Here is a 144,179-nt window from a genome sequence, read left to right as displayed (position 1 = left end):
ATGACCCAGATACAGGACTCAAACTCACACGATAAAACTCAAAAGCGGCTTTGTTGCTGAACTAAGTCAGAGAAAATACATAATACAGAACAACTCAGGCCAGGCAGAAACTAGGAACTTACGAGGCTCTAACAAGAGACCGTGGAACAAACATGAGATACACAGCTTGATGAGGAACATGACGAAAGATAAAGAGAGACTAAGACGATATATACACACAGGTTGACGAAAGAACAGGCAACAGGTGAAACTTATCAGACTAAAGAGCCAGGGATGCAAAACTGAACAGAACACGCACAGGACAAGGAACTATCAAAATAAAAAAGGATGTAACAAATACTCATATCAGGAGTGAGACATATGAACAGGACATGACTGAAGAGGAAATGACGGGGGAGGCAGAAAGATAAACAAACAAAGAGATTATACTGGAAAAACCAGGGATTCATAAACCAGACTTAAACCAACGAATGCTTACAAGAAAGTATGAAACCAGAACACAAAAGACTCCAAGAAAACCTTTAGATCAAACATTCAAAAGTAAAACTAGCAGAGAATCATGAAACAAAGGAAAAAACGTCAAAAAGAAACTGAGTGACAAATTAAACTTTTTCATTTCCCCTTCAACCCCCCGCAGCTGACTCTGAAAGATTTCAGGTGGTGTAAAGGAAGCACAATATATAAACACTACTTTTCCACCTGCTCCATATATGGCCATTCAAAAAGACTTCTTTTTTCACCTTAGTTTTATTTTTGAAGAAACTAGCCTGTTTTGTTAGGCAGCTTTTGCAGTCAGAATTATGGTCTGAATGCACTGCTGTGCCAAACATATTTGCTTTTACAAGACAGGCTCTATAATCTCTGTATAGGCATTAAAGGCTGTTTATTATATTGCTTGATACTGATATGTTGATGATTGTCTTGTTTGTTACGTATGGTGTCTAATTCAAGCTGCTCTCTATCACATCCTTATACTGCACATAAAGTAACCTCAACCAAAACACTTGAACAGAAAATGTTATATGTTCTTGAAAACTTTAAAACATTAAAACCCAGTGCCTAATGTTGTGTAGGGTCACCTTGTGCTGCCAAAACAGCTTGGACCAATCAGGGCGTGGATGCAGTACAACTAAGGGCCTCCTGTAGTCTCTGGCATTCCAACTGGCAGCAGATCTTCAGGGTCCTGTGGGGTGTTTGAGGCCTCCATGGTTGTTTTGGTACATGCCACAGATGTTTGATTGGACAGGGATCTGGGGGGTTTGGGGGCCAATCCAGTTCTTGTTGTGTTGTGCCTTTGATTGGACACTGTGTATTTGACATTTCTGCTGAAACTAATTGTTATACTCAGCAGTTACTAAAACAAAATCAGTAGAAAATTTGCAGAGTTGCCACAGTAGGAGCTTCTGTGTGCTGATGCCCGATCAACTTTTAGTGTGGGCACAAATGAACGTGTGGGGCAGAGGCTAAAAAAGTATTGTAATTAATGATTTGATTATGGCACTACTAAATAACTTACAAAGTAATGAAAACACTGACAGTGACTGTCTCCTAGTAGTAACTATCACAACCACAGCAGGCAAAAAATTTGCTTTTTTGGTGTTAATTTGTCCAATTTACAAATTAATATTATATATTAATAATATGGGTAGGATTAGTAGCTAGGAGGTCCTTTTGTAACCCTTAGTCTCTGTATCTCCCATTGTCTCTCTGTATTTTCTGTCTGTTCATGAAGTATTGTGGGCTTTCTTTGTATCACAAATGTCTACATCTGCCTCTCTGTAAGTCTGTGTTTAGGACTCTTTACCTAAAATTTATGACAAACATAAGCACGTAGGATTTAAAGGAAGTAACATTTCAATGTCTGCATTCTGAATATTGTTTTTATTTACAACGTTTTAAACTTTTATGTATAGAGATGCTCCAGCTGTACGACTAATGATAATATAGGGAAGAATGAAATGCCTCTCGACAGAAGTACACTGGTTTATGACCCGATCTGGACCCGATCTGCTAATGTGGGACACTACCAAAATCCCCTTCTGCCTATACACACATTCAGTTTCCTTTACTGATAGACCATTTTAATTATGCATAGAAGAAGTGCTGACTGCAAATGTACCCTCATAAGTAAAAGCAGTTGTTTATTCCTCTGACAAGTTTGAAATAGCACTTATAATATAATTTATTTAAAGTTATTTAGATGAATGCATCTTTCATTACATCTGTTGCAGTACTCTCAGGGGATCCTGTAGTGGTTGCTGCTTTTCATCTATTTCTGTTGTTAGTTTATTGAGTGTCGTTGTCAGTGCTAAATGCCAGCTTCAGATCAGACAAATCATGTCTGCTCTGAAGAGTAATTAGCTAATTTGTTGTAATAGTCACAGAGAGAGAAGTATACGCATGTCAAGTATACATCCGTGGCCACAGCCCATTAGACGTGTCTCTGATGTGGTATGTCGACACAAACAAGTTGAGCTAACTAACGATATAAACAGGAACAATGTGTATCATTGGCAAGCTACAGTTTAACTGTTTAAGTATGCAAAGAGAAAAAATGTTCACTGCTCCCACAAAAATAATTAGATTACTTTCTTACATGGGTCAGGGCTAAATGTCAGCATCAGTCCAGACACAGGGCTATCTACAACACTAATAGGCCAGCTCACTCCCACACATTGCTGCATACTGGGACATAGTGTCAGTGTGTGGGAGAAAGCACCTGTGTATAAATAATTGCAATGGAAGAGTGAATATACAGCATCTCTGCGATCTTTATGAGTCTGCCAATAAACTGACTGCACAATGATTTCTCTTTCTTTATAAGTAACAAAGTAATTTTAGAGCTATAGATCTCAATGATAAATCACACACTATTGATTGCACTCTTATATGTGTATCTCCCTGTCTTTGCTTTAGAAAGAAATGCTATGGTTTCTTATTAGCTAAATAAATTAGAATTTTTTTAATGTTAATTAAAAATAATCGCTAATTGAACTTTTAAAACATGAGACTAGCCAACACACGGTTATCTTGATCTTACATTGAATATAGATTACTCAGCAATGGGATTTTTACCATGTCGAATGTGATGTGCTTCCACTGACTCTGAAAGTATTTTGTCACCATAATTTGTTACAGTGTTTCATTATATGTATTTAATGCAGAAGCAGTATACTCCTATTGCTTTCACAGAAATTAAGAGGGTAAATAGCAACCAGGTGCTGCTAATCAAAGTCCATCATTCTACAATCAGAAGGAATATTCACAAATGGAAAACATTCAATATTGCCAGGAAATTCACCCCGAGGTCAGAATGAGTAATGCAGAGAGAAAATGCAGAACACCCGAGAGCTACATCTCAGACATACAGGCTTCATTTAGAGTGTCAAATGTTAAAGTTCATGACAGTACCATTAAAAAACAGAGTATGGCTTGTTTGGAAAAGTTGCCAAGAGAGTCTCTTCTCTATAAAAATAACATAGCAGCAGGTTTGCAAAGTTTGCGAACAAAAACATTCAGAACAAACCACAAGACTTCGGGGAAAATGTCCCTCGGACAGAAAAGGCCAAAGTTGAAAGGTTTGGTACACAGCTTCATGTCTGACAAAACCATCCATCCATCGTCTTCTTCATGTCAGGGTGAAGAGAAAGCTGGCGTGCACTGCGTCTGCATTTTGGTTTAATTTTTGTTTAATAAATAATGACACATAGTAAAATTACATTTGGTGAAGGTTATCTGAGGGTACTTCTTTGTCACATGACTCTACATATCTTATATATATTTTCTGTCTGATAACAGGTAAAAGGTCAACTGACAGCTGCTGGCTGAAACTTGTTCTGCAATGTCATCAGGCGGTTTATGAGTATAGTTCGTTTTATTTTTATGCATATTTGCTTTTTTCAAATATACAGAAATTTTTGTTCTTAAAATGACTCTAAAATGAAATAAAAAAAATAAAAGAGTATAAACCTCTCAGGAGGGTGCACATAAAATATCTGAAGTGTTAACGGTAAACTGCCCTGACAAACAAACACTTTTCAGGTTGAATTCACCCCAGTGCCAGTAATTATCTGTTGCTCGTAAGCAAATGTCATTGTTGTAAAGAACCATCTTCAGCGACAACTAACGTGACTGAATGCTGCAACAGATGGTGTGACCCCCACTGAGTCCTGAACATCGCTGAGATTTGGATTCCACAAAGAGACAGAAGCAGCAGACATGCAGACAGCCTACATCCTCAGAGGAACTATAAACAAACTTTAAAACCAGCGAAGAGTCTGATTTAAAGCATATACTGTTTGCTTCTGTAACCCTTTCACTTATGGTCATATAAGACATGCCGTGTGCCTGACAGACCAATCACTCTGCTGTCTGTACAGCTGTCTGCTTGTTTTGGTGTAAACAGCTGAAGAGGAGAGGTGAAAGTCAAGGGGGAGACAGAAAGCCAGACTGAGAGGGAGATACACATACTTTTTCTCTCATGATGTAAAACCATAAGCTCACAAGATGACTCCCACACCAAGAGAGGTTTGCCCTCCTAAATTTGCCTGCAGATGAGGCAAGATGGTTCATGACTAATTGTCAAGGACAAACTACTCGGCTGGAAGCTTGCCGGAAGAAATATGTGACTATCTCAACTATCTCACTATATCAAGTAACCACTCTCAGGCAGTGGGTGCTTGGGAAATTGTGAAATTCTATCTTAAGCAAATACAACAATGGTTGTAGTTGTGGACAGGCCCCCTGTCTGGATAAACACAGGCTGTAGTCCTATGGTTTTAGCAAGGTTCCTAACAGAGTGAAGGGATTCTGTGGAGTATCTGTGTGGCAGTCATAACAAGAGCTGTTTGAATTCTTTAAATCCCTAGGAAAGGTGCTTCAGTGCTTCCTTTATTATACACCGGACCATCCTTTATAAAAGGAAAGCCGATAACGCCGTCCCAGAGTTCAAAGTAACACTCGTTCGCGAAAACAGTCAGTCAGATAAGAGATATTTTCTGCCATATCCTGCTGATATATTTTGAACCTTTAGCGGCAGGCTGTTAAACCCACAGGTGAACTTTGAACATTTTGCTACTGTTATAAAAACTGCTTCTTGCGTAGCTAATCTAAAGAAGGATTATGAGCTACATAAAACTGATCAGAGTCAATTTAAGGTTTACCATAATTCAGTTTGCATTAATTATATCCTCAATTTAGGTGCTGCTGCCTTAGGATGATCATAATTAATTTTTCTTCTGTCACAGAAAGCCTTAATAAAGGCATTAGTTACACTTGCTCATCTGTCTATGAAGAGAAAGCATGAGTGGCCAAGGATACGCAACTAATTTCAATGTGACAAGCATTTTATTTCCTTTTATAGGCAATTTATTCCCTCTGGAATTTAATCTTGCAGCTGAAGTAATATTGTTCACCAGTTGTTCTCTTTTACTGAACTGAAGCAATTAAGATGAGCTTACCACATTTTTGGGACATTGCCGTTTGAGACCTAATTCAAGAACAATATTAAGGAGGCCAGTGTTAAGTGCAGTCAGACTCTCTGAGCGCACCAGTAATCATTATGAATTCTTCTTAATGTCTTTCCTTCACTTCAGTTTTTTTTCTTTGAAGTTCAAGTAAAAGTTTAGAAAAGATTAAAGAAATTTATTGGGCGATTTTCTTTTTTTTTGGCCATTTCTCGACAGTCATGCATTAGAAGACAACATAATACGACTGCTGCACTGAAATACAAGATCATAAACTGTGTTATGGTGCAGCTAACAAAATGAATTAATTGAAAATGTATTGTTTTACAAATATAATTACCACAAGATGAATTGGTGTGAGTGTATATTATATTATGAGATATTATAGGTATATTTACAATGCTGTCTTGAAAAGGTTAACTTTATTTTTCCCTGAAAAAGAGGATCTAGTATCCTTTGTCCCTAAATTTCTGCCTAAGGTTGTATTTCTATAACAGCTCAATTTCATAGTGGTCTGGGGGTAACCACATGACTGCTCTCAAGGAGATGAATAGCTGTGATCATCTTTTAATTTTGTGTCATTGACAGCTTACAGTACTTGCTTTAAAATTGAGCCAGAGTCTGAGTGTATTGCTATGATTATTTATATCGTTTTGGTGAGTGGAACATGGCCATTGCTTTCAGATCATTCCCCAAAGTGTCTTCTTTCTGTGATAAAACAAAATAACTTTCTGGTCCTGAGTGGTGGTCGAAGTAAAATATTAATGGGTTCGATTCAGCAGGAAGTCTGTGGAGCAGCAGGAGCAGGAGGAAGAAAGATCGTACAACAGATAAACACCAAGCCTCTGTGGACATTCCTGCTCTTTTCACATAAACTCTTCTAATGTGTAAAACAGAAGAGACGTCATGTACACATGGTGCTTGTGTTTGAGAAGCTTCTAGTATAGCACTGTTTGGTAATGTAAAAAGTAAAATTAGAAATAAACTGACTCTAAACTAATCTTTCAATTTTAGAGGTTTTCAGTGCCACAAATTTTGGTCACTGTTTTAGCCTAAATATACTGTAAAATGTTACTATTGCAACATATTGTTTTTAACACAACAAAGATTTTTGTCACTCAGCCTGAGTCTTTGATAAATGTGTTTACTTATTTTGATATTATGTTTAAACCAAACAAACAATTCAACGAGTAGGTTTCTTTCTCCAATGCGAATCTAATAAAATATTCTTATGTTGTCTCGTATGTTTTGGTATGAATGTCCTGTTATACGGACCATTCTTGGGCATTTTACATGTAAGCATTAGTGACGGTTTGTAACAGTGGAGCTGAATGTGACAGCTTGAATTATTACAAGAACTGGCTCTGTTTGGAGACTTTTATGGAAATAATTCAGGAACTTTTACATTTTTCATCTGTTCCGTCTTTGTCTGTAGATGCTCACATACTTCAACATGAAAAATTTACACACAGCTGTAAACTCAGGATGAAGCCTGGCCTAGAAAATACACAGTATGATATCAACAATCATTTATACAGCATCACCCGAAATACCTTCACAGGACGACCTATTGAGTACTATAATTTTAAAGCGGTTTTAATGTTTAAGCCAGAGGTGACAATTTTTAGGAAAGGGTGTAGACTTGGGGAGATGTTTGGTGATTGAGTTGCTTTTGTGGTTTGTTCCTTAAATACAGTCTACTAAAAGACAAACAACAGGACTCTTAAAATATTTTAATCATTTTATTTTCCAACCTAAACCCAACAAAGCATTTCAAAAACATACTTTCAAATTATGTTGTGCAGTCTTTCCAACACTGTATAAACTTTGGAGCTGAGACCACCTTTGTACATATTTATACAACCAGTGACAAATAATGAATATGAAAATAACAGAACTACCCATATATATTGTTATATCACATGGACGGTGAACTGGGTCAATATATTTTTATTTAACTTACATTACAGTTTCAATCAAATTTCCAAAAAAATGTAGTTGTGACAAACTAATTAGCCAAAATAGTTCCCTTAGCACCGTTAGTTTAACGAAGCAGACAAACGAAGCACATTGAGTGACATTCATGTAATTAAATCCATGTAACTAAAAATAGTTTTCATTTTTAAATGCATCAAATCATAAAAAAATAATTTCCTTAATGCTAGAAGCTGTTGTCGCTTTATATTGAAACTGATTCTCTCTAAACGCATCCTCACAGTAAAGAGTATAAAATAACTGTAACACATAATAAAACCCCCATACAACAGAGTACATACACCAGCCAGTAGTTACAAATGCGCAAGCTCAACCAACACCTAATTAATAAAATATGTAATTTGCAACAAAAAAAATAAATAAACAAAAATTTTTCTGGACCACTGCAACCTTGGTCGAATAATTAAAGGCAAGAACTGAGTGGAACCTGAAACGATTGCAAATGTGCTTTAGCCATGATGTAGCTGCAGTATAATATATTACAGGAATAGATACAAATTAAAGATAATAATGTGTACATCTGACAAAGGAAGAAAAACAAACAAACCCCCCCCCCCCAAAAAAAAACCAAACAAAAAAATAAACCCAACTTCGGTCTCTGGTTTGATGTTACGTCAGACGCAAGAAGTTCAACAGTACAATAAATTCACATTGTTCAGTTAGGTCATAACAAGTGCATATATAAACGTCAATAGTAAAACCACAATGACGATAAGCTGTAATATATTGTAAAGCAATATCTGCTTCTCTACAATGTTAATTCATTTAGACCAATCTGTTTTTTTAACCTTTATTTTACTTTAAGTATGTGAAACACTTTAGGTTTTGAGCTTTATGTTGCAAGAGAGTGTCCCAGTGTAGAAACTAGAGGTCCTGTGGAAAACCCAGGACCCTCTTGTTGTGAGGCAATAGTGCAAACCACTGAACCGTCGTGCTAACTTGAGAAATAACCAATAGTGTTGCATTATGTTCGGTGACGTCACTTTGACAAGTAGTAGGGAGGTAGTCACCGAAGGTATGAGTTTGAATCCAATGTGCACTATGTAACCGGAAGGTCGCCGGTTCGATCCCCGGGCTCTCTGTCCTGGTCGTTGTGTCCTTGGGCAAGACACTTTACCCTACTTGCCTACTGGTGTTGGCCAGAGGGGCCGATGGCGCGATATGGCAGCCTCGCTTCTGTCAGTCTGCCCCAGGGCAGCTGTGGCTACAACCGTAGCTTGCCTCCACCAGTGTGTGAATGAATAGTGGCATTGTAAAGCACTTTGGGTGCCTTGAAAAGCGCTATATGAATCCAATCCATTATTATTATTATGTGGTTAGCATATTAGCAATATATGGGGGGGGGGGGGGGGGGGGAGTGTGGTTACCAGTCAGCTTTCCATAGCTTGTGAAGTTTGAGGTTCTGGGAACTCATGGTAGTGTTGTACAGACATTTTGCGACTATACTTCCAAGCATTTCACCATGTTCAGGAAGAACTCTGTGACTGATTTACTGCTGGTAATTAGTGGTAAATAAACGTCGCTATACCTCACGTTGTATACTTCTACACCCACACTCATTACCGAGTGAGTTACACTTATAGCTCTGCTGTAATGATGCTCTGTCTAAATAACAAGGCCACACTACTACTCCTGTTACATCTTTCCACACAACAATAGTCAGTGGGAAATATCTCTGTATTGTTCCCTTTGAACCTGTTGTTAGGCATCATGTGGTTTTTTGTTGTTGGCAGTGGCGCAATTTTTTTTCTTCATACAATTTACTGCTTCAATTTTGGCAGTTCACAGTGATTGTATACTGTTTCGCAGAGTGATCAGAAGCATACTCATGAACTCAGAAACTGATATTCAGCATGCCAGAGGGAGCTGTTACGACGAAGGGTCAACACTGCAAACAGGCACTGTTTACATAAATCTGATTTATTTGCCAATAAAAGTCTTTGAAAATTATGAAACGCCCCAAATTGTTCTTCATTAGATCACAGAAACATGTAAAAAAAAGCTAAATAAAAAAAGTCAAGCGGCAAATTACAGGAAACAAAATTTGTGCCACGTCCGCAGCTTTGGCCACGGCAGATTTAAAGTGCTGCTTTTATAACTTCACTATTCTGTGAAAAGGCAGCTTGAAAACATGCAATCATGACTAACATGTCAATCACAAATCGTCATTTCCACTGCATAATTGTTTGACTAAAGACAGTTGTACTGTGCTGATTGTCAACCACTACACAAATAAGGAGTAGGATACATACTACATGCAAGTCTACTAACAGCAGTATTCAAACTGGCATGCAGTGGCAATATTCTAAAAGACAAGGTTGCTGCTTATAGGCACCCTGAGATTATGGCATTGCCACTTTACTAAGATTCATTTTTTTTTTCTGTTCCCACTGACAAAATTGTATTTCATAATAAAGGTTTTGTTTGCTTTAATAAAATATCTGTAATACATCTGAGCATCATAGGTAACACTTGTCCTGGACACATCAGGAGATACAAATAAGGTAAACTGACCAGCTGTTTTTAAGCAACAAACAAAAAAAGTCATTTTAGACCATTTTTATGCATACCAGCACTTCAATACCAATTCAGCATTGATTATTTAGAAAGGTCAAGCAATGGTTTAATCAACAGAAGAAACAGGGGCAGAAAAGTATCAAAATTAAGGCAACGCCACAAACTGTGATTGTGTGTTGCACTGGAAAAGACTCATTTCACATAAAAGAAAGAAACAAAAGTGGTTGTTTTGTATTTTGTCTTTATCCCTGAGACCATGTTAGGCACATTGCAGTTAAAAGCTCATATCTAAACGAGTATTTTCCACCATTAGTACACTGTATTTCAACAAAGTTGTTAAAAGTAAGTAAAACAGTGGACGCTGAAAAAAAGAAAAAGAAAAAAAAAAGCACAATTGAATATCAGATCTCTTCGCTACTTGCAGTTTTCTGTCAGTCCCATTCTGGCATACATTTGAACCATTTGTCCAAGCGACCTTTCTGACGTCGTGCATCTTCGGTGGGTTCAGCATACTGATCACTTATGTCTTCAACACGAGTGATATATATCCGGGTGACTAGCACACCGAAGAACTAGACAGAGGGAATGAGAGAGAGAGAATCTTAATAAGCATGGTGGAAGAAAGGTGACTGTGGCTGCTTCTCATCAGTCTCATTTGTGTCTTTACCTTGTATCTAAGCCTCCCTAATGTAAGATATGAGAAAGAGATTAAAAGAAGAGATGTGAGGCGGAAGGAACAAAGGAAATGTGTGTTTAGATAAACTGGACATCCTTTGAAAGATCACCTGAAGCAACATCAGGCTGCTTTGTATGCTTCTGAGTTTGTCTTTGCAGAGATACAGAGATACAGTCTGCAATAAGGGCACGCGACTACTACTGCCACATCTGTCCACACAACGAAATTGAGTGCGAAATCTCTCTGCTTCTGTTTCCCAAACGAGAACTAGCAAACTAGACACCTGTACCTCCTCCCAGCTTTGTTTTTTGTTTTTCAGGCCTGAAAGAAATCAGCTAATTATTAAATACAGGTCTGTGAATGCCAAGAAAGTCCATGCAAGAGATAAACCCTCTAAAAGGCTTTTATGTATAATATCTGTGCTTGTCTTATGGTAATGACTTAGAAAAAGATTACGCAAGAAGAAGAGGAAGGGCTTTCTAATTTTCATTTCTGACTTTTCTTTTTGACTCGTTTAAGTTTGTGCCTAATGCAGTTTTGAGGAATAGCTGACAAGTATCTGCACAGCCTTCACCAAAAAAATCTTTTCTACTTACTCTGCAAACGCATCCCAGAAATTAAGCTCACATCTCAGACAACAAAAGCACACATATCAGCAATACTTTAATCTATTTATTTATATTTAGAGCTGGTATTCGTTCCATTTGCTTTTTCATGATTGTGAAATTTGTCAGAATAATCTCAGTGAATCATAGAAATGAGAGGAACAAAGGTACTTTTAATCACATACACATTTTTGGATTGTTCACAGCCAAAAAATACACTTTGTGTATTTTTTTTTTCCATTTTAATATGTCTTGAATAAAACTTGCTTAATATTTATTTTATTATTTTTTATTAATTAGACCTACACTAACCACACGTCCAGAAATACACACAATTGGAATCTAAACTGGAAGCTGAGATGAAAATGACTTGTCCTGCTATATAGAGATTTCTGTTGAGTTAGATGAAATTTTCCACTTGGAACTAAACATTCGTAAGTAACCTCAAATATCTGACAGAGTGGGACACCAGATTAAATGTTGGGCATCACCTGAGAAATCAGGATGTGTGACAAAGAGCAAAAGAGAAGCACCTGTGTAATGAACCAGACGACTGACACCTTCTGCACAGCTCAGTGAAGTTCAGCATGCTTATTAAAGTCCAGCACAGCCTACATTCATATATTCATAGCTGCCAGAGTGTGTGGATTATTAAATGTATGATTGAAAATGGGATTTATGAGGGTAGAAATGGCAAAGTAATGAAAAACAGCATCTGTGCTGTTACATCCACACTACCAAATGAATCTGGTTCAAGAAAAGGGAAGGATGAAGGAGTATAAGGTGTGCAGAGTGAATGAATAGTGTGCATTTGTTCTTTTAATGCTGGAAAAGAACAAAAGTCTGATTTAAAAAGAAAATATTTGGTCCATTTTAAGTTCAGACAGAATATTTTAAAATAAAAGTTAATTTTTGTGTTTTTATTATGGCCTGTTTGGTCCAAGCAAATCTAAATAAATTGGACCAGCAAGTAACTGCACAGCTGATTTTATCTCTCCTAAGGCTGTGGAGCTGTCAGATGTGCCTAAGGGGTGAAGCAATTTCCATTTTATTCCATTTGCTAATCTGGGTTTTGGATGATTTATTCGGGGCGACCGTGGCTCAGGGGGTTGGGAATCGCATCTGTAACCAGAAGGTCGCCGGTTCGATCCCTAGGCTCTCTGTCCTGGTTGTTGTGTCCTTGGGCAAGACACTTTACCCTACTTGCCTACTGGTGTTGGCCAGAGGGGCCGATGGCGCGATATGGCAGCCTCGCTTCTGTCAGTCTGCCCCAGGGCAGCTGTGGCTACAACTGTAGCTGCCTCCACCAGTGTGTGAATGAATAGTGGCATTGTAAAGCGCTTTGGGTGCCTTGAAAAGCGCTATATAAATCCAATCCATTATTATTATTATTCCACTGAGCTCTAAAAGGTACACTCTATAAGTCTCTGCAAGCTGTTTTGGTAAATACAGAAGCAAATACAAGTTTGCGTTCTCAAAATCTGAAGTACAAATGACACATCACTGCAGCCACACCTATCACAAAAAGGTCAACTGAAAAACTGTACAACCTTGCATGAAATCTCTCTGTTTGGCCACCTCTAACATTATCTCCCTAACCTGTGTGGTTCCACAAGGTTCAGTCCTGGGTCCAGTATTATTTTCTTTCTACATGCTTCAGCTGGCATCATTTAGTATTTTAATGACATTTCTTATCATTTCTATGGTGATGACATTCAACCATATATGTCTTTTAAGCTTCACCAGCTGGACCCACTGTTTAACTGGGTTTAGCTCTCTAGCAGTTGCCTTGTATTAAATGCCATCTTTACTGAAGCAATAATTATAGCACCTGAACTATATCCTAAAATCAGTCCGGCTCTTGCTTCTTTTGTTTCAAATGTAAAGTTCAGTGTTTGAAATCTCGGTACAATATTAAATTCTTCTCTGGTCTGCGCAGCTGAACCAAAAAAAAAAAAAAAACAAAAACAAAAAAAAACCCCCACAAAAAAACAACAATTCCCGCATTTGTGCTTAGATTATTGTAATACCCTGTTTACCGGTTTTGACAGATAATCTCTCCAAGCTGTACAAAATACTGCATCCAGACTATTAACGTGTTGATATTTAACAACATGTTCTAGAAATCAAGCTCACAACACTCCCACCTTATACTCAATAAATTAGCTCCCAAGAGATTTTAGCATTTGTTTAAAATTCTTGTATTTACACACAGAGTGCTAAGTGGCCATGCTCCATATTATTTATCTCATCTTGTTACAAAAGACACTGCTGCTGACTATCTCCATTTACAAGCTCAGAATTTTTTAGTTGTTCCTCGTACATGAATAAAGGCCAATGAGACAGTCTTTTTAGTCTACATTTGTTTTGTTTAAACAGGCTTTCTGTTGAGACTTTTATTACATTATTTATCTATTTGCCCATCTGTAGATCTGTCTATACTTTTGTATTGAGTTTAAACATTTAATTGTTAAAAAGGTAAAGTAAAATTAAATGGTAATTGTTCCATAAACATCCATGGTGGGAATAAATACCAATAATGAAAATAAAACTCATTTAGCTACAAAGTGACATAAATAACTCCTCATATATAGCGCTACACATTAAAATATAACTTAGTCATCCTTGTCTCAGGTAAATCATACTAAACCAGCCTGTTTTTTGCAGCTAATGTTTTATGTTAAATTGTGCTTCTAAAAGGCTTTTTCAGCACATCTTTTTAAATCCATTTTCTGTCCCATGGGCAACAATTGAAAGATGTATGCCTCTACTCTGTGCCCCTCCCCTCCAGAGCGCCGCACTTTTATTCAGACACCCTTTTGAAGAAGTTAATTGCTGTTGTTTGTACCCACCATCGACAGCTTTCCCGTCACCGCAATAATAACTGTATTTGTTTCGAACTTTTTAAAAACACACAGTTACAAAGTGAGTCACAGTTGGGATAAAACACATTAAAAATGAGTGTAAATATTTGCACATACAAACAGAGTCAAGCACATGGTCTTTCATTCATTTCTGCATGAACACTCCTATACAAACATATTAGGAGAAGAAAAGGCCACAGATAATGGGAAAAGCTAACCTGTAAAAAATGAGTAGAAAGGTAAAGCATCTGTATCACTATCTCACTGTACAAATGTGTGTGTATGTGTGTGTGTGTATACCTGAGGCACTAGGATCAAAAACAGAAGTATGATCATAATCTTATAATTGTCCAGCAGCCAGTAAATGAATGCACCGGTGCAGCCTCTGGTATAGATGTCAGGCAGTGGTTGATGCTGTGGGACACAGAACACTGGTGGTTAGTCCAATTTCAAAACTACAAAAAGTCAAAGGCAGCTCCCTTTCCTTTCTTCCAACTGTTTAACTTTCTGTTCCTTGCTTATAATAAGACCAGTCCATTACTTAATTATCTGACACTTGTCCTCAGTTGTGTGAGAGCGACACAGCACACCCAGAGTTATTGCTAAGAAACATTCAGCTGTCAATGAGATAAAAAGGACAGCAACTGCCAGTTTTCTGTCTGCAATTCCCAGTTTAAATGAACCTTCTGTGGATATAAAGCACACAATAGTCACAATGGATATTTCAGCACATAATAAAGTGTTTTATGACTTGGTGGTCTTACCTTGTCATCTAGGGCCTTGTACCCACACATAGTGTTGGGCACTTCATTATTCTGAAAGAGAAGTAAAATGTTTCAAATGAAAATTAACAGAAAGCTGTACAGTGTGGGGACAGCCAGGAGAATAAAAGCTTTTATCTAATCTAACGGTTTTATCTTCAGAACAGAGTCACCTGCAGCCTGCATCTTGTTGTATTAAAACTAAAATTAAGTGGAATTAAAAATAAACCTCTAAATCATTATATCCATGTTTGTTCGCAAAGATAAGTCTGCATTAAGGGCATATATGCTCTGCTCTACAGCATCCGTTGCCACTTATGTGAGTCATCTCTGGCAGGTAGGGATCGTTTTGCTATTTTCTCTCTGCCAAACAGTTTGTCAAGACCATTTTTATTCCACATAAAAATGCTGCTAGTCAAAGAAAGAAAGAACGAACTAACGAACTAACGAACGAAAGATAGATCTAAACATCTAACAAAAAGTTTGACCCAACAAAGAAACCTTTAAATAAAATTAAATTTTAGAGAATGTCGGATGAGATCAGTTTCATTAGTTCAGACAGTTCGTCAAACTGTTGTGTGTTTAGCTCGAGACTTTCTCTTTGTTCTCTTTGTCCTTATAATTACTGGACAGTGTAGGTGTACAGATTACAGGGAGCCTTTGCTACTTAGAGGTGGAGAAAATTGCCTGCACATGCCATGGCTAAGGCTTAATCACAATATAGGGTGAAGAGGTGCATTTTAAATGTCACTCTGCATGCAAGAGCTATTACTTTAAGACCCAGACACACAGACACTGGCAGCCACCGAGCACTAGAGAAAAATGTGCATTCCTTAATGCCAACCACTTTGCAGATGAAAATCAGAAGTTCAGTTGTTTAGCAGTTGCTTGGGGCTGAGGGTTGAGGAAGGTGTCGCCGACAGATCTTTAGGCCTGTGTGTCTGAGAGCTTTAATGACACACACACACACACACACACAAATCCAAAACTAAAAAAACAAATTCAGGAACAAACATGATAAAATTACAGATTAGTTGGTATCTAACTCTGATCTTCAGCTCCCACTGTGATTGTGAGACTGCATGCCCTCAGTGAGAAGGTGCCTTCCTGAGCAAATAAAATGCCAGCATCTCACAGTGTGTAATTTGTCTCTCAGAAGTGAAGCTGCGTGGGATTTTGGGAGTTCTCCTCAGCACAACTGCAGATCAAAAACCCTCTCATGAGACAGATGAGGATGTATCAAGATAAATTCACGCCACACTTTAGCCATTAAGCCATTTATTCACGTATTTTCACGTGAATATCACCCAACAGCAAACCTGGAATCTTTAGCTTTAACTAATCAGACTTTGTTCATTCCCACTGCAGCCACAAAACATCTACACAATTGTTTTTAAAAACCTCTTAGCATGAAGTGTTCATCAACTCCAGTGAAGAGACAGGTGTGTTAAATATGTGCAATCCTCTTTTACAGGGGACTTAATGTATTCTAGCTTCATATGTTTTTATAACTGGACCCCATTAAAAATAGGTCAGCATGAGATACAGTTTAAGATGATAAATGCCAGTGTCATTTTGGTCTTTTAACATTTGGTTTACAAGTTTGAATGTATTTTAGGATTTTCTCAAATCCACACATATATTAAACTGGTCAACATTTCAAACCACAAATCAGTCTTGATGAGTGTTTGGGGTTATTGTCCTGCTGGAACACCCATCTGTGTCTTGGTTTTAAGTGTCTAGCTGTTGATTTGAGATGAAGCTGAAGAATTTGGAGGTACTCATCGATCATTATTCCATCTACTCTGTGTGATGTAATGTACCACAGGCAGCAAAGCAGCCCCAGAGCATGACACCATCGTGCTTGACAGTTGAAAGTTTGAAAACCTCAAGCTGTCACTATAGTCAAAAAGCTCAGTCTTTGACCATAAAACCTTTCTCCAAAAGGCATATGGCTTCCAGTTCACAGCAGATTTGAGCCTCGGTTTATTCTGAACATCCTACAACCAATTTCTTCTTATGTGATGATGACAGTTTTGGCATTCTTCCAGATAAATTGTGCTTACATAGACCCGTCTGAACTGATGAACTGATGATCTGCAGTTGTTTAGAAATGGCTCCAAGCGGCTTTTCCAACTTGTCCAAATCTACTAGTCTCCACTTTAGATTTTTGCTGAATTCCTTGGATTTCCCTTGTTCTGAATATTGGTCAATCTGATGAGTGCTGTCAAACAAATCTTTTTAATGCTGATAAAAGAAAAACTACTGGTTGTAGTCAGTGCAATATAAGTTCAAATTCAAACTTGTGCACCCAATTCTTGTCCCCCCCCCAAACGGTCATTAAAAACAAAAGCTGTTCAAAGAAACCATTGAATGCCCTAAATTTCCATGACATTCATGCCCATGATGGATGTAAAAGTCTACCCACAAGTAGTTTCTAAAAAACAAACAAACCATAATTTAAATGTTATATACCATGTAAAATATGTACTTGTAATTATAATAATAATAAAAATGTTTTAAATGTAGTAGCTGAACATAAATTGTGCTATAGCAGTATTATCAGAAGAGGCAGAAGCAGTTAGCATCATGCATAGAAACTGGTAATACAAGAGGTATTATTGCAACAAGAAAAGCATATATTGTACCAGCTGATGTAGTGGTAAGACCATCAATAATGACACCTACCTTAGTAGTAACACAGCAGGTATATGGGACACCGCAGGCTAACGGACCAGGCGCACTACAGTTGTGGTACATGTTGACTTTCCAGTCTTTAAATTCTTCACCTCCACAACACTTAAACTGACAAAGAGGACAATATTAAAGGTAAGAAGGAAAAGGAAAGTGGTTTTAAAACACAGGAGAGACAGAGAGAGTCAATAAGTAACTAACTATGTGAACATGATTCATTCTGTTATGCTGGCATGATGCCAAAAGTAGCATTTTAGGATGAAATTAATCACAATTAACAACATTTGGCATCCGGTTAGTATTTGATTCTCTCTCACACTTTTCCTTTCAGCCAGAATTTCAAAGGAGCAGATTGAAGGGCTTTCCCCTGAAGAAGTGACGTTTCCCTGTACAAAATATTTTACTGAGCTGTTTACAAGACAAATGAGGTAAACTATACCATCAATATTCACATTCAGATGCAGCTGTGTTTACTATCCAAATACAATTTTCCACTGGTGGCAAATTTATTTGACTGTGCAAACACAGCTTCCCCCTTTCATTCCTTCTACCACATTCTTGAAAAGGTCGGTAGGTGTTGTGATATTTGCACATATCCAAAAACCTGCTTATATCTACTTCCTTCATTACTTTTAAGAGCAGGTGCATTTTTCCTTCCCACTAGAAATGTAAGCTCTTCCCCGGGGATGCATCTTTGTCCCTGTCTTGTAAAGTGCTGGCCTGTTTGTGTACAAAATACTCAGAGCCGACTCCGGCACAAGTCCATCCATCTGTCTATCCATCCATTTCCTTAATAACTAATCCAATTCGGAGTCACGGGGGTTTTGGGCCCATTTCAGATGTCATTCAGTGAGAGGCAGGATACCACCCGGACAGGTGGCTCGTACATCACAGGCCATGTATCAGAATTTATGTTAATATTCAGATCTGAGGAAAATATTCCCATTTCGAAAGAAAACCTGAAAATACAAAATACTTCACCAGGAGGAGATAAAAGGACTAATTTGGAATACTCAAAGAGAATTTGCTGCTTCACTGACCTGCATCAAATTTGGAAATTATCATCTTCACAAGAACAGTGAATCATTATGTGTCATCACCTGCAGCCACGTGTTGTGGGATCAACAAGTGGCTGCAGAGGCTGCACCAGTCATTTTTACTGCCCTCTTCTTTTGCAAACTCTCAAGAGACTAAAGAAACCTAAACAAATCAACAGCAAACAAACTTGGGAAAACACATTAGCGTTAGTAAGACAACAACGTATTTAATAAAGTTTTAAGTCTTCTTCAATATACAAACAACACAAAATCCAGTATAATACACAAAAGCTCTGTTCATTTGTTTCCAAACTCTTCCTAAATGATCAGCAGTTGTGCAACCAGAGTTGGCACACAGGTACATCTTGGGACCCTGAAGGTTTTCACATCATTACATTGCCTAGCAACCACCTACCAGCAAGCTTAAATGACCCATTCATACTGTTTATGCACATAACATCTAAATTATATCCAGATATACTTAAATAATGTGTGACATTTTATGATGGCTTAACATTGCCTAGCAACCAACTAGAAATGGACTAAAATGACCCATTTGTAGCATTTATCTAGCTCCAAGACCTATGAAAAGCCTAATATTGTTTTATTTCATAAAAATAACATTAATTTACATCCATGTAAACCTGAATTGCGCACAATTTATTATGATGTCATGTTTCCCAGCAACCACCAACCAACAAGCCAAAATGAGAATTTGTAGTGTTTATGCATCTACAACATAAGAAAAGGTGGTTCAGGGGGCATTTCCTAAGCGTTCTGTGTTTATTACTTAGGCAATCAGTTTATTCGTTTCATTTAGCTATTCTTACATTTGCTGAAGGCACAAATGTGCACTTTCTTTGCTCAGTTTTCATCGTACAGGGTGGAAAAGTTGCCACACCGATGCTTTGGTGTGCTGAACTGTATTTCCCATTTTCATCCAAAGTGACAATAACAGTGACAGTTTTTAAGGTAGTGCTGAAGAACAAACTCACTGTTAAAATAGGACATAAGCCTTAAATTGGCACTTCTCATTATACAAGAAATGCAAATGAACTTGTCATAGCAGTATCGCCTCAGTTAACAATTAGCATTAATGGGATACAGCTGTTAATGGAGTTACGCCTGTATTTGACTAGCATAAGAAAGAAAAACAAAATTAGACCCAATATAAATGACATCTGGTACCAAAGGATTTTCAATATCTGAATATAAAAATGGGGAATATGTCTCAATTGATGGCACTCGGAGTAAATTACAGCTGCCGTTTGACATCTCAGTTATTTTTGTTTGATTTACGCTTTCACTTGGGGTAGATAGCAACTGCACAGCTGCCTCAGAGAGTAAAGAATGAGCGAAGCAGAGCCCAATACTGGTACCTCTGCTTGGTAGTCACTTATTGAATCTAATATTTTATTTGGAGGGAGAACATGAGGCAGAAAGAGAGAATGAGACAAGAGATAAAGAGGGACGATGAATAAATGAATAGATATGAGAGCGCTCTTTGTCAGGCGGCGTCATCAGTATGCTGATATGATGCCAGTCTGCCAAAGCAATACTCCCTCCTCTGTTGGTGTGATTCTGCACAGCTGTTTTTCCAGCACTGGGTCAAGACCCAAAGAAAGGTCACACACAAACCCCCCCCCCAAAAAAAAAAAAAAAAAAAAAAAAAAGCCACAACAACAAACAAAAACTTAATATAAGAACACAGAGTTCTCAGTGTGGTAGGTGCAACAGTGCAGTATCACCCAATCTAATCCCGTCTATGAGCAGACTGTTCAATTCATTACGCAGCCTCATGACATAAAAATGAAGCATCTTTTCAAAACACGTCCATCTCCTGAGATTCTGATGTGACGTGTGAGAGTGATGGATGGATTACACAACAGTTTGTTTACTAAAGTTGAAATTGAAATACAAAGTCATTTAAAAGTGATGTGACACATTTATTTTTATGACCCTCACTGGTGACAGTCATGACCGAAGCCATTATGTTCTAGGGTTGTCCATCTGTCCGTAGCTCTTAAACTGGCAACCTCGACAATTACAGAGCCTTCATGGAGTAATTGTTAAATCAGTTCCCTTCACTTCTCTCTCTCTCTCTTTTCACCCCCAGTGTGTGGCTGAAGGAATTCTGTGTGTTTACATCCTCATGAATGTGACATGTCAGGAATTTGTATAAACATTAATTGGTCAAAAAGTCACCCTCACAAAATATTTAGCTGAGCTGGTTTGCAGAGGTATACAACAATAAGCTGGTAGCTCGAGTTTATTTTATTATTATTATTTTTATTGTGACTAAATTTCCAAAAGTCCCCTGGAATTAAATATTTGCAGAATAAGCGACTAATTTTGTGACTGTCCAGCTGACTGATGACGAGCTGCTTGCATGCAGACTGTGACTAATCGTATGGTTAAGTCCCCCTCTGAGCCAACCGCTCAAAGCGTGGGTTGCAATTACAGCAACATAATGAGCATGTGATTACAGGTTAAAGACTGAGGTGTTTTTTTTCAAAAAGTTTGCTAAACTTTTCAGGATCACTTACTATTGTTACTGTATTAATAATAACCATAATTATGACTTTATTTATATAACATTGTTCAAGCTCCACATTACAACGTGCTTCACAGGAGCAACAGAATAAAACAGAATTAACAAATAGAGGGGGAAAAAAGACACTTTAAAGTAAATTTAAGGGGAGGGAAAAGCTTTCTCATCAAAGTATTTTTTTAAAAGATGATTTCAAGGAAGTGACTGACTCTCTCACACACACACACACACACACACACACACACACACACACACACACACACACACACACACACACACACACACACACACCTCAAAACATTGAGACTGGACTGACTAATCAACACAAGCGCAAACACACTGACCTACACCACCAAACCATCGTACACACCAACCTGTAAATGCTCTTTTGCACAATATTATTACTGGACTTTTTGCACTAACTTCTGCACTTCCTAATTTTTGCTGCTACACTAAGGAATGTTTACTGTTCCTCCACTACCTCAACTCATCATCACAAAACCTTATTATTATGTTACGTTGTGGGGTTTTTTTTGTCACACTGTCACTTGCTGCTCTTGTTTGCACATTTGCACGTGCACTTTGTTGTCTGCTGTCTGATAACAAAAAAAAGTCATCCTTAGATAGTTAGATAGTTTTTTGTTAATTTATGTTGTAATTTATGTTAGGTCAGTCTGTCTTGTCTCTGCTAGCCAGCTAACTAGGCCTCTTAGTTAGCTAGTTTAGAGTTTTTCTGTTAAATTATGTTGTAAATTTATGTTGCATGTAGCACCTTGGTTCCTGGAGGAACGTTGTTTCGCCTCACTGTGTACTGTTAAACTGTATATGGTTGAAGTGACAATAAAGCCAACTTGACTTGACTTGATTTTGCCAGACAGGTTGTTTCAGATTTGTCCCTTTGAGTTTTCAGTTGGGCCCCTGGAACAGGCAAAAGACCTCTGGTGCATATGGTAATTACTAAGAGGTCAGAAATGTAGCTTGGAGCAAAGCTATGAAAGACTTTAACAGAAATCAGTAAAATCTTAAATTCAATGCTAAACATTGTGTAAAAAGGTAAGAGAAATGTGATCTTGTCTCCTCGTTCTAGCTGAAAGTCTGGCAGCTGAGTTCTGTAGAGTCTGATTTAATTCAGTAGAATGACATTCACAAGGATCTAGAGGTTGGCCATCTCCTGGCAGCCTCTTTTTCTACAAAAATATTTTGCCCAACCAAGTTGACGAATGGTTTGCAGCTGTCACTGAAAGAGGTTGCTGCACCAAAAACTTGCATATAATTCTTTTGTTCACTAACAGATTGCTGCAGTTGCCCATAGTTTGCATGGAAGATGGCAACTTGTATGCAAACACTTGCTAATGAAGCACTAAACAGTTGTGAAAAATTTGAAGTGTTTCTGGCTTGCAACTCATTCTTCAAAGTAAACATTGTGCCTTAGAACTAAATCCAATGTATTTTTCTTATATTTTCACTACTGCTTGGTAGAGCTGGGCGATATGAGATTTTTTCATATCACGATATGTTTTTTTCATTTCAGGCGATAACGATATCTATCACGATATAAGCCAAATAACTATATTTGTAAGATTTAAATGTGCCGTTGCTCACAAGTAAAATGTGAAATAATCAGCAGCTTGTTTTTATTTATTTATTATATTATTTATTTCCCATAATAAGTTCAACAGGGTAGATGTACTTAAGGAACATCAGACTTTTTCAGATAAATAAAGGCAAATATTGCAAACTACACAAAAGGCAGCCGCTAAAGCGGTTAAGTTTCAAAATAGAACAAACGAAACAGACTAAATTGTCAATTCCACTTAGAAACAAAATATTAATTCTAAAAATAAATCTTAGTTTGTTTTACAGAAGAACAGACAAAACTGACTAACTTTTGTCAATATCAAATAAACTGAGAACTAAAAGGAAATTCTCAATCTCTCCTTGTTGTATAGCTGAGCTTTTCAAACAGTTTTAACAGTTACTTTAGTCTGACAAAAGCCGAATGACGAATTAGCGCTTCCAGTCAGAGACTGAGGCTACGTCCACACGTACACGGGTATTTTTGAAAACGGAGATTTTCCGTTTCCGTTTTAAAAAATAATCCCGTCCACACATAAAGGCAGAAATGAAGGAAAACGCTGCTATGAACATGCCAAAGCAGCAGGTGGCGCTAGATTCCTAACCGTGCAGAAATGTTGGCCAATCAGAAGTCTAGAAGCCTCGGTGGGAAAAAGTAAACAAAGCTGGGGCATAGAAGCAGAACCGAGTCGTATGTGTGGAGGGACAGTAACTGTGTGTATGTGTAAGCATTTAAACACTGCAGAGAGTAGAATTAACAGTATTGTAGAAATTCATTTCACCGAAACAATAACGTGGCGCACAGTGTGACGCATGCACCAGTTCATTGTATTTCCAGACTTGCTTTCGGCACAATTTACAGTGCACGCTACTCTGTTTTTTGTCAGACTTGAAATAGCCGAAACACCTTCACACTACGGAACTTCTTTGGCTCTTCCGTTCGACAATCTCTCCGGCGTTGGAACCATCATCTGTTTTCTCTTCGGTCACGCTCGGTTGATTTTTCTAGTCGGCACACTCATTTCCTCCATTACCCGCTGGCTGCTTCCCAAACAAACACGTGCGGCTTGGCACTTGTGCTGTAAGTTACAAGTCACGCGACGTGATGCTGCGGCTGTGATTGGTTCGGCTCTGTGCTACTGAATTTGGATTGGCTGACCTTTTTTTTTTTTTTTTTTTTTAAGAGGACAAGAGCGGCGAGGTCTATCGCGATAGCTTAATTTCTCTATCGAGTAAAAGTTATATCGCGATACATATCATTATCGTTCTATCGCCCAGCTCTACTGCTTGGAGATTAAGTAGTGAGAGTTTGCAAAGACATTGGCGGCTTCCATAAGAACCACTAGCAACCAAAGCACGGTAGTTGTCAATGCAGCACCTAATACCGGTTTGTGAAAAATTGCACCTATCGACGCCAAACAACCTTGAAGAATACAGTTTTTTCCTAGTGACTTACGGTAATACATACCGGTAGGTTCACTGTCTGGACTCTAAAAGTGTGTCACTGGGGCTTTAGTTCCCATCAAACCAGTAGGTCTTGTAAAACCAGCTGCTTGAAATTTTTACAGCAGGGAACCAGTTCACCCACTTCCCCGAGGCTGATATAGCTCCTGAAAATGAGTTTTCTCTGCTTTTACCAAAAATTATAGTATTTTGTCATTTACACAAAAAAACAAACAAAAAAACAAGTGCTGTAATAACTCAGTACATTTGTATAGGTACAGTTTTAAACTCTATTAGATGGATGGAAAAGGAGATCTAGTGAAGATTTGTTTTCAGGTCTGTTAATGTTCCATATAATCATAACCATACTGCAATATAAGTTCAATGTCTCTACCTCAACCCATGAAAATGAATACAAGTGTTTCCAGTAAGTGGATGGCAAAGGTTAGTGTTTGTGCATTCATGTAAGATTTATTAATGGACTTCGTACTTTTCTTGTTTGTTACTGCATTTTGTGTTATGTTTCTGTGTTTATTATATTTTCATTGACAGACACCACTGGATGAATTTTAATGTTATGCTCACAGTTGTCTCTTAATGAAATTTACCATGTCTATGCACAACTGCTATGCTTAAATTGCGCCAATGCTTTCCGTGATGAATCCAGAATTTGCTTATAAATATGCATGATCACTTCTGAGTGAAACATGCAGCACTCGGGAAAGATGGCGTTTGAAAGAGTGTCTGCCTGAATGACTTTTTTGTTTGAAGTGCTCTAACACTTCTTGGTATACACAACAAAGCCCGGCTGCAGTGCTGTGGGGGTATTTATTGCTGTGCCTGCAGCACAGATTGTGGTTAACAAATGATGTGACGTTTTCAAGCTGAACTGTTTTTATGAAGCAAGTGTCTGCAGTGACTAAGGTATTATCTAATGAGGGAAATGAAAAATTGTTGCTCCTGGCAATGAAACCAACAAGTGGTCAATAATATGACAACTATTTTGATAAATTATGCATGTAATTGTGTGAGAAAAATGTCTCCTCTGTCTCCTCTGCAGGGGCGAAGAAAGAGGCAGCTTACTGGTGGAATAAATGTCACATCTCCATTACAATACTGAGGCACAGTGGATAGAAAGGGCAGCTTGAAATCGAGTTAATACCGGATATGATGCGACCTACCACTTATACATGAACTCTGTGCTCAGAATGAGATGTTTCCTAATATCTTTACAGCTGGAACAAAAAGCTTACAGATGTGGTTTGTCACTGAAGACACATCTTTAAGTATGCTTCAAACTAAGAGATCAATTATTTTGTGGTTCATGTGACATTTATCATTCTGTGTCAAAGGAAGAGCCATTAACAGTAAAACCAGTGATAGCGTCACACTTTCAGACACTATACAAGATTTCAGATACGAAATGGTTAAAAGTTATTTTGTAAAAAAATGGAAATTAGACTTAAGGCCCAACTCTAACTTTTGTCAACTCCTCAGATGGATTTTGCTTGGTCTTGCTCAGGTGTACGCCTGCTATGTTAGTGTGTAAATGTAATGAGAAAAACAAATATGCAGAACCCTTCTATGTGACCCCATGCCTGTCCTACTTGCTTTATTCGGTTAAGAAACAGGAAGTGGTGGTGCGGTTATTACAGTCTGGAGTTTGAACCCTAGAGTCATTCCACATCCGCTTGTAGAGCCAATCGTCAAGAACTTGAAGTAAGCAATTTTTTGTGCGACTTTATCAGTCTCTCACAATCTCTCACATGAGGTGGGGGAATGTTGCTTCAGTTCATTTGGTGACACAGCTCGCTCAAGTCTTTTCTTTCCCATCCTTTCTGTTGTAGTTTTGTTGCTGTGCTTGGGATCATTGACCTGTTGCAGGACCCGGTTTTGCACGATCTTCAGCTGATAGACATGTAGCCTCACATCTGACTCTGGTATACAGAGTAGTTCATGGTCGAGACAGTGACTGCAGGATGTCCAGGTCCAATTCCAAACCAGTCTAAACCATCACCCCTCGACCGCCTCTTTGTCCTGATATGCTGTGTTTGGTTTTTGCCAGATGCGGTGCTATCCATTAAGACTAAACCTCTCCAATTTAATTTCATCACTGTTGATGTGTTTCGTTGCTGGCATTGTGTAAAAGACCTGAATGCTCCGGACCAGCAAACTGGCAAAAATTCGGCTTTCAGACAGGTGGTCACGCTTGCTGATGATCATTTAATCAAGAGCATTTGATTAACACCTACTTCCCCATTCCTATGGAAGCAGTAAGAGTGTACTTCATTTTCCCACACACTGCTTCTGCATTTCAGCTTAATGTTTGTTAATTAAATAATGACATGGTGTAAAATGACACGTTTTTTAGTTCACTTGAGGTTGTATTTACCGAAATTTAGAACCTGCTAAGGACCAGGTTATTTTTAACATGTCCTGATACAGAAACTCTTACAATAGAAAGTGGGTGTGCTTTTGTTTTCAAGTGACTCTACATTTGGAGTCTTATCTCAGTTATTAAAGTGAAGATGTCTTAACCTGTACAGAATCAGATTTTAATATTGTCAAGGAGAGGTTCACTTAAAGTCCATCTTAAAATAGTACTCACACAGCTATTTCTCTGCTCAAGTTACTCTTTTCTCTGATCCATGCCCCTACTGACTTCAGAAATATCTATAAATCTATGGAGCTGACCATACTGATAAATGTGAGGTTAACTGGAAATATTCTCTTCCATTTTTTTTTTGTGTTGGCTGAACAACAGACTGGCAATCTGTCCAGGGATGTAACCTGCCTCTAACCCATCACAGTATATAAGAGATGGATAAATGAATGGATGGATGGAGAAACTCAAAGGTATAACCTTGAAACTAGGCAATGGTTTAATTAAGGAAGTTCAGGCAAGAAAAAAAAAAAAAGTGTCAAATTTTCATCAAAGTTGGTCCTTTATTCACAGAGGGTGTCACCAGTTGGGCATCCTACCAAATGTGAATAATGGTCACTATTTCGCTGTAAGAATAGTTTTAGTGAGAAACTTCCAGAAAATTATGAAAGTGAAGCTTTGACCTTTCGGATTTAAAAGCATCATTATATTTTTTATCCTATTAGAGATTTTTGTGAAATCTAACTATTTTAATGCAATTAATTCATCCTTCAGCCAAAGCGAATGTTTGTGCCACATGCTAAGAGCTTTCAAAATGCATTTCTGAAATTCTGCCTCCTCTGACTAAACAATGTGTGTGTCCCGGCTCTGAATGTTGGATTGTCGATTTCCTTTTTTGGATTCAGAGACGGTTCGATAACAAAAATAAAGAAAAGAAAAAGTGCTGACGCAACTGTTCGGGCTCTGAGGCATGAGGGCGTTTTCAAGCCTGAAAACTGGTCCCGACAATCAATTTTTCTTTGTTGTTGCAATTATGACAGATGGCTAAGACGTAGCCCCATCCAAAACATCAGCAGCTATTTACATGGAGACTGGGACAGGATGCCTCCTGTTGAGTTTACACTCAAAACACCTTCAGGCATTTTGCAGGAAAGACTCCTCTGACCCTTTTCGCATTACACACACACAAAAATAAAATAACCTGACAGTACAGACGGAGGTGCCATCTAAACACATTAGATATGAGCTTTTCCAGAGTTCAGCGGGCACACGGGACGACATTACACAGAACACATTAAAATAAAAAATAGATGGTTTTATAATGTAGAAGAACATTAAAAACACCGCTGGATACAGAACTGTGCTCACAGGGCACAGACCTGGTATGAGCAGTGAAATATTCTGATTGCTCACAGACAAACGCAACATAAACTTCCTATTCAGTTGTTCTCACTTACCCACCGACAACAAAGGGACGCCTTTTTAAATCTTATATGAAAGGAACAGAGAAAAATGTCACCATTTACACGACGCAAACACAAATGCATGACTGAATTTGGTACCGTTCTCACAAACAAAAATAAGTTCAGAACATAGTCTCAGTGCCCTCCAAGTTTGTTTTTTCAAACATGGTTTTCCATTGAAGTTCTTCAGAAAAACACTTAATCTCTCTAAGAGCAGGGCAACGGGCCCAGCAAGCAGCTTTAAAAACCTTTACAGGCTTCTGTTAAATGGCTTTCTAACATCACTGAAGCAATCTTTGCTGCTATAAAGTTCTTCAAACATGTCACTGGATGAATCGGCTGCCAAAACAAAAAAAAAGAGGCTCCTTTTATGCTTTGACAGATAATTAATCGGCACTTCTTTTCTACACAACCAACTAAGATCTGCATAACCAAGGTGCTGCTGATCTTTGACAAAAATAAATACACCAACCAATTGTCCTAACCAACTAAGCACATGCATTATTGTCAGATGTTTTTTCCTCCAGCATTAACAAACCTTCTCTGTGAAAGAGAAAGATATTAATTTTTAAAACTCTCGTTGCATTCTCTCTTTATAAACTGACCAGATTTATTAGGCCTCTTCCGCTGCCTGTTAATAACCTGCTGAAGATCAAATTGAACATGTGAATAGGGAAGAAATGTGATTTAAGGTGGCGTGTTTGTTGATGCAATTCAGACCTGTCGAATTAGAAACTGCTGATCTACTGGGATTATCACACGCAACCATCTCTAGGGTTTACAGCGATTGGTTAAAAAACAGAAATTATCGAGTGAGCAACAGTTCTCTCAGTATAAATGCCTTATTTATCAATTTACACATCCAGCTAGTATAGAGTAAAGTTTGCCTGTCCTCGTCCCTGCTTTGGTAACCTCTGGATAGTGCAGTTTTCTCACACAATCCAAAGACTAATGTGAGATTAACTGGTCATTCCACAATTGTCCATAAGTATGATTGTGCACATGAACCATCATCTGCCCCTCTGTGTTAACCCTGAAACAGATCAGGGTGTGCTCGGTGTATTACAGAGACAAAGCCCCATCAAAGCAAAAGCCAGTATCCTCCATTCAAAGATCGACATGCATAAACTGTTTCTCATCCTGAGAAAGTTTTACAAACACCCGTTATCAGTTATCTGGACCTGACCAAATGCACACAAAGATCTTTCTTGTAGCTTTCATGGACAATGCTCAAATGCTGTTAAATCTGCCAGTCCACAACTGTGTAAAAAATTCAGCCCATTTTCTAAACCACCAAATCACCTGAGACACAATAGCTTTAGGGAATTCAAGCAGCCTGCAACTATCACGCAATCAGGCCACAAATCCACAGTACACAATCCTTAAAATGATGAAGGCCTGTAGCGTGCAGAACATATGCCCCCTCTCCTGTGCTAATCAGAGTTTGTAGCTGGCTGCTAGTTTCAATGTGTGACCAGTCCGCTGTCCCCTACAGTGCATTACCATATGCTTGATAAAAGCTGGGAAAGAGATCTCCAGCTTCAGGCTGTGTGCATGGCGGCTCGGTGTGCTCTGATGGTCATGCACAGCGATGCAACTAAAAATTTTCAGTGAGGATTCAGGTTCACTGGTTGTGCAGTTTTAAAACAACAAAAAATCCTCAGCTTTATAATAATAATAATCAGGCTTTGTCTCTACTGCAGGAGATTATTAACATATACTATACATAAAAGATGGATACCACTACTGTGACTTCACCCATAGTCTGCGCACTGGCCTCATTTTAGTTTTTTTAACTAGATATGACCATAACAGGATGTGAGTGTTTACCGGGATATTTACCAGCTAATACTAGTTCTGTCTAACTAGCTTGGCTGTCGCATTATAGCTGTCATTAAAGGGATTATAACAACAACATGCACCTACTGAGAGAGAGAAAAAAGAAAAGAGAAAAAAAAAAAAGCTAAACACCTGACTCTTTAACGCATCTTTAAGAACACATGAAGCATGTCTTTAATTCTAGTTTATAATTTATAGATTAGAGGGCATAGCTTTAACCCTTAAAACTATTAAAACAGATCAGTGATCTAAAAAAAAAAAAATCACTCTTAGTACAGATGGAGAGGTATAGGCTGTAATATTTATTTATCCTTTAAAGCTGTGTATTTGGGGATTTACTAAAGTCAAGTCAAGGAACTTTGGTTTCTGACTTTATTTAAAGTCCTGAGGGTTTCTGGGTGATTAATACAGTCCGTATGTAAAAAAAAAAAGACAGGTGACGTTTATCAAGTAACAGGAAATTAAGAGTCGTCTTACCCTATTCTGAACGTAGTCCATGATGTTTTTGAAGTCCAAGTCATCGTAGTAGTTTACTATGCCCTTTCGAATGTTCTTGTTCAATAAACGTTCCGCCTGTGAGGGAGTTAGAAAAAGAACGCAAAACTGTGAATAGTACAGGAGAGGAGAAAGTCAGATTATCACATCTGTCAGTGGAGCTGTAGAGTTACTTGTATGTGTCAAAAACCATTTAGTTGCCATTTTCGGTGCTGTATGAAATGTCTTTGGCCCGCACGTCCTCTAAGCAAAACGGCAGTAGTCCATTTATGGTGATGTATTTGTCCTCATCCTGTTTTAATAGCACACTGCATGCTGCCCAACAGTTATAGTATGCGGACATTGTTAGCCTTAAAACGAAGCCACAACTCCAAATAAAAACAGAGCCAAATATAACCCATGTTTTTGAAAGGAGAAGCTGCAGGTTTTATTTGTAGTGTGACTTTCAGGGTTAACCGTGGAATTGCATTAAGCTTTAATAACCAAACATAATCATGACTTGTTGAGCTTAATCAACATTTTAGGGGATTTAAGGATTTAAGAGCTTTGACTGTGCAAAATTATGATCAATGAAACAGTTTAGATTTTTTTTTTTTAATGTTAGAGCTTTTATTCCTCCTACTTATATATATATTTTTTAAAAAGCAGCCAATTGTGTCTCAAATTGTGTGTGTTGTGTACCAAAATACCCTCTATGTTAAAGGGTATTTCGGTACACAACAATCAGTGTGTCAAACAGGCGCCTGCTGAGAGCAAATGCTATCATAAGTCAAGGTGACTGATTCACTGAACCAGGATATTAAAATGAGAGCGAACTTGACCGCTCACATCTGTCAGTCACAATCTGGTGCTGTGGGGTTACATTAAGTTTAATATATAAGCTTATACAGTCACTTGGCATAAATATTTATAATTTGGAGGTCTCTTAAAAGAATTTTTTGAGAGCTTTTCATTAAATGTTTTCATTCAGGGAACGGTTCATTTACTCCACTAATTTCTCCACTCTGTTTCTGATACATTAGTCTTATTTATAGTTCATTGGCGATGAAAGCGACAAAGCGCTGTTTTTCTTTTTTACCCTTTACTTAGGCCTAATATTGTTCCTTTATTTCATTCTTCAAAGCACTGCCGACAATAACGAATCGAGAATGCAGCCTCCTCCATTAGAGCCACAGAGATTAAAAGAGATTTAATTTTTCATTTCATTTCTTCCCCTCTTGAACATATCAGGTGTTGACAGTGGATGTACTGGGACAAGGCACCCACATTTAAACCAAAGTACGATGTGCACATTTGTAGAACGAGAGCTCAAAGGGCATCATCTCCTCAAACAGGATGTTAATTAAAACGGGAAGCCAAAAATAAGTATGTAGACGTTCAAAATGTATTTTTGAAAGTCTACATACTCCATCACTTGGCCCATTTTCAGGGATTCTTTTAAAGATTGAAATCTCGATTGTGCTCTCAACATTTCATACGTGCAACCTGTTGAGCCACATCGTAAAAGTACGCCTTGTCATGAAAATCCATATGCATTAAGATGGTGATGCAGGAAATGGAAATCTGTTATAGTTGGTTTTACACTGAACAGATTAAAAATGTGACCAGTGTATCACTAAGAATCAGTCAGTTAATCAGTGAAATTAATTTCACTTTAATTTGGCAACCAATTAAAACAATTTCTATGTTTCCTACATGAGAGTGTCAGACCTGAAATGCAATAAGTAACCTTTAATGTTCAAAAGTTTCAAAGAGCAGCACACAGAGCATAGTGAGGGAATTAAATAAATATAACTCAAATTCAAAAAGATTAATGATTAATTCATTTTTTCAACACAAGTGGAGCCTTTTTGTGTTCTGACCAGAGTAGGTGACCTTCAGTCGTACAACTTTGAGCAGAGGAGGGTGAAACAAAGAGTCAAGTCCCAGATCTTATGTTTGTGAGCCTGAAGTGGAAAGCTTCATTAACAAAGAATGTCATCTGGGAGGTGGAGGAATTTCAGTTTCACGTCTAAGAGGCTCTTGCTGGATGTAAGTAGTAGATGTGATTTTCTGTGTCTGTAGACAGCAACAGATTTGTGATTGAATTTGGAGTCCAGGGAGCGCTTTTAAAGACCTTCTATGACTCTTTGGTGGCATCTGTCATTTTTTACAGTGTTGTATATTGGAGCAGCGGTTTATCGGCAGCTGAGAGGAAGAGGTTGGATAAACTCATCAGGAAGGCCAGCTCTGTTCTGGGATGCACCCTGGACCCAGTGCAGGTGGTGGGAGACAGAAGGACTCATCTCTGATGGATAGAGTCTCCCACCCCATGCATGTAAATGTTGCTGAACTGCAGAGCTCCTTCAGTGACAGACTGCTGCATCCTAGATGCATGAAGGAGCGTTTCCACAGGTCCTTCCTCCCTGCAGCTGTCAGACTGTACAATCAGAACTGCTCCCAACAAACATAGATGTTTACATCTGCGCTGTAACTGCAATAATTTAATCAACCGATTTGCACTACAACCTGGTTTGCCTCTTATCTGTAGTTAATTTTATTTAATTTAATAACGGCACTCTGTTTATAGTAACCCATTGTCCTTGATGTAAATATGTAAGAAAAATTTTGTATGTTTCTGTTCTGACCTGTTTGTTGTATATGTGTCTTTCTGGCTGCTGTTACAGCCAAATTTCCCCTTGTGGGGCAATTAAAGGATTATTCTATTCTGTCATATATTCTGACATAAAAATTAAAATAGATTTAAATAAAACACAAGCCTTTATCGTCAAAACGGGTTGAGCCTCAGGGAAATTAAAGTTTCCATTGTCATTTGTTTACCCGTGTGTCTGAAAGATTAGGCAAAAACCACTTGGCAGAATTTATTAAAACTAGGCGGGGCTGTGGACAAAATTATGTGGTGTGGAGTTGTTCTCAGCAGAGGACAGAAGGATTCTTAAGCTCTTCCCTACAAATCCACATCAAGATATTTATGAGAGTGAGCTATTTATAAAGAAAACCCAATGACGTCAGGATGTTATCAGAGAATTGGTGATGTTTGCTTGATTAACGCGAATCTTGTTTTGATCATGGCTCATATTAGTTATCATCCTCCACCAGTTGTGTTCTGTGCAAACCTCATTTCTCAGGGCAGGACTAGAGGCTAAGCACCTAACAAACTTATTCTGTAATTTTAATAACCATTAACACCATTCTGTTTTTTCCCCTCAAAATTAATTATCAAAAGGTTTTCATTTAACAAAATTATATGAGGAATTTTATGCCTAACGAACACGGCGCTGTAACATGCAAATGAGAAGGAGATAAGTCATGTCAATGTTATCTCCCCCTTCGTGCCGGTTATGGTGTGTAAATGATCTGTGACTCACGGTGCGTTGTGCTCTCCTCTCAGGTGTAGCTGGTCTGGTGTGATTAACTGAAAAGCAATAAAGAGGGGGCAGGACCCTTGGTGTGCTTTCCTTTCCTCTACACACCGTCCAGCCAGTGCAGCGGTAATTTTTGGTTGAACAGTTGTTAATTATTTTGTGTTTTGTGTATGTGTGTGTGGGGGTTTTGTGTTTTTGGTTTTTTTGATGGGTCCAGAGGGTCTATTTTTCCTGCTTTATTTCTGTTATGTTGATTTTGATAAAGAGGACTTCAGACACTACAGACCCTAGATTTACTGGCTTATCTACCTTCTGTTGTTAGCCCTTCTTTAGTAATTATGATTAAAAAAAACAAAAACAAAAAACAAAACCCTGCAGCTTTAACTTTATAAGATTATTTTTTAGACCTCTCATCTAGAGAGGCTTGGATTACAATTTAAAAACTAACTAAAAAACAAACAACAACAAAAAACGACATATTTACATCCAGATCTTGTTTTTTTTTGTAATTCTGCTTGAACAACCTCCTTTAGTTTGAGCCAAAGTTTATTTTAAATATACAGAAAATTATTGTTTACATAACATCAAATTTAATCCATGTGAAGTGGACCCATTTTCATTATTTTAATAAAAGCATAATAAACAGTGTTGTTGGAGTACAGAACCCTGATGCCTCATTTACATCGAGTTAAATCATTAAGAGGTGGAGGTTTGATAATTTGTTTCATATAAAATAAATTTTACAACATGCAGCCATAATTGGTTGTTGTTGTTTTTTCATTTAAGAATTTGTTGATGAATCAAATGAGCCTCCCACAGTGTCTCATTTTGGTCCCCTTTACACTTCATTTAAAACTGAGCCTTCCCCATAAAAAAGGATTACAAAATAAAAATCACAATCCTGATGATTAAGCCTCAATTTCTGTTGCTTTTATTAACAACTGCCTTTAAATGGCGCACCATTAAAATCTCTTGGTACGACGCAGCAGCAGGAACAACCTCTGGAAAATCCAACAGCACAGCAAATAAAGGCAATCGAGTTTTCTTGTCTAAACAGGATTCATTAAAAGGTGCTCTACACTTCGGGGTTGGGGGCCTCTACATTAGACAAGACCCTGCATTTTGAATCACCCACCTGCAGTGCCTTATTGCAGACAGTTTGACATTCAACACTGCAGTAATTTCCAACAATCACTGACTTTAACTTTCCATTCTTTACATTTTAACTATTTGGAGTTTCTATGTCATGTAAAGTTGCTCCTTTCTGGTTTAAAAAGTATTGACAGACATGATGACCTATGTTGGAAGAAGCCAGAGATCATAAGGCAGAGACAGTAAGCAGGACCAACAGGAGAACTTAAGAGGGAAATATTAAAAGTGCAAAATACAGAGACATTGTGAAAGATGACATAAATATCACATAGACAACTGATAATTCTACATACTCTTCTAAACATATGAATTCTGATCCTGTGCAAGTTTAATCTATTGTATTGGTCACAGGAAAACAGCTTTTAACAGCTTTATCTCATGTTAAAGAGAATAAGACTTCAGAAATCAAATTAAACTACATAATGTGGCTTTACTTTTCTTGGCTAGAGTGAATCTCTTCCTCGTGGTAAGCAGACTGTCAGTGTCAGACTGCTTTGGTTGTTATCTTGCTCCCTGCTACGTGAAATAAAACACATGCCTTCACTGCCCACCTGCTGAAGTCAGAGGATTTCAAAATGGTAGGGAACTGATTAACACTTGAGGCAACTCACCTGGTTGCGAAACACCAGCCCCAAGATTGCTCCAACCAGCTCCAGGAGCAGACACGCTGCCAGGGTGTACATGAACTGTGGTGCACCAGACAAGAATATGAATTTCATTGTTCTATTGAGTTCAAGCATATCCCCCCCCCCCCCCAAAAAAAAGAAAAAAAAATTGAGATAACGTTTTCTAAAGTGCCTTTGTGTGCATCTTTTAACAGTTTGTGTATTGTGTCCATACAGAAAGACCTTTCCTTCCTATCCTAGTTAATCTCTAAAGCAACCAGTGACCAGAACACTCTGGTCTTGCTCTGTGCTTTCATAAAATCCTGAATATAGATGCCATCTTCCCATGTTTGTCTTTTCCTGCATCTGGCAGTGACTCCAGTTGTTTAGTTGCTTATTAAGTAATTTGTAATACAGTGTGTCTTGATTTTTCACCAGTCAGTTCATTGCATTTCTTCCTATAGTTTTAGTACATAACAGAAGCAAAAATTTAGTACATTATGTCAAATGACTCTCCTTAGTGTAATAAGCCATTACTCACTCCAGCTTAGCGACCGGTGTGAGCATCCTCCAGTCGCTAGGGAAAATATACATTGTCTGACTGGTTGCTGGCGATGAAATCAGTTGCAAATGTGATGCTGCACCAAATACCTCCTATTGATTGTTTTGGTTGCTAGCACGTTGCTACAGCTGAAGTAAAAGTTGTGCTTTTACCAGTGAAACAAACATGTTTCCAAAACGTAACAATCTCTATTTCTGGTTTGTGTCACACTCTTCACACAGTTTCAGTTGGAAAGTGTTTGCAGACAAGTTGGCATCTTATAAGCAAACGATCTGCTAGCAAAGCAATTCCAACTAGGTTTTTGGTGCAGCATCATGCAACTCTCAACCAGTTTCATCCAGTAACAGCTTTTTCTGTTTGTTTGTCTCTCTTTAAATCCCAGAAAGTAAGACAGACTGGTTTAGTTTAAACTGTGTGTGTGTGTGTGTGTGGGGGGGGGGGGGGTTATTTGCATCTTTACAAATAACAATGATGCAAAGGCAATTTCCAATACTTCACCACTCACCACTTTCAATAGAGTTATATTATCCCTCAGGGAACCCAAGACTCCAATGAATGAAACAACAAATAGGATGATGCCCAGTAGGATCAGGATTATAGATGGGGCCAGAAACACACCCTCCAGTGTCTTGTACTGCTGTCGCTCTACTTCTGCATAGATGCCAATACCCAGGATACAGCCGCCTATTAGCTGGAAACACACAAGCGAAGCAGTTAGGACAGATTAGTCATCAGCTTGAACATGATGGGAAACCAGCAGGTTTCTAGATTCGCTCAGTTTCTGCAGATTTAAATATAACTAAGAGAATAAAACATTCAGTGGGCCAAAGCTTAATTTCCACAATTACATGTTCGTCAGCTACCACTTAGCAGGGAATATTGAGGTGGAAAAAAAATGGAAAGTGCTTAGACCACCAGGTCTCAAAGACAACAGAGAAAGAGACGCGTACAATACTTAAGTTTAAGGTCATACATATTAGAAGGAAAATACAGCAACATCACTTTGTCAGACAGGTTCTATTTAAGTGATTTCTTGATTCAGGAGGTCCAGCAGTAATCAGGGCTGGATATAGCTAGTGAAATTGAACTTTGCTTCCCCAAAAAAACGTGGTTTTCACAGTCAATGCTTGATTTAACAATAAGGCAATTAATATTTCGACACAGGGACAGATAGGTTTGGATTTTTGTTGATGCTGGAGGTCAGAGGAGAAAGGCCAATTAGCTTTGAGTTGACAGGAAGGTAACAAGAACTCAAACAACCACAAAGATGGGCCACAGTGGATACATCTACCGTCAGCTAATAACAAGTCACACAAACATATTCACATAAATGTAACTGCTGTGACATCACCTGTTGGTTAGTGTAGCCCTCACACTGTATGTGATGACCAGGAGGTGAATCGGACTAAGAAACCAAGAGACACTGCACACTCATATTATAGCAGTTTGTAAACCACACGTTAGCCTCACCCTAAAGCAAATAATTATAAAATGCAGTTTAACAGGACTTTCACACTGACTTCACTTTTCACACCAGTAAGCTGTGCCAGTCTCCCAATCTCTCATGTACAGTCTATGGATGATGGTCCATGTGAGTCTGTCTGATTTAGACAGAAACCTCAACAACAAGCACCTCAATCAAATCATGAATGTTTCATTTAAATTCCACTTTGGTGGTATACAGAAGCAAAAATGTTTTTGTCCATTTCTAAAGCCAATTGTATAAAGCGTTTTAATAGTTTCTTTATCAAACAACAACAACAAAAGAAATCCTGGCAAACACTGACATAATTATAGGCATACCCTTGTAGAGCTACAAGGGTATGAAATTTCTCCCGAAGAAGAAATGATAAATAAATTAAGCAATTATAATCTGTATAATCGCCAGACTGTAGTGGACTATGGTTAGGGCTGCTCAATTAATCGAATTTTAATCACGATTACGATCTGGGCTTTCAACGATCATTAAAAATGACTGAGCCGATTATTAGCCCCTCCCTCATTTATCCGCGACACCTTAAAGGCCGGTCCGTGAAAATATTGTCGGGCATAAACCGTCCGTGGCGCAAAAAAGGTTGGAGACCGCTGATTAAGAGGACCCGAGGGAAGCTCGGAAAGCTAAGCAGAAGTTATTTGGAGAGTGACTGCCATTGGTTGAAAAAAGAGTTTAAAAAAAAAAACTTCAGTGGTGTTGCACACTATTTTATATTATTTTTTAAAGTCATTGTTAACCCTTTAAAGCCGGTCAGAGCAGCACGCTCTGTTTTGCGTAACTATTTTTAAATCCCTGTAGAACCTGAACCGTGTAAGCTAGCGCAATAATTTGTTTTGCATATGAAACCGGAGGAGTTGTACTTACATCTGATGCCATCAGCTTGTCCTCGGTCACGGTTTCGTTCCACATATAGCTTTGCAAAAATTGCATAAAAAGCGCTTGCAGGAACAAAAACATAATATTCCAGAAACACGCTTTGCCGATCCATCAGCTGTTCGTAACACTTCCCACAGTGAAATGATGCACATGCTGTTTTCTTTGCAAATTTGCATCATAGGATTGTTTTTTGTTTTTCCTGCAGTATATAAAAATTGCTGTATCTCCAAAATAAAACTATGAAGACACTCAAAATAAATTTCCTGTGGTGGGAAACTATTTTTTGCAACTTTATTGTATTTAAAGTTTTGAGGGATAAACCTCTTAAATTTCTCCAAGTAGAAATATATGTAAACAAAACAAAAGCGATTTTCAATTTATTTTGTAGTTTATTGCACTTCTTTGCAATTTATGTAATTACTATGGACTTAATGCATACATATTATTAAAATATGGGCTATAACAGTTGTATTGATGTATAGCAACTTGAAATGCTCCCACAAATGGCACTACAGCATGTAAAAAAATAATATAAGCTCTGGTGGACTTGGTTCTATAGTAGGTCTTAAAGGGTTAAATAAATATCGTCAAATAATCGTGATCTCAATTTCAGTGAAAATAATCGTGATTATCATTTTTGCCATAATCGAGCAGCCCTAACTATGGTAACAGATAATTCAGCGTTGTTATTGTAAAAAATAGTTTCTTAATTAGGTTCTCTGAAGTTTTGTATAGTCTGACACATGCACGCACACAGTGTCTTTATTCGAGTTTCCCTTCACCACATTACTCCAACATAATTCAACAATCAATTCAAAAGAACATTTAAGAACCATCAGTGCTGTGAAGCAAATTGCCTAGATTGTTTATACACAGCCATAAATACACACTTTTCTGTCTTTGTCATTGAAGAGAACTGAAAGAGAAGCAATCTTCAGTTTTAAGTTCTCAAGTAACCAATCATCCATACAAAGTCATCACATCAGGATGGAGAAGGCTAGTTTTCCCATTAAAGACAAAAGATGGGTAGAAATGAAACAGGGCACTGGCATTACGGACTGATAATTGGAAACTCAGCAGGATGTTCCTGTGAAACAGAGCAGTATCACATGAACAAAGCAAACTTTCACAAATAGCAAATTATATTTCTCGACAGAAATTAGTGGGGTTTTTTTGTCCCTTTTTGTGCTCAATGCTATAAATTTCAATTCGATTCAAGCGAAACTTGCAAGGCCGGTTTAGCTCAAGAACCTCCATTTAGAGTGGATTCACATAATTATACCTCAACATAGGTGTATTTTTAAACATATAAAGACCAACAGCTCCATTATTCTTTCTGTTGTGTTGTGAAAGAAGCACTGTTGAACAGCCACGTACTGCTGCACGCCAGCTGAATAATATATCACAAGAAGGCTCCTGTGTAGACATTAGAATTGTTAATGAGAACCCTAATCAAAAGGTCAATTAAGTCAAATTAACAGTGGCAGAAGCTATTTAAGCAATCAGCAAACAAACCTGTCAAAGTCTAGGAGGAGCAAAATGAGAGAGGGGAGAGCGCAAAGGGTCAGCTCACCCAAATTACTTGGGGGTTTTTTTTTGTTTGTTTTTTTAAACACAACACAACCCCTGCACAGAGAGGAGCCGGGTCAAGTGTGTAGACGTCTGAATGAGTGGTCGGTCTCAATATAAAACTGTTTTTTTGTTGTTCCCTTACAGCGGTGTTTCCAGCGCTGACATCCTCAGGTTCCTGCATCTAAAATGACACCGTGAGGAAACTTATCACCACCTCACGTGACGCCGTTTTGAATCCTATCTTTAGAAACGACAGGCTGTTCTACTGTGTCAAAGCAAGCCTGTGTGTGTGCTATACTCTTCTGGCTCACTTTGAAAATGTTTATTTGTTTATTACAGACACACTTTGAGCAAACTGCACCATATAACCTCAAATATTTGGCTTATTCTATGCATATCAATCTAGCTAATAAAGTGCTGTGAAGTATTTCCCCACCTTCTGATCATTATCATTTGTAAAATGGTCACATCTTTCTTAAGGAGTATTAGGGCAACATTTAAAAAAATGTATATATATTAGTGATAATTTTATGCCTTGTGTAAATAAGTTAGTGAAACAAACTGATCAGCCATCTGATTGTGTCTTGTGATTTAACATACGTCCTGTCTATTGCACGACGGTGTGACCATCAATATCCTTGCATCTGTCCACTGCCAGCTATTTCATTGTGTACAAATCAGGCCAACTCCTTCAGGCTTGTGTACTTTCCTTCTGACTATTGTAGCTTTCTGCACCATCTTTTCTGCATCCTTCTATTTATCACCACACTGTGTTTATGTGCTAAAGAAGAAATAATTTTCTTTTTACTAAAACCAATTCTGAAGTACGATTTCACTAACTCATCTTCAGTTATCTTAAAGATGGTATAGCAGCTGCAGCACTTTCAACAAAGGGACAGGGATCTCAATAAGCATCACATCATGCTGTGATCTAAAGAAACTCAACAATAGCTGACGAGGACTGACGAGACAAAAGTTTACATTTTTGAAAGGTTCGAGTCCCGTTACATCTGGCGTAAAACTGATGAAGCTTTTTATGAAAACGAACATCATACCAAGAGTTATGCAGGATGGCGGTAGTGTCACGAAACGTCTAAATCCAAGCGAGATACTTTGGCCTGACTTTTAACAGGTTGTTCGTTCTTTAAATCGTTCAGTGTTGCTGAATTAAAGCAAGTATGCAAAGAAGAGTGGGCCTAAATTCCTGCACATGGACATGAAAGACTCATTAGCAGTTGCTACAAATGGTGGCAGAATTAGATTTAAGAGGCAGTTACCTTTCACATGGGGTCATGTATGTTTGGATAACTTTTTTCCCCCCCTTTTCAAAACTGCATTTTGTATTTATTCACGTCATCTTTGTTTGATGATCTGAAACATTTAAGTGTGAAAAATATGCAAATAAACAAAACAAGAAAAAAAATCAGTTATGAGGCAAATGCTTTTGCACCATATAAAACTAAATTTCAGTCTGAGAACAGTGTTTCTCAATAACAGCAGCTAAATGTTAACAACTATGCATTTGCTGAAACAAATTTAAATGCCCAGGTGTGTTTCAACAATGACTTCCAGGCTAAATTAAAATTAAAAGAGCCATTTATACAAACTCACTGACTGCCAAATAGCACATGGCACGTCCTGAAATAGGATCCGGCAGCTGAAGTGGAAACTGGCCAAATTGCAACAATCCATTTATACTGATTTCAGTTATTTGGTCTGTTTTTGCATGCTGGAAGGGTTAAAATGAGCACGACCTCTTGCAATATTCATCCACATATCCATTACCAAAAAAACAAGCATTTTCTCTTCTGTACCCTGAAAAAAATAACTTTTCCCCATTTCATTTTCAAAGCAATGACTGTAATGAAATTGTTGTTTTTCTATAATAATTGAAGCTTGTTATCAGGAAGGCTGCTACTGAGAAAACATAGAAGAGCTGGTTTATTTTTCTGCTTGTGAGGTATGCTGTAAACAGACAAATTTAGGATATTTGTGTTAAGCCACCTGGCGCTATCCCTGGTACTGAATAGATCAGAGGAGGAAATGGAGAAAACATCGCTTTAATTCTGCCTTGTTGGCTTATTGTGGACAGAAATATCAAAGTAGCAATGTTTCAGAGAGAGAGTGAGCGAGAGGCAGAGGGAAATGCATGGCGTGAGCAGAGAAGCAGACTAAACGATCCAATAATCACGGCATATTGCTTCTGCAAACACCATTGTATGACATATTGCTAATTGCTGTTTGCCGCCATCCCCCCTCCCAATCTGATTTCAGCCATCCTGTGAGATGCACAGCGCATCACAGCAAAAGAGAAAAAGGGGGAGGGGGGGCCTATGCAGATTTCAGAAGGTCCGACACTGTTTATAATCCACCATGATGCCTTTCCCTTACATGTCCCTGCTTGGTGTCTGTTATGGTCTCTTACTGGCCGCTGGCCTGTACGCCACGAACTCGCTTCCATTCAGCCAAGAGGAGAGGAGATCACTTAGAGCCTTTTAAACAGCAATTTGAAATTTCTGCCAAGGATAGAATATGTCAACAGTCAAGAGTGATAATCTCCACAAAGAGTCTGTCTTGTTTGAGGATCATTCTGATTCATGCAAACAGATTTCTAACAAACGTACTCGGGAAAATAAAATAAAACGGGTCACACACTGTTTATCATCATGCACTTAGCTGCAGATGGCTCGGCAACAGTTTCAGGGCATTAGGCCAAGATCAAGTGGTAGTTTATAACCTATTACACTCTGCTAAAACAACTTCGTGGTGCTATTACTGGACACAGCTCACAGCTATAAAGGCATGCAGTGCAGCTTTGAAACCAGGGTACAATCTGCAGACATAGCACAGACAGAAAAGGAAAAGAAATGTAACTTTAGGATTGTCACTGCTATTGCGTCCTAATTTAAATTAGCTTTTGGAGACATTTTAAAGCTAAAGCAGAGTTAAGAAACCAACATGGAACTAACAAATATCTGTAAACTACTGGCTCTCATATTTTCCCTATGTGATAATCAGAACACCTGTTAGATCTGAGAGAAAAGGAAATCTTGTCATCTACATTCAGAATGACATCATAGGCTATTTTTAGCCAGTCCAGCAGCTCAGTAAATGTGGATTTTGTTCCCCAGATGTAAATATCTAACAAATAACAGAACAATTTACTAACCTGTCTGAAATTTCTAGCATATTTATTAATTGTGGCCAGACAGCCAGTTCTAAAAACTTTGATGAGCTTTCCTCTAAAAAGGTCAGTCTATGGATGAAAAATCTCTTTTCACAAGTTATTGCATTGATTTCCATCTTTCACATTTATTCCTTGTCAGTATGGACTTTAATGCGCAGTAGGCAAGTGTACCATATATAAATACCACGTTTCCATGAATTTACACTGATGTACCTTATCACAAAATGTTAGAATCTTTCTCTAGTCCTTTGGTTAATGATCATATGCATTACAAAAACCCCTCAAATTATAATAAAGGCTAATAAATATGCATCCAGATCTGTGTGTTTATATTGACCTCAAGCCAATGCTAAACCAATAGCGAAAGGGTCTGTGATGCCTTCTGGAGACAATTTTTCTGTCTGCTACATCATTGCAGATGAATTCTGGCTCACTCTTCTTTACAACGTTGCTTCAGTTCACTGAGGACTGTGGGCATCCAGTTATGTATTCAGGTTCAGGTCTGGACTGGGATGGGCTGCTGCAACATCTTCTGTTGAAGATTTTTTTTCTATGCTTGAGATCATTGTCCTGTTGCACGAGCCAATTTCAGCCGAGCTTAAGCTGTTGGAAAGATGGCCTCACATTTAGATAGAGTATTCTGGCATATAAAGAAGTTAAAATCAAGCTTCAGCCCTCTACCACTAGTGGACAGTTCCTATGAGATGTTTGTTAATCACCAAATGTGGCTAAACATCTCCACTTTGGCCTCGAATGTCCAAATGACCTTGTCCAGAAACCTTGTAGTTTGTTCAGATGCATTTTTGCAAACCCAACTGTGCTGCTGTGTTCTCTTTACAGAGAAGAGGCTTTGTTCTGGTAACCCTTCCAAACAAGTCATACATGTTCAGTCTTTTTTGTATTGTCATGAACTTTAAAATGTAGCATGCCGAGGCCTGTGGAGTCTGTGATGTAGATCTTGAGGTTTTTTTGCAAATTTCTCTGAGCATTGCATCATTGAGGTAAATATATACCCGAATAATCTGTGATCACCTCCAAATATGGGTTCAGGAGTTTTACAACTACACGGTCAGTTATAGAAATCAAAAGAATGAAAATATGGGAACATATCAGCATTTCATAGCATTGACCATGATCCTAATTTCAGGATATTGGTGTTAGGAAGACCCAAAGCATGACTTACTAATGTGGAAGATAAGTAATGCTCATGACTAATGAGATCATGATTGTATGCAAAATGTATTAACACTGAAAATATTAGACTGGATTAAATAATAAATCAGTGTGTCAAGAGTGAAAATGACAAATTTGACCTTCATCATGAGGACGATTTGGGTAAAGACCAAAATTCTCCAACACTGTAGGCAGAGTTCTTGTGAACAGTGGACAAAGATCTCACCAGAGCACGAGCTAGCATTTGAGTTTTTACATTTTGTACCTTGGGCTTTACAGATGAATGTTTTAATGGTCTCAAAGTAAACGCAACAAAAATTCAAAAATATGACATCCCAGCGTTTTCCTGTGTGTTAGTGAGCTCAGTCAACCTTCACTGGATAAGTAAAGGTTAAGAGCAGCAAATAACTTCACGCAGCAAACTGAAATATTCTAAAAATGTTTTCTAAAAGGGAACGGGGATACAATTTGAGGGGGGAATTAAATTTAAAACATCCTCGTATCCGTACAACATTAAAAAGTTTTTGCATCTCTGTGTGTGGAGTGAAGCTGTGGAACAGACTAAGTAAAGATATGAAGCAATGTCCAAGCATGGCGCAGTTTAAAAAGCGGTTTAAGGATATGGTTTTTACAGGGTACAGGGAAAAGGTAGAGATTTGATAGGGTGTTCTTGTCTAATATTTTCATGTGTGTGCGCATGCACGGGTTTGTTGGTATGGGTGTGTGTGTGTGTGTGTGTGTGTGTGTGTGTGTGTATGTATGTATATATATAGGTTGTGTATCCTTGAGGTGTTAATGGGGTTATTGAAAATGTGTACATGTGCGTATGTGTGTATATACGTATGTATGGATAGAAACATATATGTGTATATATTAAAAAAAAAAATTACACATAACATATAATGTAATTGCAAGGAGGTATTTCTGTAGTCTATTGATACTAGATAGTGGAAAAGGGGTGGGATTAAATAAGCTTATGCTTCTTCCTGCTCCTTTTTGAACATGGACGTTATTTGGAGTTGTGGTTCCTCGTTTTCCTTTTGTTTGCTTTGTTCATTTGTCTCTTTTAATTCTATTTTTTTTATACTTTTTCAACATGTTCAAAATAAAGATTCAATCAATCAATCAATCATTCAAAAAGAAAGCAGCAAACTTGGGAACATGCCGGGAAGGTTATTGGAAGAACTCCAGCTGCTTTTACATTTCTCTGAGATTCAGATGACAGGAACAAACAATTTGTGACAAATTACAGACGGCAATCAAAACCGCTGACAAATCCTCTCTGCACCTCTCCAGTCGTGCTCCTCTGTTCTGTCCTCCTAATCAGTTGTTTACATTATTTCACTTCATGCTAATTTCGGAATAAGAATTTAAATCAAAGCGGCGTTCAAACACTGTTAAACATGACCCGAGGCATTCTCGTCACCCTCGAGCTTTGCTTGAATCTTGCGTTTACTCTTTGTCAACTGTTCTCCATTTGAATACAGAGCCAGAGGAGATTAATCTGTTGTCCTAATGTGGGTTAAATCATTCCCACAGTAAGCAGGAAATGACTCATCATCTTCTGTACATTGTTCCTCCAAAATATACACCGCACTGTTTGGACATTTACACTCTAAGCAGTTGATAGCCAGCACGCGCACATCCTGTTCTGCAAAAACGCTGAATGGGGGTGAAAAACAGGTCATTAAGAGCAAAAGAAAAACAAAACCAAATGAAGAAGCACAAAGAGATCTGAAAGTAACCCGCTCGAGTTTCTTTTTACAGGTGGTTTAAATTACCGACTGACATTTTAGTAAGTGAAGCTCTGAATTCTAGTAAATCTCCACAAGAGTACTCACACTGCAGAGTCCTCTGTTTCTCCAAAACCAACTGGTGCATCATTACTTGTTGTTTTCATTACTCATTATATTATATTATAGTGTGAAATGATTACTGTAGCATCATGCGGTGAACTGAAAAAAAGATTTGAGCACCTGTTGCAGGAAACATTTTATGAGAATCGCTGTTGCCGTTCAATCTTTGTGTCTAGGTTTCCAGGAGGATGTGCCAGAACTCTTTATTCAGAGGCACCATGTGGCAAAAAATATCTTATTAATGTGACTGAGTCAACGAGCAGCAGGATCAAAGTAAATATAACATGTTTATCTGTTTCACCTTCCTTATCAAGGCAGCATTCATTCTCCATAATAAACCCATTACTGAGTCTTATGCCTTTGCCTCCCGTTCTACTCCTTTTTGAGCTTCCTCCCATCGCAAATTAACTTCTCAAAAGGTTCTTTCAGAAGAGACAAATAAATGAATTTTCTAAGTGCACCAAGTTCAATTAGCCATCCGTCTTCAAAAATATACAGTCTGTCACATCATCTATGAGAGGGAGCAGCTGCATGGTTGGTTATACAGTATTTCCCAGAAAGGAAGACAAAAAAAGACAAGCTTGTAAGCCAGCAGTATAAACTGTTGCAGTCATATCTCCCATTTGGAGGTATTTGTTGAAATAAACATCACGTTCAAGAATCTAATTATATCACTTCATGTTACTGCCTTTAAAAAAAATAAATAGTTACAAGTAAGGCTATTGTTTCGGGATTAAATGGTCAATATACTCTAATGTGGCCCAGTTTTTACTGGTCGGACAACTCTGTGTGCATGAACTCTGTGTTCCAGTACTGATCCACTACTTTTGTCTACAGAAAAGAACCTGTGGAAAAACCAGATGTCAAGCTTAAAGTTTTCTGTGTCTGTCTATGTGCCACAGGAACTACATTCTCTGGTGGGGAAACAATTTTTAAATGTGCAACTTTTTAAGTTGTGCTTTGCTAAAAACAATGAATGAAGCAACACATTGTCACAGGAACGTGCATGTATTGATTTCTATTCATCTGCTAGAGGAATACAGAGCGCACAAAGAATACCTGTTCAAACAATGAAATGAATTTCAGTTTAATCTGCTTATAAGCTAAAGAGATTTCCACGTTTACTTTATTATCCTATGGGGCAGTAACAGTTTAAATGCATCCAGTTTAAAGTTTCAGAGCTCTAGAAATAAACAGCAGGACTGAGCTTGCACTCAGTGATAAAATAATTAACCTGAATTAAAATGTTTAACACGCTATACAAAGATTAATGATTTTTCTGCTGCATTAATCTCATCTTATTTGCAAAAGTTTTGCATTCTAATGCTATAATTTTGTTATTTAGAATCTCTTTATCACTTACTTATCGGACTTATCATCATCAGATAACATCATAGGGATAAGTTTGTATGGAAAAAAAAAAAAAGAGTAACATGACCCACAAAATGTCCCTTTTAATGCAAATGTGCAGAGACCTGAAGTGGAAAGCCTGGCTTAAGTTGTTAATTACTGTCATGATACCCATTTCCAACCGGCCTGGCTGTACTGAACTTGTCTCGCTGTAATACCTTTCAGGTGTTTAGTGTTAGATTTGTATTGTTGATTGTCATTTATGCTTAGAAATATTTACTTATATATGCTTAGAGTTTTGTAATTAGTTGTAGATTGGTAGAGGTTTTGATCCTTGATAGTCTGCAAACTTTGTGTGTATTAGACAGCACTTTGGGAGCATGAGAGGTCATACCGTGTCTTATTGTTTTATGGTAGGATTAACGTAGTTGCGTCTGTTCTAGTCTAAGTGCTCTTTGTTTAGATGAACTGCAGGACTTCCTCACCGTGTTATCTAGGATGAACCATCTAGGGTGAGGGGGAGGCTACCCTCTTCCTGACCAAGGATGTTTGACCCTTTCTTTGATCAGCAGTCCACACACACACACACACACACACACACACACACACACACACACACACACACACACACACACACACGGTACTCTTTGTGTGTATGTAGACGTCATATGTTAATGAACTTATGCATATTCATGTAACCTCAATAAAAGAACAGTGGTACGGGAGAACGGACGAGAGCAACTGGGGTCAAGCGAAGGAACGGTGCCTGTCCGGTTCTCTCCCGTGCACGAGAAACATGAAGAAGCTTGCCTACTTGTGTCTTGCTTTGCAGTGTAATTATATTGCCTTTAACGTTCCAGCGGATGGGTTCAAGCTACAAACCTATCATTTAGAAAACTTGGTGAGCGGATTTATAATGTTGATTTCCAGCACTGTATTTTATTCTACTAAAGCAAAAAGACAACTTTCTTCCGATTGGCTGACCCTCGTAAGCAAAAGGTTTGAAGAATGGGTCAGTGGGGTTTCTGTACCCGCAGTCAGAGCCATGACGACCATATTAGGGATATCCATTCTCTGTGAAAACCAAGAGTAGAAAAAAGACCCTGTCTGAAACAGAGAGTTTAGACTTTAGCCTGAGCTTTTTGCTCACAGGGATTACTGAAGCAAACAATGACCTCCATCCACCACTGTCACAATATTTTTATATATGACAAAAAAAAGGAAAACATAGTATATCCACTTTAGTGTTAACATTTATTGAAATTCTGCTTGGCTTAAACTAACACTCTGTGTTAGTTTAAGCCAAGCATTAGTAAGACTGAATTAAACAGATGGCTGAAAGGTCAAAGTTTACTTACAGCTCAACAACCAACATGACATCCTTTGAAAACTGTAGACTAACTGTTTAAATTCATGTGACACTTTGGTTGTAACTATATCAGAATTGGCATATCTCAATGCGTTATTGATCTAATAATTAGCCATTGTTTATATCCCCCCATATATCTGGTTATTAAAGTAGAAGATAAGGTGGAGAAATGTAAGAACAAAACTATGCTAACATGTCAGCTAAACTGGGATCATATATAGTGATATTCTTCTATTCTGAAAGATTATATGACTAAAATCAGGTGCACAGTCTGCTCTGAGACTTATTATTATCTGTAGCAATCATTTCATCATCAAAATGAGAGCAGCATTGTCAGATTGAAGTTTTTCTCAAAGGTTTCCTGGTTTTATTTGTTGGTTGCCAAATTCATAATTAAAAATCAAATTTAATAAATGACAGCAACGATAAAGGCGGGCTTCCAGCCACTCAAAAAAATACATTAATTTAAAAAAATAAAAATCAAAAAAATCAAAAAAAAATCACAAAGTGTCATCACAACAGGTTGCTCTGTATATTTGATCTGGCAGAGTTTGAAGCTGGAGTTTGTGTTTCCACCCAGAAAGCAGCCAGGAGATATTTTACTTGTTAGGCAAATGTGTAAACCACCACACCATTTTATTCAAATATAGATCCAATATGTAGAAGGCTAAATCAAAAATTTCTTTATAGGAAATTGCAAGTTTTAATGTAGACATGACACTAATGAAAAGGGTATGTGTTTTGGTCGTTTTAAACTGAAGCAAACTGGGTACTGTATGTTGTACGACTACTTTTAATAACCTTGAAAACCTTCAGTGTCTATATGAAGTGTGGGTCCTCACAGGGGCATACAAAATAATTTGGGACCCTCGGCTTCCTCTGCTTGGGGAGTTCCAGGTGCTTCTGTCTGGGAGATTGTGTGGTTTTCCCAAGAAAAGCTATAAAAAAAAAAAAAAAAGAAAGAAAAGAAAAGTAGATAGTGTTGGACTACTATCTGCAAAGTTTTACTCTGCCGTGTATGTGCATGTGTTAAACTGCCTAAACTGTTCTAATGCAAGAAGCTACAATACACTCCCGCTCTTATCTCAGATGGCTTTATCACTCAAACACACACACTTGGAAAAGATGATCTGCAGGTCGTTTCGAGGCAGGCTATGTCTGTCGTTCCTGAAAAATCCTAAAGGGAAAACAAGATAACTCCCAGAAAGTCTGCTATGGCAGCATTATGCTGAGGAACCTCGATGGGAATGACTGATGATGGCTGGAGAGTTTTGACTCATTTGCAGTGTTTCATCAGTGACCTGTACAGCAGCAGTCTAAATGTAAACAAATAAAAGTAAGTCTAAATAACTTTTAGGTGGATTTTTAAAATGCATTTAATGTAATACTTTCATCATAACTGATCATTTTCCATTCAGATCCTCTAATGCGTCCTTCCTCCAAGTCAGTATGAACCTCTGCAGAATAAAAATGTCCCCATATAATTTTTCAATGCATCAGTGACCCCAAACAATCAGACAAGAAGAACAAGGAGCAGTGCAGCCCTGATCTCACACTGCCACTCAATTACAAAACCCCTAAAACATAATAAAATAAAATAAAAATGCTCCACACACTGAAAAAAATTCTACGCAAGAAAAACAGAAACTTTACTGATAGCCTGCGTGGAGTTAAGTGGTCAGCAGATTGAATGAAAAACTACTGAAGCGACGCTGCTGCAGTGCTGTCACTGTCATTTGATTTACACGTGGCTCATCGGTCCACATGACCCGTACTGTGGTACAGTGACCACGGGAGGACACAAGACTCCTGCGTGAAAAATGACGCCTCGTCCGTTCTTCCTTTTTTCTCTGTTTTAATTTAATTTAATTTACCCAGTTCTCATTCGGGTAGGGTAAAGGTAAGCAAGGAGGGTGTGGCGGCGGAAGGTTTCTGTGAGCAATATCCTACAGCACCTGTCCGTCCACAGGTGTAGCTTACAAAGCCCATGGTTTTATTAGAAAAACGAAATAAGACCGGATCACCCTTTGTCCACCCCACGGATCTGACCGGAGCTCGCATACCCACAAATCAAAAGCATTAGATAAACACACAAGCACACACATACACAAAAACACACCCAGCCTTCCCTCCCTGCCAGCCGGGATCTCCGAGCAAACAAAGCGCACACTCTTTAGGATAATCGTGTCTGTACTCACCCACCAACAGCAGGCGTAGATGAACAGCATGAATTTGATGATATAATAGGAACAATCAGCACAACATTTAGACTCTCCCTCTGCCATCGTGTCTGGACGGAAGATAGTTTCTTTCAGCGGCTCTTTGGACTGTTGACAATTCACTTCCGCGTTGTCCTCGTCATAGCACCTGGAAACGCGCGTACAGTCTGATATATGGACGGCCGAAGGGGGCTGGTGGATGTGAGCTTGTGCAAGACTTTTAACTTGTAGAAGTTATGTGACATAAGTACATTAATAAAATCCAATTCAAATTTTATTAAGATTCAAATCTTTGCCCAATTAAGGACGTGGTCATTTTAAGTGACAGATGGGTTCGCTTCCCGTTGTTTATTGTCAAAAAATAAAACAATAAAAAACTTCTTTGATTTTTCTGGGGCTTTCTGTTCAGTTTGTTTTAAGCCTGTTTTTAATATTTTTGTTTAAACTGAGTATCTACCTGGTTTTTACTATCACAGTAAATTACAAAGGTATCTTTCAAGCTAAGCTATCCAGCATATAGTTGTTACTGATAACAAGCTCCTATGATAGGTTAAAAAACCAACACACATGATTGAAAGAGCCAAACCGGAGACCAGCAGAACAACTTATGAACAGTGCGGCTATTTCACAACATCTTCTGTACTTTGCCCAGGTATTTCTAACCCATTAACGTACACGCCTATGTAAATATCTAGAAGTTTTTGGGCAGCCTGTGTCAGCAATAGCTTCACCACACTGTGCAGGTCTACAGTTTGACGTTATTATCTGTATCTCACCATTTTATGCTGTAGGGTGTTCAGAAGTAAACATGACAAACACTGAGTTTGCATGGGACAAAATGGGACTGAGATGTAACCCTAAATTTTCATAACTCACAAATAAAAATGCAATAAACTGTGCAGGATAAATATACATTTTGCTCTATTACTGAGTAAATACAATAAGGATAAAGGGAAGCTAAAGTTTGTTCTTTTGCTTTCACGTGAAAGTCTTTATATACTCCTGTAATCTCTTTTATTTCTCTGTTATTTCAACTTCTCTTCTGTCTGGATGCATCCAAATTAAAACACAGCACAGTTTGGATGTAGCCACAGGCTGCCAAAGCTGGCAATTTTAGCAATCTTTATCTACTGTGCCCCTCCACTTCCTGTTCAGAAAGAATAGAAACTCTATTTCTAGGAACATAATGGCACTTCCTTTTTTTTAGGGTTGTTTCCATCATATTTGACAAAATTTGCAAAGATGAACCGGATCAATGTTTTGGGACTTTAGAGAAGTGCATTTCCTGCAGAGCCAGTCAAAATGTGGGACATTGTTTGAAGATGTGGAACAAGGGAAAAAGGAATAAAAATGCTGTGGAGATCCACATAAAGACAGACGTCTGGACCCGAAACTATTGGGAGAAGGTAGACTCTTTCTTATCTGCTATCATTTTATTTTAAGATTAACATGGCCACAAAGTGAAGATGAATACATTCACATACTTTGATCTGAGTCTTGTTTGTACTCTAATCTGATGCTGTTGAAAGCAAAAAGTCAAGGAAAAACAAGATAAAGTCCACTGTGAACAAGATTCATTCCCTCTGTTATTAGAACAAAACAAGTATGAAATACACCAATGCAATTAAAATGTATTAACTCAGCATTTTATACAAGACTGGATTTTTCGACAAAGTGCACTTCAAGGAGACGGACTGTGTTATACTGAAACTGGTTTACTGGCACAAAGTGACTCAGAAGAGAGAGTGAATGCAACAGGCTCTGATCTGAATGCGAAGGATTTGTTCATCGAGGCTGTCATGAGATGCTGGTGGGTGGACAGGCAGACAGCAGGACGGACCAGCTCGACTAGAAAAGCAGAGCAAATATGTTGCAAAATGTACCCGGGGAAACACCAAAATACATAAATGCAATCTAGGAGCCTGAGAAGATAAGCATTTATCTTCTTACATTGGCTCCCCATTAAATACCGTATTGACTCTAAAATTCTTTTGATCACTTTTAAAATTTAAAAAAACTTGGCGTCTAGCTACCTAACTGATCTCCTGCACTTGTACAACCCCAAGAGAGCACTAAGATCTTCGAGTCAGTTGCTCTTAGTGCAACCAAGGTCTCGGTTAAAGACCTGAGGTGATCGAGCCTTTGCTATTGCTACACCTAGACTCTGGAATAATCTCCCAGCTGATATTCGCATGTCTGAGTCTATCCAATCTTTCAAATCGCACCTAAAAACTCACTTGTTTACTTTTGAATCAAACTAGTTTGACCTTCATCTGGTTTGCTCTGCACTATGCAAAAGTGTTTTTTATTCCCTGTTTGCTTGTTATGCTCTGTCCCGAATTTTGTGTGTCTTGTGGTCGACTGTGAAGCACTTCGATGATGATTATTGGTCTTTCAAAATGTGCTATAGAAATAAACTTTGATTTGAAGCATTCTCCCACAGAATGCAAGCGGGCCCATATATACTGCTCCTGATGACAATGACAGGAGGCAGGTACAGTGGCTGAAAGACGGGAAACCAAAGACCCCACCAAAAGGTGAAGACAAAACCTGCCACTTCCAGCCAGAACTCAGAGACCAGAAACAACAGGAACAAACAAGTGCAGGACTATTACATAACTGGGCCCAAGCCTCAAGTGGTACAACAGGAAAGTACAGTTTCTTCAGCATGTAAATTGACCTAATGACTACCCGAATTATTGCCCCACACACGGGCATTTGTTTTATACAGATACCTGCTTACTAACCCGTCTGTCTGGCCATAAGAAATTATGTGAGATGAGCATGAACCAACCGTTAGAAATGTGTCATCGTAGCAGAAACCTGAACGGCAAACATACTCTTATCACTGTTTTCACAAAGATAAAAATGTTTGTTTTCTTTACGCTAATGCAGCAGATATATGAAGGTAAATATACTGCCAAATATTAGAGGCTGTAGAATGAAATATGTGAATGTGCAAAAAAATTTCAACTTGAGCAGCTGTTTTAACTGATTCGAGAGGCTGTGATCAGAGTTGTGGAAATAGTAAAAGAAATTAAATAAATATCAATAAAATCAGAATTACAAGTTTGAAGCTCTCAGTATATCTGTGTAAGTATCAGTCTCCACATTTATTCATATTTTTGTAACTGTAAATTTAAAACACAAGCATGTGAAAACTTTTTACAAGTGAAAATTTCAAAAAATACAAGTTCAGATTTTTTTTTTAAATTCTCACATTTTATTCTGCAAGTTCTCACATTTTGCAACATATTTACCTTCATACAGAAAGTACATCAAACATTACTCAAAACAAAAACATCTACAGTACCTTCTCTCCTCGTGGTGACATTTGGCAGAGGGACCATGCATCCCCATGCTGTGAGGGACTGGATCATTGACTGGATCACTGACTGGATCACTGGAGGGTTCTTCAAAGAATTTTCAGAGGTAGCAGCTTTAGTATGGAGGCTATTGAGCGCCAAAATTAATTAATTAAATATATTATAATAAATAAAATTTGTCATTAATTAATTAAAATTGGAGCTATATAAATAAGGCAGGAGTGACTTCCTGTGTAATTCAGTGGTGCATTTTGATGACCACAGCCGTTCACTAAACATACTCCTGTGACTGGCAAGCGCATCATGGAGTGCGTGGGAGGTATTGTCCTTATCTTGGTCAATATCTTGGTCAACTCTCCGACACCACCTTAAGAGAGTCCATCGCCACAACATTACTTTCCTTGCGGATCAGTCACTTGAGTCTGTTGGCATCTGCGACTCGATAAACAGATCCGATACACACAACTTACACATGCATATCCGATCTTCTTTAAATAACCGCCTATCAAAGAGTTCACAGCACAGACTCTATCCAAAGCAAACATTCAAATCCCTGAATATATATCAGAGGATCAGAAGACATCGGATGTGATAAACCAGTCATTAGTTTGTATATGATAAATCGCCATCCCTCGCCTTTTTAGCTGCTGTAGCGCCCTTATTGCAGTTTTCTAAGCACCAAAAGCAGCAACATCTTAATCAGCAGTGACTCAGCCAACAAAACATTTCACATCAATAGGAGGGAGCTGTGTGATTGGCTGTTTCCCCCCTCTTGGTACTTTTCTTACTTATACATCACCTTTATTACTTTCTTCAGTCAGAAAATGACCTTGGAGTGAAAGCAACAAAGAAACTCAAAGATTTTCAAGTGTTATGAAATTCAACCTTCAGCAAAATGAGAATTTTTGTGTCCTCTGGTTGCCTGGGAGTACAGACTGTCTAGTTTTTGTAAAGTATTTATTTGAGATGTGTTCAGGTGCAACTGAAGAGTCACTGCAGGTGTCTATTTCTGTGTTTGCTAGTTTAGGTGGTGAAAATGAGTTTCTTCCCCTCTTGATTAGGTTTTGACCCTTGATAGCCAGCTCTCGCCCAGATTCACTCGGGCAACCACATTTATTAAGAACTGCTACACCTTCTCAGAAACTTTAAATTTTTGGGCCTGCATCCTTCAGCGTGTCAGTCACTGGGCAAACAAGCTTGTGTGATCACATGAAAGTACACACAGGCAGTGCACATTGTACACAGTCAGCAAACTCTACCTTTGGTCATTCTGTTCACTAATTACATGCACGGGCATATGCAGTAGATTTCCCCTGCAAGGCAGGAATGTGAGGAACGGGCATGCAACGAGAAGCAGGTAACAAAATGAGAAACTATCACAGAAGCACAAAGCACAAAAATCTACAACAGTAACAGTGAGACTGAAAAAAAAAATCACTGGAGTCACAATCTGCCTGTTTGCACTGTGAGATATGTTGTTGAATTTCTTCGAGGATAAACTCAAAGTCAATGCAATGACAAGAGGGTTGTTTTTTTTTACAAACAGTATAAAAGAAAGTGTACATGGCGTGTCCTTAGAGGCACCTTCTAGCTGGTGATAAGCAATGTGGATAGAAAGCACACTCTTAGAAATAGGGGCACAATATAAAAGTAAGTTTCTGTAAATACAGAACCTACACTTGCTTTGAATTTTAAGTTGCAGCGTCAGGATACACTCTGACACATAAAGATAAAGAAATTATGCACAAAAATAAATTTTAATCTTAGACTTTAAATGAGACACATTTAATACAAAGTAGTATAATTTTATATCTGATTTGTATCGGTGATGTAATGGGGAGGGGGTTGCTGCCTGGTTGACTATTCCTGGTCTCTGTGTCCTCTGTGTGTCTAACAGCCTTACGTGCAAATTTTAGATAAATAAAGCTTTGAATTGCCAGCAAGACTAGGCTGAAACAAAGTCGGTACAAAAGTCAATATTTGGTGTGACCACCTTTATCCTTCAGCACAGTCTAAACTCTCTTAGGCAAGCTTTCTTTTAATTTCTTTAAGTGGTCTTCAGGAGTAGTTGTCCAGGGTTACTGAAGGACATTCAAAACTCTTCTTTGGCTGTTGGCTGCCTTTTGTTCTGTTCTCTTTCAAGATGCATCACTAATGTTGGGATCTGGACTCTGGGGAGCCCAGTCCACCACAGGTGTTCCACCAAGTGCTTTTCTATCCAGGTGTGCTTTTACTGTATTGACAATGTGTTTGGGATCATTCTCATGTTGAAACATGAAGCTGTTCCCAAGCCGATAATTTGCAGATGGTATTTTACCATGCATCAACATCTGACAGGACTTTTTTGTGTTCATAATTCCAACAATTTTGACAAGATCCACAACACAAAAAGGCTGCAAACCATGACAGAGCTTTTATCGCGTTTTGCAGATGGCTATGGACACACACTGTGGTAACACCCCCCGACCCTATTATCAAATATTAAGGACAAACTGCTCACCATGCTTAGACATGCCAGGTTTTCAGCTAATAGCTCTTTGGGACTCACCTTGTTGATGCAAAAATACAAAGATACTACTGGTCTGATGGTCATAGTATATTTAACAGCAAGAACAAAAAATATTACGCTGAAAGGTACAAAGATTTTAAAAGTTACAACAAAGTCTTGCTCCGTTAAAGCACAATGTAAAAAAAGAAAAAAAATAAGGGCGAATCATTTCTTGGACATTTTCACACTTAATGAGCAAAACGTTTTCAAAAACATGATGCATCTCAGTTTCCCCTCATTCAGTGATTCAGCTATCATTACATGCTTTCCCATTGACAGATCAAAGTGCATTCATAAAGGTAAAGCTGTCACACACAGTTTTTTTTCTAAAGTAAACAGCATGTTTTAAACACTTCATCTAGATCCAGAACTTTCAGTACGTTTTTGTTCTTGTGAAGAAATGTTTGCATGACATCAACACACCAGGAATAACAGCAATTTCAATGAAAAACCACTGAGTGCACAGCAATTATCATACACTTTAAAGCCAAAGCCAACCAGCAGACCAGATCAGACCCTCTGGTGTTCAGACAACATGTCTGACAACTCTACCACTCCAGTGACAAACTGCTGCATTTGAGTTTTTGTGGCTTCATGTTTCTTCAATATAAGCACAAAAAGACTGTCTATAATTTCATGTGAAGAGAACCCTTTCCAGTCCAACACATGGATTGTTCCTAAGAACAACACACAACTCACATGTAAATACTTTTATTCAGGTTTATGTTTTACTGCAGTTTGGCAGTGATACGATCTCCTGGAGACCTGTTAGTGTTTTGTCATGTTTCAGAGGCACAGCTCTAACTGAAAGTAGACAGCTGCAGCCTTTTTAAATGTGTGACTTTTCAAAAACTGCAAGCACAGGGCTGGACTTAAACAAGTATCATGGCATGACTTTTTAACATCACTTTCAACTCTGCGGCACTTTTCTGTTTGCCTCAGATAACTGCATTAGATAAAATATCAAAACTGCTACTCTTTTGGGCACCTCTTTTGTTTTTCATTGGGAGAAATTACTCATTCCCAGACTCCACATAGCAAAATTGGTATGGCCCTGATCTGGCCCACACAATGTGCTTACACATGGCCCACATACCGCAAAGAATGATGGCCCTTTGGTGGCCCAGATCAGGTTTACCAGAGGTTGCCCACACATGGGCCAGCACGTGGCCAGTTGCAGACACACTGCTGGCCCAGATGTCAGCCTAATGTGTACCTTAATCAAGCCATGTAATAACAACATGTGCCGGAACATAACAGTCCAAAAGTAACATGACGAAACTCTGTTCAGACAGTGAATGGACTGATTTTTATATAGCGCTTTTCTACTCTCCCACATTACTCAGAGTGCTCTATACAATATGCCACATTCACCCAACGACACACTTTCTCTAAAACAGGTGCTTCCTAACTACATTCACATTCTTGAACACTGGAAGAGCCAGAGATCGAACCACTAACCTTCCGATCAGTAGGTGACCTGCCCTACTGCCTGAGCTACAGCCACCCACTGGCAAAGATGAGTAAACCGTCACTAGGTTTTGAATAAAGTGTACACTCACAAACCTGTCAAATCTGTACTTGAAAAGTTGGCTACTATAGCAGTATAGTGTTACAACATGGCATTTGGGTCTTCTAACTAAAATAGGAACATAAATAGTGCCATCTTTGCCGGACCTAGTCCACATGTGGTTGACAGACACCCTGCCATGACACCGGTCAGTCAGTAGTGCCAGCTTGATGCCAGATCCGGGCCAGACCTGTTTTCTATCAGCCTGGGCAACATAACCCAAACTACAATCGGGCCAGATGTGGCATGCCATCACATAAACAGTGCCATCTATGCCGGCCGTGGCCCATATCTGGATGAAATACGTCTTATCATGCCAGCAGTCAACCAGCAGTGCAGGCTTGATACCAGATCCGGGCCAGACCTGCTTGCTATGTGGGACAGTGTGAGCTGAATTCTGGTAAATGCTGGATTTCTGCTGTGCATTTTTTTTAATGACTAAGTGGTAAGAACAAGATGAAGAACCTCAAACAAAATTCACAGACACAAACCATGTTCCTCAAAATTGAACAACAGTTTGGAAGGCTAGAAAAAGCATGCAGAAGGTGTAGACAAGAGAGTCTCATAATCCTGCTGCTTTTAACAATGCAGTTAAAAAAGAAGGACAAACTCTCTACAGTCATGCCAAAATCCACAAATGTAATCTCTTGGTGGGGACATTCTTACTTAGATGGATTTGTAGTGATTGCAGCTTGGCTGAACACCTCAATAATAGAAGAGCTTCACTGTTGCTTTCAGAGTTTTATTGAAAACTCAATTGAAGAATCATTTTTTCTCTAGCTCTCACCTGATTGTGCATTTTTAGCACGCTCAAATTCACAATGAAAAAGGGTGAATGAGCGCAGCATTCTCTCTTCTAGAGGCTCTCAGTATGAGACCACCAGGATAGACACATATGTGTGTCCTCGTTTTTTTTTTTTTTGTTTTTTTTTTGTAGGCATAGAAGATGGGTAGTGCTGATGGGTTCGGGCAATTTCACAAGAAACCATCTCAAGTGTTTCAGACTTGTCGAGCGGTGAAAATTGACGGCTGTAAAGAAATTACAGCAGTAGCGGTAAAATGCAGGGGTACACCTCTCTCTTTCCTTCTTCTCGGACCACCCTAGCTTTCCCGTTCTCTGTCCAGGCTCTTACATTTGTTTCCCCCTCTCCATCATCTTGTTGATATTCGGCTATTTTAGAGGTGGAGTACGTAAATCAGGCACTGCTCTCACAAGTCTCGCAATTTTTAAATTTTCTGTTTAACTCTTAGTTCTTTCCATCACATTTATCTTTCTTGTTAGACGTTTATTTTGTCAGGATTTTACACCTCGTACCTCTCTTCATCTCTCTCCCTCTGGTAGTGGAGGATTTTGGCGCGACTCTGCGCGCACGGTAGCGTGCCTGAATGTCTGCGCTTCTCACTCTCAGATCAACTCGAGCAAGTCACACATTCCAGTAGAGAGAGGCAGAATATATGCGTGTGTGAGAAGGAGTGAGCGGGGAATCCGGAGAAATACCTTAATGGATTATTGGATGGACCTGTTTGTCCTTTACGCAGAAGGAATCTGATTTTTGGACAAAAGCAATGGATTGAGTTTCAACTTGACCATTAATAGACGGGTAAGACAGATGAAAACTAATAATATGATTCAGGTTTAGGTTTTCTCCGGGTATTGTCCAGTGCATGAATTTATCACTTGTGGAGTTAAGGCAGCCAAAGAAACACACTGTATGTGACAAATGTGCGTAATTCATGCTCAGTCGTGCATCTATTTAGTTAATCTCAAAGCACCTTTAATGAATTAATAAATGAATTAAGATATAATAAAACAAAATAAGAAAGAAAGTCATTTTTAATTTTTTTTTTTTTTTTAAACAATCGTCTTGTAGCAAAAAAATTAAGCTGTCGGGAGAGTCTGGAAGTTGTCACCACGGTAATACTTGCATCCTGTTGTTAATGCTTGTAATCAAAAGCCGGATGCCGTCACAACGATTGATATGGTTGTCTCAAATCAGACTCAAAAACTTTAATACAAATTGAAACCGCCCTACTACAATGAACAGCAAGGAGATTAACACATTCGCACCTTGTTTTGGAGTTGATGCAGCTTAAAGCTAGTGCGTGTTGAAGTGGGAAAATAAGCTATTATTGGGGTGGTTTCAGTGCCTCTAATTATAGCGTACAAAACGAAGAAATCATTTTAGACACAATGATACACACGCGAGTGTATTTACTCATAATCCCCCTACAAGAGAGTGTTTGTTTGTTTGTTTGTTTGTTTGTTTGTTTTAATTTGTCGGTCATTGTGGATAATTACGCATGACGCACAACGTATATACAATTATATCTACAGGTTCTGTCACCGGTAAGACAGAAAGCCAACATGGACGCCGGTAGTCTGATACAACATATTGAACGAGATGAAGAGACCACTTCGTGGCCATTGTCGATGACCACTGAGTGGTTGGAGGACGGGAACGAGACGACCTGGAATCAGTTCCAACAGCCCGACTGGCAGGTGAGAGAAAAACACTGAGATAACAAATGAAAGTGATTAAAGTCAGAACTGCAGAATTTAAAAAGATGACATTTTGATGATGATATTAATGAAAGAATTAAGAAAGACGACTCAGTGAAGTAAACAGGTGTATTCTTTTTTTTACTGTTATGTTGATAGGGTAAAAACCATATGTCAGTGACATCATTGTTGTGAAATCTAAGTAAAGTGCCTGAAACAGACAGAAACTCAACAGAATGAAGTAAAGGCTTACTGGTGAATGTGATTTGTCTCAGGGACAAAATGTGGGGCTGATTCAAAGGACATTTTCACTTCACAGACTGTATATTAGTTAAGTTATCTGAAGGCTTTTTGCTCATTCCTCTAAACACTTTTAACTCCCCCACAGTCATTTAAACCTGCACCACACCGTGCACAGTTTACAGTCCTCTCCTCCTATCTGTGCTTGGCTGTCTGAAGTAGCTCATTGCTTTACATTTCTGCGACAGTGGTTGACTGGGTATGAACAGGTGATGGATGTCAGGGTTTTCATTTCTGGCCCCAGATAAAGTGCAGCATGTCTGTCCTATTAATTTTCTTATAGGTCAGACAATGAAAGGAACGGGGTCTACAGATATTAAAAAATGCTGAAGATTGGTGGTTGCTTATCACAGAATAGACTTTACCTGGAAGCTGACTTTGATCGGTTTATCTCTCTTTGGGGGATGAGATAAACTAGGAATTCCCTGTGTAAAGAAACTTAAGATTTCTGAAAATGTTTGTTGTTCAGAGTTGTTACGTCTCAGGAGGTAGACTGAGGTATCTACTAATTGTAAGGTTGGTGGCTCGATCTCTTTTCCTCTTGTCATTATGTTGAGGTATCTTTGAGCAAGCTACTAAACCCTTAGTTTCCCCTGATGTATCCATCCGAGTGTAAGCGTTAGGATAAAAGCACTCAGACACAGGAAAAGATGTTTGTACAAATGGGCTAATGAGGGTTGTAGTAAGAAAATGCTTTGAGTGCTCAAATAAATTAGGAATGTGCTACAAAAGTGTCAGTCCATATACCACTTGCTGTAGACATCCTGTGCAGGGATAGGGTGGGGTTTGCAAATATATACGTATTTGTGAGTTCCTTTATTGTGTTTTTTTTTTTGTAACTGCGTATAAGATGCTGACATTAAAGGTCTCCTCTCCTCTCCCAGGTGGCTCTCTGGGCTATAGCGTACTCCCTCATCATCCTGGTGTCCATCACTGGGAACGTCACAGTGATCTGGATTATCCTCGCTCACAGGCGCATGAGGACTGTGACCAATTACTTCATTGTCAACCTGGCTTTCTCTGACGTTTCCATGGCGAGCTTTAACACCCTTTTTAACTTTGTGTATGCGCTTCACAATGACTGGTACTTTGGCTTGGGTTACTGCAGGTTTCAGAACTTCTTCCCCATCACTGCCATGTTTTCGTCCATATACTCAATGGCTGCCATTGCAGTGGACAGGTAAGAACGCTCTCCTATAGAGTTCAGAATAAGTGAATAACGACAATGAACTATACTGTGCATTAAAAAAGGTAGACTGAACACTGAGCTGCAGACTGGCACAGCAGGCAATCTGGAGTACAGGGAAACCAGCATATGAGCATATGAAGTGTGAAAGAATCACAGCGTTAGGCTTGAAAATCTAGTTGTCTGAACATGTCTACAGATTAATGAGCTGTAGTTTAAATGTCATTAGAGGCGATTAGGAAAAGGCAGACATCTGTGCCGACCAGGGATGGAGTAGCACCACCTTCACAGAGTTGAACAGCAACAAAAACATAGAAACACCTACACAAAAAGGGATTTAAATAGGTGAGTGGAGGGAGACTGGGGGCATGAGCGACAGGGGAAAAAAGGGGAACTCAGCACTGGAGCCAAAGGGATCATGTGAAAAATATGAGGTCAACTGCTATTAAAATGAACAAGTCATTACATCAGAGACTCTTTTGTGCTACCAATCAGACACTAATGGGGTGACTGATCCCCATTTTATGCAAACACTATTTAGAAAGTGCATTATGAAAGCAGTCAAAAAAAGGAATCATCACAACTTAATGAAAAAAATCAACATAGTGGCATATTGTTTCAAGCAACTAGCAGATCTGGGCAAAGGCATCTCTTTTCTGCAAGAACACGGATCATTTTCAGAGTTTCTGGAAGAATAAGGGTTTCGACATTTGAGCTCAAACAACAGCTCCTTGAGGAGCATGATTTGCTCTCATTCTCAGCAGGCAGTACAAATGAAAATGCTGCATGAAGGAGATATGGGTCAGCAGGCGGACACAGATGAAACACAGATGCCAGTAATGCTTACTGGAGCATGAATGGTCAGCCCGAATAAAATATCATATACTGAGTAAGGTATAAAATCTATGCTCAGTATGTGATACTTGTAGTAAGATAGTTACAAATTTATAGGACCGACCTTATGCAATATGACACTCCTTCAAGATAAAAATAATCAACATCAAAGAAGGGTGTTTCACCCTAATGACAACCGTACCATGATTTTGAACACACAGCAGGAACACAAACTGAGAATTAAATGTGTTATTAAGAACTATTTGTTTTTTGTTTTATTTTCATCATGATTTACTTGATGAACTCAGAATTGTTCACCTATATATGATGCAGCAAAACCTCTTTGTGGATTTAGACTATCCATAAACTCTTATGATTGTAATAAAGCTATCTTATATAAAATAAACCATTATGGGATGCAAAGAAAAACTAGAAAACATCCAAGTCAGTGTGGTCCTCCTCTTGGAGGCTTGACCTAAATCCCACAGAACACCTGTGGGCTGCTGAAAAATGTCAGATCATTGATGTTTTAGTGGGGATGACCTGACAGCTTTGACTGAAACATGAAGGAAACCACAGCTGTCGCAGCAACTTTCTGATTTTCCAAGTGTCCAAGTGTTTTCAGGTAGCTCTGCAAGCAAAATGATGCTGGACTAAATACTGAAACATTATAACAGCAATCAGCAATCTTTAGTATTCACGGGGAAGGAAGGTCTGGAAAATGTGCTTAGATTGCTGCTCTGTTGCTCAGGACCTGGATAACGAGCAGATAATGGAAGAAGGACTAGCTTTTTATTTTAATTTTGAAAGTGTGAATCATTTTTAAATGGTATTAATCAATTCCCAATACTCTTCTTTTCCATTACTCTTATAGTATCTACTTTGATGTGACTTTTTAAAAATCTGATGCAATTAATTGTCTTTTTTCCTTTTTTTTTTCCTGAAAAAAGCAGTTTATTAACCAAATCTTTCTAGCAGATCCATTAATTCTTACTGGGTTTTTTTTGGCTCAGATTGATCAAGGTGCTGGAAACATTGACATGAAATTCTCACCAAATGTCAGTAACAACCCATCCAATGCAAAAACGCAAAGAAATCAAACCATTGATTTCCATAAATTATGTGTAATAATAAGAAAAGACAGAGGGGGGAAAGTATTGAACCCGCTTACTGAAATGTATGTAATACTTTGTACAAAAGACTTTGCAGGTAATGACAGAAACTAGTCACATGCTAGTCAAATTACTCAGGTGTGATTTTGGCCTATTCTTCCTCACAGACAGTCTTCAAATCCCGAAGGCTCCTTGGGTCCTATGAACTCTCATCCTTAGATCAGTTACATGAAGGGTGATGTATGCAGAAAAGCCGCCCCACAGACTTTATGCTTCCAGTATTTCACAGGATTGTTCAGCAAACTTTGAACATGCTTCAACATGCTCTTTCTTTAGCAGTGGTCTGTGTCATGTTCCAGCATGGTGAGCGTGCATACAGGCCATGATGGGCGAGTGCATTGCTTGCTTTCTTTGAAGCAATTATACCTGCTGCTTCCAGGTATTTCTTTGGCTCTCCACAAGCAGTCCTTGGCTCTTTGACAACTTTTCTGATAATTCTTTTCACTCCTTTGTCTGAAGTTTTGTGGGGAGCACCTGGTCATGGCTGGTTTATGGTGAAATTCCACTTTCAGCTAATGTCCCCAACAGTGCTCACTGGGACCTAGAGTAGTTTAGAAATTCTTCTGTAACCAATGCCATCAGTATGCTTTGCAACAATAAGGTTGCAAAGGTCTTGAGAGAGTTCATTGGTTTTACCCATCATGTTTCGTGTAACACCGCAGTAATTTCAGCTGGTGTCAATAATTTCCATGTCTTTTTGCATCTCCCTTTCTTTGTGTTTTCAGTACTTTTCCCCTGTGTCATTTCTCATCACTACACATAACATATATGGTTTGATTTCTTTCCATGTGTGGATTGGATGGGTTGCTACCGACATCTAGTGAGAACTAGATGTCGGTAAAAAGGAAATAAAAACTTGTTATAGGTTCTACTTTCAAACTTTCATCTTTATGCGAAACGTTTATGTAAGATCTCATGAAGCTGTTATTATCCACAGAACATTGACAAAGCCACTCCACAATAATGTAAGTTTATGACTCATAACCACAGATGACCAATTTCACCGTAATTTTAACAATACCATGCAATAGTGCTAAGTTGAAAAAAGTAGACTGCATACTGGTTGAGATGGGTTGCCATAGCTACCGCATTCATTGGCAGTTATTAACATTATTTCACCTTCAACTTTTAATGAGGTAACTTCTGTATTATATGGTAGATTGGCGGGAAAGGAGTTTTTTAATATACCATCATTAACCTGAATTACGGGATGTCACTGATTTTTAATTATTTTTATTGTATCCGAATATTTTTTTAAAAGGATTGCGTGGGTTTTAAATGGTTATTATCCTGGGCTTTTATCACTTGACCTCTGACAGTTAGCATATATTCCACAAATAAATAATTACTAAAGAAATGTTTTTGTTTGTTCAAAATAGGAAAAACACTTTGAAAAAAGGTTGTTTAAAACAAACACTCAGCAGGAACCTTTTGATTACTGCTCAGCTTTGAAGCTGTTGTTTTGCAGCTGATGGTTTGATTGATGAGTGGGTAGTTTTCTGTCATGAAAAGAAAATGTCACTTTTTTTCACACACTAAAAGCTTTAAAGCATTGCCCTGTTTTCCCTATCAGTGCACCTATGACTGAGTTTCTTTAGACAAAGACATGTGAAGGTGTAATCATACAAAAGTTTCTGTCTTTTTCAGGTACATGGCCATCATCCATCCTCTGAAGCCTCGCCTCTCCTCCACCTCTACAAAGGTGGTGATTGCCCTGATATGGATTGTGGCAGTATCACTGGCGTTTCCTCAGTGCTACTACAGTGTGACAAGATTTTATTACCCCAGAACTGTGTGTATGGTTGACTGGCCTGATGATTATGGAGGAACACATCAACTAAGGTGAAATAAAGAGGCACACACGTGCATAGATGGTGACATCGCTAACAGGTCTGTCAGTTTAGGAGCTATTTGTGCCACTCTTTAAATGCAGATGTGTGTGTTTACCTATTTGGATTGAGCAAAAGTTTCTACTTAAGCACTGGCAAAAATATCTAAAAGAAAGTTGGACAAAAACTGAATAAAATAAATGTTTACATAGAAGGTAAAAACTTTGACCTCAAGTTGGATCTCCAAATTGTTTTTCTTCTGCTCGGCTTCATTTCTTCTAATACAGCATTTAAAAGTGAACGAGGTTGATCAGATTTTTACATTTACAATGAAAGCAAGCGAGGAGTGGCTATGTTAAATGTTGCTATGACTGCTCAGGTTAAATCAATCTTGTGTTCATCTAAAACATCAAAGAACTCCAAGGCACTCTCCTTTTAAATAACATTTTAAAATACCTTTATTAAATGTTGCATGCCAAAATGCATTTTGGCATGCAACATTTAATAAAGGTATTTAAGAACTTTGATTGGAAAGCTAAACAGATTTTTTAGAAAAAGTCAGCTTTTCAACTACCGGCAAACTTGATTCCCCACCGTGTAGGTGGTTTTAAGGTCAAACAAGACTATGGCATGAAAATTAAGCTTTTTAAAAAAGAGCCTTGGAAGTCTTTCATGTTTTAACTTATATATATGTCTTCCAAAGTGCACTTCAGATAACACAAATCTAAATCTAAGAAGCTCTCCTTCACACAAACTGTTCAGATCTCACATTCATGTTTACATTCATTCTTGTTCATCAACCTTGTGTTGTGTGTCCTCATAAACTCTGTGCACGTGACGGGTAGCAGAAAGATTTGTAAAGCTCAGTTATTCAAGTTTTAATAGTTTAAAACTTGAAAATAGTTTCAATAACTTGACTCTTTCATATTTTATCTATTGTATAATTCATCAAAACCTCTATAAGTTGCTAATGAGCATACATTTTAGAAGTGTGGCAGAAAGGTCGGTTATTGACACAGGTTCAAGCTGCAGAAGGCAGCTGAGGAAAGGAAAAGAAGGAAAGTGTCTTCATACATGATTACTTTTGAACTTTATCTTTGAACTCCAAGGACAAATCCATCTGCCTGACTCCTTCAATTTGATCTTTATGTACTCATCTGATCTCTGTGATTGGCTTAGGTCTCCAATAACAAGCTTAATTCTCTAAAGCCTGACAAAGAAAGAAAATCACAGACAGGAAGACAGAGCCTTGGCTTCTCTGAGACCTCTTGCACTAAAACTGCTGGAAGGTTAAAATGTTTGTTGTTGTTTTCTGCCTGACATAGAAATTAAGCATTTAATATCCATGTTGCTAAACAGTTTCGAAGCAATTTTCCAGGTTTCATCAAATGCAAAAAGTAGTTATTGCTCGGTGAGAGACATGTAGAAAAGCACAAACTGAAAAAATTTAAATGGTATTGAATTTGCAAACGGCACACTAACATCGGATTTGTGGTGATGGCTTGGTGATAACAGCTGACACAATCTAAAGGTTGAATGTTGTGTTACCGTTTCTCATCTCTTTTTCTCCATGTAGTTATCAGTTTGCGGTTATATTGCTGATCTACCTTCTCCCTCTGCTGGTGATGCTGGTGACATACACTATAGTCGGCCGATCGCTGTGGGGTGGGCACATCCCTGGAGAGGCGTCAGACCATTACCATAGCCAGATAAATGCCAAGAGAAAGGTTACACTGTTCCTTTTTTTTTACTACTCAGTTTGACTACAAATCCTCTGAGCTGACCTGATCTTAACAGAAAAAAACACAGCAGCAATTACTCAGGCTCATATGTCTTCTTATTTTCCATAGGTGGTGAAGATGATGGTTGTGGTGGTGGTGACGTTTGCCCTATGCTGGCTGCCCTACCATGTCTACTTCATACTGGGATCATTTAACAGAGACATTTATAAGCAACATTACATTCAGCAGGTTCACGGATGCCTCTCTGTTTTATATTCTTGAATCTGTAGTTTTGTGTTTACTCATTATTTTCTGTCTTCATCAGGTGTATCTGGCCATATTCTGGCTGGCAATGAGTTCAACTATGTACAATCCTATTATTTACTGCTGTCTAAACCAAAGGTGATCTGGCAGTAATTGTGCCGAGTTTAAAAATAATATTATAGCTTCAAAAACGTCAGTAAATCGGACATAAATCCATCTTTTCCTGCAGGTTTCGCGCTGGTTTCCGTCATGCCTTTGCTTGGTGTCCCTTCATCAAAGTGTCAGAGGAGGACAAGATGGAACTGCAGCACACACACACCTTCAGAGTCACCATGACCCGCAGCCACCGCAATGACATGTCATCTATTAGAACAAACACTACATACGTCTCAAACACGCTTGCCAGCAGTGACCTGGTCACAGAGAGAGATGCTCGCAGACACCTTAAGAAGAACACACGCAACTCGCATCCGGTGAAGAAACTGGACGACACAAAATCTCCAGCTGTGGCGCTTATGGAGCACACCCAGTGATCGCTGACAGACATCATGATGAGGACATTCTCAAAGGGAAGGCAGCAGGATTTTTCTGAATTGTGAATAAAAACACTACAGCTGGTGGAGACAGAGGAAGCCCTGCGGAGTACTGGACAGAGTTAATCAAACTAAGGCATTCATTCCTGTGGATCAGGAACTTTGTATAATACACGATGGATGAATGAATGTGACTATCAAGCTATTGCAGCACATGCAAAACATTTAATTATGCCACTGAAACATTTGTGGCTGTGTGTAGATTAATCCAACCTTGATCTATTTACACTGCTCCAAGAAATTACGCGAACACTAAAATATGTTTTCATCGTGGTCAGATAACCTTTACTGATATACTTTGTGTAATTAAAGTGAAGTAAAAGTGGAAACCAAAATCCTCACACCAAAGTCAAACATAAATTCACAGGCTGTTCCAGCTTGTGTCATAATGTGCCTCGGTAATGTTTACTGGATATGTCTGGATATACTCCTGATGAGATACTGGATAGTATCCTGGAAGATCTCCTCCCAGATTTGTTTCAAGGCATCAGTGAGTTACTTGATAATCTATTTGGCTAGTTGACAGTCAGTCTGAGGATTTCTCTCTGGTATCATATAGCAGTCAGGGTATCACTGACCAAGCAGGTGGAGGTCTGTGCAAGCCTCCAAGGATATGCTTCCCCAGACTATCACTGACCCACTGCCAAAAGGTCATGTTTATCATGGCGTCCACAATCTCTTTAAAAGCTGTCATATTTGCTCAGTGTGCACAGGTCTCACTAAAGGACATAAGACCGTTGTAGGTCTAATTCTAACAGTTTTGTCAGGGGCATGCACATCAGTAGCCTTATTTTGTAGAGCTCTTGCAGTACTCCTCCTCACCCTCTTTAGAGCAAAGAAGCAGATACTTGTCCTGCTGCTAGGTCGTTGCTTTTCTACAGCTCTGTCCAGCTCTCCTTGTGGCACAGCCTGTCTCCTCCTGGTATCACCTCCACACTCTCGGGACTGTGCTGGGATACACAGCAAACATCAACTGGAGGAGGTGGACTACGTTTGCGTCCTAAATGGGATGCAGGTACAATTTCATGCAAATAGTAGTGTCAAGGACGTTAGCAAAAATTAAAACAAGAGAAAAGGGTTAAGGAAGGAGCAGTGGTCTGAGGCCACTTGATGCTCCTCCAGTGCAGCGGCTGTGACTTTCATCCTAACTGGACAGACTGATTTCCCTGAAGCTGAACTGACTTTGTGTCATAGTGTGATGATCAAGTGTTCCCTTCATGCTTTTAGAAGTGTATTCCACTCCAAAAGTGTCCTCCCCCCGTTGCCGTCCAGACCTCTACATGCTCTCTTTCCTCCATCTTGGACATTCAAGTGTTACTGGAAACATTTAACTGTGGTTACTGGTTTTCTTGTGCAGAGAACGGACAAACAGTCCAAACCCTTAATAATGTTGTTGTGTAGCGTCTTCATTTGATATAAGGCTTTCTTTAACAATTAAGCTAAAATAGGTGTTTTATTTAATTTCTCTTCTATATTAACTCTCGATAATCAAAGTAATTCACTCATTCTTTAAGTTTGCTGGGATTCAGAATTGGCAGCAACAGCGTAGTTAGTCTTTTTAATCTGGCTTTTACTCATATTGATTACTCATAAAACATTCAGAGATCAATTAAAGCTCAAAGTGATGTCAGAAAATCGCCAGTAAATACGCCTCCTTCTCCCATTTTTGCCTTAAATTAATCAGTTGTCTGGTTTGCATGTATTTGTTGCTGTGCAGTTCTTTCCCCCTTCACACATTTGTTACATGGTGCACATTAATACAGTATTTTTCCTCTTATATTGTGAGTTCACTGGATAAAGTCTACATTAAAAATTCAAGTGCCGCTACTTAGTACAATCAAATGTGAAACATAGTGATGCTATCTACTGAAGACATTCATGTAAAATACCCAGAAGTAAATATGAAACTTGTGGTTGTCGCACAGTTAAAGAGTCAGAAAATGACGCTTTAAATATTGTAACCTGTGAGCATTAGGTTTCAGGATGAAGTAAAAACGTTTGATTATTGGAAACTTTTTGATGTTTTAAGCACGCACTGTGGTTGTGTTAAGTGTCTTGTTGTCTATACGAAGCAGGATTTTTGTCGTCTGTGGCTGAAATAAAAAAGTTTAAATAATGTGACAGTGCTAATAAAGTTACAATACAGGAAGTACTGACACACATTTATTTGTGCCCCATCTAACGCCTGAATTATAACTGCTGTAGCTGTTAACAGAGCTCTAAGTGTGCAACTTCAGCACCGCAGGGTTGCTTTGACCTTTAGCTCACACTGAATACATTTGTAACACCACTGAAGAGATTCACAACTACGTGAGTGCTAAATGATCAATGCACAAACAAAAACAAACCAACCACGACATCATGTTTACACAGGTTTGACTTTATTAAGTGACTGATTGGCGATGTGGGACAGATACATCCTTTGTTAGCAGAATCACACAGATTCAAGCGTTTGTGTGCGACTGGACATTCTGGGGTCAATCTGAAGGCAGAGTAAAGGAGCTACCTGACTTCTTTAATCATACAATATGACTAAAAGGTAGGAAAGGACATTCTTTTAGCTCAGCTGGTATTCATTTGAATATTTAAAAAGGTGGCATCTCAACCATATCCCGTCCTCCACGGGCACCACTGATCTAACAATAGAATATTTTCTTCTTGTGCTCTTTAATTGCTTCATAATGAATCTAAGCCGTCGTAACTTTGAGACTTTTTTTTCCCTTTTGCTTTTAACACAATGAAAATAAATATCAATTTGCATAAGTTATGCTACATGAATGAGCCTGACAGTAGTTGCCTTAGACATCCTCCTGAGCTTTTAGGAGCACATGGTGATATTAAAGGGGCGAGTAGAATACGTGCTTTTATTATTGGCCAACATGTTAAAACTCTTTTAAAAGTTCTGTAATGTTCATGTGAGTTTATACACACTATGGCTGCTGTTGTTATTCCCCTGGCATCCGTGTTAGCACCACATTTCTGTTTCATAATTAAATAGCTGTTAAGGTATCATCATGGTGATGAGGTTAGCCAGGACTTCTTAAGAAATGAACACACTAACAGCAGCTGTGACCGGTACCAACAACAGGACACATAGTTTACACTACAGACAATAAAAAGATACTGCTCTCTGAGATAAGACCAGTGGTTCTCAAACCGTGGAGCAGGGAGCAACTGCAGGTGGGCCGGAGAGGACCAGAGGAGAAATGTTTTTAGGAAACATAAACAGAACAAAGAACAGGATGGAATGAACTTTAAATGCTAAAAGACGTGTGGGCGTTGACTTTGAGCACCACTTGGTTCTCTAAATCTGCCACTGCAGAAGTCCCTCTTCTGTCATGCTTGAGCACATAAATACAGGACAGGTACCATGTGAGGGAACTTCTTCGCTGGCTTCCTATGTGTGCATCATATTTTGCAACAGTAACATTTTTCTTCAACATCTCCCGATATATAAAAATACAATAAATAACAACAATGTATTTATAACATTGTTTTATATGTGGGTAAGATATCAAATACCAAAAAAAAGCAATAAAATAAAATAAAGAAAAGAAAAGAAGAAAAAAAAAGTTTCCCTTTCATCTCAGTACACATTTATATATCGCATCCCTTTCATGCTTTCCTGTACATACGCGCGTAATCTACAGCAGACACACAGACTTTGGTCTAAAAGAGCGTTTTTATGTTTTTGTTTCTACTGAACAAGTTAAAAGTCAATCTGCGATGTTTCTCTGCAACTGGTGTGCTGACCTGCAACTTATAACAGAATGCAGTTACCAGAGAATTCCTCCAGATGGAGACAAAGGGGGTTTACAGGCATGCGACTGTCCTGCATTAAAAAAAAAAGAAGACAAAGGGCTACTTGTGCGTGTTTTATCCACAGAAATTGCAAACTTGCAATATCCTTAAGAGACTGGGTGCTGTTAATAAATCTAACCACAACAGAGAGAAAACCTCTCCTTTTCTCTGCCTCACGTAGACGGACTAAAGCAGCTACCGGAGCGTGATATGTCGACTGGTCTTGTTTGATTTAGGAGGAAAGGAGACAATGGTTGAGAACTGGGGCAGGAGAGGGGATGAGATAACAGTGAGATGTAGAAAATGTTCTATTTGCTGTTCAGCTCCTGTCTTATCCGGCAGCCCACGGCTGTGATGAGTGCAGCTCCTTTTCCACTTCCATCCTCTGACAGCAAGAACTTGACATTACAGTTTGGAGCCAGTTCTTTAACCGTCTGGTGCATGATCAGGGAGAAGCTACACAGAGACAGAGGATGTACACGTTAGACAGAAAAGCAAAAAGAGCCAGTCTGATGATACGGTTAATGGGTGTGAAAGTGACACAAGAGGGAGCGAAGGTATGGTTTACCATCTCCTCGCCAAAATGAATCATGTTCAAAAACAAAACAAAGACAACCAGGCCACTACTATCTAACTGGGAAACAGGCTTTTCTGCATAGCTTAGCATAAAATAAAAGTTGTTTTCACACATCCAAAAAAGAAATCAGAGAATCAGATACGGACACTGCCTGCAGTTTTGCTTCCTCAGCTTTAGCACACAGCAGGAGCTCATTTCTATCAGCTGCAGTACCACAGTGGAGATGTTTCGGGGTGTGCAGGAGATAGCTACTTGCTAGCTTTGAATTCACAGGAGTATTATCTGGACTGGTTTCACAAAACAATGCAATCAGCCATCACACAGACTTTCCACACGGGATTTGGAGAGTTAATGACAGTTTAAAATCGGATCTGCACCACCATCTTATAAATAAAGGAAAGCTTACGTGTCAGCTCAAGGGTTAAGGCACAATAAATCAACTTGCCACTGATTCGTTCGTTCGAAAACATGTCCAAACCAATGACCTATTAATGACTATGTCTCCTAAGCAGTGCTCTTGTGGTGACACTGGACATAAGAACAAACGGGCAGAGAATATTTACTTAACCTGAGGTTTTTCTCTTGCATTGTGCAGTGAATCTCATATGCAGTTATAACAGGACTGAAGCAAGACTCAACTTGACACAAGACTCTCTGTGCTATGTGTACGCTTTAGTTAATATGCTACTTTGACACTTCGGGATCATCCATTTATCATAAAGGATTTTTGCATTGGCTATCTTGCGACTGCTATTTAATGTCAAATGCTTACTTTTAGCTCATTTAGCTTACTTCCAAATAAATTTATCACCATGACTAAGAAAAAAAATACTTTCACAAAACCTTTTAAAAAGTAGCAAAGAATGATCCTTTCTGTTAGCAGCCTGGTGCTCTTCTTAACTCGATGAGCCTACTATCATTTCTATTTGTCTGTCTGCTGCGTAATTATTGTAACTACAAAGATACTTTTTTGTGAAAATGGTGACATAACACAGCAGCTTATGAGGTCATCATATTCCTCTTCACTTCAGTTGCCAGTGAATTATTTTTAACATATGAAATAATAAATAAATTAATGGATTAAACTTACTGTGGATGTAATTTGTACAGGGTCCCGTCTACCCCTACGGTGATGTCCAAATGGTCCAGTCCACGGTTCTCTCTAATCTTATCGACCACTGCCGCCATTCCTGCGCCACATAGCTGAGCTGCACGACGTGACACTGTTCCACAAACCTAACAAAGAAGACATTTATCATTATTGCAACAGCTTTTTGAGCCACACAAGTACAGTACATATCAGTCAAACTGAGAACAAATACAGCCTAAGTTTCAGTTTCTCTCCTACTCCTGTGTCACATAGTCTTTCATAAAATAAGGCTAACAAGATAGTATTATGGTTCTCTCTCAGTGTCCAAATGCAAGTCTAAGACTTTGATTACTAACTAACTAACTCTTCTTTACCTCTTTGACTATGATACTGTCATCACAGGTGCTGTCCAGGCCCAAGTGTTGCAGGATTGATCGCACCTGCAGCAAAGCCAATCTGTCACTGTACAAAGACACATACAGAAAGTCATTAAAAGATGACAAATGAAACTTTAGTAAGGAGACAGGAGCAATATCTTATCATTAAATAGACAACACAATCAGTGGTACGATAGCAAGCGGTGCTAATGGAGTATAATCTCCTGTCCAGATGACTTCTTATCTCGTGGAAAGGGTGAACTGACACTCTTATTAGACGCAAACAAAGATAGCGTTCATTGTTTACCTTTCTATCTGTGACAGGAACTTTGTTTCAAAGATGCTTCTGGTCTTTAGTGTTTCAGAAATCTGTCCTCTGAACAGGAATCCTTTTTTGGTCATGTCGATGAGGATGTTCCGCACGATTTCACCGAGGTACATGCCGCTGATCATTTTCTCATATCTAAAATGCAGAATTCAAGCAAAGACAAAGGAAACATAAATATACGGTATTTACATGCACCTCAAAGATAGGAATGAATGCCCTGTATCTTTTCAAGCATGGGATGGTGTGTATGAGGCACCTTTGTTTCCCCGGGTTTAGGGAGAAGTCGTCCACAGAACGGTCGTACTCTGTCCTGATGTCGTCCAGGCATCCGTTGTCTCCAAAAGCTCCCCACTCCATGTTGACACACATCTGACCCTCATCGCCCTCAATCATCTCAACGTTCTTCATCTCTTCCATGTAACACGCATTACTGCCAGTACCTGTAATCAGAGAGACGCATTATATAGATATAGCACAAAAAAGCTGAATATTTTATAAAAACAAGTGTTACTTTAAGGTGAACTAACCGGCGATAAGACCAACTTCACAGGTGGGTTCTTCATAGGCACAGGTCATCATGGTTCCCACTGTATCATTCACTACAGCAACCACGTCCAGATCAAATTCCTGCAGACCAGACAAACAATATGACGTGCCACAAAAACACCATGATTCCATGTTGTACTGAGTGATGCTGCTCCTCATATCCTCATACCTCTCTCCTCCTAATGGCGTCCCTCAACAGTCCCACCACATCTTCCCCTTCGCAGTCTGTCGCCTTGAAGCCTTTGGTCCATGTCACCAAGATGCCCTGTACACAGACGCACACAAGTTTAGTTTATCATGTGACAACTTCATGGATGGCTCAGGCATCAGTTCATGAAATGTTATTTGGCTTTTTTTCCCCTCTTGATGTTGCTTAACGGTGGACAAGTTATGCATAAATCACAGCTTTAGTTTGCAATACAGCCAGTTTAAGACTCTCAGAGTATAGAAGAAAGTACAGGGCTGTACATAAAAGACGAAGAAGCAGGAGTATTACTCACAGCGTCCAGGCTGGTCTGTCGGCAGGGGAAGGAGAAGGTGAAGCCCAGAGGAAGACGGGCATTCTTCATCCCCATGTAGTCCAGGAAGTCACTGATACAGTGCACGATGTGATCGAACAACTGGAAAAATAAAAAAGTGACACATTAAAAATTGCATTTGTAAAGTACATCACTAGTCTTAATGATGACTCAAAGCACTTTACGCCATAAGACCGTATTTGCTCCTCATCACAGAAACCAGAGGAAAGTCTCTCTCTGCATGTACTGTGATACTTACTAGTGGCTTAACATCCAAAACGCTGCATAATTTCAATTAGAGGAATTCAAGAATGATGCAGTTTAGAGTGTTGTGGTTAAATGTATTATTTTTTTGCCCATGCACTAATCTGATGCATTGTGTGTGAAATGCATTGTTATATTAGGACACAGATGATTTCAAAGACATTTAAAATGATCTGCGTGGCAAATCTGATTCATTAATGGCCACTTGCTTTGAATAATGGGACCTCTGAGAATTACTGAGAAACATGTGATAATGCTAAAATACATAACACAGGCTGTAAAGGTGTTAAAATTATCCTATTGTAAAGAGCATCTGTTAAATATCACTCTCCTGTCCTGTTTCCAGAGGAGTGAGACTAAAGAAGTCAAAGGTGACTGGATAAGCTTAAGCTGGTGCTTAAGGGTTAAGTTTAAAGTTCTCTGTTTTAGAGATTGTCAACTCGATGCCAATCTAAGCCAGTCAACTTTTCTAATTGTCCCTCTCTAATTGTCTGTCCCTAAACTTTTGACCCTCCTCCCAGCTTCTATCCTATTTACTTATCTCTTAAACCAACAAGCCTCACATCCCCCATCTACCATCCTAATCTTTACCCTCTATTTAACGGGGAGATATTCACCAGTCCTCCTTTCGTCGCAGTTACCTGCCGGTATAATTTTACACCGTTAACTCTAGATTACAGGCTGTTTATCTCACCTCCTCCCCTGTGCCCTGCATCACTTCGAGAGGAATAGCGTAGATTTTGTTGTGCATCTCCACTGATCTCCTCTTCCCAGAGCGAATTTTAACCAACAGAACTCTGAAGTTGGTTCCTCCTAAATCTAAAGCCAGGAAATCACCATGTTCTGGACACACAGATAAACAAAACAAGAGAAAGATAAATGATCAGCGGTCAAAACATTCAAACATATTAGGAAAAGACTTAATAGGCAATGTAAGCTTGAAAAACAGAATAAACAGACTAATCTTTTATCTTATGGCCATAGGTTTTCCATAATATTCATACAGTTATGTGGGTACATGTGTGTTGCTGTGTATGTACAGAGCTGAAGCTGTTCTATTAAGAAAAACATCTTTTTTTTGTTAAAGCTGCAAGAGTTGCAGAAAGAAAAGGTGTGAAGTAGTGAAGCCAACGGTTCCTTCTTCCCGAACAGATCTGCGGTCAAACTATCTAGTTTGACCGTGAAGGTTCTCAGTCATCCAGGTCATCGTAGTCAAAGGAGCTTGCAAAGAAAAGCGTCTGGACTTCTTTAAGTTGCTTCTCATCCTAGAAGCTTCTTCAGTTCAAAGGTCAAATGGTGGAGAGTCCCAGATTTAAACCCTGTGGGAGTTTCCCCCCAAAGAGGGACAAAAGGACCCCCTGACGGTCCTCTAATCACATGAGCCAAGGTGTGAAAATGGGTGTGGGTCCCAATCAGCCAGGGTTTCGGGTGAGCTCATTGTGAAACCTGGCCCCACCTTATCATGCGATTTCCTGAGGTCAGATGGCCCAGGATGTGAGTGGGCGTTAAGGCGTCTGGGAAGGGATCTCAGAACTGGATTATAGATGGCAGACAGTTGGTGTCGTAAACCCCCGCCACTGTTCAAAGATGGTCGCTCACAGTGGACATCTATGTCCACTGTGAGCTATCTCTATGTCCATCTATGTCATACTGGTTGACATCTATGACATCTATGTCCACTATGTCCATCTATGTCTTCTAGCAACTTAAAGAAGTCCAGACGCTTTTCTTTGCAAGCTCCTTTGACTATCTAGTTGGATATTTTCATATGCTGAAGTGTGTGTGTGTGTGTGTGTGTGTGTGTGTGTGTGTGTGTGTGTGTGTGTGTGTGTGTGTGTGTGTCAGTTAGAAGTGTATTACCTGTGCCGTCAGGAGTGCTTTGCACAAAGGTTGGCAGCATTTTGACTGTGGCAATGTCCTGTGTGCTTTTAGAAAGGCCATTTTGGATCTCTATCTTCATTCTCTGCTTCACCTAAAATTAATATTTTATTGTCAGAGTCTAAATATTGTGAAACGCAAATTGGCAGAACAAACACTGCAGCATCTTTTCTCACCTCCAGCAGCTGTTCAGTCGTCAGGGAAAACTCGGACAGTATTTGGGCGATTTGTCGCGATTGTTCAGCGAGTCTGTAGGCCACAGCGGTCACCATGGCAGCACCCTTTCCACTGCCGCTCTCCGAGAGGAGGAATCGAACATCGCAGTCCGGGACCAAACGTCTGACTGTCTTGTGAAGACGACGGGCATATCTGAAATGCATATGAGATTCTGCTTAACTATGCACATTTTACTTAAGATCAAAGTAAGACGATAGGTACACATTTAACTCCCAAATGCCGGACGGCAATTCTAGTACAAAACTAAAGAGCGAGAGAGCATTTAAGTAAACACTAATCTAAACGGTTCGTCTTTAAACTTATCACTTACTGTGGGTGCATCTTGTAGAGAGACCCATCGATGCCTACAGTGGTTCGGAGACGTGACGCTCCTTTGTTCTCCTTCAGCCTCATCAGGATGCCGGCCAGAGTAGCAGCTACAAGGCTGGCGGAGCGGAAAGACACAATGGCACAAACCTGAGGGAAGACAAGCAAAAATGCATCAAGACCATCCAAATTATTAAGAAACGTCTTAAATATTTGATTTCATTTGTTCCATGGATCTTAATATTTTAAACAGACTAAAAGTTACAAATCAACTACTTAACTATACAATTTCATCTTATATGATTTTCCTGATTTAAGTTCCCTCTCTGAAACCAAAAAGAAATAAATAAATAACTGAAGTGTTTTCTCAGTAACAATACACACATGCTGCACAGCAATGCAGTCGTCCGCTGATGGCTCCAAACCCAGTTTGTTCAAAATCTCTCTCGCCTTGATCAACCCTTCCTTGCTCCTAAACAAAAGAGATAAATATAAAAAAAAAGTTTACAATTTCATTTAAAAATCATTCAATTTTTTTGTCTACTCGGTTTAAGACTGTGGTGTGACTCACTTCTCTATGGCTGAGACGTGCTTGGTCTCGATCTTTCCTTTAGTGAGCAGCTCGGGGGTGATCCTTCCCTCAAACAGCAAGCCTTCTCTGGCCATCTTCACCAGGATGAGGCGAACCAGCTCCCCCATGTACATCCCACTGACCATCTTCTCAAATCTAATGCACAGAAAAGACATTTCAGCTTGAGGTTCAGAAATGCATCACTACTCACTATAGCTGCTCTTTCACAGCTGCCGGTAGTTGTGTTTGTAGCAGCTGAAAGGATGTTTACAGGTTTCTCATGGTTTTCTGGTAAATTAACTGGGAGCAGTTTAAGTATTAATTTTATGATGTGAGGAAAGGTGTGATACTTTTGGTTTGACTTACAGCTGGCTGCCTGGGTTGAGAGAGCCTCTGTCTATCTCCCTGTCAAACTCAGTCCTGATGTCTTCCAGCCTGCCGTCGTCCCCGAAGGCTCCCCACTCAGTGTTCACGCACATCCTGCCCTCGTCTCCCTCCACCAGGTCAATGTGACGCAGCTCCTCCATGTAGCATGCATTAGTACCTGTACCTAAAGCACAAATACGCCTACAGTTACATCGATTTTACACAGACTGGCTACAATTATCCATTTGTCTTCAATTTTTCCCATATAAGCATCTAATTTTTATTTTGCTTCTTTATTTTTATGGACAGTAAATCTGCAATACCGATAATAATGCCGACTTCACAGCGCTGGTCATCAAAGCCGCAGGTCATCATTGTTCCCACAGTGTCATTTACGACTGCCATAATGTCAGCCTCATAGTCCTGAAATATTTAAAAGCCAAAATACATAAGAGAGCCTTTTAGCACCATTTTTGTTAAACTATATCCCAGTTTAATGACATTAACTAAAGTGTGGTACCAAGGGAGATGACAGCAGACACTCACCCCTCGTTTCTTGATGGCTTTGTTAAGCAGCTGGACAACATCCATCCCCTCCACTCCACTGGCCTTGAAACGCTTAGTCCATGTTATCAGAAAGCCCTGGAGACAACCAAAGAAAGCCAGAGGAAAAAGTAAGAGATTCAAGTCTCTGTTGAGTGTTTATTTTCTTGGCTGAGTCTGCAAACTGTGACGACTTGTTACGGGAAAAGGGTGGAGGGAAGTTTGTTGACTGCTTAGTTTACCTCATCCAGTTTGGTCTGCTGGCAGGGGAAGGAGAAGGTGAAACCAACTGGAAGTTTCTTGTCTTTGATGTTGTGTTTTTCCATGAAGTTACCAAGACACTCTGCCACATGGTCAAACAGCTGGAATGGAGGTGGAAAGAGAGGGAAGTTATCTCATGTGGAGCTCAGAATAAGCTGTTTACATGTGTATATTTCTCTGTAAACCTACTCTCGCTCCAGTGCCGTGAATAATATCCTCGGGCGTGTCGTAGATTTCACTCTCCATCTGCACAGTCTGTTTCTTCTCATGGCTCACTTTGACGCGGAGGATTCTGAAGTTGCTGCCTCCCAAATCGAGTGCAATGAAGTCTCCTTTCTCTGTTGCGATGGAAAGAGTTGGAATACAGGGAGAGACCAAAAGTGGGAGAGGGGAAGAGCGAAAAAAACATCAGTACAGTTCAGGTTCATTTACAGAACATCAATTCACAACAACAGTCTGTGAGGTAAAGATCCAGCAGTACTGTAGAAAACAACAATCGAGTGACCTCCTAGAGCGAACACTTTGCCATGTGGGAAAGGAAAAACTCACTTGTAACACTAAAAAGCGAGTCAGAGCATTTCAGGAATATTTTATTCACTGAAAGGGGCAACACATGAGCATTAGTGTTTGAGACTTCTACCTACAGAAAGCATTGAATGTGTCCAATGTCACTGCCTCATCTGCATGTCTAATATCTGTAAGCTTAAACAAATACAGTGAGAGTGGCCTATAAGGAAGATGAGGTAAAGAATCAGATTATAAGATTAATGTTTGCTTAAAAGCTCCCATCTATAAACTCCTACTGTTTCTTGTGAGCCTATGTTTGTTCATGTGTATGAATAGCTCAGGTTTACTTTGCTCTGTCTGTCCTGCTGTGGCTTCCTGTATATTCATTGGTTAATGATTACCACCACCAGGGGCATTATGATCAAGGACATATATTCACAAGGTCAACAGCTTATCAGAAATGGTGCTTCATAGGTAAATGAAACAATTATACGGCTGGTGAAATCCTAACTCCTGACAATACCCTGCATAATAAAAGCTTGTGAGAGGTCAATAGGCTGTTGATGGGCTGTGAAAAAGTACTACTTAATCTCACCACCGATATCCCTTTAAGTCCTATGTGTATATTTAGCTGAATAATGGTACAGTAGTTTATTTAGTGTATCTCAACGAGGAACTTAATTTCTTTATAGCTTTCTGACTAGATAAACAGTAGAGTTAGATAAACCGGGCTGCGTCATCATGGCTCATTTGAATTTAAAGCATACTGACCTTTGATAAAACTGGCAGTAATCTCAGATTCATCACATAAGGTCTGTTCACTTCCTAACGCTTACTGAGCAGCAAGTCAGTCCAAACAAATCAAGCTGTAACTCTAGAAAGTACAAACCAGGGACAATTTTGCGATGGGGTCACTCCTGCAGTGAAGCCATTGAGTTCTCGGCCGACATCCTTCTTGGAAAATAATTTTTTGTTTTTACAGTACATATAGAGAGATCATGTGGAGCGTTAAAAGTACACGAAGCTTGCAAAAACTGGCTGCATTTTTTAACTTGGCTTTTATTTTGAGCTCAACTACACAGCTACAATTTTTTTTATTCTTTATCTTACATGACTGAGACACTGTTGATAATAACAGACCCATTTGGCGTACCCTTTAATTAACACAACTGGGGCAATCTGATTTTGTTGGACCTGATTTAAAAAAAACAACAACAAAAACAACAAACATCGAATATCTTCCACTACATGTACCCATTTTCCCCCACAGCTGTTCAGTGATATCTGCGCATATTTTTAAAAAAAGCAGGTGATGAAACAGCCCCCAAACAGACTGGTGACCTAGGGAGTACCTGCACTTTCACCCTGTGACACCTGGGATAGGCTTCAAACCCCCCACAACCCTGAATAGACAAGTGCTGTAAAAATCTGTTCACTTTAAATCACCACACATCAAGCTGTCTCTCTTTAAAAATCAGGGAGTAAAATTCCTGTTCACAAATTATTTATTTGTGAATTAAAATAAGTAAAAAACTGTGCTACAAAGCAACACTGGCTGAGCTATTACACCTCGTCTGCAACTGCAACAGTAACTAATTTCCTTGAATTTGTTATATAACTCTAATTGACTCCATGTGCATTTCTGTAAGTTTAGGACCAGCTTTCACAGTGATGTCTTCTCCAACAATGGCAGCAGGATTAGTGCTAATCTCTGATTTGTGTGTGTAATGTGTGTCAGGGCTCACAGCTCTTACACTGTAAACTAAAGTAGACTTGTTGCAAGGCAGAAATGTTGTGTTCATTCAAAGAGCTTTGCTGTTAATGATGATGACTGTGCATAAGTAACAAAAGTCAGTCTTCGTTGGACCGATGCTCCCAGAAGTACAGCAAGTAAAAGATAAGGGACCGTCTGTCACCTTGCTCCTGCATAACACACTCTCTACAAAACACTGTCCCATTAAGGTTTTCTCTGAATTTTACTGACCTGCATAATAAAAGGATATTCCTGGATCTGCAACTCTAAGGTCAGTGTTCCTGTTTCTGAGCTGTAAAGCTTTTCTACACTTTCACACACCAAACATGAAGAAATATGATCTAAATATAAATGACCTCATGGACTTTACCAAGCCTTTACTGCCTGTGGAGACTGGCTTCTGTTCCCTGATACAGTGATATAAAAGCAGGTTTAGATGGACTAACCTGATCCATCGGGGATTGAGCGTACAAATGTTGGCAGCATCTTCAGTGTAGCAGTGGTGTTAGTATCCCGACCCAGTCCTGTGACCAGCTCCTTGCGAAATCGCTGCGTGATGTCCAGTAACGTCTCATCAGAAAAACGCATGGAGTACAGGTACTTATCGATCTAAGAGTAAAAATAACGACAAACAAAAAATAGAAATTATTTCCATCTAAACTATTAAGCATCTGTCTGCAATAAATACACTTCTAACTGACACACACACACACACACACACACACACACACACACACACACACACACACACACACACACACACACACACACACACACACACACACACACACACACACACACACACACACACACACACAGTGACAATGACCAAGCATGAGGATATCGTAAATATGACTCCCTATCTCATAATGATTGGACTCATGCATAAAGATAACCTGCTTCGATATCATAAAATGTTAGATAACCTGTAGCTGGATAATATACCAGTAATGAAGATTTCTTATATAGCTTTATTCCAAAATAATCAGATCAATTTCTCAGATCGGAGTCATCGCAATGTGTGCACAGGGTCACCTTGGTGACACAGTGAAACAAGGAAGTCCACTGTGTGTCACTCAGTCCTAGCAAAAGGCAACACTGCACAGCAGGGTAGGGTTGTGGTTTTATTGCTCGAATGACAGTGATAAGGCAAAGTAGGAGGTATGCCGAGAATTCAGTCAGACATTATTCTTACCAGGAAAAAGAGCCAGTTGTCTTAAATTGCCTTAAACCATCAAGTCTTGAAATTCTAAAGTCTCCCTATTGAAACTTCCCACTTTAGCAACTGTGCAAAGGCTGAACTGTCTGACCCTTCAGGAACAGCACGTTAAACAATCTGCTGAAATCCAGTGTTACATCACACACTGTGATGAAGCAAAGAGATGCTTTTGTGGTTTCAGAAACCAAAAACAGAATATATTCTCAATTGTGGGTAAAAGTCCCAATCATTTGACCTCAGTCGACAGTAGGCTGGATGTTATGCCTAATGGTCACACAGACATGGCACATAATGAACAACATGTTGCCCCATGGGTATTATATAAAGATGTGGTTAAAGACTTGGTTTGACGACCATCAGAATAGGTTCTTCTCGGTTTTTCCTAATAAGCTGCATAGGCAGAGATCATCCTCACTAATTTCTGATACACACTCAGTCATTTTGTTGTGGAAGCAGGACTAAAATATGGCAAAACCACTCAGTCCAGAAAAAAAGGAAAAGGGTTAATTAACGCTAGTAGGCTTCAAAGGAGGAAAAACTAATTAAAGAATTGTAGATGGGGTCATAAAAGTTGGGGCCACGGCTGCTTTGACTGAGAGGTGTGCTGACAAAGGGAGCTAGTCAGTCTGCTTGCCTGGTCTCATTGATCTGGACCTCTATTTGTGGTGTTGAAGGAATCCAGAGCATTTTAATTTGTTTTAATTGAGTTAATTACCTGCCAGAGAAGAGACATGGACATATGGAGACCACCCAAGAAGTAAAATTTTATTCATCTGTTACTTACCCCTAAATAGCAGGTATCTATGGTATGAATGTGCATTACTTCAATTGTGATTATAGATTATACAGCCTGCTGTCCAAGCTTTCCAATGTTAACTTAATCACGGCAGCCGATAAAGTGTGGAGTTCGGGAACCAATGGGTGGCTTTTATACAGTCTGTGATTACTACTCAAAAATACTGCAGGCATGGACAAAACTCGCATCTTTCAGTTTGTTCTTGTATCGTCACTAGTGTCACATCTTGCAATGATCTCTCTCAACAATGTTAGCTAAGCTTCTGTAGCTGGTAAGTATTAAAAGTCACAGTGTAATGTGAAGCCAGGGAAATGTGACAGCTTACAGGCATCAGAAATTGTCAAATCTGTCACATAGGAATGTCGCAACATCCTCTTTTAGGGGTGTTAACTGTACTTCCTTTATAAATCTGGCCCTTGTGACATGACAATGGCAGTCTGCTGTGAAACAGGAAAAACTGTTGGCCACTGACATGGATTTTATATCACAGAAAACATGTGTGGTGAAACTAAGGCACAAATCCAGTGCAACCAGCAGAGACTTGTCTTTCTCACCTGCTTAAATGGTCAGTCAACTGTTATGTAGATGCGACCAACAGCTAGTTTCACCTTGCAGCCATTCATGAATAATATATAAAAGCTTATCTCCAACCCATAGTACTATTCTCATGTATGTGACCATCCTATCTGCAGTAACTGTTAAGTAGTCTAACGGATTCATTGTATGGGGCCTAATGTGGAGTGTGTGGAATAAAGGCTCATTATGTGCACAAGCTCTTGTCAGACAGGAGGGCACAGCTGAGTAAATGTAACCTCTAACCCGAATATACTGCATACTCGGGTTAGAGTATGCAGGCACAGGAAACTTTTTGGATACAGCCAAAAACAAGTCCACACCTGTGCTGGGTTGTATTTTACACCCAAATGTAGTCCTTAGTTAGAGGGGATGGTTTAACAGCAGTGACATGTTGTTGCTTGCAAACGTCCTCCCTTTGTTACTCTACATCTGTTATTTCATTTACAGTGTGCACATACACACATTTACACGTGCATGCAAACATGTCTTCCATTCTGCTTTTCATACTCATAAGACAGTGATTAGAGATTTTAAATTAAACTAAATGGAACTGATACAGTTTACATGCATTACACAAATATTGATATTATTTAAACGTCTTTGTTCTTCATGGCTGATCTCCATAACGCTTGAAGTTAAATATCTTGAATTCTTTTCGACCTCTTTTCAGCTTCACGCTTGTCATCTAGCTTGTTGGGGTTATGTCTTGTTTACAGTCATCTTTAGGAAAGGACAGGAGGATCATATTTCAGAGCCTTGTAAATAGTCTGACTCTGCAGCCCTGGCCTCCCCTGAGCCAGCAAAATTTAAATAATTGCAGGTTACAAACGAAACGCAATTCTTTGTTAAGCAAGGAGTAGAGGAGTAACAAAAAATGTTATTCCAACAAATGGAATAATGAATTTTATTACAGTTTTCTGGAGTTACATATTACAGATCGATTAAAAAGACAAATATAAGCTAAAGTTAAAAAGCTTATGGCTTCTGTACCTCAAATTTCACAACAGGCTCACTCTAAAGGAACAACCTAAAGGTTTGTGGGGCTCGAACAGTCCTCCAAGCTATAACAAGACAGGCCCAAAATCTTACAGAACGAGAAGCCTTTATCAGGAAGCACGGGAAAATCTCCCAAACAAGAGATGAAAGACTTTAGCTGCAACAAAAGGCCATAAGAAAGTCCATGCAGTGGGGGTCAAACGTTTGGTTAAGGACATTTTTGTTATTGTGATGGAAATCGGTTCCTAATTTCGCCAACAGTGTTTTGAAAAAGTGTAATCTTTAACTTTTCACCCAATTTTGGAAGTCAGCTCATCTTTTATCCATTTCGCTATGCATGTGTGTATACTGCACATGTCCTAGACTCTACTGATCAGTACTGATTCAGGTGGTCTGCGCAGTCTGTTTCAGTTTATTTAGTATCTAACCCAATATTTTCGCTTGAGTATCATATTCAGAACGTGAATAACTGCTGAAAGGCTAAGTGGCACTTTTTAATAATGAAAACTGCACAGGCCAAAAGAGTGCAGGCTCGCCAATAGAGGGAGTCTTCTTAAAGTTATCTTTCACCCATTAGAAAGCTTGCAGTAAGCTGATATTTAGAGTCTACTTTTTGTGAATGGAGAAATGAAAGCATTTCTTTATTTAGTGCAGCTCTTGTGCACTGCACTGACTGTCAGCTGATGTAAATAGATCCATTCAGGTTTGCAGCTCTGAGCTATTTAATCTTCCAACTGCTGGCAGCCCAGCCAGTTAGCCCGCAGTGCTGCTTCAACATCTCCTATCATCAGAGGATCTCCTCATGTTCTGATTTCTAGATTTCGTTTTTAACTGCTGCTGGCAGGAACTTTGTAACGGTAAAAGCAACAATTGCATAAGCATTCATTCAACATATGAATGCTTATAGGTGGCAGAGGTTTCAAACTCTCTGCCACCTACCCTTGGTGTATGTTTGCTGTTGGCTAACATACTTGCATGAGACTGTTTTTATTCTGTTGCCTTGTTTAAAACAATGTGCCCAATTAGCTAAGTGAATAGGGGGGCATTCTCTCCTCTACTTAAATAACAATGTGTTCTCAGCTGTCCTGCCTGATGCTCAGCTACAAAGGAGGAGGATTAAAAAGTTGCTTCACACTAACCTAAATGAAATCCCCTCCAAAATCTGACTAAATATTACTTGTACAGTTCCTTTCAAAGAAAAGAAAAAACATCTCTGACTCAGCAAAAATTCATGTCTAAGCATTTCATCGTATCAGGACACTATCTGATACGATATTGCTCATAAATAAAAAATATCTCCGCTGCCGTTTGTAGAGAAAATAGGTGTGTGTGATGACTAAGACTGTTTAGATTTCACGACCAACTTCATTTTCTTATTTGTACAGTTTCCCTTTTTGAGGAGACAGGAGGCAAGAGTTTGTAAAGGCCCTTCAACACACCTCTAAAACAGCTTTCTGTGCCTCCGCCCAGAGCTCGGTGCAAGTTTCAGGAAGAGGTCACACTCTCTGCCGCTGTTTCCCTCCCTCCCTCCTTCTCATTCTCCCTTTTGTTTGCATTCCTTCTCTCAACAATGCCTTGCTCTCCTCCTCACCACAAGGTGGCTCAGGGAAGCATTAAAACATGACTCCACTGTGTGTACGTGTGCGCACACAAGAAATTGTGCACACGCATCCTCACCATGTGGAAAAATACCATCCTCTACAATGCCCCCTGCTGCAGCTTCCCTTTTTCAACTCCGTGTACACAGACGTACTCGCACGATGTACTCTGGATGACCTACCAGCTGCAGCGGGAACGTACGGTCAAGGACACGGCGGTGAATTGGGTTGACCGGAGAGACAATCAGCTGATCGAGTCTCTTTGGCAACCACAGGTCATCTAGAAACTCATTATTGATCAGATTGTGTGTACACGTTTAATTATAGCTGCTCAAATATTGAACTGCATGTTTGACAATTTCACAACTAGAGAAAGTGCTACACAAACCCTGCTCTTATAAAAGCTCCAAAATAGCTGGCGTTGTGTGCCTGTCTGTGTATGCGTGTGTGGGTGTAAGCCTCCTCCTGCTGTCCACCTGTGGTCACATGGTTCAAAGCTGGCCTATTTTAGGGAAGCAGGGAGAGGAAGAGAGCAGGAGTAAAAAGGGAGGGAGATGTGTTGTATTACATCAGATCCTGGCTGCTGATTCATGTCTTTTACCTTTACAGACTGCGCTCTGACTTTAGTGCAGCACAGCAGGCACAGCTGGAGACGACAGGGCCCCGTGTGAACAGACCACAAAGATTAGCTCGAATAAGAATGGGAAAGTGAGAATGGAAGAAGGAAGTGTGATAACAGACTTGTTGCTGAATCTGCAGCTTGTGTGTGACACGACAAGCGACCTTAAATGGACACCGTGCCGTGTGAAATTTAAGCACACGATGAGAAACGGCAATTTTAAATTTAGACACAAAGACTAAAAACTGTGACACCAGTGGGCCTGGTAGTAATTTAACCTCCTCTGACTAAGTTTTACTGTTTCGTAACTATGGCGACCAGATTTTATGGTGCATTCAATGAAGAGGTGCTGGAAACTGATTGGAAAAGATCAACTTTTTGATCTCACTCTCTCACACACACCTCTCTGAGGACAACTAAATCTGGTCCTAATGATCAGACAGACTTCTTTAAGTTTCCTGAAGTGTACATCACATCACTCATCACTTTTAAATAGGGACACATGAACACACCATGAATAATTCAACCTATTCAAGGCCTCCGCCTCCTCGGCCGGGCCGTACCGAACCCCTTCGGGCTCCACTGAAGGTAAATTAAAGTGTGGGCATTTTTTAAACAAGAATATAATAGAAACTCTGTGACCCCTGAAGTAACTTCTACCCATTCATCCTGTGCTCATGCGTCCTTTCATCCTTGCAGCTCACTTCCTCTCTTGCTCTTTGCCACGCCCCCTCACATCTTCTATCACGACAAAAACCTTACTCATGTTGTGACTACATTTTACTACGCACACACACCTCCCTGTGCAGTTTGTCACGTCTCACTAGGCCGGGGTCATTCCCTTTAAAACGCGTGTCTGTGAAAATGACACGGGTCCGAGAAATCGGTCTGTTCTCGCGACAGGATGAAGCTTTCTTTCACTTCCTCGAAGAAATGTACCCGTGTGGTGGAAAAACTTATGATGGAGATACCTAGTAAACCCGGTGACCTCTACAACACATGTGCTTCTCTCATCTTTTATAAGCTCGTCTTCTTCGTGTATCTAAGACAAACAAACAGAATCAAAAAGGGAGGAAAGAGGTAAACACTCACCTTTTTAACCTGGTCATCCTTGAGCTCAGTGAAGTAATAGGCTAGTAGCTGAGCCGCAATCATTCTGCTGCTTGTTCTCGCTCTGTCTCTCTCACACACTCATACAGACTCACTCAAACGCTTCCTCAGTCTCTCACACGCCTTAACCTGCAGATGGATTTAAAAAACTCCAAAGATAAGAAAGTTAACTCAGACTTTTCTCTGCCCCTGTTTCGTAAATATAATCTGCAAGAGGTATAAAGATATCCCGAGTCTAGTCCAGTGTGGTTTAAAATAGCCGGAGCTCCTTCATGTGTGGCTAAGACTCTAACTCTTCCTTCTCTGTGCATGTGAGTGAAGCCAGGAAGCATGAATGATACAGCAAGTTTGGCTGTGGGAGGCAGAGAGAGAGAGACACTCAGGGGGGGAGAGGGAAGCAGGAGTGCCGCAGAAAAGGACACGCCCACTGCCTGCAAGCTCATTGGCTAGACAGAACTATTGCTACATCCTCTGGCCTGCTATTGGTCGGGCCTGCTGATGCCTTGGAGGCAAACCCAGTGATGGAGGAAGAAGAGGGAGGGGGTAATTAAGAGGAGAGACGTGAGGATTTGAGCTTTACTGTCAAAAGGAAGTTGTAAAGTTTCATTCTGTTTAGTCTGTGCCAGGAAGACAATGAGCCACACAGTTATGGTATTACTCAGACTGCTGTAAAGTGCCACTTTAGTTACTGCTGCCGGCTAGCTGTGAGGAAATTCAAGGGAAACTTATTGCTCTTTGGTTCTCTAAACTCAGGGACATACCAGGAAGTTAAGGACATTACGAAGTGTTTCCTGTGGGCACGGGATACTGCTCAGCAGGAATGGGTAATATTTTTTCCCCTCAGGGTCATACTGACTAAGTTAAGGGACACACATTAGATAACTGAATCAAAAATGGCTAAAGGCTGAAATTATTAACAACAAAAAAAACAAAAACAAAAACAAACAAAAAAACAAACCCCAACCTGAAATCTACATCAACTTGAAATATAGTGAAGTATAGCAGCACAGGCTCATCATCTGAATGAGATTTTGAGGAGTGGGGGTTATTACACTGCTACCCCTCGGGCCATATTTCACACATTTACTGCAATGTGAGTGCACTTTCCCCACATTAATCTTTGGGATAGACATTTATTTATTATTCGTACCATTTCATCTTAAGTTACATGGTCTTTTTGCCTTTTCCACGCTATCTTCCTTCCAGTTAAGACATGTCTACTGTCCCACAGTGTCTTTGTCTTACTGACAATGGAGGTTTCTGGTTTCTGACCCACCTCCCCCACGGGTGAAGGTATTTGTTCTGCGTGACCGAGCATTTAGACAATAAACTGAATGTTTGTGATGCAGATAAGTGTGATGTACTGCTTCAGCTTGTTTTTGTTTAACAGAAGGACACACACCTGCCGCTCCTTTTGTGCACTACACCTGCTTGACCATAATTTAAGTAGAATGAAGGCCATTCATTCACTCGGCCTTCTTTCTCAAGATTCAGTCCATCAGCCTGCTACTTTCATAAACTGTCTTTTCAAACAGATGTGACATTGTCACTGCAGCAACAACAGCTGCCTCTAGACACTTTTTAGGACATTGATAGACTAGGGTCAGAACTATTATATTTTGTATATCTAATAAGTTGGCTCTAAATTCATTCTACCTTCTTTTAATTATTTTTCATGCGTTCAACTTCATGAAAAATAAAATAAAAATCTTTTTTTGTATTTTTACTTTTTAAAGGCTGAAGACAACAGAGATATGTATCAGTACTGTTAATGGAAAACTTTTCTGAGCCTTTTACAGCACATGACACCTGTAAAAGTTTATTAATTCATTCCAGAGTCCAGTTGTGGTCTTTTTTTTAATTGTTGCATCAATCTGTCTCTATTGCTTTTGAATTCCTCATTCTCTGGGGTACTATATATTTGACACACTGCCTGCAAGCCTGCCTTTACTTGTTATGCTCATGAGAGGCACGCTGCTTAAACAAAAAATAAACCGCTTTATGTGCATTGGATGCATGACTCACGAATACAATGGATTTTTCTGTGTGAGACTGACGAACACTGGAGCACGATAGTGTCTGGTTAACTTTACTGTTGATATTTTAGACAATGATATGGTTTCCTTGAAGAAACCTGAGCTGGAGATCATTTCTCCAACTATATGAAACCTAAAATATAGGTTTCATAAAGCACTTCACTCAAATATGAAATATAGTAAAATACCACCAAGGTCAGTGCGTTATCCAGTAACTTGCCACGTCAAACATCAAATTTTCCTCTGACTAACACAAAGAACAAAAAGTTTAACTGCAGTTATTTAAGTCTTTAGACTGTAAATCACAACACTGTAACAATCCGCCTGTTATAAGGTCTGGCATTGTAAACATTATAGAAAATGGTCACATCAAGGCACCACAAATTATACCAGATAATGAATGCATACCAAACAAGGAAGGTTTAGAGAAACCAGTGTGCAATTATGAAACTGTGATTTGTGATTTGTAAATATAAATGTACTTCTAATGATCAGTGTACAGTATTATAACATTTTTATGCACTAAAATAAAGGAGTCCTTTCAGATACAGTCATAATACAGATAATTATAAGTTAAAGTTATATACAGAAAATTTTCATTCCAACGTACTTCACATGGAAAAAATGGATACAGATTTTCAGAAGCTTAATAACAAATTCTTCTTCTTCTTCTTCTTAATAATATTATTGATTGATCGCCTTGAGGCGACTGTTGTTGTGATTTGGCGCTATATAAATAAAATTGAATTGAATTGAATAATAATAATAATATTCATTGTCACCTCTTTATTCAGTCTCAGAGGTCTTTCAGTTTACCATAAATAAGTTAGTTACCTTAATCAACAAAGGCTCCCCATGATGCAGCAGAGCTGGTGTCCAGCAGCTCTCATCACACTGATGTTTTGATGCATTGTGGCGTCTAATTCTTCCACTGTCCACTCCACTCAGAGGTTTAAGCCTGGGATTCAAACGTTGATTCATTGTATCTTTGAAGAGAATTAGTCGGGCTGTGAAACTAAACTGAAGGTCTATTTTCTCACAAAACTAATGACTGCAACACAATATCCAGAATAAGACCAGTGCTCTCTCCACTGTAGGCTGCAATAGCTCAGTTCTGCCCATCTACTGGAGAAAATTTCTGAGTGTGTGTGAAAGCTTGTATTGTTTGTTTGTAGGGCAGACAAAGACACACACATTCACAGAGCCATCAATCAAAAGATAAAATAAAAAATACACAGCAAAGACGCCTTGCTCCCTAAGACAGGCCCCTTTAGGAAAAACATCAGAGAAATGATGGATGGAGTGTTTTTAAATGAAAGATAGAGACAGAACGAGCCAAACAATGAAGGAAGGTAGAAAGGACAAGAATGTTAGTAGGCCTAATGTTAGAGGAAAAGAAAGGATGCAGTCTTTTTTATCAGTCTCTGCTCTGTTGTAGGATGCAGGAGCTATATTTTGAGGAGCCTATCTGCGCTTGCATTCAGTGCCACATAAAGCTGCCGTGTCGCAGCCTGTGAAATTGTACTGTGAAGACAGTAGCTTGATACAAGGACAGCGTGGGATTATTGTGTGTATGTGTGAGGATGACGTAGCCCTCAGCTGGTAGCATTCTCACATGTTAATCCCTGAGAGATTAGCTAGTATTTCACTCCCGTTAGCACACTATTTTTCCTCCCTTACTTTAATCCCTCATCATTCATCAGTCATGCAGTGGTTATCGCACTCTGTCTTTATTTACTGTTCCTGTGCATTATTCTCTTCACTTATTACACTCCGCTACTGTCTTCCTGCCTGTCTTCATCTTCAACGCATCATCTAATCTGTCATGAATGGATTAGCCTCACACTGATCACCGCACCTCTCATTAACCCAGTGCAGTATCATCAGATCAATAGCTTCAGATTAAATGTGTAAACAAACAACAACGCAAATTGTAAGTTTTGCCTAATGAAACTAATTTTAAAGTTGACCATAGACTGAAATTTCATCTTTACTTCTTTTTTCTTTTAAATTAATTAATTAATTAACTTTCAACAGCGGTCTATCACTGGAGTTCTTCAGGTTACTGCTTGGACTGCTAATGCACCGAGCAGACATACAGATAAAGACACAGAAAGACTGGGCAAAGCTCCAGCCAGACAGATAAAAGGGACAAGGAGAATGACTAAAATGGCACAGATGGCCAGAGACAGTTAGAGAGAGAGAGAGAGAGAGAGCCGGGTGACCACAAGGACAGAGAATCAGTGTACAGTGACTGAACAGAGGATTGGTTGTTTTTATTGTCAGGAAATGTGGTCAGCAGCATTCCAGTCCTCCTCCTGCTCCCCATCAATAAACTAAGAAACTGCTGACTAACCCCCACAAGCAAGCAAACACACACACACACACACACACACACACACACACACACACACACACACACACACACACACACACACACACACAATTTTGTAACAGTTGGCTGCACAGGTAATTGCTTTTAGTTAGAATAAGACTGATGCCCATGATATCAGTGTGTAATGAGATTTGTGTCTACACGATATGACCGTGTATACTTTTTCTTTTGCGGAATATTACATATTTTCTACACACACTTACATATAAATCATCAGGTTCACAACTGTTACACAATATAAAGTCATTCTAAGGAGTGTCTATAAATCTTTAAGTAAAAGAGAGGAACAAAATGTATTTAACTACAACTTCTTATCAGTCATACACATGTTTATCTATGAAATCAGTTATTTAAATCCCAGACATGTCTTGGGGAAATAAAAGCTTGAATGATTTTCTACCTTTAAATTCAGACAAAAATGAAGTTATTTTTACTCAAACCTGATGAAATGATGAAAAACATCTCAATTCAATTCAATTCAATTTTATTTATATAGCGCCAAATCACAACAAAAGTCGCCTCAAGACGCTGAGAAAAACCCAACAATCATATGACCCCCTATGAGCAAGCATTTTGGCGACAGTGGGAAGGAAAAACGCCCTTTTAACAGGAAGAAACCTCCGGCAGAACCAGGCTCAGGGAGGGGCGGCCATCTGCTGCGACTGGTTGGGGTGAGAGAAGGAAGACACACAATTTAGTGTGGATTAAAATCCACACTCGATTGTTCAAAAATCTCTCTTAAAAGCCAGTTAATCCAAAACACTGCAGAGAGACAGGGGGGAGAATAACAGAGTAAATTTCTCCCATATTTGCTTGATTGGCTTCCTCTAAAATCAACAACTGAAACTAAAATCCTTCTCCTTACATGCAAAGTCTTCAATAATTAGGCCCCATCACATCATTGAGACCTCATAGTATCATATTATCCATCAGAGCATTTAAGATCTTAGAGTTTCTAAAAGTAGAATAGGACGCTGAGCCTTTAGCTATCAGCTCCTTCTCCTTTAGATCCAGCTCCCAGTTTGGTTTTGGGACATGCACACTCTTTAGTTTTTAAGCTTGACACTTGTGTTTGTGCTGGATCAGGTGACCCTGAAGCGTCCTGTAGTTTTGCGATGCTTCTTCTCCACTCACCTATTTCCTCTCCACATGTGTTTATATGTTTCTGCTACCTGACAATAATTTTTGGCTTCTCTTTTCTAAAGTTTTGTTTTGTCCTTGTCTCTCTATGTTCATACTTCTCTTCTCTTACCCCTCACAGCCCACAGATTGCTGCCCCACCCCAAACATGATTCTGACGGCAGTTTCTTCCTGTTTAAAGGATGTTCTTCCTCCCCAGTGTCACCAAGCACTTCCTCATAGGATTGTTGGGATTTTCTCATTTTGGCATGTGACCACACAGCTGTGACTGACATTTTCCCACAGCTAACTTGGTGACTGGAATGTGGAGGGTTTGGGTTTGAAGCATATATATTAAACCACAGTGGGTTGTCTTATGCCAGGTTTTCATTTCAGTTCAAATGACATTGTCCATTTATTGCAAACACAGATAACCGTGGATTAACACAGAAGGCTTATCAAGTTACATATATTTTATTTTATGTTATTTGTGAGCAGTAAAGATAATAGAAGAAGTTTTCTTCTATTTAACTTAACTAACATGGATTAAGTTAACTAAGCTGAAGCAAACATAGTGTCAGAGTGTTGACTGGCACACCCTTAATATAATAGTCAATTCAAACCAATTACAGTTCTTTTAAAATTTATTACAAACAGTGATTTAATCACAGGCAGCAATGCTTCCATCTTCCATCCACACAGTCTGAAACTCTCTTAGGCCAATACAGAATTTTGGTAGTGCAAAAACACCCCAACAAAAACCCAACAAAGAAACAGCAGTGCAACTGAATGCAAAAAGTGAAAAAACATCTTCGGACATCTTTCTTTTTTCCAGGTGTGTGAAGTCAACGATCTCGCTTCTGCCTGGCTACAGCAGTAATCAGGGCAGCACCTTTCCCGCTGCCTTCCTCTGAAGGCAAGAAGGTCACGTTACACTGAGGAGCCAAAACTCTGGTAGTCTCTTGAAGGACTCCAGAAAAACTAGAAACAACAGAAAATGTTTTAACCAAGCTGTTTGAATAATTATGAAAGGTTAAAATGAAAGTACAGTATACACCTGACACACACCCAACACATCACTGCACCCAAAACAAACAAACAATATTTTTATTAAATTAACTCACTGTGGGTGTAGTTTGTAGAGTGCACCATCAACCCCTACAGTGATGTTCAGATGGTCCAGTCCTCGGTTCTCTCTGATCTTATCTACCACGGCTGCCATGCCTGCCCCACACAGCTCTGCTGCTCGGCGCGATACCGCTCCACATACCTAAGCAACAATGGAAACCTTTATCAATATTGCAACAGGTAACAGTCTCCTGGCGTCACAGTTTTCTCAGCCAGACAATGCACCACACAAATAATATGAAGAATATTACCCAACCTCAAGGTAAGGTTGAAGCAGAGAGCATATTTCTTTGAACTACTTCCCAAACTATATCTGATGATAACCTTATTTCTGTTACTGTAAAAAAAATTAATGAAAGCTGTCCATAAGTCCAAATTTTGTGGAAATTTCAAGTTGGGTATCTCAAAATTTAGCTCAGAATTTCAAGATATTAAAGAAAATTTTGACTTATGGGCAGCATTTTTTTTTAATTAATTTATTTAAATGGCAGAAAGCTTTTACAGTAAAGGCAGATGAAGAATCTTTCCAACAGCACAACTGATTGTTTGTTAATTTAAACTTATTTTAATCTGGATATCTGGACTGCTTTTAACCATCAGTTATGGTTAGCAAGACTGTTTATGTTCATTCATTTCAACCAGGTATCCATACTCTTAGGAAACAGTTTCCAGACTTTTATTCAAACATTTTAACTGTTAGTCAGAAAAATTATTATTCCCCAACTGGCTGCAAGAGAATTTTCAGACAAACATGAAAAATTAGAGGCTATCATGCCTGTATGCTAGCAACTAAAGAAATCACAAGCAGGTTTCTGATTCTTTGCAGCCAGTTTCACTCAGCGAGAGCCAGCAAAATGCAGAAACCACTTCCAAATAGTCGGGGAATACATACAGTACTTTCCCCTAGCAACTGGTGGCTGTATCACATCTAGTATGGCAGAAAAATCTAGAGCATTATGTACATGATGTGATGTGAGAAAAATCTGAGGGCTTCCTCTCTCCATTAATATCTGGAGGGTTGGCTCGATACCAGAAATAACAATATAACAATGCTACTTTTCAAGGACAATGCTTAGTTTTAACAGTTGCTTACAAGGTTCAAAAGTCAGACAGTCACAGTCCTCCAATTCCTCGCTGAAATTAGACTTTCTGATGTCCACAAACAAAGTTGTAACCAATAACATTACTAAATATTTATTTTAGTGTACCCAGAGTTTGTCTAGTCTTTCTGTTGTGCAAGATGGCTCACCAACATGGCTTAATAATAATGATAATAATGGATTGCATTTATATAGCGCTTTTCTAGGCACCCAAAGCGCTTTACCACTATTCATTCACTCTCACATTCACACACTGGTGGAGGCAAGTTAATGGAGAAGACACAGAAAATTTCAGGTGCGTCTTTCTTTAAGATACCAACAGGCTAAATAAAAGTTGAGAGCCGTCTTTGGCCTCAGTGTTCCACTTTGCAAAAACCCTGTAAAACAGCCAAGGTTATTACAAATTACACCTGTGCATTGTTTGCACTAGATCAAAATATCTGCTGGAAGTAAGCGACGTGGTCCGGGTCAAAACACATACACAATGGCTTAATTGTTAAAATTTTTATACCTTGTAAAAGAGGAAAACATTGAATTTGTGATGCAGTCTGTAGGAGGTTACTGTGTGGCATGTTGCTTTTCTATCTTGTACCTCTTTGACAATGATGCTGTCATCGCAGGTACTGTTGAGCCCCAGGTGCTGGAGAATAGATCTGACTTGCAGTAGAGCCAAACGGTCACTGGAGGGAGACAACACAGTTACACAGCAGAAAATGCAATATTCATGTTAAATTATGAATACTTTAAATCTATCAAAAAATAGCACAAACATAGGCATCATTTGTCCTACCTCTCTATTTGTGACAGATATTTAGTTTGGAATATTCCAGGTGTTTTTAAGGTTTCCGTGACGCGTCCTCTGAACAGCAAACCTCCTCTTGTTAGATCCAGTAATACCTCTCGGACAATTTCACCTAAATACATCCCACTGGTGAGCTTTTCAAACCTATAAACACGAACATAAACTTGTAAAAATGTTGTGTGACCATCTCAACTTGCTACAAGTTACTGAATAAATCTCAAAAACACCAACTAACTACTACACGAGACACATATGTGTCACAGTATGTTTAAAAAAATCAGTCATAAAACATCAAATTTTATGTGTGTGCCTCAAGTAGGCGTCATCATACATACACAGTAAGGTGAGTGTAGCTAACCTTTGTTTTCCAGAGTTTACTGAGTTGTGGTCCACCTCAGCATCAAAAGGTGTGATGATGTCATCCAAGGATCCATCATCACCCAGACCCCCCCACTCCGTGTTTATACACATCTTTGATGTCTCAGAAGTCTCCGCCTTCTTATCTCCTTTTGACCCATCATCCTGATGAGAGAGGGAAACACACACACACATAAAGTGTTTAATTATGTTTTAACAATATGTTTTTAGCTCCCAACAAGCAAGTCCTTCCACCTTGTCCTCCACTGCTTCAGGTGTCTCCTCGTCTCCTTCTGTTTTCTGTTTCTTTTGTCTAATCTTCTCAATGTTCTTGAGTTCCTCCATGTAACAAGCATTTGACCCAGTTCCTGTAAAACAGACTCATATAGCTTATTTCCTTATTACGTCAAATATTATAATACTGTTCTTTGCATTTAAAATTCTTAAATGAACCATCATAACTATAAGCTTATTCTTAACTTAGCATTTCTTCACCCTTGAGGCCACATACCTGCAATCAGTCCAACTTCACACTGAGGGTCTTCATAGGCACAGCTCATCATTGTCCCAACTGTGTCATTGACCACTGCTACTATGTCCAAGTCATACTCCTGTGTGCGCACACCCACAAATGCATTGTAATGTTCCTGTTAGCCTAGACGTGTACCAATCTGATGTAATGTTTCTTCCCCTCATCTGTTTAAAACCTGGCCATCATTTTAAATCTTTACTCTGTTGTTTTTATTGACTCACGTTACGTCTTTTGATGGCCTCCCGTAGCAAGTTAACAACATCATGTCCTTCGCAGTCTGTGGCCTTGAAGCCTTTGGTCCAGCTAACCAGGATACCCTACAGAACATCCAAAGGTTGAAAAAGATTACAAACTGCTACAGAAATAATAATGCTACTGCTTTAGGAGTCTGTTTACATTTTTATTTAACAGAACAGTTCTGTAAATATAACATTCTGAGAACGTCGAATGATCAAGTGCCAAAAAGGCTAGTTCCACTTGAGGCTAGTCAGTGCCCATAGATTCATATTTTAAAATGCCCAACATCAGAGCAATAAGACAGTTGCACTGAGAGGTGATTTAAAACAAAAAACAACTTGTCTATCTGTGTGCTCGAGTTTTGGATGTTGTCGCTTTAATTAACAGACGACTGAGTGTCTGTTATTTCAATGGCCTCACCTGTGCTGATTCACTGAATTGTACCTCTCATCTGTGTTTGTAAGTGTTCATCTCTTTTGGAGCATTTCTCATGGAACTATAGCCAGTGAGTACAATTTATTTGTAAAGCACATTTAAATACAGCTATATATGTATGTGTGTAATTACATTGAAATACTCAAAGGTGGACATATGGACCATAAACAATAAGCAATAAACATAATGACAACAACAACCAGATGATCCTACAAATGTGGCACAGCGACTACAAAGGCTTTTTGTTTGAGCCGTGACCTTGGGACATGTTAAGGATCTTTGCCTATAGATCTAAGAGAGCTGAATGTAACTGAATGAGTTGATGATGATGTCTGTGATGCCCCCCATCATCCATCTTACACGTGGCTTCCTGTGTGGTATGAGCTTGAACAACAAGTTTGTGCTTCAGTTTTCTATCAGTCTCTCAGTTAGTCTGTCAGTGTTTTGTCTTTATGTGTCCCTATACAGTTCACAGATGCAACCAAGCTATCTAGTGTTAACTGATAACAGGCCACCCTCTCATCCAAATATAATAACTTCTGGCTCCAAAAAACTAACAAGTTGGTGGCTAAAATGTTGAGGCTTCAAAATGCAGACTTTAGAAACCAGTGAGTGATGTCAGGTTTGCTACATCAATCTACAATCTGTGGCCTTTAACCTTTATGAGAGCAGCACTTTGAGGAAATCAGATACCAAATAATATACTCCACAGGACTTTGAACAACATCCAGCCTGGAAGGGAAACAACCGTGTGAACCAGTGTAATTTTAAGACAGTGTAAAGCTACAGTTTTCTTCTAATGAGCGGGTGTCACGATCCTGGGTCTTATGACCCAGTGTTTTGAGTTTTAGTTCTTTTGATGTTTATAGTGTATGTTTAAGCTTATTAAGTTTCCTATGTGCATTTGCTTATTAGTTCCCCCTTGTGTTTTCAACCCCTGTGAAGTCTCTCTTGCCCTCCGTGTGTTTCATGTCTGTGTGTCTTATGTTGTCAGGTCTGCGTCTCATTATATTTCCTGTTTTATTTTGAAGGGGTCCTGTGTTCCTATGTTCAATGTTTTTAGTGTTACTCTCTCCTTGTGTCGTTATGTTCATGTGTGTCAGCTGTTTCTCCATGTGTTCCCACTTCCCTCATTATCCGCCTGTGTGTATTTAGTCCGTGTGCTTTCAGTCATTCTTTGTCAGGTCGTCTGCTCATCCATGTCACTACTTCAGGAATCTATGTCAGTTCACCATGTTTAAGGTTTTTTCATGTTTAGTTTTAGTTCACCCAGTTTAGGTTATTGTTTAGTTTCACCAATGCCCTTTTGTTTGTACCCTTTTTGCTAGCCTCAATAAACGGCTTGATTTTTGTTAAATCCACGCCATGTTCAGTTTTTGGAGTCTGCGTTTTGGGTCCTTTTGTCAACACATACAGTCTGCCCTCGCCAGACTGTGACAGCGGGTCTAAATATTGTTACTTTTATCAGCACTATATGATGTTTCTAATTATTTAGAACAGGTTCAAGGTGGTTTGGTTGTCTAATAAGAATTATTTCCATCCATCGGTCAGTTTTCTTAACAGCTTATCCAACTGTATCTGAGGGCTGAAGCCTGTCCCAGCAGGGACACGGTGTGTTAAACCAGGTCAAACTCGGACAGGTTGCCAGTCCCTCACAGGGCATACTATTTCTTTTTTTTCCTTTTTTTTTGCCTGTCCCATTTGGTTCTTTAGCCGTCAGAATTGTTGTCTGAAGACCAACAAGGATACCCAATGGATTTATTTTGCCAAATCGATCATCGTGGCATTGCCGTATTGGTCTATTTGATCGACCTTTGTTTTTATTATTTATTTTATTTTATTTTCAGTTGTTACAGACGGGACAGACATGAGTGAGGGATAGGAAAGGGAGAAAGAAAGAGGAAGGAAAAGAAAAACAGAAGGGGAGAGGGACAGTGAGGAGGGGGGGGGGGGGGGAATCTCCTGGATCACCTGTTGAGAGAAAAAGAATAGAAAACAAGCAAAAAAAAACAAAGCAACATACTAAACACAACACCATCACATTAATCTAGCTAAGTGTAAACAGCAGTAAGTACTAAATATTCAATGTTGTTGTGCAGCACGCAGGACAGACGGCGCACAATGTGCTTTGAAGTAGCAGCCGAGAAAGGTTTAATTTAAGTCTACGAACAGTGAACATCCGTGTGCACACCTGTGTGGATCAGCGCGCTTGTATTCAAATGGTTTCCACATGTAATGGTCTGCAAGAGGATGTAGAGAGCCATAGCCCCGTCCCCCAGGGCATGAAGCAGGCATGGAGGCATGTTCTTGGGATGCAACTCAGTATTCTTCTTCCTCCAAACACGACGAGTTGAGTTTATACCAAAAAGTTCTACTTTGGTTTCATCTGACCACATGACATTCTCCCAATCCTCTGCTGTATCATCCATGTGCTCTCTGGCAAACTTCAGACGGGCCTGGACATGCACTGGCTTCAGCAGCGGAACACGTCTGGCACTGCGGGATTTGATTCCCTGCCGTTGTAGTGTGTTACTGATGGTGACCTTTGTTACTTTGGTCCCAGCTCTCTGCAGGTCATTCACCAGGTCCCCCCGTGTGGTTCTGGGATCTTTGCTCACCGTTCTCATGATCATTTTGACCCCACGGGATGAGATCTTGCGTGGAGCCCCAGATCGAGGGAGATTATCAGTGGTCTTGTATGTCTTCCATTTTCTGATGATTGCTCCCACAGTTGATTTTTTCACACCAAGCTGCTTGCCTATTGTAGATTCACTCTTCCCAGTCTGGTGCAGGTCTACAATACTTTTCCTGGTGTCCTTTGAAAGCTCTTTGGTCTTGGCCATGGCAGAGTTTGGAGTCTGACTGTTTGAGGCTGTGGACAGGTGTCTTTTATACAGATGATGAGTTCAAACAGGTGCCATTCATACAGGTAACGAGTGGGGGACAGAAAAGCTTCTTACAGAAGACGTTACAGGTCTGTGAGAGCCAGAGATTTTCCTTGTTTGAGGTGACCAAATACTTATTTTCCACCCTGATTTACGAATAAATTCTTTACAAATCCTACCATGTGGATTCATGGATTTTTTTTTTCACATTCTGTCTCTCACAGTTGAAGTGTACCTCTGGTGCAAATTACTGACCTCTGTCATCATTTTAAGTGGGGGAACTTGCACAATCGGTGGCTGACTAAATACTTTTTTGCCCCACTGTATACAAACACTCAGCACTCACCCAACGTAAGGATTGACATAAATGGACATGTACACACAATCACACTCCCCAAACATACTCTATACCCCGGGTCCAGGTACCCTCGCCCCCAGAGGGGGAAACAGAACCCAGACCCAAGAGATGTTACCCTTCCCCCCGGGGTGGAGGCAAGCAGACCGTCCCAGGCTCCGCAGCAGCAGGGAGGCCAATCGGACAGCCAACATCTCCTCCCAGCCCCCCCGCCGGCTAGCAGAGAACGGGGGTGTGTGAAGACCCCATACCTCCCTCCTCCCGCTCATGTGTAGTGTTGCTGCGTGTTGTTCTAAAGTGCATTTAAAACAAGGGAGAGCATGGTGCTGCTGCCAGAGAGCAGCAGGTGTTAGCACGGCCCCTCCCGAGAACCCTCAATGTCTACATGGATTTAAAATTGAGAGGTGGGCACCGGCGCCAGAGGTAGGTTTGAGTACACAGACCGTCCACTGTACGCCATTAACGTGCCCACCCTCAAGGCCCTATATATATGTGTGTGTTATGAGAGTGTAAGTAATGTGGATGTCTAAGTTGTGAGATAAAATTGAGGCACAGGTGGCCAGAAGGGGACAGAGGGGAGGGGGGGGGGATGTCTCCCTTGCACCCTGGTGACACACCCGCACCCCAAGGCCCTACCTGTGTGGGTGAGTGTGGTGGAGCGGGAAGAGGGAGGTAGCCGGGGATGGGGAGGAAAAGGAGGGAGGGGAGGATGCCCCTCCCTAGGGCCAGCTCCCCCGCTGACCCCAGTAGGCACCCCTGTCCTCTGGTACCCACCAAGGCAAGGGAGCCCAGGTCCAGGTCATCTCCCAGACTACACAAGACAACAGACACCCAGGTTAAGTTTATTCTCCACCTCTCCTATGTCTCTCCCCCACCTGCAGAGTGGACTCCTGCAAGGATGGAACAACCTCCCCGCCAGTTGAAGAGCCCCCCAGTTAGGCCGATGCACAAGAGGCCCCCTGCGCCAGGGCTGAGCCCCCGTGCACCCACCCGCTCACAACCTCGGTGACACACCGACGAGGACCGAAGCCCCCAAGGCCCAGCCAGAGCCCCAGCACGGAGGCGAAGCACCCCCGAACCCCAAACCCCCACGCCTGCCCCCGATCCACTCAGGGGCAGCCAGGCCACCAGGCCAGGGCATACTATTTCTAATTTAACCACTTTGATACAAAGTCTAGCTTATTGTGTTTTACTGCTTCACTGTAAAATAAGGTGCAGCCAGGTTTTCTGTGGCTGCAACAAACGATTTTGACGTACCGTGTCAATGGCCGTCTGCTCACAGGGGAAAGAGAAGGTGAAGCCTGCTGGAAGATGTGCTTTCTTCATCCCCATGTAGTCCAGGAAGTCACTCACGTATTGCGCTAAATGATCAAACAGCTGGAGACAAACAGAGAGAGAAAAAAACAAACAAACTGTGTGTTAGATTTTCAGTACTGTTTTAGAAGAATTCAACCCTACCTCGTTTAGACAACACTGTCAGCAGTGTACAACTTCTTATAATTAATTTAATTACTTAATGACTAAACCCAGTTTGATGCTTTCTGTCAGGGTGCTGACGGTATATGCATGTTTCTCACCTCTTCTCCTGTTCCCTGCATTATCTCCAGCGGTACAGTGTAGATTTTATGGTAAAGCCGTGTGTTGTTTTGAAGGCCTTTCTTGAATTTGACCAGCATAGCTCTGAAGTTGGTTCCTCCCAGATCCAAAGCAAGATATTTTCCACGCTCTGGTTAAAAAAATAATAATTATGATCTTTGTTTATATTTTAAAAATACAAACTTCCTAAAAAAGTTTTTAACAAAGCAGTTACATCTTTGCGAAAGCTAGAGGTGACGCTGAATGTATTGATTGTGTAGCTGCTGTTTGGGTTTGATTAAGAGGCCTGTAAGAACGTCAGCGTTTGTCTCTGACCTGTGCCATCAGGTGTATGGTAAACGTAAGAGGGCAGCATCTTAACTGCTGAGGGGCCTTTGTTCTTTAGCCCTGCCTCCAGCCCTGCTCTCATCGTGGCCTTGACCAACTGGAGCTGCTCTTGACTCAGTTTGAAGGGAGCCAGTGTCTCATCCACCTGGAAAACCAGAGATACTGTTTATCAGATATTTAAGCCCTTCTTTTTTATTTCACCTGTGAAGAATCACACAAACACAGACATACAACTTGCAGCGCTCTAACCTGTCTCTTCCGTGATGCCAAGCGTTGGGCAACTGCTGTTACCAGGGCAGCCCCTTTGCTGCTGCCGCTGTCCGAGAGGACGAATCTAACCTGGCACTCAGGAAGCAACCGGCGCACCACCTTATGGAGACGTTTACCATACCTGGAATAGAAGTGACAGAAACACAAAACATTCGATATTTCATCAGGCTATTTTAGATGTTTGTTAAGAAGTATTTATATTAGTGATCTGCAGCTCATCAAGTAAGAGAGGACATGATGCTGTTATGTCCAAACTCTTCATCAAGGCCCTGTTTGTTGTGTTGGGTTCGCTGACTTTATCAGAGGTGATCAGGGCATCACTATCATACACATCATCCACTGGATTCCAAAGTTCAGTTTTTCAAGCCTTGTCGGGATTTTCTTCACTCACTGAAAGTGATGATTGGGATGCTGAGATGCTAAAACCATGACTGAGACCTCAGGTCGAAGAGCAAAGAAGCCACGGCAGGTTTTCCATAGGCTTCTATACAGGCTTCTTTTTATCCACTGCTGGCCATCAGAGAGATTAAGGCAATTCCACAGAGCCAGAATAGTCCATCTTTTATTTACAGCCTATAGTTGAGGTCAAATTGTGCACATGAGGATTCTCATTGTGTATGAGTGGTGAGTGCAGTGCTGAGCTGTGGTACTGTGTGGTTGATGTTAGGTTAAACTCACGTGTGACAAATTTACCCCAATCATTTAACAGCTTATGTCTTTGGTCATTTATTTAATCCATTGCTTAACTCTAGTTTCTACTCAAGGCTCTTTGTGAGTGAAGTTTAATTGATTTTGCTTCAAACTTTTATTTATTTTGGATTTTTTTTAAAAATATCAGAAACTTTTTACAGCAGCCATTAGTCATAGTTAGAAAGGAAGAGGACTGTTGAGAGTACTGGCTCTTTTTGTGTTATATCAGTTACATATTTATTAATCTCAGTAGTTGTAAACTAATATGGGTTTGAGTGATTTCCACACTGACTTACTGCGGATGTGTCTTGTACACAGTTCCGTCCACTCCCACAGTGATCCTCAATGCCCTCAAATGCCGGTTTTGCTTGATTCGGGTTAAGATGGCAGCCAGCCCCGCGGCCACCAGATTGGAGGACCTGAAGGACACGATGGTGCTGACGTGTTGAACAGCAACGCAGTCATCTTGTGATGGGTTCAAACCGAGCTCCACGAGAATATCTCTGGTGTTCTTCAGACCATTTTTGTACCTGAGACAAATGAATATTTATGGCATTCATGCTGTTTTTGGACAGACGCCAGGTGACCAAGAGAGATAAAGACAGCTTACTCCTCCATGGCTGCCACATGTGCTGTGGTTATCTTCCCTTTGGTCCTCAGGGCATCAGGCACGAGTCCATCAAACAGCTGTCCCAGTTTAGCCATCTTTAACACAACCAGCCTCACTAGCTCACCCAGATACATCCCACTGACCATCTTCTCAAAGCTACAATAGACCAGAAAAGGGTAAAAGGTTTATACAGAGTTCTACAGTACTGAGCAAACATCTTAAGCCACTCATTTCTGAAAGCTCTTCAGAGTTTTTCTATAGATATTCGTTGCTTTTTCACTTTTTAGTCCCGTCCTTGTATCAGACACTTTTTCAATTAATGTTTTTTTTTTTCAGTTTGATAAGCCAACAATGGACATTTGTTCAAGCATTAAAAAGACACCTAACTGAAGGGATGAAACGGCGCTTTTAAATTGAGCCGTTTGTTAGCCTGTCACAAAAAACTATTTCCCATTTCATTAGTTAAATCTATGAAAAATCCCCAAAATGCCACAGGTTGACAAGCATAAAATGGTAATATTGAACCAAGAAGCTGAGACCCAAACAGCTAGAACTGAAAAGCTGGCATTTCTCAGCACGATGTGCAGTGTGTCCTTAAGAAAACTGGAAACTGGACAAGTGGAGGACAAAAAAATAAAAGCATGAATGCTAAATCGACATCAGAAGAACATTATCCAAAAGTCACGTATGGCAAAATACACAAAAACTGGACTGAAAATTAGTATCAACAGGATTTATGGAGTGAGTAATCCAAATTTGAAAGTTCTGGTTTAATTGTGAAGCTGGATGGAGATGATCAGAAGAAAGGTACAACAGTGTGTGTCTATAGCCATCTGTAAAATATGGTGGTGCCTGTCATTGCTTGGGATTGCATTTCAGCAGGCTGCGTTGAGGATTACAAATACAGAAAAATACCATCAGATCAGATTTTGACACCATGCAATAACATTAGGAAAGATTCTGATTGGCATCTGTCTGATTATCAGCATGATAATGATCCCAAACACACTCCCACTTGGAACAGTATCAGTCATGGACTGGCCTCCCTAGAACCCAGACCTTAATATCACTGAAGCAGTGTGTGATCTTCTTGGCAGAACAAAAGGCAGCCATCATCCAAAGAAAAGTCCTCCAAGAAGCCTGGAGAACTATCCCTTACTCTAAGAAATGACAAGAAAACTTCCCTAAGAAAGTTGCACCTATTTCAAATTTATCTTTGGAAGTCATAAAGAAATGAAGGACGTCTTAATGGACACACTATTTTATATCAAAAGAAAAGACAAAGCTGCTTTCCTTACATTTGTTTTCCAGGATTGATAGAGGTTGCATCAACATCCTGATCAAACTCTGTTATGTAATCACTCAGGGCCCCATCGTCCCCAAAGCCTCCCCACTCGGTGTTCACACACATCCTGCCCTCGTCTCCCTCCACCAGGTCAACATGACGCAGCTCCTCCATGTAACACGCGTTGGTGCCTGTGCCTGTAAGCACCCAAACACACAGGATACATAGACTGATTCCATTAAGATTACTACAATAAACAGGATACGTTAATGGTTCTATCTGTCTATACTTCACATCTAATTCAATATCCACACATGCACAGCAAACCACCAGAGGGAGCAAGATGACTATGGGTAAGTGTGCTTTGTCTTCTCTTGCAAAATATTGTCATTGTTTCCATGTGTTTGCACAAAAAACATAAATAAGAATTAATCTAAAAATATTTAAACATGTTTTGCAAAAGTTAAAACACAAAGTTTGGAGTAGATTTGCAGAATCAGAGTTATTGATGCCTTTTGCATTTACAGTCAGCACTATTTCCTGTCACTAATATGCAGTTATCTTTGATTAGATAATATCTATTAGCTATGTTTAGATAATTATGCATCAATCGTAAGGGCTCCAAAGGCTCACTAGATAAAAAAGAAACCAGAATAAAACCTAATTTATAATACAGAATTTTGGTTTCAAGCTTTTTCTAGTTTTAATGCAGAACATTTGCTTTGTTTTACTGAACACTGGATAACTTTATGCTTATTTAAATGAACTACAGAAGAAGTTTAGAGTGATGGCTGCTCATGTACATGTCACACTCATACAAAACAATAGTTTCTGTAAAAGGACACAAGAGACTAGTTGAATTATGTGAATCTACTTACCAATGATGAGCCCTACATCGCAGTACTGATCATCAAAACCACAGGTCATCATTGTCGCCACAGTATCATTAACCATCGCTAACACTTCTATGTCCATTCCCTGCAGAGGGCGTTATTAAAGAGATAAACCAGGTTATACTGTTCAGTTTACATAGTGGGTATCAGATGGGTTCAACTCTTTATTTTTCCACTTCATCTTACGTTATATTTCTCATCATGTCTCAGTTTCTGCAGATAGTTTATGGGTAAATTATGGAAGCAAGCACTGGCAACCCACCCCAGTTCTGTCAATAGCCTCTCTGAGAGCCTGGACCACATCTTTCCCCTGAAGGCCTCGAGCCCGGCAGTTCTTACTCCAGCTCAACAGTAATCCCTGCAAGAGGAAAAAAGTGGTTCGAATGATTATGGGATCTAAATCTAAAAAGACAGACAGATGTCAGCACGTGGAGTATAACACACTACAGGTACAGCTCATGAAAACCAGATGTCTCGATGTAGAGAGTCATACCTTATCCAAGCGGGTCTGTTCGCAGGGGAAGGAAAAAGTGAATGCCAGAGGATGTTTCTTATCCAGACTGATGTTCTTTACGTGAAGAAAGTCCTTCAGAGATTCTGACACATGGTCAAATAACTACATACACAAAGACAATGAAGAGGGAGAAGTTCAAATCTCTTCTTCTTGCTTGTTGAATCCTCCTCAAATCTACTTTCAGATCTTTTTATTCTTACCTCTGGTGCTCTCCCATTGAACAGCTCCTTTGACATAGGGTATATCTTCTCCTCCATCTCCACTCCTCCCTTCCTGACCCCCATCCCCTCTCTCACCTTAACCTGGAGCACCTTAAACTTGGAGCCTCCAAGATCCAGTGCCAGAAACTGTCCCTTCTCTGCAAGAGTGGTTGAAAGAGAAGGAAGATCTTTAATCTCTTGCTTTTACTTCAAAACAATGGCAGTCTTCTTCTTTTTTTTAAGATCTGCCCAGCAGCCCTAATAAAAGGGACATTAACACGAGTAACCTGAGCCATCAGGAGTGGAGCGGACATGTGTCGGCAGCATTTTTACAGCTGCGGCGGCCGAACTTTCAGCTGAGAGCCCCTTCTTCATTTCAGCCTGGAAACGAGCTGAGATATCAATTAACTGGTCATCATGGAGGCGCATTGCATGCAGAAACCTGTCGACCTGAAAGAGACACAGAACACAGAGAGCAAAACAAAGTGAGATGTACCGCTGGATTTTCACTCGAACAAGAAGGGATGAAAGAGAGAAAAATGTATATTTCTCTCTCTCTCATTTGTATTTTGTGGACTTTCTTATTAGGTGTCAGACTAGTTTTGCTTCTCTCATTCAGTTACTTTTCTTTTTATATCCTCTGTTACTGTTACATGCCTCATCACAGCTTTATAATATTACATATCAAAATTCACCAGAATCAATTTGAACATCTGATCAACAGAGAAAAAGTTTAAAAAAGCAACTTTTTTCTTGTATTTCAGATATGAAGGATTTTTTTCATGTATCTGATGTCTTCTTTTCACATATGTTTTGAATTTTGGGGTTAATAATCTGAATTTGAAACTCAGTGATGTTGTAACAGTAACTCAACATGCCAAACTGTCTCTGTAAATGAGTTAGGAAGTAGTACAAAACAAAAAAGCTGAAGATCATCAGCCACACCCCGTGTGCTGTATTCACAGCTGAACCGTCGCCGTGGAGCATGTGCTCATAGGACAACACCCTGAGGTTTTACGATATAAGTGCCAGAGTGTGAGTGTAGCGTGAGCGAGGACAGTGTGATTGTAGGAGTGTCCATACTTTGTCCCGGGTGAAAATGTGCGATCCAATGTGGACTAAGAGGAGCAGCGACACTGCCAGGGAAAGTTGTTAATGATTGTTCAGATAAAGATAAATGGTGACACAGTGACTAATGATCCCACATTTCACCTTGATCATTTATATTACTCTACTGACTTCTGCCATGTCTCGTTGACTTAATTTTAGTCACGTGCATTTCTGCAAATCCTCAAAGAAATCATCAGAGATTTGTCCTTCTTTTAATCACTTTCTCTTTCTGGATAAATCCTGATAGAACTGCCCAAGAAGTAAATCAGGAAACAACACATTAGAAGAGTAAGTTTGTCATTGGTGGCAAATATATCTCTGATGATTAATGTAGCGAGTAGAGTTGCATTTAAAATACGATTTCCAATCAAGAGCATAAATTCAGTGCATTAGCAGCTTACACTTTCATAACTGAGAAGACTTTAAATAACTGTAGAGCTTCAAACCCCCTCATTACCAGGGCTGTATTAATTATATGCACTGTTTGAAACAGACTTGTGTTTGTGTGTGTAGCACTCACCTTCTTTGTGGGGTCCTCCTGGAGTTTGGAGAAAAAGAAGGAAATGAGATGAACAGCCAACATCTTCACTGATAAGAATCACCACAAAGTCTTCCAGCTATTCTTTGATACTGTCAGCGTGCGTGACAGGTGAACACACTTCACTAAAATAAGGAAAAATGTGTTTTCCCCCCCAATCCTTTCCACTCTGCTAGGTGTTATTTCTTTTTACGTTTGTGCTCTCATTGTCTCTTGCCGAGTCCACTGAGCAGATACCAGCCTCTGCACCAATTCAATGATTAACAGCAAGCACAACCTCCTTTCTACAATCATTTCCTTTAATGTGTCAGATACAGGCTTGCTTAGTGTTTTCGTCATAGTTGCTCGAGTGACTTTTCCTAAACTTTGAACTGAAGATTTTAAGAAACTAAAATATTTGAAATCCCCCCTGCGGTGCACTGTAAGTGATGCACCTTGACCTCATTAGACAAATTTGTAAGACAAATTAATAATGCAAAAAATAATAAATATATTATAAAATACACAAACTGCATGTATGCACTGTATATTTTGGGAATAAATATATTTTTAAAAAAGGAGACAGTATATATTATGTTGCAGTAAAACCCCATTTTAGAAAACCTTCAGGCTCTTTTTGTTTCCTTCCCCTTGCATGAGCTGCAAATCACATTGACACAGAACACTACAAACATCAACACATTTAAAATACTGTTTAATATCATATCATTTCAAGCATACAAAGAGAAAAATATGACATTTCATCTGAATAACAGGCCTGCACCCAGTTAAGGCTCTCACTTTTTTCCTCAGTTAAAGAAATGTTCATAGAAATTACGTGTTAGAGTCTGACGACTGAGAAAACTTCCAGCATTTAATGAACTTCAGTGTCTTCTGGTGTCAAAAATTCTACTGAAACAGCACATTTGACAATGATGTCTGTCAGTTATTGGTTTCACAAAGAGGACATCTCTCACAGACACTTGATCCTTCATAGACAGAGACTGGAGCTAGAAACATTTTCCAGCTTTAGTGAGTTTGTACATTTGTTGAATGGAAGAAAACATTTGGTTAGATCTGTAGCACAGGAACAAGGTGGTTTTTTTTAGTTTTAACGCTGGAGGTCAAAGCTTACTGGGATACTTTCAGTGCTAGAAGGAGTTCTCACATCTGTCTTAAATGCTTAAAACATCAACAAATGCTGATGTCAGTTTTTTGCTCTTCACTGAAGCAAAATGAAAAGGTTCTTCATTTCTTCTTCTTTTTCCTTTTCCCTTTGTTATTACTCTGATGCTCCAGATCAAGTGCCCTCTGACTGCTGTTGTCTTGCTTCTGATCTTTAGACCATTCCCTCTGCAGCTGCTGGAGCAAATCGGGCGTCAACAGCCCGTCTCTCACCAGACGACTAGCCAGAGAGCTGTCCATCATCTGTCCTGAGGCTCTCTGTCCCCTTTGACCTCTGCTTCCAGTCAAAAAATGTGTGCTGCCAGTTCCCCTTCCTGTCTGGCCATGCCTGTTGCTCTGCGCCTGCAGTAGGTCAGTGACTGTTGTGTCAGAGGCTCTGATGAGCCGGGTGATATTTCGCACACCCTGCTGGATGATATCATCAAGTTCCCGCTGGATTTCTCTAATTGAGGCAGTATCTGGAAACATGTCCATGAAACGGTAGCTGCGGAGGCACGTAGACACAGATAAAGAGGATTAATATGGCAAAACTGGAAATTACGACAACAAAGAAGAGTTCATACAAACAAACACATCGTTATCGCATATTAAAAAGGCATAAAAACAGGTGAGGCAACTTGCCAAAGGTGGAAATATAAAGCTACCTTAACCAGAGGTAGAGATCCAACACGTCATGGACAGCTTCCAGGTGAACCAGGTCTTTAATGTTTTTAGGTGGAGCCAGAGGCCAGCTGATGTGGCGACAGACCCAGTCAAACGTCAGGGGTTCGTCTCGACTGAATTGACGGGCAAACTGGAGAAGAAACATGATTGATCCATCAACAGTGCAGATGACATGCTGTACACACTCAGATAATAAAGTAAATGTTAAACGTATACTTTATTTGTGTTGAACACAGTTTTAGTATTTATTATCTGATCACAGTTTTATTTACAGAACCAAATTACCTTCTATAGGTGCATCGCTATTGCTCTAAACTAAATACTCGGAGCCTTAGCACACACAAACAATAGAAATACGCAGAACTTAACCCTTAACCTCAAAGGCTGCTCATTCATGGGAATTTTATCTACTCTTGTTTTATCAGTTTGATAAGACCATAAAAAGAATCAGGTGTGACAGGAGGGTTATTACACCAATGCCTCACTGGGTCAACTTCCTTACCCTCGTTTCATCATTTTTACTCTCCTCATCAGCACCCTCTACTGCTCACTCCTGTCCTTCCACCATTAACCTTAAATCTCTGCAGCCTTCTAATGTTTACATCCACTCACTCACCTTAAGGAAGGAGGTACATACAAAAGGCTGCTTTTTGTTGATGGGAGCAGTGCAGAAGACGTAGCGTGACCTCAGGTTAAGCGGTATGTGCTGAATCATGTCCGCCAGAAACTTAAAGTCGTCAATGTTGCAAACAAAATACAAACCGTCCACCTGAGAGAGGCTGACAAATATGTCCTGAGAAGGGGGCGAGAGAACGAGAGCATTTACAATCTTGAATAAGACGTGGCTTTAAAATGTCGAACAGTAAAACTGAAATACAAAACGTGCATTTTCCTTTATGTACCCATTCACAGCTTAAACACATTTGTATTAGGGTGCATTTTGCTTCATCATTTCAGCACGCATGCTGGACTTTAAAAAGGAAAGTTAGCTATTAGCGTCTTCAAAAAATAATAAAGAAATAAACTAATGACGATCCTTTGCTTTTAGTTTTAGCGGGTCTGCGCTGAAACACAAAACAATATTTAACTTTCATTTTTGCTACAAAGGGGAAACTGAAAATATTAGTGCTGTCAATAGATTAAGAAAAATTAACCAATTAATCGCAATTACTTGATCAATAGCCTGGTTGCAATTACTTTTTTTTAACGTCATATTTAAGCTTGTAACTGACATTTATGCAATATAATGAAGTAAATGCAGAACAAACAAAGAATGTGTGCTTAAAAAGAGAATTTGAATAGTTTTCTTCAATCTTTTAGCAAAGGTTAAAAATGCGCATGCAGTTAAAACTTTTAATCGCGTTGACTGTGATGGCGGATAATCTGCGTTAACGCGTAAAAATACTTTTATGCTACTAAAAAATGACAACAGTTTTGTCATGAAAATGTTCTTTTATCAAATTATTTCATGTAGTGTAATATAGAAAGGATACATGCAGCAGTCAGTTGTATTTGTTTACATTTAGGCATTTCAGATCTTAAGTCTTAACCAGACTTAAACAGACTTTTTCCAGGTGGTTTCACAAACTGTTGAGGAAAAAAAAACAGCGACTAACAGTCCCAAATAAAAACATGCAGCTCCTGAAAAATTCACACTACAGTAAAATACCAGCTTCTGTTTCAATCTAAAGACTGCTCAGGCTTTATTTTACCACATTACCAACTATTTAACCCATCTCAGTAAACTCTACTCACTGATGAAGACCATGAAATGTAGCTGGAAAACTACAAATCTTTCCCCCGTTTTTATGTATTTATTTTTTATTCTGCTGTTTGAAGGTCTATAATGAACATTTCAATTCTCGCACTGATCACTAAACGAGTGGCTCTACTCACAACAAGGTTGGACAGCGTTGCATCGGGCAGATGGTAAGCAAACATCTCTATCTGCTCTGCAGTTGGATGGAGTCCTGCAGTCTGAGGCAATAAATTGGAGAATAAAATGAGAAAGATGTGTTATTGCAGGAATGCTGAAAGTAGATTTTGTGTTTGTGTGTAAAATGATCACCTCTATAGGATCGACAGAGTGACTGAGTATTTCTTTGAGCACGGGGAGATCGTCTCTGTGCATGGTTGTAACTTCTCCCTCTTTAAACTTGGAGGAGAACCTGCAACAGGTGGCAGAAGATGGAGTTTAATATAGTGGCCTAACAGAAGCTCAAAGGGATTGTCTGCATTGTTGTATCAAAGGAGGCTGACCTCCCAGCACGGCCAGCAATCTGCAGAGCCTGAGAAGTGCTGATGGTCTCCATCTGTTTCTCCCCTTTCTCATTAACGTTAGGCTTCACCAGACTGTTGAAGATGATGCGTTTTATACTCCTGGAGAGAGAGAAGGGGCGGTAGGGTGAAGTAAAACAGAAAGGTAAGCACACAGATGAACAATATCCTATATGGCAGAAAGCATGCAACCACTTGAAAGAGAGAAAAAAAAAAGATTGATATGGCTCTAAAAATATTCCATAAAGTATGTTTTGCACTTACAGGTTAAGCCCCATGCCTATAGCATCTGTAGCAACCAGAATCTTGCAGGGGTCATCAGGGTCATTAAATTTCTTTGCCTGGGACAGCTTGGTGCCTGTAAATCAAAATTTTGACATTTAACCATTTTTCTCTTAAAAATTGACTAAACTGACTTATTGGCTCAGTTCTACACAAAGGCATACACTCACTGGCCATTTCATTAGACAGACCTCTTCAGGTGCTCATTAATGAGTTGCGTTTACCCATGTTACGCATTTTTAAAAATGTCATCTGGTCTTTTGAGTCACCAGTTTTGCTTGGACGTTCATTGGATGGTTGGGTCAGAATTTTGCATAAGCAAGACAAAACCATGGATGCATCCTGCCTTGTAACAATTGTTCAGGCTGGTGGTCGTGTTATAGTGTGGGGGGTATTTTCTTAGGCCCTTAGTACCATCTGAGCATTGTTTGAATGCCTGAGTACTGCTGCTGACCATGTCCATCCTTCTATGATCACAGGATACCCATCTTCTGATAGCTGCTTCCAACAGAATAAAATAAAGCTCAAATAATCTCAAACATGATAGTGAGTTGACTGTTCTCATATAACCTCTACAGTCCACAATCCAACAGAGCACCTTTGGGATGTGGCAGAACAGGAGATTAACATCTCGGATGTTCAGCTAATAAATCCGCAGCAACTTTGTGATAAAAAGCTCTTCCAGCACCTTCTTTGATCTATGTCATGAAGAATTAAGACAGTTCTGAAGACAAACGGGGCTTCAACCCAGAACCAGAAAAGCGTACCTTAAGAAGTGACTAATGAGTGTAAGCATTCAAGTGACAAATATAAAACCACTTAGATACTCACCTGGAGGTAGGCTCCCATAAATTACAGCACATTCTTGCCCTCTGGCCTCGATCTGCCTGCTGATAGAATAGATGTCATTTTTACTAAAGCACACGATGCAGTCTCCTGGCCTCAGGTTGTCTAATGACTCCACAGCATGATCCAGTATTGAGAAAGGAGTTAGACGCTGGTAATTGTGAACCTGCAGAGAGAAGAAGACTGAGATGAGATGAGAAAAAGGGGATCGCCAATGATGAGGTTAGAAACATCAGCCAAAATCTTTTCTTTCAGATGTCGCGTCCATCACAGTCTCACCTCCACCTCCTCTCCAGTGGTGAACATCAGCTCTTTGATAAAGTCTATGGCTGCAGGTTCCCCACACACGTGGATCTCCTCTGCACAGAGACCTGCACAAATGCACAGAATAATAAAGTAATTTAGGTTTAAAAAAAATAAAATAATAATTACGTTTCTGAGTATGTTGTACAAACCCAGCAGAGCTCTGGTCCATGCCCATCCTCTGGAAGGATCTCGGATCATTTGAATTTCGTCGATTACAGCAACCTCATCTATAAACACATAAAACTGAGGTCAAAATCTACCTTTTAATCAGTTAACATACACAAAATTTCAATAACTACCTAATATGAATCGATAACCTCTCCATTTTCTTTTTAAAAAATATATTCATTTTTTCAGATTAAAAGAAATGTATCCTTTCTAGAGCAAGGTTTCAAACTTCATTCAGAGCCATCCTTTATAGTTTAATCATACGTGGTTATAAGGGGAATATTTGTTTCCCGTGACAGATTATTTATTAACATCACAGAAACTCAGGTCAAAGAAAGAATATCAGAACAGTATCTAAAATATTGAACTGTATGTAAAGAACATTTACATAACGATTATCACACTTACACGGTGTAGTGACGCTGCACATCTCAATGGTGCAGGCCACATGACCAGCTGCTCGACCCTCTGGGTCCACGAAGGTCCTCTCCTCTCCAGTAACCAGGTCACATGGTACACCCTGAAGCACACAGAGAAAGTGCAATTAATGTCAGTATTAATAGAAACTAAGACACCTTGAGAACATACACAATGTGACCTTTCTCCACACACAAACACACTAGGACACATGAAAAGACTGATGTTTACACAGGAGCACAGTTACGTACAGCATCGTTGCTCTTCTCAAAGATCTCGTGGGCCAGCAGCTTCAAGGGGCCACAGTACACACCAGACTTAGCAGCCAGGTAGCGTTGGATGGCATGGTAGGTTTTACCACTGTTAGTTGGCCCAGCGTGGAAAATCACCTTCCTCTGGATGGCACGAGCCTCGGGGTACCTGGCGAGCACATAAATATGGTTTGGTAGCGGAAGCCAGAAAGCTTCTTTTAATGCGACGTGTGTGGCGTTTGGTCGGGTTTAAAATACACACCAGTTGGCCGGGACCCTGAGGTCTGAGATCTTTCTCAGGTCATCCATACAGTCCAACATGGGAAAGATGTGCTTGGCATGACGCATGAAGTATGGATAGATGTCATCTATATGACCTGAGAAAAGTCAGACAGAGGAATATTTCTAAATATAACGGTCACTGAACAAACAGTTTCAACCAAGTAACAGTTACTCCATAAAGAGACAAACCTGCTCCACAGCAGATGTCGTTGAGGATGATGTGCAGGTCGGCAGGGAGCGACGTCATCTCTAGGATATACTTCCTGAAGCTGATGAAGGCCTGGTGGAACAGACGAGCTGCATGTGCATGGAGAGAAAATGGATAGCCAAAGATATCTGGTGTTAAATCTGTGCAAATTTCCCCGCTTGTGTAAATTTACAATTATCTTCCTAGCTATTCATTCCATTACTTTCCCATTGTTATGAGTATTGGATAATCCACTAAGTGTTGTCAATCAATTCTTTTATGCTGACAAAGAGAAGTTCCAGTCAAAAAGTTGTAGTCAATCATGATAACTAATGAGAAGATACTAGGCGTTGGCCATGTTATGTTAAAAGACACTGGAGAACCTTCAGCACCACTTATTAAAAGATTTAAGTGAGTCTATATATATTTCACCCTATGTGGATTAGAGAGAACCCTAAATAAATTCAAACCTTGATGAGTGTATGTAAAGTTCTGACCACATCTGTATATAACCTATTTGTCAACATATAAACAAGGTTATTAGACAGAGGAAATCTCTTTCTGGCATATGATCACTGGCTTGTGGCCTTCCATGGCTAAATACACACGATCAACAGATGAGTTTTTTTTCCCCTCACCATCCAAACCCGAGTCCGCTGCCAGCTTCTGCATCTCTTTCCTTTTGTAAAACCGATTCAGAACCTTCAGCAGCTCATCTGAATCACAGACACAAACAGCAGAGACGATGTTGCATCATCTGAGAAAATAACCCCCACCTTTATAATCATTCGCAACCAATAGAACAAGTATACACTTTAATAAAAAAAAAAATGTTAAAAAAACAAAAAACAACACCCAGTATTATCTTGTACATTATTAAGTTCAGAGTAGTTTAACTGACCAACTTAGGTTTCGTTTACTCACTTTTATCCAGCGGCTGGGTGAGCTCTATTCCCACACCGCCGTCTGCCGAGGCGTCTGCCTTCAGGGAGACGGGGACAAACAACGAGGTGTCCGGAGGTTTCGGAGAGGAGCTGTTAGATGAAACATCCCTGCTCCAGACCACTGTACCGGGTCGATGCTGTCCCTGTAACAAACTAGACCCAGAGGACGCATGACAGCTGCTGGTGGTGATGCGAGGGGTCCGGGAGTTAAAGTGACGCTGAAGCCGAGAAATGAAACAAACACAGCGGTTCACCGACATGTCGGCTGTGGGCGAGATCCTCAAGGACTACACAAAAAGTTTGCCAGGCTCACTCCATACGGCCAGGTAAGTGTGAATAAATGGCTCACACAGCAACAGAGGACGGTCAACACACTCCTCTTCCTGACCTGCTGGTAGCACAACGTGCTGCAGGACCAGTCCGTATATAGGCCCCCACATATGTGCCTGAGTAAAAAGAAAAAAAAAAAAATTTCTGTCGAGATTAATGATTGTATAATAGATGGACGACATGGTGTCACTTCCTCAAACTGTACTAAAACCAACAAATAAATCGACAGTTTATGGGGAATATTATGTCACATACTTGGAGTTAGAGTCTGCGCAGTAGTGGTTTGGGGTGAAGTCGCTCCCTCCCACCAGTAAAACTGTTAAATGTGGATGGTTAAACTCCCTTCTCTAAGTTCCTGTTAGTAAATGATTTAATTTTTGATCGACATATTGGTTTGCTCTGCCTTACAGAAAGTTGGCTACAGCAGGATGATTATGCTAATTTTAATGAATCAAGGGTTAGAGTTAGATTAACTGGCAGAATCCTAGAACCACGGGCTGAGGAGGGGGAGTGGCAGCAAGTTTTCACTTCTTTTTTCTTTTCTTTTTTTTAAATCAACCATAGACCCAGACGGTTTTAATTCTTGTGAATGTCTTACTCTTAGCCTTGTCCTCTCTAACTGGGAACACTGATAACCAATTTTATTTGTTGTTATCTATTCCCCACCTGGCCTTTACTAAGATTTTCTCCTTCTCACTGTCTCTTTAGTACTTAGTTTAGGTAAAATAATTACTGTTGACGAATTTATCCATGTAGATGAAAATGACAGAATCAATACAGCATTTAATCTAGTATTAGATTTATTTGGATTCTCGCAAAATTTAAAAGAGCCCACCCATTGGAGTCTGGAGCTTGTTCTGACATGTGCCATAGAAACTGAATATTTAATAGAATTCCTTGAAAACCCAATTTTGTCTGATAATTTCTTAATATCGTTTAAATTTGCATTAATGGATTACACAGCAATGGGGAAGACATTTTATTATAGTAGATGTCTTTTTGCTGTAACCAAATGTAACAATATAATTTCTCTACTGTTACTTTCTTCAATACAGTGTGCCAACACAGTCACAGAGCTCTGTTGAAACAAGCTTTCCTTTAACCCTAACTAGTATTGACTTCACAAGTTTCTTCACAAACAAAATTTAACCATTAGAGGAAAAAAATATTCATAATCATCTCACAGATGTATCATTATGTTCAGCCTTTACCACAGGCCTTTAAGGTGGCAGTTATTAAACCATTAGTTGAAAAGTCCTCACTTGACCCAGTTGTCTTAGCATCTAACCAGATCCTTACGCTGAATGGCATTGTCTTGATCTACGGTAACATTGTGAGGAATCGTGGAGTCATTTTTGTGTAGTTAATGTGTTGTGTAGTCGTTGTTTTGTTTTGTGTGTCAGTGAGGGCACTAATGAATGTCACATAGGCAGAATGCAACGTGAACACTGTCTCCAGGTGGAAAACAGAATGAGCGATACACCTCCTGCTGTCAGGCCTGCAGGGTTTCTCCCTGTGATGTTCTTCTCTGTCTTGTGGTTGACAATTTTATTTTTTTACTGGCACAAATAATTTGTGGGGCGTCTTATTGTGACACCTGATTGTTCTCTCATTAAGTAGTATTTTGTTTTTTTTTTTACTTTTAACTAGTTTTAAAAATGTACAATTTATATTTGCATTTCAAGTTATGAAAATAATTTACTAAACATGTCTGTGGTTTTTATAGTAAAGAGAAAATATAACTACTACTAGGGTTTTATGTGTTTGTGTGATTTCAGACCAGTTGTTTTAATACAGTATGTTAATGAAAAAATAACTGTAAATTTGGACGTGTGAGGTTGTGCTGAAAAGAATGATACCAAGAAAGACAAGGTAAAAACAACAACAACAACAACAACCAAAAACAAAACAAACAATCAAAAGCAGCCAAAAATGGCCAATTATATTTTGGACCTCAGAATATTGACCCAACAAATCATGAAAAACTGTGTTAACACCTTTTAAATGTTCTACTTATTGGGTACATATTTATTCATTATACAAGCTATACATTACATAATATTAAAATTCACATGTTTAATGTAACTGAAATGTTTCATTATGTGGGCTACATGAATTAATAAAGAAGTTATAGACTATATTTATATGAAACATGGGTATACTTACTGCATTTTACTCTTTATAACCATATGTAACACCTACATATGTGTTTAAAAAAGGCTTTGATTTTGTTACCCCATTTGATTTCCATGCCACCCTTGAAAAACTTCTCTAGATCTGCCTGTTTTCACAAAGTATATAGTCAGGACTGGATCAGGTGACTCTGAATCCTCCCTTAGTTACACCACATTAGGCTTAGGCTGCTTGGGGCTTGCATTGAGTCTTTCTTCTTCACTCAGCTATTTCAATCATGATGGGCTTATATACCACTCTGCATTAAATCATTGGTTATTATTAATCTCTGATGCTCTTCCACAGTGTTTCTTCTGTCCTCTCACTTTCCCCATGACCCCCAACTGGTTGCAGCAGTTGGCTGCCCCTCCCTGATGTCACAAACACTTCACATGATTCCCAGATAAAGCACAGAAGCTCTGGACTTCTACATAATGATGCTATATTCAGTCCTGTAGAAACTTATATTATTAAAATGTATATTACTGTCTCTTGATTACCTTATGCCAAATAAAACAAAATATTACAAAACACTGTTCTACATTAAAGTTTTTAGTTCAACATACAAGTGAAGACCTTTGACCGTCTATCAGATTTTATTTAATGTTGTCAGAGAAAGATATCATTTCACTTTCATGAAGGGGACTACATGTCAGTGTTAAAAGCAGAAGCCGTCTGTGATCAACAGCTATCTTATACACCAAATTCAGTTACTGTTTATGCTCCTGAATGTAAAGAGCAGCGTGTAAATGGTCAAAGATAAGGATATATACACTATTACTGCCAAAGCTATTTGCCTTCACACACATATGAACTTGAGTCCCATCCCATTCTTAATCCATTGGGTTTAATATGAAGTAGGCCCACCCTTTGCAGCTATAACAGCTTCAATTCTTCTGGGAAGGCTTTCTGCAAGGTTCAGGAGTGTGTTTATAGGAATTTCTGACCATTCTTCCAGAAGTGCATTTGTGAGGTCAGACACTGATGTCGGACGAGAAGGTCTGGCTCGCAGTCTCCGCTCTAACTCATCCCAGAGGTATTCTATTGGGTTGAGGTCAGGGCTCTGTGCAGGCCAGTCAAGTTCATCTACACCAAACTCATTCATCCACGTCTTTATGGACCTTGATTTGTGCACTGGGGTGCAGTCATGTTGGAGCAGGAATGGGCTATCCCCAAACTGTTCCCACAAAGTTGGGAGCATAAAATTGTCCAAAATGTTTTGGTACGCTGAAGAATTAAGAGTTTCGTTCACTGGAAGTAAGGGGCCAAGCCCAACTCCTGAAAAACAACCCCACACCATAACTCCTCCTCCACCATACTTCACACTGGGTACAATACAGTCAGACAAGTACTGTTCTCCTGGCAACCGCCAAACCCAGACTTGTCCATCGCATTGCCAGACAGAGAAGCATGATTCACCACTCCAGAGAACACGTTTCCACTGCTCTAGAGTCCAGTGGCGGTGTGCTTTACACCACCGCATCCGGTGCTTTGCATTACGGTTGGTGATGTAAGGCTTGGGTGCAGCTGCACAGCCATAGAAACCCATTTCATGAAGCTCTCTTCGCACTGTTCTTGAGCTGATCTGAAGGCCACATGAGGTTTGGAGGTCTGTAGCAATTGACTCTGCAGAAAGTTGGCTACCTCTGCGCAGTATGTGCTTCAGCATCCACTTCCCCCGTTTTGTAATTTTACGTGGCCTCCCACTTCGTGGCTGAGTTGCTGTTGTTCCCAATCGCTTCCACTTTGTTATAATACTACTAACAGTTGACTGTGGAATATTTAGTAGTGAGGAAATTTCACGACTAGACCTGCTCGACAGATGGCATCCTATCACAGTACCACGCTGGAATTCACTGAGCTCCTGAGAGCGACCCATTTCTTACAAATGTTTGTAGAAGCAGTCTGCAGGCCTAGATGCTTGATTCTTTTTTTTTTCAATCACTTCCTGTGGCCACGGAAGTGATTGGAACACACAAATTCAATGATTTGGATGAGTGAATACGTTTGGCAATAGAGTGCATCATGATACCAGTTACATTATTATATCATTCCTTTGTTTTTGTCTTTAACTTTCTCATTGAAACAGCTTTTGACCTTTTTTATCAGTTAATTTTGGATTTACAGTAAATTCACTACAATATTAAATGAGTGTATTCAGCATTAACGGTTAAAATGTGGGAAGATTTGTCTGCTGTCACTGGATCGTGCTGAAGTCTGAATTTGAGGGCAGCTCCTGTAATCACAAACAGAAAAGAATCATCAATCAAATGTGAAGTTTATTCCTCAAAGCTGAAATGAAGTTTGATCCTTCTCAGTCCTCACACACTTCAGGTTCATAAGTTCTGAGCTTACATTTTTTTCAGTCTACAGTTTTGCTGACAGCTAACAGGTGGACTGTTTGTTAAAAAAAAAAAAAAGACAAAGCTCTATAAATATAAACAGATTATCAAGTATAATATTTCACCTTCGAGTTGTTGATTTACAAAGATGAGCTGATGGGACAGGTTTCCAATCCTGGTTTAGTTGTGTTGCTGCATCAGGGTCATCTGCAGGAAAACTCAAAGAAACATATGGCGGTTTTATGACCACGTTTGAGCTGTTGCTTTAGCATTGAACAATATATATTAACGATTCATATTATTTCTCTCAAAGGATGTAAGCTGCACAGAGTACGGCACATGTAACTGTGTTAGCAACAAACTGAGATATTAGCTAGAGACTCGAGCTGATATTACAGGCAGTTTGTGAATGAATTAATACCGTGAGAATATTTTCAATCCCCTCAATATTTCATCTTTGGTGATTACAGCGTTTAATCTGTTCATGTGAGGTTGTAGAAGTGCATGACACGTTTGTTGTGTTCTAGTGTTACTGTTTGGAGAGAGGAAGCTGTAGAAGAGTCCAGCTCACTCATGTCACAGTAATGCATGATTTAGACTTCTGCAGGGAGTCTGCAGAACTAAGGGAAACACTGGTTTGTGACTGAGTAGTGGTGTGCAGGATTGGAAATTTTGGTATTGATCTGATACCAAGTAATACAGGGTCAGTATTGCTGATACCAATACAGATATGTTTTTAGCCTCTAAACGCCTCATCTTAAACTACCTGCAGCCGGTTTGATCATCCTTCAGCTCCGTACAGTCAAAGCAATAGAGCTAATGTCTGGACTACAGCAGATACTTTAATTAGCATCAAAGCACAAGAGAGTGATTTCTGTATTCAGGGTAAATTCATTCATGTGCACAGATTAACTACCGAACAACAGCTTTCTCCCAACTGCTCTTCTTAGCTAGCTAAAGGCGTTTGTTACTGATTAGCGTAGAAACACATTTAATTCACCCAAAAAGTGCAACGACGCCTCAGGACCTTCTGTCGGTTAGTCCGGTTTACTGCAGACCACCTCACCTCAGTTTGAACTGCCCCTGCTCTAGCTTCTTCTTCGTTGGAGGTCAATGCTGGTTGGCAAACCACACTTACAAGTGCATTACCGCCACCTACATGAGTGGATGGTGGACCTGCTGGGTGTTTCCCTCTTCAGTGCAGTGCAGTTTAAACCTGTATGTCCTATTCTCAAGCGAGTAAATAACATCTCTTCCTCTGGGTTCCTTCCATATCCATAGAGTTAAATTTATTAAGAAAAATGTTTTTCCAACAAGTTTTATGCATCAACTTATCCAAAGACAGAAGCCTAAAAGAATATTCATTTTGTTTTATGGTATTTGGGGAATCAAGTATACTTTTAGCCATTATCAACCTACCTGCAGATAGAATTGAAGAATTAATTATTACACTAAATTGATCACAAAGACAGCCCACAGCATGACTTTGATTTTTCGAAGCTTTATTTCCTTATGTTCTCAACCATCCTATCCTTTTTTCCAAACAGATGTGGCCCCACAGGCCTGTCAGATGAACTCAGGTACTCTTTCATCATCTCTCTGCAGAAATGCACTGGGTTAAAGTAATTTAAAATTGAATCCATTACTTGTTTAATAGTATTTAACAGAATTACTTTTAGCGGTTTTAACTGTGCCGGGACTACTGCTGAGCAATTACACTGACAGTAACCTAGTATTCTGATCAGCGTAAAAGCTACTGATTGATCCTGTAAATTACCCCCTGGTATATTTGTACCCTTGGTTGGAATTCATTGGTCTAAATGCACTTTCTGTCATCCTAAAAAAATAAAAAAAAAAAAAGTTCAGTATAAATCAACTTTATTTATGATTCATTTTTAGCTAGATATCTGTGTTTAGTGTATATATTTATATATGTATATATATATACACACACACACACACACACACACACACACACACACACACACACACACACACACATATACACACATTATCATACACGCACGCGCGCGCGCACACACACACACACACACACACACAATGGCATGATCAGACATTGTGTAAAGATAAACATGCAGTAGATAAGACGGGGGCCGAGAGTTTTGGCTTTTAAGTGTTTCTCCTCGTGACCTTGGACAGTCTTTAAAGAAAACCATTGAAACCCTATTTATACAGTATTCAGAAAGACAAAATATTTCTGCCAAGCAAAAAGAAGTGAAGAGAGCGTTTTTTGCAAATAAATTACAGTTTTCAGACAAGAGAGAACCAGACTCCAAGGCTGGACAACGAAGAGCTGGAGTGCAGATCAGCATTCAGACTTTTCTGAGGTGAAAAGCAGCACAGCTTCATGATCCATATATGAAAAATGGGGAACTAAAGCTACAAGTATTTTACATATAAAGTCAAACAAAGCAAACAAACAAAAAAATGTAGTGAAGTATAAATGTGTGTATAGTTTGTGTTACAGACTCAGGATATCTCTGAGGTGAAGTTGTCCTTGAGTGATGTTTGCTTTCAGCGTCCATGCCTCTTTAGTACAAAGGTAAGCATGACAGGGGAAAAGTGCAAATGGATCAAAGCTGAAGGGCAAAAATCACCCAACACATGGGACTGAACAGTGTCTTTAAAGCAGGACCTAGACTACAGGTCTGAGCATCACAGTGGAACATTGTTGGATTTGACAGTATAACCATACTGCAACTCTTCCAGTGCTTACAACAGCTGACGCGAGCCATTCATCACATTAGTATTTCAAGCACACTAAACCAACAGGTTCAATAAAACAGCATGAAAAAAAGAAGAACAGCGAGTCTACAGGCTGCTGATCATCATTAACCACTTTGTTTCTAATGAATCAAGTTGTAAACACAAAAAGTGTCTTTTGATGTAACAGAAATGAGGTTTTTTTCAGTCATTTTTTTTTTCAATCCTTGCTTAAAAGTTCAATTCACCCAAATTTCAAATAGACATATCTTCTTTAAATTTAACAAGTCTGACTTTTGAGCTTTTTTCCTCTAATAAAGGAGGTCAGAGGAATTTCCTTATAGTGCTAAAGTACTAAAGAGAAAAGACAAAGCTTTTCTTATTTGGAACATGGGTGAAGCAAACTTTGAGTTATCTAAGATTACAGGTTAGTGATAGAAAGTGCAGTAAAAATTCAAACTGAACGGGTGTCGTAGCAGCCAAAGACATGAACAGAGAAACTACACCTTCAGATATTTGTGGAGGAATTCCTGATGCAAGTTGTTGAAAACTGACATCTTCATTGATCTGCATATGTTACACCTGAAATGTGTGAAATGATGTATTGATGATGCTTGTGGCATTAGTTCATTAATCAATCAGAGAATCAAAAATCAAACATAATCAATTCTCCTTCTCCAGTGTGAGGATTTGTTGCATTTTTCTCCATTGTATGATTGTATATTGACCATCTGGCACTTTGTAGTCTTAGAAATAAATAACTGCTAGTTGAGGTTCAAAATGATGATTTTATGAACCTGATGTCCACGGTGAATGACGTTTTCCTTATTGAAATGTGTTTTGGACTGGAGCTAGAAATGTGTAAAACATCAAACAAGGGGTAACCTTTCTGTTGGGCTGGAAGCAGTTACAGTAACGAAAATATTTAACTGAGAAGTTCCTTCTTTTCCCAGCTCCATGGATGAATAACACCTGATATGAATAAATGCAGAACTTGGGTGCTGACTCACATTCTTTGTTCGGGCTGATCCCACCCCACATCATGAATACCTTCACTTACTGGGTCCATCGAGACTCTAGAAAGTGACACTTTGTAGAGTATCTGGGCGAGATGCAAGAGGAAGTCCAAGAGCAGTGCTGTTCAGAAAGCAAACAAAAAGAAGCTCCTGCTGCAGAATAACAAGATAAAATGGTGCGTTGGTCTGTAGCGCTCTCTTCTTTTCCGTCTTTGCTCCTGTTTTATTCCGCATGAAACCCGACTGTATGGCTTCAGTTGTGTGTGCTTGAGTGTGTTTGCAGTCCGAGACGTCAGGATGATAAAAAGGCTGTCTCATTGTTCGTTACTTGGGTTGGTTTGTTTTGCGCGCTTGCCTTGACATGTAGCATTCAGCAGACTCTGACTGTGTGCATCTGTATGCGAGTGTGTCTACGTCCTGGGGCGGGGCGCGAAAGAGAGTGATGATGGGCAGCTCACACCTGAAGCTGTGAAGTGGTGCGGGGGGCGGGGAAGGGGGATGCCTGAAGGTGTGTTACGTGTATTTATGAATACAGACATTTCTCAGTCCAGGAAGAGAGTGGGGGCAGGCCTCACATCTCTGGCTGTTCAGCAGTGACGAGCTGTGGTGCGTCTGCATGTATTATCAGTTCTTAGCCCGGCCCTCACATCTCTGGCTGCTCTGCAGTTACCGGCTGGGTTCGGGGCTCGGGAGACTCGTAGCGCTGGTGGAAGTTTCTTTTCCTCAGCTTCTCTGGAGCTTTTCTCCACAAAACAATCTCCTAAACACAGACACAGAGCAGCAAAAATAAAAATACGGTAATGCATGTTTTTAAATGTAGAACTATTCATGTACTTATCATATGGAAAAGTTAAGCAAGCTGGAGGTCAGGGTGGGGCTGCATATTGCACATCGGCACAGAGCCACACACCACAATTAAATTACATTAAACTAAAAACAGCAGTTGCTGAGATTATAACGGCTGCAGCCAATTCAACATAATGTAATTTTAATTATGTCAAAATGATCCATCAAAGAGATAATTAATAAATGTGCCTAAGACACTATACGTCCTTTATCCCTTGCCCCCCCCCCCAGTATTAATTTGTGCAGGAATCATATTTTGCCTTGTCTGATAAACCTGCTTCCACTTGCGTGAGTAATGCTGCTGGAAGTCATTACATCAGTTCATGCCAAGTTCAGAGCATCGTCAGTGTGGCCTTTTGTTTTTTTTAAGGAATTTTTTGTTATTTTCTTCTGCTACCACACACACACACACACACACACACACACACAGTATTGCTGTGTGTGTGTGTGTGTGTGTGAAATCTAGATGTAATCAAGCACAATTGAAATTCAGTTCATCTTTTTATGCAACAGGAAATTTTTTTTACAAATGTGAAGTTAATATACCAACTAAGGTGGGCTAAATTATGGACGTGTACGTGAATGAAATCAACTGTGATTCAGTGCTGGTATATGTTGTATCCACTGGCCAATTCATTGGATATGCCTATTAAACTGTATAGTACAAGTATCTATTCAGCCAATCACATGGAAGCATGTAAACATGGTTAAGATGTCCAGCTGAAGTTCAAACTGAGCATCAGAATGGGGAAATAGGTCGAATTAAAAAGACTTTGAACGTGTTATGGCTGTTGGTGCCAGAGTGTCTGAGCATTTCAAAAACTGCTGATCTACTGTGATTCTCCCACATATGGAACGAAATCAGGGTCAAAAAGTTATTTGAAACTAAAATTCTAAGTTTTGATATTTAAAAACATAAAAAATGTGTTAAAAAAAAAAAAAACACAACAAAAACAGAAATGTTGCAAAAAATGTGTTGTGAGCGTGTATCAAAGGGGAAGGGCGGGGCATAGACTAATGAGTGACACCTACTGTGTCACGTTTGTTACAAATTAAAAAGCGGTATTTTGATTGAACATGGCCACTGCTCGTTCACAGGATGCCGCCGGTACCACCCAACAGGTAAGAAACACGGTCTTTGATCATCTTGTGATGGACAGAAATAAATAATATACAGAAATGAACAGGCGAGTCTTAGATTTCTTTATGGCATTCATAGCTCTTTTAGCTCAGCGACCTACCAGCCAATCAGATAACAGTATTCCCGTAACAAAAGGGTTTGAAACAAAAAAAAAAAAATTACTTTGAAGCTGCATGAAAACAAATAATTTATTAAAAATAAAGTAATTTAGGTTTTGCAAACACATTTTGTTTTTGTTTCAAATATGAAAATAATTTCAGTTTCTAATCACTTTTTCAAATGAATGAAACCTTTGACCCTGATTTAGCTCCACAGTCATCTCTACAGCTGGCCCCAAAAAAGAGAAAATATCCAGCGAGCAACAGCTGGTCTGGAAATGGCTCGTTGAAGTCAGAGGTCAGAGGAGAACAGACTGACTGCTTTGAAAGGATCAAAAGGCAGCAGTAACTTAAATAACCACTTGTCACAACCAATGTATGCAGAGGGACATCCGTGAACCCACAACACATCGGATCTTGAAGCAGATGGGTTACAGCAGAAAGATCGCATTGGATGCCACTCCTGTCAGCTAAGAATAGGAAACTGCAGCTACAATTCAGAGAAGCTCACCAAAAATAGTGCTAGCAAGGTGCACCTAATAAAGTGGCCAGTGGCTGTAAATACATTAATCACTTTTTGTGATCAAAGCAGGATTTAAAAGTTCCTGGTGTTGTTCTCTGGCCCACTTCTGTTTTCCTTTGTGCACTGCACATCCACAGCCCTGCTGTGCTGTCTAAGGTTACCACTCATTTAGCAATTAGCGTTACAGCATTAGGAATCAAGTGCATCATTATTTTGGTACCGGATCCCCTCAGTTTCCTGATGGAACTACAGATTCTAATAACAAAAATCAAAAACCCTGCACCTCTCTCCAGAAATAAATAAATATACACAATATAATTTCACAATCACACATATATAACAGAGCCCGTTTATTTGGAGTGGTGGTGACTTACCTGTTGTTTAAAGTATCTCCTGTCCTCTTCGTCCACCAGCACCAGATTAAGGAAGTAGCGTACAGAGAACTTCTTGTTGACATCCCTCATGGTGGGTGTCAAGTCATATCCTGTAAGGAAACATGAGAGACGATTAGATGTCACTAACAAAAAACAAAAGAAAATAAAAAGCAAACAAAAACTGGCCTGTTTGACTGTTTCATGACGAGGGAAGTTAACAGGAAAAGCGATATCCTGATGATAGGAGTCTGGATCAGCACTCAACATAATAGCTGCCAAAGAGGAGATGAGCTCTTACCAGCCAAGAACAGTCTGATGGGAATTGATTCTCCTTTAACTGGGGCTCCATCCATGATCTCGTACTTAGCAACCGTCTCTGTCTCTGTGGTAGTACTGGGACCTGAAAAGGAGGACAAGGACTTTACTACCGGAGACAAAATATTAAAGTGGAGCAAAGTTTCCAGTACTCTTAGTGGGACACAGTTGGTTTACAGAGAAGAAAAGAAACCAGGTTTAAAAGCTGAGAGGAGATGAACTACAGAGTTAATCCAAGTCCACAATGACTTGTCATTTATATGCTCTATCTAGGTTACTTTATTTTTATATGTGGCTGCCCTGGATTCTCACCTATGCCTGTTATCTCCTTCTTAATGAGCTGCAGCTCCATGTGTTGGATCTTGATTCTGACCAGCAGGAAATAAATCTTCCCAACAATCACATCCTTGAGGTGGTACCTATAAGAAAGGCATAAATGCAAGTAAAGACAGCTCTTATTTAGATTTGGGATTTTCTGCAGTGACAGAGCATTAACTTGTTCATTTGATAAGTTAAAGTCACATTGCTCTTACTTGGATTTATTGTATTCAAACTCGATGTGAAGACAGTCTTCTATGCCGACCTCCATTTTGATCGAATTGTTGACGTCAGGGTAGGTGGCTAACTGATGGACAATTAACTCGTATTCCTTCACCAAGTCAGACAGGCGCCGAACTATTGTCACCCTGAGGAAGTATCTGCAAGTCGAACACGACAACACACCAAGCTATAAAAGTCAGACTGAAATCATACAGATTTTTTTTTTCTCTATTAGAAATAAAATGCATTAAAAAAAAAAAAAGAAGTAGCTGAACAAAAAAAAGCTTGATGGATACCATTGGTGCACAAGAGTGATGGCCAGCTGAGGCATCACTTAGTATGTTTTATATCCTGTTAACAATTGTCCATGAAAGTTTCACCTCAAACAAACTTGGCCTGAACATTTTAACATAAGTGTTCATGAACACTTATGTGTGTCATGTTCATACTCTATCTCAAAGGTTGTTTCTGTCTGCTTAATTTTTAATTAAATCTTATACAGGGTCATTAGTTTCTCTCTCCTGCACGATGTGTGTGTGTGTCTTTTAATTAAATAGTATCTGAGTCACACTTGCATGTGGAGAGTACAGTGTGGAGTGGAGGAGAGGAGAGACAGGCAAACTGAAAATAAAACAATTTGAATTGATGACATTTGATGACTTAACTGTAAATGAAGAAAAAACAAAAACATCCAAAAAGCGGTAATCTGTGTCACAGCGAGCTCACAAGCCCTGCACCTACTCAGTAGTAAAGACTATTGAGAAATCTGACAGAAAATAAACATTATATAATAGGTTGTGTCACCTTAGCCTAACGTTGGCTCCAGTATAGGACTCATAGGGCTTCTCCACCTGCATGAACTCAAAGTCGTAGCTTCTGTTCTGGGTGAGCTCTCCCGGTAAAGCCAACTCTTTGACCAGGTCCACAAACTCGTGGGTGTTGCTCTTATCAGAGAAAAGCTCTGAAATATAGCAGAGAGGATTCAGACTGGCTGAAGGTCTGATTGCTTTGAATTCACTTAAAAAACAAACAAAACAAAAAAAACCCCAAATCTGTATTTATTAGTTTTATTTGAGCATTTCATTCTCTTTCAACACACTGCACTCATTATCTTTGTCCCAAAGCAAATACAGTTGGAGGCGGGGGTTAGCGGCACTACGGCAGACCTGCACATGATAACCACATGCCCTGTTAAACCTTTCAGCCATGTGATAAAGCCACATTAACATTAGCATCAACCATGCTCACCTATCTGTCCAACAAACTCGATGCGGATCCCCTGGTGCTCCAGCCGCTTTCCTCCCTGCTTCACATTTAGATTCACCTGAAGAGGAAACATTTGTTGAGAACAAGTTTCTTCTTGCTTGCGTGAACTGGTGCTATATGAATAAAAGTGGACTGAACAGAAAGATAATATTCTGACATGCTACCAGCATAATGTTCCTTTAAAGGGCTTTTCTTTTATGATTATTGTGCATATTTCTTTATAACTAACATATATTCCTATTTGCTTGCCGACTTTCAACAAACCTGTAATAATTTCTTCTCCAAAAATAAATCTCCTCACATTTCTCTGCTTGACAGCTGTTAGGTAATCACGGTGAAAACTGTTTATTACAATCAACATCAATGGTGAATATCTTTCTGCTGTTACCACACTAACTGACCTTTTACTTGATTTTGAGTTGTGCTGGATAACAGAAGAAGTCAACAGTGAACAAGGCACATATCAGACTGCTCAATAGAGCTCATGCACAGCAACAGCAGACGCAAAGCCGAAGCCAAAGCAAGTCTTGCACGCTCATCAAAAGAATCGTAATTTCCCACTGGACTTAAAGCAATGAACCCAAAATAGACTGAGAAGTCCATTATACACTGACTGACTGAAACTATCTGCTGCACAGAAAATGAGAACAAACTTAAGCTATGCTTCACATGTGCAGGACCCACATTGTGACATGTGATAAATGACGCAAACACAGTTTACCTTTCCAGAAACCGACTCTCCATCGTAGAACAGGTAGTGTTTCTCCACTTTCCCATCTTCTGTTTTCAGCTCGGCCGTCTTTCTGTTCTCTGCATCATTCAGCAGTACATCTATCTCACAAACCGGCCCGAACAATCCTCCCAGGAAACTCTAGAAACACAAAAACATTCAGAGGATGAAATTTAGAGCAATCAACATGCTATGTAATCAAACATATGCTGCTTTTAAAACAACTAAAGAGAAATTGCAGCTAGCTGTAATAAGAAGCCCTGAGCTGTGCTGTAGCTTCCATCAACATGAATCTGCCCTAAAGACAAATGACTTTGTTTACACACAACCCCAACAACATGTTGCAGTGATAACAATGACAGTTATAGAGAGAGATGCCAGGTTAGTGTCCTCATCTGTGATGGAAGCTCTGACATGAATATCACATGTTAAAACCCACTATCTCACCTCCTACTTATTTACGGCATCTGTTATTGCCATAACAACCAATTCACCAGTCACTATCTGCACAGTCGCATTATTTTCCTCTGAGCTGGCACAAAGTCACAAACAAATGCTTCAACATGCAGAAGCAGCAAATCACCAAGAATGAGCTCAGTCATCAAGTATTTATATAAGATGAGAATCAACACTGAAGTAAACTCTTCATAGAACCTCCTACCCCCAAATAAAACAAATTATCAGCTACCCAATCACTATTGAAAGCCGACCCTCGAATCAATAAGCGAACAACCCTTTGCCCTTAATCAGAAAATGAATTGGCTTAATTTCTACGGTTATTGCAGTAATTCAACATGCATGTGACGGCACAACTTCACTGAGCTAACGATCAGCAACGTCTGCTAACAGTGAAATTTGTTTGAACCACTCATCTACCCGACTTTTTGACCGAACTCAAATACTTGCCTTAGCAATCAACACGTTTAACTGCTGGCATCATGCTGCTGGGCCATTAGCTAACCAAAACATCACGATCATTGAGAAAGACGGCCTCCTAGCGATGCTAATTCGACCAGCCCAGCTAGCTTTCTTTACAGGGTTGAGTATTAAAATTAATTGCTTCCTCAGAAAAACGGAAACTCGTGTTAATGTTATATTTTCATGAACAAGAAACACCAAACACCGCCTCCAATTTTACTGTAGCCTGACCAGCCAATGTTTGTTTTTACACTTACCATCTCGGCCGTCTAGACAGTTTTGCTAACAGCTAGCCTCGCTTCGTGTAGCCAGTCTGTCACTGAACTAGGGATAACCGTCATGTGACCCGAATCATGTGTATGTGGGCGGCCACGGATATAGAGGATTGGAGGTTGAAGGCACTCACGAATACCGGTACCACCTAACAATTAGAAAGGAAAAAAAAAGCCATAACCTGTATAGGTAAGGCTGCTGGTTGAGTTCATGTATTTGCTGTTGGTGCAGACTTTAAAGGTAGTTTTTGTAGTTACTTTCTGCACATTTTAACTAAAACATTCACCACCAGGGGGCAGCATAATTCTAGTTTTTGTTTGTTTTTTGTTACCTCAATTTCCTCTATAGATTTAGCTTTATTGCCCAACCCCCATTATAAAAAACTATTCTTAAAGGTTTGCCTGATTAATTAAAGATTATCCTGACTTACTATAGCTTCTTGTCGTTCCAGGTGTTTGCAAAACGTCTAGTTCAGCTATACTTAATTGGAAAAAACCCTGACGTGTGTAAGTCAGTATCAGTGGTGTAAAGCGAGGTGTGGATTCGCTGGCAAATATGAGGCATGTTTTGTAAGGGCAAAACCAAACCAAAAGATAATGCAACCTTAGAAACCAAGCGGGCTACACGGCGTGGACATGGCAGAAGCACTGACACAGCCAGTAGCATGTCTACAGGAAGGCAACATTTAAATGCGCTACATCAGGGGCAATTCCAAGCCCCAAGGGCCAGTGTCCTGCAGGTTTTAGATCTCACCTTGGGTCAATACACCTGAATCACATGATTAGTTCGTTACCAGGCCTCTGGAGAACTTCCGGACATGTTGAGGAGCTAATTTAGCCATTTAAATCAGCTGTGTTGGTTCAAGGACACATCTAAAACGTGCAGGGACACCGGCCCTCGAGGCCTGGAGTTGCCCACCCCTGCGCTACATGGACAAAAGCGTTGGCTTGTTAGCTCTGTTGTGGACACTGACACAGCGAACTGGAGACTGGATGACCAACTCATTCGCGTTATACTCATCATGTTTAGATGGAATGCAATTTCTTGTCGGACAACTCCATGACATCTCAAAAAAAACCAGAGATGTCGTGGTACCCACCTGTCCACACGGACCTTTGTCTGATGATGAAATCTATGTCTCGATCCCAATACGAGCTGCTAAGCCATGGAAACCCACAGTGTGAAGCTCTTGGTGCGTGGTTTTTATGCTGATTTTAACGCCAGAGGAGGTTTGGAGCGTTGCAGTAATGAAGTCAGCAAAGTGTTGGTGACTTTTATCCACTATAAGCTTCAGCATTCATAACTTGGCATGGTCTGCCACTTCATGGCTGAGGAAATGCTTGTACTTTCCAATAATACCACTTAGAATTTATCGTGGCATATCCAGAAGGGAGAAATAAACAGCTTAGTGCAAAGGTGGCATTTTAGTACAGTACAAAGCTAGCATAGCATGGCAAGGAAATTGATTTCCCCATTGAGACTAAAAACATATGAATTCATATGAAACAAATGAAAATATGAGGAAGCCGTTTTACAGCTGTAAATTAAGTTCAGTGCCACTTGGTGGGCGAATAAATAATTTCAACAGTGTTCTAATATTGGCCACAAATTTAACAGTGGAAAATCTGAAGACAACCTACAACAGAAGCTTGTTTCTGCCACTGAAAAAAAGAATAGAAGTGAATAGAAATTTCAGGCCATTTTCTCAAAAGGAATAAAGTTAGAATTTCAAGATATTTCTCCATTTTGATTATTTTCTCACAAGTCTGAAATTTTGAGATAGTAAACTTAATTTTTAATTATAGATGGCAAATATGTACTTTTTTCTAGTGAAAATAGCTCCTGATGTTGCTTGCAAGTACCGTATAAAAAAATCAAACGCTTGAATAATAGAAGGTACCTCAGTTTAAATTACTGAGGAACTTGACATATATGAAAGCAGTTATGAGAACAGATAACACAGTAGTAGGGATAAAATAAACACTTTATTGGTAGAAGTTTTTTTCAAATTGAAATTACAGAGTTTGTTAAAAATGCATGTGTGTTTATAGTACATATTTCGAATATGTTCTAACTCTGGTTAGGACTTTCTGAACCCATTTCTGAGGGGTTTGTGTCTTGAAGATGATCTCGTTTAAATCTTGAGCCGGAATATTTTTCAATATTCTCAGGTTAGGCATAAAATGTTGCAGGATTTGTGAATAAAGGGATCAAATAATTTAAATAAGTGTTTCTAAGGAACACGTTCCTTAAAACTAAAAAAAATGGCTGGAGTAATGCAATGCATGGACAAAGGCATGCTTTTATTGCACTGGTATTACAATGATTTAAAAGAATATTTTTATTTATATTTAAAAAAGCATTTGAAAGCTTTTTTCCATAGGAAAGCACAATACTGGCACAATTATTTTCACATTGTTTACAGTCGTTGTTTTGGCCTTTCTGAAAATAATTAATAACAATAACACAGAGAGTACAAAAAATGGCATTTGTTTTTTCCCAGCAGGTGGAGTTTACTATAAGCCCAGACAGGGAATCAAATTAGATGCCAGCCTTGTTTATGTGCTTCGGAGTGGTTGGCAGTCCAGTCTACAGCTGCAGAAGGTGGTCTTCTTTGTAATCACGCTCATCGGGTTTTACCTCATCGCTGGTACGCCTGCTGGCGAACAGCCTCCTCAGGTCACTCATATCTTCAGAGGAGAAAGATAAACAAGGAGAAAGATCAAATTACATGGAGCAAACAAAAGAGAAAACACATGGATTCTACTGAATCCATGCGAATCCTGTCCTACAAAAAATACCTTCACTTTCTTTCCAGAGCATGCCAGAACCAGTCTCACCGAGGTTGCTCTTGTCCGCCATGTATGGACCTTCAGCTGCAGAGCCTTCGTAACCACCAGAACCTTCCTCGCCCAGGAATATTCCAGGTGACTCGCTCAGTTTCGATTCCTCCTCCTCTGCCTCCTCCTCGTATTCCTGCTCTTCCTCATCGTCCTCCTCCATTGGTGAATTTTCATCCTCCACAGGCTCTGCCTCCCTGAAAACACATAAGACGTGAGATAGAGAGATTAGCTGATAAATGTCTCTTCTTTCTCTTTCTGCTGCTCCTTTTACGGGTCGCCTCAACAGATCATCTGCCTCCACACATCTAAACCATCTCAGCCTTCCTGCATTTACTTTGCAGGAAGGCTGGATTTTGTGAAGCACTTTGACCACCTCTGGTTCTAAATGTGCTATACAAATAAAGTTGTACTTTGTCTCCCAGCTCCTCTCCCTGAGCTGTCCCTCTGATGTACTCCTTTCTAATCCTGCCCAATGGAAACCTTCACCTCTTCAGCTGTGCCTCCTGTTTTGTGTTAGTGCCAGCATCTCTAAAACATATATAATAGTAGGTCTCTCTACTTTTTGGTAAGCCTTCTCTTTTGCTCTTGCGGCTGTCTTTGCATCTCCAAACTTTGCTCTGATTTGAGACTTTAATATTTGTGTGCATGATAACCACTCCATGAACAGGGATTGAACTGTACTAAAACATCCACATTTTCCTGGCTGAAAGTTTGGGATTTTACTCTAGTCTTTATTTTTTTTTCTTACAACCAGCACAGAACGAGGGAAGCTGTTTGGCAGCAGAGAGCGTGAAAAGCATTTGAGATCTCTAAGACAGCAAAGTGTCTGATAACAAAACTATCGACTTTACAACTTTGAGCTGCTGTTGTTAACTTGCCATCTATGTCTCCACCACTTCAATTGCGTTATTTCCTGTCCTCTTCTGCTTTTACACTCCTACCAACAACTTGAATTTCATTGTGACTGCATCATTAAGAACATTTCTACAGTCTTGTCGAGCTTGAGCTTGCTTGCGTATTTGCTTTGCATATATCTTTATCAAATGAAATTTAGTTTGAGAATCTGACTTGAACTGCTTCGTCAGTGGGCTTTCTTTTCCAGGTTGTTGAAATAAATAACTTCATATTAACTAATGATACAAGTAATACATATATAATCCTGTGCTTCTCAGATAGGATTATCCAAAGAGCTTGACACATACAAAAACACAAAACAATAGACCAGAAGCAACAGCCCACTTCCTCTGTACACTTCCTTGTGACTTCCCGTTCAAGGCGTGCTGTAAAAAGGACGGCTGCTGCGGAAGCTCCGGTGATTATAAGCAAGCTTCAGCGAAAAGACTCAAACAAGCCAGACGCTGTTCATATTTAGAGGTTTTTTACATTTCATCACAATGTTAACAGCTGAACCTTTTTACCTGCTACCCTCTAACTCTTGTCTTTGTGTCTGTAATGAGTTTATGGCATGTTTTCTATACACACCTGTGAAAACGCAGAACATGTGAAATTCATCCAAGTTTTTATTAAGTTATCTGAAGGTTTGTGTTGTCACAGATGTTTCAGTAACACGATAGAAGGACTCTTACTGAGAAAAATGTAATCTGGCATGTTCACTTTTGAAAGATTTCCTTTATTTTTGAATATAATTTTGTTAACTGAAAGGATTGACATTAAGAGGAACTTTAAAAGAGGAAACTGAGGGCGAAGACCAAGATTGTGATACTCTTACTTTTTTTTTTTTAGAGGTCACACATATTAAAATATCCGTTTTTTCACAGACACATTTTATGCTAAACAGAAATTCAAATACATGCTGCTTTTTTACCAGCTCATTAATAAATTTCTAAGTTTAGTAAAATTTCATTAAGTAGGTTTTTAATGTATGTTTTAGAATCTTTATACATAAGCATATGTCCTCCTAGGATACACAGTATACACACATATTACACAGTAAAAATGAATAGTTTTAACAAAGCAGCAGCAAAGATTATAGTACCTGCTGGATAATTTATACAGAAAGAGCAACAATGTAGCAACTGAACTGTTAAAATGTTTAAAAATTAATTTGATACTAAACTATTTAGCTCAATATAAAATTGTGACGATCGTGAAACAAAATCTTCGTGTGTTAACATAACAATCCATTGTGGACCTTGTGAGAGGAGCACAGCTGAGACTTTTTATGTTTGTATTTTTTTTAAAAGCATAACAAATAATATTTGATACGATTATATCTGAAACTGTTAATATGGAAACTTATTTATTTACTTTTTAAAGTTGAATGGGAAGCTAATCCACACAGAAGTAAATCACAGACAACCTTAAATTTCAATTTTTGATGCTTTTCTTCCATTTTACATTTTTAAGTCTATCATCATACAACACATTTAAAACCATTGATGCCACCACTCAGAGGAACAAGTCACTGAGGACATTAGCGATTTTCATTTGTAATAAAAGAGACTTTATAAAGTGTGGGCTAAAATCCTGCTGAAATATGAAATTCATCATAAAAATGATGAAATGAGCCATTTTTCCTCCGAAACCTACGGACAGTGTCTCTGCATCTGTCTTAATAGCCTGTTGCAACAAGCGATGAGTTCACTTCCTCTGTGCTGAAGTCTGCAGTAAGCAGAGCTCAAGTCTACCTCATGTTTGGAGTCTCTTTTATGATCCAATATATGTGAGTTACTATGTTGATATAATGCAGAATGCATTTTTATTCAAATGTATCTCTTTATACCATAAAATACAATTTTTTTGGAAGTGTCTTAATGTTTTGTGCACTTGGCAACTCTGACCTCCAGGGTATGCACATTTTCAAGATATGTATACTTTGGGTAAAGTTAAAATCATCTAAATTATTTCCTGCGCAGAGAAAGAACCAACATTCCTTGCATTCATTTCAGACTATCAGACATCAGCTCATTTAAGTTCTAAATATTTCTGTGTCTTGTGAAGAAAAAGATCATCAACTGTTGTGTTTTTCTTTCTTTCTTTAGTCCAGCTGTAACCTCCCTGCCCTTTCTCTGGTTACTCTCTTTCTTTATCCCTCCACGTTGTCTTCTATTTTGGCTTTTCTTGGCCACCTACCTCACACTTATATACTCTCAAACGCACAAGATAAGAAAACACACAGGCAAGCATGCAGAGAGAGCCTGCACTGCTCACCAAGGTGACAAAGCCAGTGCAGCATCAGCATTTTTCATATTTAAAGTCAGCTTTTGTCTAAAAACAGCACTCTCTTGTTTTTTTCAGACCCAACTGAACATTGACGTGAACTCGCCGCCACCTCTGTCCTCTGAGCAGCTCACAAATAAAAAAAAAACAAAACTTCACATACCAGATGTGAACAGACTACGACACACGAACACTTACAGATACTCTGCAGCAGAAGCAGGCAGTTTTGATGGCAGATCTGGACTCCACTCCATCTCTGGGCTTTGTTGAGTCACACAGTTGGCCTGGTCACCATCAGGGTTACATCTCATAAACTTATACACAGCAGTCCTTGGTGCTCCTAGAGACAGACAAGTGTAGATAACATTTTATTATTTTGCCCTGTTAATAGTACATTTTACCTTTATTCACACACTCGGGGAACATTTCTGGATATATTTACTGTTCGTGATCTCCACGTTTGGACGTTTTTAAGATTACAACATTAGTCTGTGATGGAATAAAGTAACGGTTTTCTCAAAGGCATTCAGAGCTGTTTATTTTCGTAAGAAATTAGTTAAAATAGGAAGTAGGAGTATTGCAACTTTTTCTCCACGCATTGCAGCACATTGATCGTGGAGGTTGTGTGATGCTAAAACCATTAAGAGTTGAGTCATTCCAACTAATATTAAATATTTGAGAAATTGTAACAAGTATTTGGTTGGTCTGACGATTTGTTTGCCCTCTCTAACTCTTTTTGTAAATTTTTATTAGAAAAGCGCCTGTGCTGCTGAAGCTGTACTGATAATTATTTATTACATCTATACTACTGGCAAAGATAATCTATCAATATCTGTTATTCAGGCAATTAAGATGTGGAAGTTAGACAGCTGGGTTCTTTGCACCACAGGCTTCCTGTCATAAGGCTGTCACAGTAAATATACATGTGAACACTCAGTAGCCACTGATGATAAAATGATGAGTATAAGTGATGGTGTCATGTGCCCATAGTGCTTTTGGGTGTATTGAACACCCACAATAAAATAAAGTCTAGTATTTTTTTTTTATATAATCATGCAGCCAAAAGAAAGAAAGAAAGAAAGAAAGAAAGAAAGAAAGAAAGAAAGAAAGAAAATTCTTAGACGACCAACACGTGAAAATCTGCTATGACTGTAAAATTACTTACAAACTTTTTAAGTATTTAACTCAGTGGATAAAAACATAAAAGTCTTATTGCTATCATAAATACAATAAAATCACGTGTACACGGGAAAATATCTAATAGTGTCTGATTAATTGGGGCCTCAGGGGGGTTAAAATGTGGCTGTTTAGTATCGGATATATTTTACGCAAAATGGTTTGTCCATTCCGTTTCACTACTCTCTCTCTCCGTCTCTACATTTATATTTAAAAAGTGTTCAAGAAGTATCGTCGAAACTTAACTCGGAAAATGAAACGCCTTTGTTTTTTTCCGATACCTGGAGTCCTACCATTACATCATGGCATGTTACTGTAAAGCACGCAGCATCTATGTTATGTACATGTATTTTATTTTATATATATACATTCGATTTTATAGGGGTTTTGAAGTCTAATGCTCAACTTGAGGGGATGCTGATCGACTCTGAGAACCCTGGATTGATTAAATGAGTCATAGAGACTTACGGTAATCACAGTATGCTGACGCAGAGTTGTATACCAGTGAAGTGGAACAGTTCCTATTTTTTTGCTTGTCAATCAGAAACCCCCGAGGGCCCTGGGATTCCCAGTGACTTTCTATGTGAGGATGTTCCCGGAAAGCACTTAAGCTGTCAGGATGGTAAACATGTCCACTTGTTGTTTCCTCAACAACCTGACCCGATAAAGTATACTGCGACATCAATCCCGGTAAAAAAAAAAAAAAAAAAGAGGCACAAAGTAGATTTAATTGTCGACTTACCCTTTGTGCTATGTAAGGCGAGGCAGGAGATGAGGAGGAGAAGAATCAGTTTCATCTTGCTCAATTTGTCTCTCTTTAGTAAAACAGGAAAATGTCCTCCTGAAGGCAGTCCCTTTCTGAGCTCAAGCTTCTTTGCGTTGTGAAGTATAACTGTAAACTGCCTCAGACAGCCAAACTCCCCCTGAAGAGGCTCAGCCCTCCGTGTGCGTCATGGTTTCCTGAGTCTTCTTGTGTAGAAAATAAGTGGCTGAAACATCTTCCTGAGTGGAAACTTTTGCATTAGCATCAGATATGAGGTCTGAGTTTGCGCAACTGCAAACTTGGACGAAGGAAATGCCGAATGATAGCAGCAAACATTCAGATCTGTACGATTTTTTATAATGTGAAAGGAAGCGATAATTTACCCTAATTGACTGCCCAGCCACTTCATGGAGAGATAAGGACACGATAGCATCAAAGGGATCTTCTTCTTTCAGATCAACTCCCTTCACTTCAGTTGACTCTGTTCTTTTTACTTCTCTCAGTTCAGTTCACCCCCAAAAAAGTAATTTTACGCTACCTTGGCGCCCCTATGTGCGCGCGTGTGTTTGTGTAAGTGTGTGAGAGATTTCTTTCTCACTTTTTATTTCACCCACCTTACTTCGCTTCACCTAATTTCGCAGAAGCGGAGAAATGGAAAGGGGGACAGAGGTATCATTCAGCAGCTTTAAACCATTAACAGAACCTTTGCTGTGTTAAATTATTTACACTCCAAATGCCACAGCAACAGCCTCATCTCCCGAGATACCAACAGTACTCCCATTATCACTGACCTGTCTGCTCTTCATATGTTTAGCTTGGCTCCTTCAGTGTGAGTTAATGTGGCCTGCCATTCTTTTGATTCTGTGCCTTTTATGTGCCTCACATGTCTGGCAGATGCTTATGTTGGTCAGTAATGCAATTAAATGCATTCACTGTTTTGTTTTCTACAATTTGATGCACTATTTTTCAGGAGGAGGAGAATTTGCTCCATTGTATGTCAGAGGATACATGTTTTATTCAAATAAAATATATATTTTTAAATGATGTAGTCCCGATAACATGTGGATGATCATTATAACACTGAATTGAGCTACTTTTTGAACTTTAAGGATCAACTCTGTCTTTCTCTTTACGGAAGACTGTACAGGTTGAGACAGTTTTGGTTGCTGACATCTGGTGCGTTTCTTAGCCTCAAGCATATAAGGGGATGACTCAGAAGCTAATCAGAGCTGCAGGTAAGCCATATATAAAAAGTTTGTGTCACAAGCTTGTGAGGAGAACACATGTGATTTTAAGAAAGAGTCGTTTCTTTTGAACAAGCTGACATCATTGAACAAATCTTGGATCAGGATGTCATGTCATATTTCAGGACTGATGAACAGCTAAGATAAGTTAAGATAACATGAACAATGAAACACAGATTAGTAAACACAAGATTAGTAAAAAATGCTAGAACATTAATAAGAAATGTGCAAGTCCGGTAGCTCTAATGCAGGTATTTTGGGGGAAATCCAGGTATTAAAATCATGAATAGTAATTATGCTCTCAGACCATACACGTTTGTTGGATGAGCTTTACCTTTGT

General features: G+C 39.4%; 7 protein-coding genes and 1 long non-coding RNA gene across 12 annotated transcripts; 1 reads left to right on the top strand and 7 right to left on the bottom strand.

Moving 5' to 3' along the window:
• Nucleotides 1-8,801: 8,801 nt before the first annotated feature.
• Nucleotides 8,802-51,315, bottom strand: tspan15 (tetraspanin 15). The gene is made up of 8 exons (XM_026170546.1): nt 51,124-51,315; nt 36,553-36,738; nt 35,492-35,566; nt 30,346-30,441; nt 17,572-17,688; nt 14,887-14,937; nt 14,423-14,536; nt 8,802-10,549 (listed from the first exon to the last, which is right to left on the bottom strand). The coding sequence occupies exons 1-8, from the start codon at nt 51,208-51,210 to the stop codon at nt 10,409-10,411; spliced, it is 867 nt and encodes a 288-aa protein (XP_026026331.1). The 5' UTR covers nt 51,211-51,315; the 3' UTR covers nt 8,802-10,408.
• An 8,249-nt stretch (nt 51,316-59,564) lies between these two features.
• Nucleotides 59,565-71,274, top strand: tacr2 (tachykinin receptor 2). Of its 3 annotated transcripts, none has more exons than XM_026170525.1 (9): nt 59,565-59,655; nt 59,931-60,189; nt 60,924-61,088; nt 62,273-62,568; nt 66,228-66,422; nt 67,986-68,136; nt 68,260-68,379; nt 68,456-68,532; nt 68,624-71,274. In XM_026170525.1, the coding sequence occupies exons 3-9, from the start codon at nt 60,954-60,956 to the stop codon at nt 68,925-68,927; spliced, it is 1,278 nt and encodes a 425-aa protein (XP_026026310.1). In that variant the 5' UTR covers nt 59,565-59,655; nt 59,931-60,189; nt 60,924-60,953; the 3' UTR covers nt 68,928-71,274. The 3 variants fall into 3 exon arrangements, with proteins under 3 accessions (XP_026026310.1, XP_026026301.1, XP_026026319.1); XM_026170516.1 differs by having other exon boundaries at nt 59,565-59,770; XM_026170534.1 differs by having other exon boundaries at nt 59,566-59,642.
• Nucleotides 71,275-71,346: 72 nt separating this feature from the next.
• On the bottom strand, nt 71,347-90,197 carry LOC113023978 (hexokinase-1). The gene is made up of 21 exons (XM_026170502.1): nt 89,807-90,197; nt 83,357-83,519; nt 80,840-80,988; nt 80,632-80,751; nt 80,393-80,488; nt 80,170-80,269; nt 79,847-80,030; nt 79,481-79,636; nt 79,294-79,381; nt 78,914-79,059; nt 78,543-78,735; nt 78,349-78,460; nt 77,183-77,331; nt 76,207-76,326; nt 75,876-75,971; nt 75,688-75,787; nt 75,417-75,600; nt 75,140-75,295; nt 74,830-74,917; nt 74,456-74,601; nt 71,347-73,244 (listed from the first exon to the last, which is right to left on the bottom strand). The coding sequence occupies exons 1-21, from the start codon at nt 89,867-89,869 to the stop codon at nt 73,097-73,099; spliced, it is 2,757 nt and encodes a 918-aa protein (XP_026026287.1). The 5' UTR covers nt 89,870-90,197; the 3' UTR covers nt 71,347-73,096.
• A 5,747-nt stretch (nt 90,198-95,944) lies between these two features.
• On the bottom strand, nt 95,945-111,580 carry LOC113023973 (putative hexokinase HKDC1). Its single transcript, XM_026170488.1, has 21 exons — nt 111,221-111,580; nt 109,878-110,040; nt 109,591-109,748; nt 109,370-109,492; nt 109,139-109,234; nt 108,862-108,961; nt 107,997-108,180; nt 106,699-106,854; nt 106,385-106,618; nt 105,378-105,519; nt 105,117-105,273; nt 104,783-104,931; nt 104,463-104,582; nt 99,515-99,610; nt 99,273-99,372; nt 99,017-99,129; nt 98,763-98,926; nt 98,393-98,548; nt 98,195-98,282; nt 96,499-96,644; nt 95,945-96,355 (listed from the first exon to the last, which is right to left on the bottom strand). Exons 1-21 carry the CDS (start codon nt 111,281-111,283, stop codon nt 96,220-96,222), a joined length of 2,844 nt encoding a protein of 947 aa, XP_026026273.1. The 5' UTR covers nt 111,284-111,580; the 3' UTR covers nt 95,945-96,219.
• A 334-nt stretch (nt 111,581-111,914) lies between these two features.
• On the bottom strand, nt 111,915-119,452 carry supv3l1 (SUV3-like helicase). The gene is made up of 16 exons (XM_026170476.1): nt 119,006-119,452; nt 118,720-118,797; nt 118,084-118,191; nt 117,875-117,989; nt 117,613-117,781; nt 117,353-117,464; nt 116,926-117,003; nt 116,750-116,841; nt 116,456-116,636; nt 115,607-115,700; nt 115,325-115,444; nt 115,134-115,233; nt 114,962-115,042; nt 113,682-113,858; nt 113,047-113,195; nt 111,915-112,886 (listed from the first exon to the last, which is right to left on the bottom strand). Exons 1-16 carry the CDS (start codon nt 119,283-119,285, stop codon nt 112,466-112,468), a joined length of 2,355 nt encoding a protein of 784 aa, XP_026026261.1. The 5' UTR covers nt 119,286-119,452; the 3' UTR covers nt 111,915-112,465.
• Nucleotides 119,453-123,477: 4,025 nt separating this feature from the next.
• Nucleotides 123,478-125,826, bottom strand: LOC113023959 (uncharacterized). 2 transcript variants are annotated; one of them, XR_003272615.1, is made up of 3 exons: nt 124,870-125,826; nt 123,995-124,087; nt 123,478-123,763 (listed from the first exon to the last, which is right to left on the bottom strand). It is a non-coding gene; the product is annotated as an uncharacterized LOC113023959 (long non-coding RNA). The 2 variants fall into 2 exon arrangements; XR_003272616.1 differs by having other exon boundaries at nt 123,995-124,076.
• A 274-nt stretch (nt 125,827-126,100) lies between these two features.
• Nucleotides 126,101-134,850, bottom strand: vps26a (VPS26, retromer complex component A). The gene is made up of 9 exons (XM_026170455.1): nt 134,618-134,850; nt 133,434-133,583; nt 132,695-132,770; nt 132,251-132,407; nt 131,440-131,604; nt 131,219-131,325; nt 130,890-130,991; nt 130,592-130,701; nt 126,101-128,369 (listed from the first exon to the last, which is right to left on the bottom strand). The coding sequence occupies exons 1-9, from the start codon at nt 134,618-134,620 to the stop codon at nt 128,253-128,255; spliced, it is 987 nt and encodes a 328-aa protein (XP_026026240.1). The 5' UTR covers nt 134,621-134,850; the 3' UTR covers nt 126,101-128,252.
• Nucleotides 134,851-136,599: 1,749 nt separating this feature from the next.
• Nucleotides 136,600-142,766, bottom strand: srgn (serglycin). 2 transcript variants are annotated; one of them, XM_026170431.1, is made up of 4 exons: nt 142,575-142,766; nt 140,855-140,996; nt 137,435-137,670; nt 136,600-137,323 (listed from the first exon to the last, which is right to left on the bottom strand). In XM_026170431.1, the coding sequence occupies exons 1-4, from the start codon at nt 142,627-142,629 to the stop codon at nt 137,223-137,225; spliced, it is 534 nt and encodes a 177-aa protein (XP_026026216.1). In that variant the 5' UTR covers nt 142,630-142,766; the 3' UTR covers nt 136,600-137,222. The 2 variants fall into 2 exon arrangements, with proteins under 2 accessions (XP_026026216.1, XP_026026226.1); XM_026170441.1 differs by having other exon boundaries at nt 137,474-137,670; nt 142,575-142,759.
• Nucleotides 142,767-144,179: the final 1,413 nt, after the last annotated feature.

This window comes from Astatotilapia calliptera, chromosome 1 (genome assembly GCF_900246225.1).
Source record: "Astatotilapia calliptera chromosome 1, fAstCal1.2, whole genome shotgun sequence".
NCBI lineage: Eukaryota > Metazoa > Chordata > Actinopteri > Cichliformes > Cichlidae > Astatotilapia > Astatotilapia calliptera.
Note: the sequence above shows the minus strand (reverse complement) of the source record. Positions and strands in the feature narration are given on the sequence as shown.

Coding starts and splice junctions, on each gene's coding strand:
- tspan15 (XM_026170546.1), bottom strand. CDS start 51,210: ATGGCAGAGGGAGAGTCTAAATGTTGTGCTGATTGTTCCTATTATATC. Junction 36,739..51,123: donor TCTACGCCTGCTGTTGGTGG/GTGAGTACAGAC, acceptor GTGTGTTTCCAG/CTAATAGGCGGCTGTATCCT. Junction 35,567..36,552: donor ATATAACTCTATTGAAAGTG/GTGAGTGGTGAA, acceptor GGTGCACCACAG/TTCATGTACACCCTGGCAGC.
- supv3l1 (XM_026170476.1), bottom strand. CDS start 119,285: ATGTCGGTGAACCGCTGTGTTTGTTTCATTTCTCGGCTTCAGCGTCAC. Junction 115,701..116,455: donor TTATGGGAGCCTACCTCCAG/GTGAGTATCTAA, acceptor TTTGATTTACAG/GCACCAAGCTGTCCCAGGCA. Junction 115,043..115,133: donor ACTCTGTCGATCCTATAGAG/GTGATCATTTTA, acceptor TTATTGCCTCAG/ACTGCAGGACTCCATCCAAC.
- LOC113023973 (XM_026170488.1), bottom strand. CDS start 111,283: ATGTTGGCTGTTCATCTCATTTCCTTCTTTTTCTCCAAACTCCAGGAG. Junction 109,749..109,877: donor CTCCACTCCTGATGGCTCAG/GTTACTCGTGTT, acceptor CCACTCTTGCAG/AGAAGGGACAGTTTCTGGCA. Junction 99,611..104,462: donor AGCAGACGGCCATTGACACG/GTACGTCAAAAT, acceptor GATGTTCTGTAG/GGTATCCTGGTTAGCTGGAC.
- LOC113023978 (XM_026170502.1), bottom strand. CDS start 89,869: ATGATTGCGGCTCAGCTACTAGCCTATTACTTCACTGAGCTCAAGGAT. Junction 77,332..78,348: donor AAGCACTCCTGACGGCACAG/GTAATACACTTC, acceptor CTGTGTGTCCAG/AACATGGTGATTTCCTGGCT. Junction 75,296..75,416: donor CTAAACCCGGGGAAACAAAG/GTGCCTCATACA, acceptor TCTGCATTTTAG/ATATGAGAAAATGATCAGCG.
- tacr2 (XM_026170525.1), top strand. CDS start 60,954: ATGGACGCCGGTAGTCTGATACAACATATTGAACGAGATGAAGAGACC. Junction 61,089..62,272: donor TCCAACAGCCCGACTGGCAG/GTGAGAGAAAAA, acceptor CTCCTCTCCCAG/GTGGCTCTCTGGGCTATAGC. Junction 66,423..67,985: donor GGAGGAACACATCAACTAAG/GTGAAATAAAGA, acceptor TTCTCCATGTAG/TTATCAGTTTGCGGTTATAT.
- srgn (XM_026170431.1), bottom strand. CDS start 142,629: ATGAAACTGATTCTTCTCCTCCTCATCTCCTGCCTCGCCTTACATAGC. Junction 140,997..142,574: donor CGCCTTACATAGCACAAAGG/GTAAGTCGACAA, acceptor GTCTGTCTCTAG/GAGCACCAAGGACTGCTGTG. Junction 137,671..140,854: donor GCTTCTGCTGCAGAGTATCT/GTAAGTGTTCGT, acceptor ATGTGTTTTCAG/GGAGGCAGAGCCTGTGGAGG.
- vps26a (XM_026170455.1), bottom strand. Junction 130,702..130,889: donor CATCAGACTGTTCTTGGCTG/GTAAGAGCTCAT, acceptor GTTTCCTTACAG/GATATGACTTGACACCCACC. Junction 128,370..130,591: donor GGAGATACTTTAAACAACAG/GTAAGTCACCAC, acceptor GTCTGTGTTTAG/GAGATTGTTTTGTGGAGAAA.